This window comes from Lithobates pipiens, unplaced genomic scaffold (assembly GCF_037356315.1).
Source record: "Lithobates pipiens isolate NorthernLeopardFrog02 unplaced genomic scaffold, aLitPip1_a1.2 Scaffold_10, whole genome shotgun sequence".
Lineage (NCBI taxonomy): Eukaryota > Metazoa > Chordata > Amphibia > Anura > Ranidae > Lithobates > Lithobates pipiens.
The window spans coordinates 174,219,478-174,363,656 of record NW_027507686.1 but is presented as its reverse complement, the minus strand read 5'-3'; the positions used below and the strand labels follow the sequence as shown (position 1 = coordinate 174,363,656).

At 40.6% G+C, this 144,179-nt stretch overlaps 1 protein-coding gene across 5 annotated transcripts; it reads right to left on the bottom strand.

Moving 5' to 3' along the window:
* Positions 1-29,986: 29,986 nt before the first annotated feature.
* Positions 29,987-143,632, bottom strand: LOC143935909 (uncharacterized). 5 transcript variants are annotated; one of them, XM_077460122.1, is made up of 50 exons: positions 143,466-143,632; positions 141,771-142,032; positions 137,652-137,766; positions 134,341-134,431; positions 133,320-133,435; positions 131,191-131,407; positions 128,338-128,463; positions 127,131-127,248; positions 125,367-125,505; positions 121,786-121,896; positions 120,019-120,088; positions 118,617-118,754; positions 116,048-116,212; positions 113,919-114,013; positions 112,995-113,121; positions 111,439-111,694; positions 109,100-109,146; positions 108,831-108,919; positions 108,179-108,330; positions 106,431-106,569; positions 103,235-103,345; positions 101,409-101,588; positions 98,270-98,509; positions 97,574-97,730; positions 95,019-95,150; positions 92,821-92,968; positions 92,443-92,489; positions 91,267-91,461; positions 88,903-88,941; positions 84,637-85,302; positions 80,004-80,219; positions 78,819-79,586; positions 66,237-69,376; positions 59,444-59,618; positions 57,852-58,099; positions 56,291-56,474; positions 53,000-53,198; positions 49,913-50,088; positions 48,357-48,426; positions 48,143-48,255; positions 46,046-46,077; positions 44,123-44,300; positions 42,762-42,866; positions 41,970-42,010; positions 40,566-40,685; positions 40,349-40,444; positions 38,944-39,072; positions 36,149-36,188; positions 31,924-32,047; positions 29,987-30,335 (listed from the first exon to the last, which is right to left on the bottom strand). In XM_077460122.1, exons 1-50 carry the CDS (start codon positions 143,539-143,541, stop codon positions 30,101-30,103), a joined length of 10,953 nt encoding a protein of 3,650 aa, XP_077316248.1. In that variant the 5' UTR covers positions 143,542-143,632; the 3' UTR covers positions 29,987-30,100. The 5 variants fall into 5 exon arrangements, with proteins under 5 accessions (XP_077316248.1, XP_077316258.1, XP_077316241.1 ...); XM_077460132.1 differs by having other exon boundaries at positions 80,031-80,219; XM_077460115.1 differs by having other exon boundaries at positions 78,819-80,012; positions 80,049-80,219.
* Positions 143,633-144,179: the final 547 nt, after the last annotated feature.

Here is a 144,179-nt window from a genome sequence, read left to right as displayed (position 1 = left end):
CGGAAGGTATGTGGTGGTGGTGGTGGTGGTGTTGTTGGTGGTAGTGTCTTCGGGGGTGCACATAGCAGAGAGTGAAGAAGAGGGTGCAGATCGAGAGGATGAGGAGGGTGCAGAAGAGTAAGGCTGAGTGAGCCACTCAACCAAGTCTGGTGCATCCTTTAAAGTAATTGAACGCACCTTTTGCAACTTCCCACTTTGGCTCAAGGCTGTTGCTCCTGCCCTACCCCTACCACCCCTGCGGAAGGGCCTGCCTCTTCCTCTGCCTGTCATTTTTTAAATCACCCTGTGACAAAACTCTTAGTCCCTATACCGATGAAGGACTGCTGCAGTATAGGGCAGCGGTCAGCAGTGGTGCACGTCAACCCTATCTATTGTGGACCGATACCAGTCCTTACAGAACGGCAGACTGTACCTCACTCAACCCTATGTACTGTAGCACCCTTCACCAAGTTACCAGTCCTTATAAGGACCTTTGTGGACCAAGTAGGTTGTGTGTGACTGAATAGCAGACTGTACGTCAGTCCCTATACCAATGAAGGACTGCTGCAGTATAGGGCAGCGGTCAGCAGTGGTGCGCGTCAACTCTATCTATTGTGGACCGATACCAGTCCTTACAGAACGGCAGACTGTACCTCACTCAACCCTATGTACTGTAGCACCTTTCACCAAGTTACCAGTCCTTATAAGGACCTTTGTGGACCAAGTAGGTTGTGTGTGACTGAATAGCAGACTGTACGTCAGTCCCTATACCAATGAAGGACTGCTGCAGTATAGGGCAGCGGTCAGCAGTGGTGCACGTCAACCCTATCTATTGTGGACCGATACCAGTCCTTACAGAACGGCAGACTGTACCTCACTCAACCCTATGTACTGTAGCACCCTTCACCAAGTTACCAGTCCTTATAAGGACCTTTGTGGACCAAGTAGGTTGTGTGTGACTGAATAGCAGACTGTACGTCAGTCCCTATACCAATGAAGGACTGCTGCAGTATAGGGCAGCGGTCAGAAGTGGTGCACGTCAACTCTATCTATTGTGGACCGATACCAGTCCTTACAGAACGGCAGACTGTACCTCACTCAACCCTATGTACTGTAGCACCCTTCACCAAGTTACCAGTCCTTATAAGGACCTTTGTGGACCAAGTAGGTTGTGTGTGACTGAATAGCAAACTGTACGTCAGTCCCTATACCAATGAAGGACTGCTGCAGTATAGGGCAGCGGTCAGCAGTGGTGCACGTCAACCCTATCTATTGTGGACCGATACCAGTCCTTACAGAATGGCAGAATGTACCTCACTCAACCCTATGTACTGTAGCACCCTAGACAGACCAAGTTACCAGTCCTGATAAAGAGCTTTGTGGAACAAGTGAGTTGTGAATGATTAGCAGACTGCAGCAGAAGGGCAGCAGTCAAGTATAATATTCTTTCTATATTTGGAAGAAAGAATATTATACGTGTACAAGCCTATTACCGTACCACTGATACCAGTCCTGAAAAGAACCTTTGTGGAACTAATAGTAACAGTAACTCTTTAAACTGACCCTCACTGCCTGACACACTGCTTCCTTCCTGTCTCTATACAAACTGGCAAAACAGAGGTGACTGGAACAATTACTGGTCACTCGAATAGAACTTTTGTGGACCTGATAGTAACAGCTAATGATGATGATGATGATGATGATGACTAATCTGGCTGTCCCTAAAATAGCAGCAGACACAGCGCTCTGTCCCTTTCTCTAAACTGACAAAAGACACTCAGGCTGCTGCAAGAATCAGTAGCACAGCAAACCTATATAAACCTAACACCTATACCAGTCCTGAAAAGAACTTTTGTGTACCAAATAGCTAGTGGTTTATCTCTCCCTGCTCCAAACAGCAACCTTTCCCTATAGTGACAGAAGAAAGAATGTAAAATGGCCGCCGGATCGGGTGTATTTATAGGTTAGGGGGAATGTCCAAGTGTCCATGTGCTGTCATGTCTCAATTGGCTGTCCTGTACCCCATGATGGATGTGTCATCAGGTCAAAGTTCCTTTACACAGTAAAAACACGGAAGTCCGCCCGGCGAACGGCGCCAATAGTCCGCCGAATTGGCGGACCGCGAACAGCCGAAATTCGCCGGGCGAACTGTTTGGCCATCACTACAAATCACCTAAACATTTTGGGAAAAACATGTATTATAAATATGCAGGCATACATATATTACCTGAAGCTGGGTTGTCAGACACTCACCTGTTGTGGTGACAAGTTCACCCACTTCCTCCACCTCTCCTTCCTCCAGATCCTTGGGGGAGGTGTTGTTTTTGTCAGGTGGGGGGTTCCTAGTGTATTCTGTTGAGTGGTGTCCTCCAAGTCTTTGGTCCCCAATGAGAATGAAACAAAAGGTATACTTTAGCACACAGATATTTAGGCATGACCAAATGTATTTAACCTGTATCTGCCCAAAACATCGTATTTAATGAGCGATCAATGTTTACTACAACCGATTACTGTGCCCACTAACCTGAAACTTGCCATTTTAAAATGCCCTACAGTAAAGAAAATCACATGCAAGTAATAATAAAGAATTGGAACACACAACAACTACTTACTTTTTCTAAGCACTTTCCTGATCCTTCTATACTGATCCAGGTCCCTCATTTTCAGGCCTGACCAGCGTTTCCTTATTTGCGCTTTGGATCATCGTACCCCAAAATTTGTGTGTAGACTCTTCACAACTTTTGTCATAATTTTGGCCTTTCTCTCATTGGGGTTGGTGTACAGTCCATTCTTGCCATCATAGTCATTCCTCCTCAAGATGTCCACCATCTCCACCATTTCAAGAAAGGCCATATTTGTAGCCTTAAATTGTCTCCTCCGGGATCGGGACATTTCGGCTTCCAGGCTTTCCTCCTCCTCATTACTCCAATTATCACACACTTGCTGTGTCTCCGCCATGTCGCTTCTACTGCGTACTGAAGAGAAGGGGCAGGGAATTGACGAGAAAGAACGCCAGGGACGGGTGATGCATGTGCAGTGTATATAAAGTAACATGCGTGGTCGTACGTACGCACGGTGTGCTGAAGAAGGAAGACGAACATTCTAACGAAGCTATAATCTTAACTTTGGTACATCAGTGGCCTATAATGCTTCAAGATTAAGGCCTATAATGGGATACGATTATGAAAGTTTAGGCTGACATTAGTGTTTTTGTCTTGTGTATTGTGTATTGTCTTACAGAAAATATGAATCACTTTAAGGACCCAGAGTTTCATTGACAAGTACAGGGAGATGAGGAATTTGTGGGAGGTGAAACACAGCTTATATTATAATAAACAAGCTAGGAGGTCAACGCTGGAGAAACTTCTGGAATTTGTGAAGATTCAGGTCCCCGATGCAACCATCATGTTCTTGGAAAAGAAAATTGGGATCTTGAGGAACATGTATAAGAAGGAGCATAATAAGATCCAGAAATCACTCTGATCAGGAGCATCAGCAGCACAAGTGTATGTCCCCAGGCTGTGGTACTTCAACAAACTACAGTTTCTGGATGACCAGACTGAAGGCAGGGAATCTCTTTCTACCCTTCCCTGTAGCCTTCCCTCCACCCTTCCCTCAACCCCAGCAGAGGCTGAGGAGGAACAACCTGGGCCTTCCATCGTGTAAGAAGTTGATGTGTCCAGCTGGAGCCAGGTATATTATTTTTAGACATATTTATTGTCCTAATATTAATGATGTTAGCTAGATTTTACAATTGCTACCAAATTAATGAGTTAAAAAAAACTGATGTATACATATCAATAGACAGTAAGGGCCAAAAAATGTTGGGACAGAAATAAAAATGCTGGGGTCAGAATGATAGTCTTTTCTCTTTATTAACATTCAATTTGCAAGTCATGAGCATGTCCCTTTTTAATACATAGTGTCTGGAAAGTGGCAACCAGAAGGAGGCGTGCCTAGAGGCAGCCAGGAGGAGGCCATGCCCAGTGGCAGCCAGGAGGAGGGCGCGCCCAGTGGCAGCCAGGAGGTGAGTGGGCCCAGTAGGAGCCTCACCCAATCCCAGATGCCTCCCCTCTACCTTACAACCAAAAGGCCCAGGAAGGAGACGAGGACGGAGGAGGCAGCATTGGGCCTCATTAGGGAAGCAAGCATCTCCCGCTGTGTCTCGGAGCTCAGTGTGAAACGTTTGGCTGGTCCTCCTAGACCAGCTTGTGCGATAGACACAGTGTTCTGTCTATCACACAAGATGGTCTAGAAGGAGGGCGGGACTTTTGTCACAGCACGGCCAAAAGTTTCAGAGTCAGCTCCAAGACACAGCAGTTTCCCACTGTGTAAGGGAGGGACGCACTGCAGCCACAGTTAAAAGCAGCCTAATGTCCAGTATTCCTGCCCTCACTCGAGTAGAAGCGAAGGGGGGGGGGGGGGTCAGTCTAAAAAATGGCCTGAAAACTCGGGTTATACTCGAGTATATATGGTACATTTTTTGCTCCTGGGATTAGAGGGCTAAAAAAAATTTTTTTTCTGGGTTATTTTTAGATTTAGGTTTAGCTTTGCCCAATCAGAGCCTAGTATGGATTTTAAGGGGAACCCCATGTCAAAAATGTACCCCTTACTCATTCACATGGGGGGGAGATGAAATTTTCAACCTCTGTGAATTAATTTTCTGATATTGTGGGCTATTTTTCTTACTTGCAGTGTTAAATGCAAAATGCCTATGAAGGATCTTCTTCGTCCAGATCATGATATATATACCGTAGTAGATAGTCATGTTCTGCTGGACTTGTTTTAATGCTAAAGACTTTTTCCTTTTGTTTTTTTTCAAACATAGGTTAGCATTTTTTCTTGTTGCCTATAACACTTCAACTAAAAATGTGTATTTATTTAGGGCACTAATTTGATATTAAAATGTGTCAAAAATAGGCCCAATTCATAACACACAAGCGCCAGTGGGTTAGTGGCCAGAAGAAATTTTGCATAAATATAAATGTTTGTATATGTTTGTATATAACAATACCATTCACATATGTAAAATCAATTAAATAAAACATACTTAAATAGAAAATACCGAACGAATGATCACGTCAGCTGCCTAAAAAGAACCGCAGTTCTACTTAAAAAGAAACAATAACAGAAGTCCTTGAAAGACTAAGGGCCCGTTCACACTACCGCGACACGACTTGCGCGCGACTTATCGACGCGACTTTGACGCGACTTTCGACGTGACTTCGACGCGACTTAGCGCGACTTCGACGCGACTTAGCGTGACTTACAAGTCGCCTCAAGCACAGGCGACTTTGCCTATGGCCAATCAGCGCTACTCAGCTCTTGTGACATCATTGTTGTTCCTGTCGCTTCCTGCTTCCTGTCGTGTGTCTTGTCCTGTCACCACAATGTTGTCATTGCCTTATTTGATGAGAGCTGTAGTAACTGCTGGTGTGGCAGTGTTAATGGAAGAGGAGGAAGAGAGGAAGCGAAGGATGAGGATGAGAAGACGACGCCGCTACTGGATCCATCCAATTATTGCAAGTAGAGACAGTAGAGGCCAATTTTGGGCCATCTATGAAAATTTGCGTGTTTTTGAGGACAAGTTTCACAACTATACCCGGATGTCAATTGCAAGGCAAGTACATATGCTAATAGACTATTTTGTCCCATTTATTTTTTATTTTTTGAAAGATATATTTTGTAGCATTTAACGTAGAGAATAAAATGGCGAAGATTGATATTCAGCAGAATTGTTTGTCATCTACCTATGCTAAACATCAACTGGGGTGATCGGCAAGCTTGCATGTATCACATTAAAGCGGTGCGCTGGCTGGCTGGAAGGTGAAAAAAGTCCTGCTAGCCGCATCTTTGGAGCAGTGAAGGAGCGGTGTATTCACCACTCCTAACCACTCCTACCCATCAAAATCAATGGGACAGGGCCGCACAACCGCTGGCAAAGCGCCTCTGCATCGGCACTACCCTTTTTCGGGCGCTAGTGGGTGTTAAAACCACCCCGCAAGTGCCCCCAGACCACCGCTAAAACGACGGTAAAACGCAGCTAAAAATAGCAGCCTTTTACCGCCGACGGCCGCACCAGCCCAGTGTGAAAGGGGTCCTAGAGGCATCAGATTTGCATATGTTATTACATCGGTAATAGTGTAGCTACAAATGTCAGATATTTCTCATGTAGAATATATCAAATTACATTTTTTATCCATTTTACAGTTTTGATGAATTGCTTCGTCTAGTTTACAACCATCTGGAGCGACAGAACACCTCATATAGGAGGAGCATCTCACCTACTGAAAGATTGATTATTACGCTCAGGTAAACTATCTATTTTTTTGATGCACATTACCATTATCACATTGTTATTATATGTGCAACAATCTAGCCTGAGCTCATTTGTCTTGGCTTCTCCTACGGGTCATATGAGTGCAATTATTTTGCAATCCTGTGCCCCTTTTCAGTGCAGAGTGAACAGAAGTCCACTTTGTGCAGATATCACGAAGATTAGTTGAGACAGCGCATCATCCTTCATTTGCCAGCAGCTGGCTGGACTGATGACAGTGGCAGCCTCTCAGCAAGCTGCTATCCACCCCTCCACATTGAGCGTGGGGGAGCAGAGCAGCTGAGAGACAGCACCTCCCATCTTGGGGAGAGGACAGAACAGAGACATAGACGATGTATGTTGACTCAGTTCTGTGTGAAGAAACAGCAGTGGACAGTTGCATCATTGCTGCGATGTTGCATCCACCTAGGTACGTAATTCTTCCAAATAAAAATATTGTTGAAGAAATATTGCAAAATTTATCACACCAACATCCTTTTTTTTTGAAAAAAACTTTAATTATTAGAACAATATATAACCATATATCAACAAAACAGAACATATGTTTATTTTTAAAATCTTACAGGTTATGGTACACTGGCTCATATGGTGAGGAGCTGGTGGAAGGCCTTGGGGATGGTGTTGGTGTAACATTAGCTGAAGTTGCTGATGTCAGTGGGGATGGAGAGGGATAGGGTATAGGTGGATGGGCAGGATTAAGGGCATGTCCATACTCATTGGAGTAGGGACGGAAGTGAGGGGGATAGTAGGGATGGGTTCTGGGTGGTGGTGGGGTTGAGTATGTGTAGTAGGGTCCGGATGGTGGTGGTGGTCCAAACATGGAAGCGGATGGAATAGGATCATTTGTAATGCTCGCTTCTATGAGATCCATCACTGACTTCTTTACGTCATTTTTCCTCTCCGGCGGTACTCTTTTTAGCATTTCGGCGACCATGAGTCCAAAACCATGGTCTTCCGAATGCAGCTCGTCCAATTTCTGGTTCATACGATCAACCAGTTCGGAAAATCGCTCTATGTTTTGTGAGTTACTGCCCCTTGCTGGTCTACTTCGTTGTTGACGGAGTCGGATAGGCTCAGCCGGCTGCTGACTAGTGGAAGCCTCTCCCTGGTTGCGGTCCGCTTCTTCACCTTGCTGTTGTTCCAGCAGCAAAGGATGATCCAGGGAAAGCGACAACGAGCCTTCCACTTCTTGAGATGCTGCCTCCTCCTGTGCTGCATCCTGCCGTTCACCAGCAACTGCCCAACTTGATTGTGTTCTGCAATAAACATATAAAAGAACAGTTACCCCCTTCTTAGTAGAATTGTATAGTATCACTTTACAACTATGTAAGATTTTATCTTACTCTCTCAGCTCCAGGAAAGGCCGCAGAAACTCTAGTTCGTCTGCGTGGACATAGGGGACGATACGCTTTCCTCCAGACCCACTCCTGGCCTCATTCAATTTGCGAACGTAGCGAGAAAAACAGTCGCGCAAACCCTTCCAACGGATTTGTAATATTGATACTGCAAAACATAAATAGGAACATAAAATGGTTTATGTCTTTTGTCTTTCAGATACCATTCCCTAGTTAGTCTACATTATGAGTTCATGTTGGGCAGATCAACGATCAGCTACATTATCCAAGACACCTGCCAAGTCATATGGGATGTGCTTAACAGCATGGTTATGAAACGGCCTACACAAGATAATTGGCGTGATATAGCAGAAATATTTTGGCGACGGTGCAATTTCCCAAATTGCCTTGGAGCTATAGATGGGAAGCATGTGCGTGTCGTTAAGCCTGTTGGTAGTGGAAGTATGTTCTACAATTACAAAAAATATTGTTCTTTTGTACTTCTTGCTGTTGTCGATGCAAACTACTGCTTCACCTATATCGATATAGGATCCTACGGAAGTAGCTGCGATTCGCGTATTTTTGCAAATTCCTCATTTGGTGAAAGGCTACGATCTAATCAGCTAGATATTCCTGAGAACTGTCCTCTTCCGGGCACAACTGAACCCCCAATACCCTATGTGTTTGTCGCAGATGAGGCTTTTGCATTGTCGCAACACCTAATGAGGCCTTACTCCAATAGAAATCTGACAACCCCCAAGAAAGTCTTTAATTACCGGCTGACAAGGGCAAGAAGGATGGTTGAGTGCACGTTTGGAATTCTTGCCAATAAATGGCGTTTGTTACATACGCCTATCGCATTAAACATTGAAAATGCAATTACTGCTGTCAAAGCAGCTTGCGTGCTGCACAATTTTGTACGGGTACGTGACGGGTACCGTTTTGAGGATTCCCTTATGCATGACTTGGAAAGTGCACATATCACTGCTGCAAGGGGATCCTGCGATGGTGCCACTGTTCGTGAAAAGTTTGCATCATACTTTATTTCACCGGCCGGTGACTTAGAATGGCAATTGGATGCCATTTCCTAACTGCATTGCTCACTGCTTTGCATCTAGAATTTGCTAATGTGTTATTACGGTTATAATGTTTTCCTGCTATGTAATCTTTATTTCATGTAATAAAAATGATATGTTGGTTATTTTTTTTTCTATAATGTAATAATAAAAGAATCATTCATTCACGATCATTCATTATTAACATTTATTAACACTAGCAGTTAGCATCAGTGAAAGAATACACAAAAGTGACGTGGCAGGTGACGTGGCAGGTGACGTGGCAAGTGACGTGGCAGGTGACGTGGCAAGTGACGTGGCAGGTGACGTGGCAAGTGACGTGGCAAGTGACGTGGCAGGTGACGTGGCAGGTGACGTGGCAGGTGACGTGGCAGGTGACGTGGCAAGTGACGTGGCAGGTGACGTGGCAAGTGACGTGGCAGGTGACGTGGCAGGTGACGTGGCAGGTGATGTGGCAAGTGACGTGGCAGGTGACGTGGCAGGTGACGTGGCAAGTGACGTGGCAGGTGACGTGGCAGGTGACGTGGCAGGTGACGTGGCAGGTGACGTGGCAAGTGACGTGGCAGGTGACGTGGCAGGTGATGTGGCAAGTGACGTGGCAGGTGACGTGGCAGGTGACGTGGCAGGTGACGTGGCAAGTGACGTGGCAGGTGACGTGGCAGGTGACGTGGCAGGTGACGTGGCAGGTGACGTGGCAGGTGACGTGGCAAGTGACGTGGCAGGGGACGTGGCAGGTGACGTGGCAGGTGACGTGGCAAGTGACGTGGCAGGTGACGTGGCAAGTGACGTGGCAGGTGACGTGGCAAGTGACGTGGCAGGTGACGTGGCAAGTGACGTGGCAGGTGACGTGGCAGGTGACGTGGCAGGTGACGTGGCAAGTGACGTGGCAGGTGACGTGGCAGGTGACGTGGCAAGTGACGTGGCAGGTGACGTGGCAAGTAATAACACCATGAATTTAATAAAAAGGTTAAACTTACATTTGTCACTACGATCGGTCGGCAGCATTGTTTCCCAATCTTCGAAAGTCAGTCTACATATTTCCAACCAAGCACTATCCCTCTTGGATTGATCCTTGTAGTCGGGATCTTGCTTGTTATATATGCAGGGTCGCTGCCTCACATGTCTGATGAGGGATTCATTATCTACTGGCTCCCTGTGCTGCACTTCTCTGCGGCCTCGGGATGACATGTTATCTTCTTTCAATCTTCTTTAAATCACTTCTTTTCTTCTTCACTTCACCTACCCACACTTCACACAGGAAGTGATCAGTGTATGGGAAGGGGGAGGGATGCCATTGTGTTCTTCTTCCTGTTAAGTCGCTTGGTTACAGACAGTGATCCGACTTGTAGGCGACTTGTATTGAAATCTATGGGTACAAGTCGCCTATAAGTCGCCTTGAAGTAGTACAGGAACCTTTTTGGAAGTCGCTCCGACTTGAGTAGCGGTCATTAAGACGGCTCTCATTCACTTTAATGGAATTACTAATGTCAAGCGACTTGGGGCGACTTGCGGTCTGACAAGTCGCGTCCCAAGTCGCGGTAGTGTGAACGGGCACTAAAGCAGCGCACACACTTATGTATCATAAATGTTTCTACTGATCACATTAAATCAGATTTCATGTATAATGTAAATGAATAATGATCAAATAAGTCCAAATATTAAAGCGGGAGTTCGGCCGTTTTCTTTTTTTTAAAAGTCAGCGGCTACAAATACTGCAGCTGCTGACTTTTAAAATAAGGACACTTACCCGCCCAGCGCTCCCACGATGTCGGCACCCGAAGCCGATCTCTCGATCGTCTCTCGGGTGCTGCTGCCGCCATCTTGGGTATGGGAATCAGGAAGTGGAGCCTTGCCGCTTCACTTCCTGGTTCCCTTTTGAGCATGCACAAATCGTGCTGCCTAATAAGGATGGTCCTCGCTGTCCCTGGGATCCGTGTGTTTCCCAACAGACAGCGGGGGACCCGCAGGAAGTGGTGTAAATATCCGCAGATTCTGTGGATATTTATGTCGGAAGTGGGTGCAAATACCTGTACTGTACAGGTATCTGCACCCCCCTCCCCCCTGAAAGGTGCCAATTGTGGTGCCGGAGGGGGGGAGGGTTCCAATGAGCGGAAGTTCCACTTTAGGTTGTAGCCCCGCTTTAAACTTCTGGAAGAAAGCTGTCACCGAAAGAAGACACCTCCACATGTGCTCAACACCACTGCAGGAAAAGGGGGGGTGTGTATAGAGCCCCCATTATATCAAAGCCTGAAAGTAGCTTTAATCTTTGCATATACTCTCTGTACTGGACAGCAATCCACTCCTCTTTTAGTAATATATGATCGCTCCAAACAGATTGTAACCTTTATCCTTGCGTGTCAAGCTCTCTGCATTACATCACAATCCACTCCTCCTATTAATAGTATAGGATCACTCCAAACCCAGATAGGGTCAAGCAAAAACAGGAAGAAATGGACATTGTGTAATTCAATTTAAAATAATTGGCTTTAATATTCACTTCACATTAAAACAAATCCCCTTCAGGATGTACACTCACAATATCATATTGAAGTAACGTCAACAAGATTGCTCACAAGCTAGAGTTGTGCCCACATCGTTAATGGTGACTCCTACCACTTCCTTTCTGTCCGCCTCGGAGGTCCCGGTGTGGTAAAATTTCCTGCGACTCATAAAAATTCCTTACCCCGTCACTTCCGGTGCGGCTCCGTCACTGTACAGCTGATGGCGGGCCTTTACTGCGCATGCGCCAAGTCCGTGATATTAACGGCGCATGCGCAAGACCTTTATTTCAGCGGTGGTTAAAAATTATACACAGAGACTTGCGGGTGGGCGGGCGGAGCTGAACAGATGCTTAGGACATCAGCAGCAGCCCCGCCCACCCCACTAACATGCCCCTGAATCGTGTCTTTTGCTTGCATTCTTTTGCTGATAGGTGCCCCTCATTCTCATTTCAAAAAGTTGGCAGACATGCATAGTGAGCGTTGTAGTTCCAGAGACATTCATAATACTTTATTAGATGGTGCATAGTGACTGTTGTAGTTCCAGAGGCATTCCTAATACTTTATTAGACGGTGCATAGTGAGCATTGTAGTTCCAGAGACATTTATAATACTTTATTAGATGGTGCATAGTGAGCGTTGTATTTCCAGAGACATTTATAATACTTTATTAGATGGTGCATAGTGAGCGTTGTAGTTCCAGAGACATTTATAATACTTTATTAGATGGTGCATAGTGAGCGTTGTAGTTCCAGAGGCATTTATAATACTTTATTAGATGGTGCATAGTGAGCGTTGTAGTTCCAGAGACATTTATAATACTTTATTAGATGGTGCATAGTGAGCGTTGTAGTTCCAGAGGCATTTATAATACTTTATTAGTGCATAGTGAGCGTTGTAGTTCCAGAGACATTTATAATACTTTATTAGATGGTGCATAATGAGCGTGGTAGTTCCAGAGACATTCGTTATACTTTATTAGACGATGCATAGTGAGTGTTGTAGTTCCAGGGACCACGCCACTGATATTTAAACGTAGGTTTGCTAAAGATTTATTTGATATGTCTAAAGATTGTCATTAATTTAAATATTTTGTTTCCATTATTCTTTATGGGCATTCCATTTTTTTCTGTTATTCTCTATGGGAAATCCAACTCCCTGTTAAAGTCTATGGACAATCCTTTCAGTATGTTCCATTTATAATACTTTATTAGGCACTGCATACTGGGACTTGTAGTTCCAAAGACATTTATAACACTTTATTACACAGTGCATAGAGAACGTTGTAGTTCCACAAACATACTCATTTTTGTAGGCAGTGCACACTGGGGCTCGTAGTTCCACAGACATATAGTGACGCTTTATTAGACAGTGCGCACTGTTCCTCAGAATAAGCACTCGTCATGCCCCACCCTGTGACCTGTAGGGGGCTTGTCACATGATCTCCAGGTGTGGTAAAATTTCCTGAGACTTATAAAAATTCCTCACCCCGTCACTTCCGGTGCGGCTGCGTCACTGTAACAGCTGACGGCGGGCCTTTACCCACTAACATGCCCCTGAATCTTAAGTGGTGGTTAAAAATTATACACTTAAGTGGGCGGAGCTTATGGTGAAGAAAAATTATGGCTTCAGCTGCTATTAACAGCAATCGCGCATGCGCGGGATCATTGTTTACTGATCAGAAAATTTATGCACTCAAGCACATTCTTATTGGTGATGAAAATTGATAGACTCGGGCGGGCGATGGCTTTATTTATATCATCGGCAGCACCAATATGTATAGTATTTTTTTAACCACTTGCTTACTGGGCACTTAAACCCCCCTCAGTCCCAGACCAATTTTCAGCTTTCAGCGCTGATGCACTTTGAATGACAATTGCGCGGTCATACAACACTGTACCCAAATACAATTTTTATAATTTTTTTCCCACAAATAGAGCTTTCTTTTGGTGGTATTTAATTACAGCTCAGAGTTTTTTTTTTTTTTTTTAGGCTGCACTGATAGGCATAGTTAAGGCGGCACTAATAGGCACAGATAAGGCGGCACTGATGGGCACAGATAAGGCTGCACTGATGGGCAAAGATGGGCACAGATAAGATGGCATGGATGGGTGGCACAGATGGGTGGCACGGATGGGCACTGATAGGCACTGATAGGTACCACTGATAGATGGGACTGATGGGCACTGATAGGTGGCACTGATAGGTGGCTCTGATAGGTGGCACTGCTGGGCACTGATGGGCGGCACTGCTGGGCACTGGTAGATGACACTGATGGGCACGGATATGTGGCACTGGGGTGCAGCACCTTTGTTGAGGCAGATTGTGGGCACTGCTGGGTGGCACTGTGGGCACTGCTGGGTGGCACTGACGGGGGGCACTTACTTTTTATTAATGTGGCACTGGCAGGTGGGCACTAGCGGGGCTGGCCGTGATCGGGACTGATGTCCCAATCACGGCCGCCGGTGATCGGCTTTTTTTTTTCTCCTCGCGCTATCAGCGCGAGGAGGAATAATAGCTGATTACCGGCTCCGTTATATCACATGATCAGCTGTCATTGGCTGACAGCTGATCACGTTATAAGGGGTCGGGATCGACCTCTTGCACGGATCGGTGATCAGGCGAGTCTCATAGACTCGCCGATCACAGAGCGCGCCGCACGCGCCCCTCAGGGGGCGCGCAGGCCGCTCGTGCACGGGACTACATCTATTGACGTCGTCCCGGAAAAGGAGATCCACGCTGTAGCCGTCATTCGGCTATAGCGCAGGTCTCAAGTGGTTAATCAGAATATGCAGTGTATTTATTAAATCAGCAGAATATGGGCACAATGTCTGCGTTTGGGGCACAATGCCTGTGTTTGGGGACAGAGTGTGCGTTTGGGGCACAATGCCTGTGTTTGGGGACAGTGTGTGCGTTTGGGGCACAATGCCTGCGTTTGGGGACAGTGTGTGCGCTTGGGGCACAATGCGGCAAACACCACCTCACTGTGACTAGAAATCGCCGCCTCACTGTGCCCAGCAAACACCCCGCTGTGCCCAGCGAACACCGCCTCACCTTGCCCAGCAAACCCTGGCTCACTGTGCCCTTTAAACGCAACCACTGTGCCCATAAATTGCCGCCACTGTGCTATCAAACACAGCCACTGTACCCATCAATTGCTGCCAGATTGTCAAGCCGTAGCTGTGCTCCCTGGGGATATGCTGATCACCCATCTGTGCTGCTGGAGGGAGCCCAGAAGGGCATAAATGAGGGACCTGCATGTCATGGTAAGTGAGACCATCCCATATCCCACTCCATCTTTCCCCAGAACAGGGACCCCCTTCCAACCCCCCCCAGGAGAGGGAACCCCTCCCCCCCACTGAGGACCCCCTCCCCCCAAGACAGAGACCCCCTCTCTCCTGGGGACAGGAACTCCATCTCCCCTGGGAATGGGGACTTCATCTCACCTAGGGACCCCATCTGCCCTGGGGATCAGGACCCCACCTCCCCTAAGAACAGGAACCTGATCACCCTGTGTGCGCCAACCTCACTGCCCTGCCAGCCATGTGTCCTGTGTGAGGGCCCTCCTGTGACAGCTCTTATAAGGACTTCACCCCACTGTGTGATCCCCCTACATGACTGATCCCTCTGTGTCCAAAACTTACACAGGGAACCCCTCTGTTTGCTCCCCCTACATGTCTGCATACTCTGACCACCCCCTGTACCATTTCCACATCCACTGACTGCCTCCTGTATCCTGTGCACATGTTCCGACCCCCTCTTGTACCATGTCTGTAGCCTCTAGCCACCTCCTGTGTCCTGTCTGCAATCTCTGATTATCTCTTGTCTTTTAACGTGTCTGCAGTCTCTTAGGGGGAGTCTGGAGAGGAATCAAGAGTGAGAGCACCGCCAGGATTGGGATTACGCGAGGAGTCAGATGTGTATGGACTGTGGAGAAGAGACTATAGAATAAAAACCAGAACCACCAACCTGGAGCCGTCTAACTGAGCCCTGCACGCTGCACTGGAGAGGAGGTCAGTGACAAGAGGGCATTGATATAAAGGTTTCCCATCATCTCAGTAACACCCCCCCCCCCCAGTGTATTCACTCTGCGGAAGGTGGTCTCTGGTCACCAGAGTTTCCCCCCCCCCCCTACATAACATTTCTCGGCATTCCCCTTTACATCAGAGTCTGCAGGATTCTTCCCCAAGGCAAAGGAAAATGCTATAGAGCATGATCTAAGGAGGAACTCTGATGTAAGGGGTGCTCTGGTCACCAGAGACCACCTTATATCAGAGTCCACTGCATTCCCATTTACATCAGAGTTCCCACTTACATCAGGGTCTGCCGCATTGACCTTTGCATCAGGGTTCGCAGAGTTCCCCCTGTTAGATTAGAAGGGATGGAGGCCAAGAGACATGTCCAGAGTACACAGAGGATGCATGGGATAGATTAGAAGGGATGGAGACTCAGGGACATGTCCAGAGTACACAGAGGATACATGGGATAGATTAGAAGGGATGAAGGCCCAGAGACATGTCCAGAGAACACAGAGGATACATGGGATAGATTAGAAGGGATGAAGGCCCAGAGACATGTCCAGAGAACACAGAGGATACATGGGATAGATTAGAAGGGATGGAGGCCCAGAGACATGTCCAGAGTACACAGAGGATTCATGGGAATATAGCATTGTATACTGCGGTCAGGGCACGCAGACAACAACCACTACAGAAGAGCAAGAACGTAAAATCGGCCGATAACGATCGGTGTATACTGTGTTGAAGGTACACAGAACACCCACTAACTGCTACAGATGCCAACACACTACACAAGGCTGCCGCGCTGGCGGCCTTATATAGTGTGGGGCGTGTACTACACAGCCTGAGCTATGATTGGCCACAGGCATCCTGCCTGTGGCCATTCATGGCTCTCCTCGCTGCCAGCGCTGTGATTGGCCAAGCATGTGGGGTCACAGTGCATGCTTGGCCAATCATGAGCCAGCAATGCACTGCGCCATCACAGTGCATTGTGGGCCGTGAGCGCCACACGAGTTTGGTGCGAACGGCCCATAACGTTCGGAATTCGCAGAACGGGCGAACAGCCGATGTTCAACTCGAACACAAAGCTCATCCCTACTCTGGACATGTCTCTGGGCCTTCATCCCTTCTAATCTATCCCATGTATCCTCTGTGTACTCTGGACATGTCCCTGGGTCTCCATCCCTTCTAATCTATCCCATGTATCCTCTGTGTTCTCTGGACATGTCTCTGGGCCTTCATCCCTTCTAATCTATCCCATGTATCCTCTGTGTACTCTGGACATGTCTCTGGGCCTCCATCCCTTCTAATCTATCCCATGTATCCTCTGTGTACTCTAGACATGTCTCTGGGCCTCCATCCCTTCTAATCTATCTCATGTATCCTCTGTGTACTCTGGACATGTCTCTGGGCCTCCATCCCTTCTAATCTATCCCATGTATCCTCTGTGTTCTCTGGACATGTCTCTGGGCCTTCATCCCTTCTAATCTATCCCATGTATCCTCTGTGTTCTCTGGACATGTCTCTGGGCCTTCATCCCTTCTAATCTATCCCATGTATCCTCTGTGTACTCTGGACATGTCCCTGGGTCTCCATCCCTTCTAATCTATCCCATGCATCATCTGTGTACTCTGGACATGTCTCTGGGCCTCCATCCCTTCTAATCTATCCCATGTATCCTCTGTGTTCTCTGGACATGTCTCTGAGCCTTCACCCCTTCTAATCTATCCCATGTATCCTCTGTGTTCTCTGGACATGTCTCTGGGCCTTCATCCCTTCTAATCTATCCCATGTATCCTCTCTGTACTCTGGACATGTCCCTGAGTCTCCATCCCTTCTAATCTATCCCATGCATCCTCTGTGTACTCTGGACATGTCTCTTGGCCTCCATCCCTTCTAATCTAACAGGGGGAACTCTGCGAACCCTGATGCAAAGGTCAATGCTGCAGACCCTGATGTAAGTGGGAACTCTGATGTAAATGGGAATGCAGTGGACTCTGATATAAGGTGGTCTCTGGTGACCAGAGCACCCCTTACATCAGAGTTCCTCCTTAGATCATGCTCTATAGCATTTTCCTTTGCCTTGGGGAAGAATCCTGCAGACTCTGATGTAAAGGGGAATGCCGAGAAATGTTATGTAGGGGGGGGGGGGGGGGTGAACTCTGGTGACCAGAGACCACCTTCCGCAGAGTGAATACACTGGGGGGGGGGGTGTTACTGAGATGATGGGAAACCTTTATATCAATGCCCTCTTGTCACTGACCTCCTCTCCAGTGCAGCGTGCAGGGCTCAGTTAGACGGCTCCAGGTTGGTGATTCTGCTTTTTATTCTATAGTCTCTTCTCCACAGTCCATACACATCTGACTCCTCGCGTAATCCCAATCCTGGCGGTGCTCTCACTCTTGATTCCTCTCCAGACTCCCCCTAAGAGACTGCAGACACGTTAAAAGACAAGAGATAGTCAGAGATTGCAGACAGGACACAGGAGGTGGCTAGAGGCTACAGACATGGTACAAGAGGGGGTCGGAACATGTGCACAGGATACAGGAGGCAGTCAGTGGATGTGGAAATGGTACAGGGGGTGGTCAGAGTATGCAGACATGTAGGGGGAGCAAACAGAGGGGTTCCCCGTGTAAGTTTTGGACACAGAGGGATCAGTCATGTAGGGGGATCACACAGTGGGGTGAAGTCCTTATAAGAGCTGTCACAGGAGGGCCCTCACACAGGACACATGGCTGGCAGGGCAGTGAGGTTGGCGCACACAGGGTGATCAGGTTCCTGTTCTTAGGGGAGGTGGGGTCCTGATCCCCAGGGCAGATGGGGTCTCTAGGTGAGATGAAGTCCCCGTTCCCAGGGGAGATGGAGTTCCTGTCCCCAGGAGAGAGGGGGTCTCTGTCTTGGGGGGAGGGGGTCCTCAGAGGGGGGGAGGGGTTCCCTCTCCTGGGGGGGTTGGAAGGGGGTCCCTGTTCTGGGGAAAGATGGAGTGGGATATGGGATGGTCTCACTTACCATGACATGCAGGTCCCTCATTTATGCCCGTCTGGGCTCCCTCCAGCAGCACAGATGGGTGATCAGCATATCCCCAGGGAGCACAGCTACGGCTTGACAATCTGGCAGCAATTGATGGGTACAGTGGCTGTGTTTGATAGCGCAGTGGAGGCAATTTATGGGCACAGTGGTTGCGTTTGAAGGGCACAGTGAGCTAGAGTTTGCTGGGCACGGTGAGGCAGTGTTCGCTGGGCACAGCGGGGTGTTTGCTGGGCACAGTGAGGTGGCGATTTCTAGTCACAGTGAGGTGGTGTTTGCCGCATTGTGCCCCAAGTGCACACACTGTCCCCAAACGCAGGCATTGTGCCCCAAACGCACACACTGTCCCCAAACGCAGGCATTGTGCCCCAAACGCACACACTGTCCCCAAACACAGGCATTGTGCCCCAAACGCAGACATTGTGCCCATATTCTGCTGATTTAATAAATACACTGCATATTCTGATTAACCACTTGAGACCCGCGCTATAGCCGAATGACGGCTACAGCGTGGATCTCCTTTTCCGGGACGACGTCAATAGACGTAGTCCCGTGCACGAGCGGCCTGCGTGCCCCCTGAGGGGCGCGTGCAGCGCACTCTGTGATCGGCGAGTCTATGAGACTCACCTGATCACCGATCCGTACAAGGGGTCGATCCCGACCCCTTATCACGTGATCAGCTGTCAGCCAATGACAGCTGATCATGTGATATAACGGAGTCGGTAATCAGCTATTATTCCTCCTCGCGCTGATAGCGCGAGGAGAAAAAAAAAGCCGATCACCGGCGGCCGTGATCGGGACATTAGTCCCGATCACGGCCAGCCCCGCTAGTGCCCACCTGCCAGTGCCACATTAATAAAAAGTAAGTGCCCCCTGTCAGTGCCACCCAGCAGTGCCCACAGTGCCACCCAGCAGTGCCCACAATCTGCCTCAACAAAGGTGCTGCACCCCAGTGCCACAAATCCATGCTCATCAGTGTCATCTACCAGTGCCCAGCAGTGCCGCCCATCAGTGCCCAGCAGTGCCACCTATCAGAGCCACCTATCAGTGCCACCTATCAGTGCCCATCAGTCCCATCTATCAGTGGTACCTATCAGTGCCTATCAGTGCCCATCCGTGCCACCCATCTATGCCACCCATCCGTGCCATCTTATCTGTGCCCATCTTTGCCAAGCAGTGCCGCCTTATCTGTGCCCATCAGTGCCGCCTTATCTGTGCCTATTAGTGCCGCCTTAACTATGCCTATTAGTGCAGCCTATCAGTGCCCACCAATGCAGCCTATCAGTGCCCACCAATGCAGCCCATCAGTGCCCACCAATGCAGCCCATCAGTGCCCACCAGTGCAGCATCAGTGCCGCTTCATCAGCGCACTTCAATGAAGGAGAAAAATTACTCGTTTGCAAAATTTTATAACAAACTATTAAACATGATTTTTTTTTTTTTGCATCTTTTTTTTGTTTGTTTAGCAAAAAATAAAACTCCCAGCTGTAATTAAATACCACCAAAAGAAAGCTCTATTTGTGGGAAAAAAATTATAAAAATTTCATTTGGGTACAGTGTTGTATGACTGCGCAATTGTCATTCAAAGTGCATCAGCGCTGAAAGCTGAAAATTGGTCTGGGACTGAGGGGGGTTTAAGTGCCCAGTAAACAAGTGGTTAAAAAAATACTATACATATTGGTGCTGCCGATGATATAATAAAGCCATCGCCCGCCCGAGTCTATCAATTTTCATCACCAATAAGAATGTGCTTGAGTGCATAAATTTTCTGATCAGTAAACAATGATCCCGCGCATGCGCGATTGCTGTTAATAGCAGCTGAAGCCATAATTTTTCTTCACCATAAGCTCCGCCCACTTGAGCGTATAATTTTTAACCACCACTTAAGATTCAGGGGCATGTTAGGGGGTAAAGGCCCGCCGTCAGCTGTTACAGTGACGGAGCCGCACCGGAAGTGATGGGGTGAGGAATTTTTATACGTCTCAGGAAATTTTACCACACCTGGAGATCATGTGACAAGCCCCCTACAGGTCACAGGGTGGGGCATGACGAGTGCTTATTCTGAGGAACAGTGTGCACTGTCTAATAAAGCGTCACTATATGTCTGTGGAACTACGAGCCCCAGTGTGCACTGCCTACAAAAATGAGTATGTTTGTGGAACTACAACGTTCTCTATGCACTGTGTAATAAAGTGTTATAAATGTCTTTGGAACTACAAGTCCCAGTATGCAGTGCCTAATAAAGTATTATAAATGGAACATACTGAAAGGATTGTCCATAGACTTTAACAGGGAGTTGGATTTCCCATAGAGAATAACAGAAAAAAATGGAATGCCCATAAAGAATAATGGAAACAAAATATTTAAATTAATGACAATCTTTAGACATATCAAATAAATCTTTAGCAAACCTACGTTTAAATATCAGTGGCGTGGTCCCTGGAACTACAACACTCACTATGCATCGTCTAATAAAGTATAACGAATGTCTCTGGAACTACCACGCTCACTATGCACCATCTAATAAAGTATTATAAATGTCTCTGGAACTACAACGCTCACTATGCACCATCTAATAAAGTATTATAAATGCCTCTGGAACTACAACGCTTACTATGCACCATCTAATAAAGTATTATAAATGTCTCTGGAACTACAACGCTCACTATGCACCATCTAATAAAGTATTATAAATGTCTCTGGAATTACAACGCTCACTATGCACCATCTAATAAAGTATTATAAATGTCTCTGGAACTACAACGCTCACTATGCACCATCTAATAAAGTATTATAAATGTCTCTGGAACTACAACGCTCACTATGCACCATCTAATAAAGTATTATGAATGTCTTTGGAACTACAACGCTCACTATGCATGTCTGCCAACTTTTTGACATGAGAATGAGGGGCACCTATCAGCAAAAGAATGCAAGCAAAAGACACGATTCAGGGGCATGTTAGTGGGGTGGGCGGGGCTGCTGCTGACGTCCTAAGCATCTGTTCAGCTCCGCCCGCCCACCCGCAAGTCTCCGTGTATAATTTTTAACCACCGCTGAAATAAAGGTCTTGCTCATGCGCCGTTAATATCACGGACTTGGCGCATGCGCAGTAAAAGGCCCGCCGTCAGCTGTACAGTGACGGAGCCACACCGGAAGTGACGGGGTGAGGAATTTTTATGAGTCGCAGGAAATTTTACCACCCCGGCTGTTTGCTCTATGTTTAGCTAGCGTCACTACATTCGTCTGGCTCCACCCTGATGCATTTCATCACACATGACATCATCTGAGGGTGGAGCCACACGGATCACCTTCATTCATATATACCTACTCGTAGCCAGTAATCATTAGTCAATTGGTTGCATGATATAACACATATACAAGTGGCAATAAAGAGGCTGTGTGCTCAGCCTTGGACAGCAGATAACGTAAACATGTTAGTAATTGCAGCACATCATTATAGTGCTGTGTATCCGCTACAGTGCAAACATATGAAATAAATTAAATAACAGAAATTGCCACTATATATTTATATCGGACACATCAGACCAGCACACAGCCTATCCTTTACATATGCTTTTCAAATCCACATCCCATGCATACCAAACTAGCATTAGTGATGGCCGAACAGTTCGCCCGGCGGTCGTTTCGCGGCGAATTTCGGCTGTTCGCGGTCCGCCAGTTCGGCGGACTATTGGCGCCGTTCGCCCGGCGGACTTCCGTGTTTTTACTGTGTAAAGGAACTTTGACCTGATGACACATCCATCATGGGGTACAGGACAGCCAATTGAGACATGACAGCACATGGACACTTGGACATTCTCCCTAACTTATAAATACACCCGATCTGGCGGCCATTTTACATTCTTTCTTCTGTCACTATAGGGAAAGGTTGCTGTTTGGAGCAGGGAGAGATAAACCAATAGCTATTTGGTACACAAAAGTTCTTTTCAGGACTGGTATAGGTGTTAGGTGTATATAGGTTTGCTGTGCTACTGATTCTTGCAGCAGCCTGAGTGTCTTTTGTCAGTTTAGAGAAAGGGACAGAGCGCTGTGTCTGCTGCTATTTTAGGGACAGCCAGATTAGTCATCATCATCATCATCATCATTAGCTGTTACTATCAGGTCCACAAAAGTTCTATTCGAGTTACCAGTAATTGTTCCAGTCTCCTCTGTTTTGCCAGTTTGTATAGGGACAGGAAGGAAGCAGTGTGTCAGGCACTGACGGTCAGTTTAAAGAGTTGCTGTTACTATTAGTTCCGCAAAGGTTCTTTTCAGGACTGGTATCAGTGGTACGGTAATAGGCTTGTGCACGTATAATATTCTATCTTCCAAATATAGAAAGAATATTATACTTGACTGCTGCCCTTCTGCTGCAGTCTGCTAATCATACACAACTCACTTGTTCCACAAAGCTCTTTATCAGGACTGGTAACTTGGTCTGTCTAGGGTGCTACAGTACATAGGGTTGAGTGAGGTACAGTCTGCCGTTCTGTAAGGACTGGTATCGGTCCACAATAAATAGGGTTGACTTGCACCACTGCTGACCGCTGCCCTATACTGCAGCAGTCCTTTATTGGTATAGGGACTGACGTACAGTCTGCTATTCAGTCACACACAACCTACTTGGTCCACAAAGGTCCTTATAAGGACTGGTAACTTGGTGAAGGGTGCTACAGTACATAGGGTTGAGTGAGGTACAGTCTGCCGTTCTGTAAGGACTGGTATCGGTCCACAATAGATAGGGTTGACGTGCACCACTGCTGACCGCTGCCCTATACTGCAGCAGTCCTTCATTGGTATAGGGACTGACGTACAGTCTGCTTTTCAGTCACACACAACCTACTTGGTCCACAAAGGTCCTTATAAGGACTGGTAACTTGGTGAAGGGTGCTACAGTACATAGGGTTGAGTGAGGTACAGTCTGCTGTTCTGTAAGGATCGCTATCGGTCCACAATACATAGGGTTGAGGTGCACCACTGCTGACCACTGCCCTATACTGCAGCAGTCCTTTATTGGTATAGGGACTGACGTACAGTCTGCTATTCAGTCACACACAACCTACTTGGTCCACAAAGGTCCTTATAAGGACTGGTAACTTGGTGAAGGGTTCTACAGTACATAGGGTTGAGTGAGGTACAGTCTGCCGTTCTGTAAGGACTGGTATCGGTCCACAATAGATAGGGTTGAGGTGCACCACTGCTGACCGCTGCCCTATACTGCAGCAGTCCTTCATTGGTATAGGGACTGACGTACAGTCTGCTATTCAGTCACACACAACCTACTTGGTCCACAAAGGTCCTTATAAGGACTGGTAACTTGGTGAAGGGTGCTACAGTACATAGGGTTGGGTGAGGTACAGTCTGCTGTTCTGTAAGGACCGCTATCGGTCCACAATACATAGGGTTGAGGTGCACCACTGCTGACCGCTGCCCTATACTGCAGCAGTCCTTCATTGGTATAGGGACTGACGTACAGTCTGCTATTCAGTCACACACAACCTACTTGGTCCACGAAGGTCCTTATAAGGACTGGTAACTTGGTGAAGGGTGCTACAGTACATAGGGTTGAGTGAGGTACAGTCTGCCGTTCTGTAAGGACTGGTATCGGTCCACAATAGATAGGGTTGACGTGCACCACTGCTGACCGCTGCCCTATACTGCAGCAGTCCTTCATCGGTATAGGGACTAAGAGTTTTCAGAAGATCTTACACGGCCATGGCTCGCCTTGCTGACATTCAGCGGTGACACCATCTGCCGGTCAGACGTCTTATTTGCGATTGCCCGACGCGATGGAACTCAACCTTCTATATGCTTAATAGGCTGCTCCAGCAGAAACGTGCAGTTAACATCTACCTGTATGAACTCTGCGAAAGAAACGGTTCTGGGGAGCTGGTTTTTTTTTCACCGCGCCAGTGGCTGCTCATGCGCGACGCATGCAGACTTCTGCGGCCATTTGAGGAGATCACCAAACTGGTCAGTCGCAGCCATGGCGCCATCAGTGACATGGTACCTTATGCCTTCTTTATGGAGCGTGCATTGCGTCGTGTCATTGATCAAGCTGTGGAGGAGCAGGAGCGGAAAGATGAGGAAGTCGCAATGCTGGATGAATTCCCAGGGGGGGCTACTCTATCTGAGACAAGTCAACAACAGGAGTCTGATGAGGAGTCAGAGGAGGATGGTGCCGGGGCGGATGAGGCGGAGCAAGAAGAGCATGCTTTAAACCTTTCTGGGATCCCTGTTGTGCGTGGATGGGGAGAGGAGAATGAAGAGGACGACATTATCCTGGATGATGAGCAGGAGCCAGGCCACCACACCGCTTCCACTTTAGTGCAAATGGGGGCCTTCATGCTCCAGTGTTTTAATAGGGACCCCCGTATAAAAAGCATAAGGGTCAAGGACCAGTACTGGGTGGCAACGTACTTAGACCCCCGGTACAAACACAAAATGGCGGAAATGTTACCGCCGTCGCAGAGGGCTGTCAGAATGCAGCACTTCCAGGCCTTGCTTCGAGAAATGCTGCATTCTGCTTTTGCGAGCGCTGGCAGAGGAGCAATTCACACTCCCAGAGAAGGAGTTGCGGATACCAATCCAACAGCGCCTGCAAGAAGAGGCCAGTTTGAAGATGTGTTGGTGACTTCGGATATGAGGTCATTCTTTCAGCCGACCCATCGACAGGTGTCATCCGGATCCAGCATCAGGGAACGCCTAGACCGTCAGGTGTCCGACTACATCGGGTTAACAGCCGATGTGGACGCTCTGAGGAGTGATGAACCCCTGGACTACTGGGTGGGCAGGCTTGACCTCTGGCCAGAGCTTGCCCAATTTGCAATCGAACTGTTGGCTTGCCCCTCATCCAGTGTCCTGTCCGAAAGTACGTTCAGCGCAGCAGGGGGGATCGTGACCGATAAGCGTACTCGCCTAGCTCACGACAGTGTTAACTACCTCACATTTCTAAAAATGAATGAGGCATGGATCTCGGAGGAATTCAACACATGTGACCAGTAGACCATGTATATGTCTATAAACAATTTTTTTTAATCAAGCACACAGACCTTCTTTCTTCATTTGGCTCACTTCCTTGTCCCAAAAAAGCACACCGTACTATATGCCCCTACCCTCCTCTTTGAAGAGGTTGAGCGGTGTCATATTTCTACTGGGGCTGCTTATGAGGGGATCACACCATCCCTGTGCTGTGCTGACTTTCTCCTGGGGGTTCTTATTATGAGGGGATCGCACCATCCCTGTGCTGTGCTGACTTCCTCCTGGGGGTTCTTATTATGAGGGGATCACACCATCCCTGTGCTGATTTACTCCTGGGCCTGCTTATTATGAGGGGATCACACCATCCCTGTCCTGTGCTGACTTACTCCTGGGGGTTCTTATTATGAGGGGATCACACCATCCCTGTGCTGTGCTGACTTTCTCCTGGGGGTTCTTATTATGAGGGGATCACACCATCCCTGTGCTGTGCTGACTTCCTCCTGGGGGTTCTTATTATGAGGGGATCACACCATCCCTGTCCTGTGCTGATTTACTCCTGGGCCTGCTTATTATGAGGGGATCACACCATCCCTGTCCTGTGCTGACTTACTCCTGTGGGTTCTTATTATGAGGGGATCACACCATCCCTGTGCTGTGCTGACTTTCTCCTGGGGGTTCTTATTATGAGGGGATCACACCATCCCTGTGCTGTGCTGACTTCCTCCTGGGGGTTCTTATTATGAGGGGATCACACCATCCCTGTCCTGTGCTGATTTACTCCTGGGCCTGCTTATTATGAGAGGATCACACCATCCCTGTCCTGTGCTTACTTACTCCTGGGGGTTCTTATTATGAGGGGATCACACCATCCCTGTGCTGAGCTGACTTCCTCCTGGGGGTTCTTATTATGAGGGGATCACACCATCCCTGTGATGTGCTGACTTCCTCCTGGGGGTTCTTATTATGAGGGGATCACACCATCCCTGTGCTGACTTCCTCCTGGGGCTGCTTACGGTGCTGCTGTCAGTGCTGTATATCACGGTGCTGCTGTCAGTGCTGTATATCACGGTGCTGATGTCAGTGCTTAATGTCACGCTTCTGATGTCAGTGCTCTCTATCACGGTGCTGCTGTCAGTGCTGTATATCACGGTGCTGATGTCAGTGCTTAATGTCACGCTTCTGATGTCAGTGCTCTCTATCACGGTGCTGCTGTCAGTGCTGTATATCACGGTGCTGATGTCAGTGCTTAATTTCACGCTTCTGATGTCAGTGCTCTCTATCACGGTGCTGCTGTCAGTGCTGTATATCACGGTGCTGATGTCAGTGCTTAATGTCACGCTTCTGATGTCAGTGCTCTCTATCACGGTGCTGCTGTCAGTGCTGTATATCACGGTGCTGGTGTGAGTGCTTAATGTCACGCTGCTGCTGTCAGTGCTGTATATCACGGTGCTGCTGTCAGTGCTGTATATCATGGTGCTGATGTCAGTGCTTTGTGTCACGCTGCTGATGTCAGTGCTCTCTATCACGATGCTGTTGTCAGATGACTCTATCACGGTGCAGGTGTCATTGCTGTATGTCACGCTGCTGATGTCAGTGCTCTGTATCACGGTGCTGCTGTCAGATGACTCTATCACGGTGCAGGTGTCATTGCTGTATGTCACTCTGCTGGTGATCATCTCCTGCACCCTCTTCTTTACCTACCCTGGTCCCTGACCTTCCGTCTCCTCCATTGCCTTCATGCGCTCCACGGTCCTGAATTGTCACAACAATTTCCCATATAAAAAAAGAATGCTTGTAGTTATCGATCCCAAATTCACCTCATATATGTATTATGTCATTGGCCATGTGGTGGGACTATGTTTGCCCAGCTAATAATTATTTTGTGGCTGCAAATTTGACCTAAAGGTTTGCGAAGTTCGCCTCCCATTGAAGTCAATGGGGCCCGCCGCAAACTTTCCGTTTCGCGAACTATCGGCCGCGTTCGCGGTCCGCGTTCGCGAAACGTCCCGTCGGAAGTTCGTCCATCACTATTAGTGATATGGATTTAATTTAAAGGAGAAGTTATATCCATTCAATGATCGTCAAACTGAAAAAATTTACAAATAATGATCAAAAATGTCACGCATACATAATTACAAATAAAATAATAATTAATACCAGCAATAATATATCATACCTCATATCAACACCTACATGAAATCATGCAAATATTGATAAAAATAATAATATGATTATTAATACTAGCAATGATGTACCATACCTCATATGAATATTTTCATGAGCTTATAAAATTTATAAAACTTATGATAACATTAACATTTTTTTCAAAAGCCATAGAATCTACTAGAAAGTAGAATCAGATAATCAGCACCATATTGCACTAAAATACCGGACGTCAGATAAGACTGATGCAAATAATTAATTAATGTTAAAAAACAGGCCTAAGAATACTACAAAAGCCTACCCATTTAAGTATCATAGGATAAACCTAAATTAATAATCACTATTGAAACAATTAATGTTTAATTCTATATTTAAACCAGCGGGTATTAAAGTGTTCAACAAATATAGCCAGCGCATTTCACTTTTTGATATTTCACGTAGTAAATTCAACCCCCTCCAGTTATAGTGTATTTTGTCAATCCCCCAAAATTGTAAACTTCAGGGGTCCTGCTGATGATGTGTCTTAAAGTGTAATGAGCCACTATGATATTTGAAACCAATCTCAATATGATTAATGTGTTCGGAAATGCGTTTCTTTAACGTGCGTTTTGTACGGCCCACGTACATTAGATTGCACGGACATTGTAACACGTAAACCACGTGAGTAGTATTACATTTTATAAATTCTTTCATTTTAAACACCTTGTTGTTACTCCTTGAGGTAAATTCCGACACTCCTCTTATTGGATGATTAACTCTAGCACAGGTGGTACATCTCCTGCATGAAAAAAAAATGGTTCTATCCCAAAAACTGGCCAGTTTAGAAGGCGGATCTAAAACTTTCTTAACCACCTTATCTCCAAAACTAGGGGTCTTTCTATAAATAAAAGAAGGTTTTACTGGAAGGACCTGAAGTGATTTCTCCATACGCAATACATGCCAGTGATTACCAAAAATCCTTTCAATTTCCTTATATTGTACATGGAAATTGGAAATAAAACTCCACTCATGTTTAGGATTACCTTCACAAGGTCTATCTTCTAAACATTGATCTTGTGGAATATTGCCCACCTCATCAATAATTTTGTTCAGATCGGATTCATCATATCCTTTTTGTAAAAAACTATTCTTTATCATTTCTGATTGGAATTTAAAATCATCATGCGTGCCATTCCTTCTAATCCTCATTATCTCACCTCTCGGAATATTCTTTAACCAATGAGGATGGTGACTGCTGGTAAGAGGTACTGTAAGTAGCTATTCCTAGCCAGTGGTTTAAAATATACAGTAGTGATAAGGTGATTCTCTTGCCTAATAATATTCACATATTCACATATAATCCAACACAATGTTGTTATTGTTGGCATTAAGTTCCAACATAAATTCATGTTTTGTTTTGTTTTTGTTTTTTCAAACATAGGTTAGCATTTTTTCTTGTTGCACTTCAACTAAAAATGTGTATTTATTTAGGGCACTAGTTTGATATTGCTTAATCCCAGGCCCTAAGATGTACTTGAAAACTACCATTGCATCTCTTATTTACTAGGATCTAATGGACCAGCTGCTTTTAAAGTGCAACTGTGGTTCTGCAGCTCTTGCCATAATATACAACTACACACAACATACTTATTATGGCAGACTCACTTGTCTGCTTCCCCCCGTCCAGCACTGACAGATCATAACTGTCTCTCCTTGTTCCTTCTTACTCATCTACAGAAATTGCCATCTTCTCCCTATCTTTCTCTGAATTCCCATTGTTCCATTTAGGCCAGTTAGTGGCCATTGATAATGTAACCACTGCACATGCTTTGCAGCACCCAGCTCCAATCTCAGCATCTTAGAAATGCAGGGAATGAGCCAGGTGTGTAAACTGCACTGTGCATACTCAGCAGGCGGTGTACACTTGGGGGGCAGTTCACGTCAGAAGCATTCCAGTGCATTTTGTATGCATCAAAAACACATGGACAGTAGGTTATATAGGTTCCAAAGGCATAGTTCACACCAGTGTAGTGCATTCCAGATCAGTAAAAAAATTAGAACCTGCTGCATTTTTCTGAACTGTACTGGAACGCTCTAAAACGCATCAAAAATGCACCAGAGATCACCAGCATGCATCTAAATGCATCAAAAACTCTGGGGGGGGAAAAGAAAACCAAGAGGGGGAAGAAATGTACTGGAACACATTGAAAATGCATCCATCAACAACGCACATGCAGAAATGCATCCAAAGTGAGTTTTTGTGATGAGAAACTTAAGCAAAAACGCATCAGGAACGCATCTGGAGTGCGTTTTTGTTGCATGAACTGGCCCTAAAATAAAAAAATAATCCTAAAAGTAAGAGAGATTTTTGTTTTTAGAAGAGACATGCAAAGTCTTTTCCATATATTATAGCAATTTTCTCTTAACAAAGGTTCTGCTTTACTAAAGGGCTGAGAAAGGGGGAAATCCCCCATCTTTATTACATGGGAAGGTGACAATCAAATCCTTAATTTTTATATATAACATGTTATAACTTGTTCTAATAATTGTAGCATAAATTTAAGAAAAAAAATCAACCAGAAGACCATCATATCATATAAATGCTTTATTCTTAAAGAGGAAAGACAAATAAATTTAGTTTACATACAGGAAAGTTATAGATATGACAATATAGTTAAGTTACATTTGCCTGTGTATAGGTAGTTTAAGTCAAAGTTTGTCTTTTCCGTACGGAGCGGCGAGCTCGGGCAGGTGTATGTTCTTCCAATGTCTGGGGCAAGCCACACTCAGTATTAACACAGTTACAATCTTGCACCTCAACATAATCATGATCCACTAGACTTCCATCCTCGCACCTCAGCGTCACACGTTTATTGACGGTCTGCACATCCTGGCAACAGGTGCACTTATGTGACATTTCCCCGGCAGCAGCTGAGTACCTGGAAGATGGATGGAAATTGATAGAGTTGAGTATGACCATTCTACATAAGCAAGCCGGACATGTTTAGCGTTACAGTACATGATAAGGTGCCCAGGCTATGTTTTTCTCCGAGGGGATCATCTTTGAGAATTTAAAATGATATGCCGGTATCTTTATAAAACCATGGATCACATTTTATATATCCACTCTTTACTAGCCTTTCTAAAGTAGAATAAAAAGTAGATATAAAAGAAACTGATGAATACACCCCTGTACCCATTAATATTGATACATCATAGCATGTATTTTTTAAATGCAAGCATTGTAATTACTTGAATTTGGTTTGGTATTAGTCTCTCTCAGCTTGCTGTAAAACAGAGCTCATACTGGGGCAAGGAGAAGCAGCACAAGGGGCTTATCATTTGTGCTGCAGATCAAGGTAAATGCTGATAAGAAGCGAGAGCCATAGAGATGTGTTCATCAGTGTTCTACTTCTCCTTTCACTGTCCAGTCACAGGTTCTGTCCAGTTCTTGGTGTAGAGTTGGCGGTGGATGGATGCATTATTATATCGATGCTGCATCTACCTAAGTGAGTAAAGCCTCATACACACACGATCGGACTTTGTACAAACTTTCCTGTGGATTTTTGTACAAAGGATGTCGGCCGAGAACTTGTATTGCATACACACGGCAGGACTTTTTCAGCCAACTTTCACCAAAAGTCAGATCGTGTGTACGGGCCTTAAGACTGCCTTTGTTTCCTTTTAATTCCAATGCTTCTGGTTATGTCTTCCTTCGAAGCTCAAGCTTTGATTTTTGGTTTAGCAAACATTCCTCCTTGCAGGAGTAGAATTGTCCTTGAAAGTCTGTAGAGATGCTGGCACTTCTGAGTGTCAATCCCCTGGTCTGATGTAACTCTCAGTGATTTATTCTGTCATCCTCTACATCACTAGAGTGCACAACTTAAGGCCCGTACACACTATCTGACTTTTTGACAACAAACATGCAAATTAGCTGTTTTGGAGCAACATCTGACTGTGTGTATGCTCCATCAGACAAACTTTTTTGGTTTTCATCAGACTTTTGTTGGCTGTGCGAACAGACAAACTTTCTGGCAACCAAAGTCTGATGGAGCAAAGTCTGATCGTGTGTACAGAAAACCATAGGACATTTGTACAAAGTACAAACACGCATGCTCAGAACCAATGCAAAATATTAGACAACAATACAGAAGTTGACCAAAGGTGGCGGTAAAGAGCAGAAAAACCACAGGATTTGGTGAAAGTTGGCTGAAAAAGTCCTGCCGTGTGTATGCAATACAAGTTCTCGGCCGACGCCCTTTGTACAAAAATCCACAGGAAAGTTTGTACAAAGTCCAATTGTGTGTGTGAGGCTTTAGGGACCAGCCGTTTGAGCACAGTTGGTTACCAGGAGATCAATACTCCCAAAAGTGTTGGTTTCTGAAGAGTGACACAAGCATTGGGAAAGATAAGTATGTATTTGCCTCTTTGCTGGGAAAGCATTTTGCTGACATTTATATTTTAAAAGGAGAGTAATTTTCATTTAAATATATACAAATTGCCCATTTAGTAGAATTAAGATCTTACATTGAATAGGTGTTGCAGGTCCCTTCGCACCGCGATATCTTCACCATCTCTACTGATCGGCAGTTATTGAAAGTCATGTAGTTATATTCTTGGTGCAGCTCACAAGATTTGCTCTTTTGAATACCTGAATGATGAAAAATATCACATATTATTCAGAGTCATTCTAGGAAAAGTTAGCTAAAATAAACAACAGCATCAAAATACAAAGATAAAATAAAATGTTATTTGCCATATACTGTAGATGGTGAAAAAAAATCTGACAGGGGTTACAACACTCCATTGCTCTATCCAAAATGAGAAAGAAAGCTTTGCCTGTAGTTCTAATTTAATCTTTCCCCAAGTAGCTTTGAATAGACTGCATAATAAATCTTAAGAGAAACACCAAAGTGTATAAAATAAATCAGCTTTATTATTACAAATATCAAAAATAAATGACAAAATACATAGCCCTTGAAGTGGATGTAAACCCTCTCCTATACCCAGTAAAGTGAACAGCCTCAGATGATACACAGAGATGAAAATCTCCCTACATAAGTTTTACATGTATATCTGTAGTCTTCAGCCTTATATATTCTTTAGAAAGTGAATATCACGTTAGAAATCTTTTTTCCTGTTTCAGCAGTGGGAAGAGAGTCTGGACATACACTGTGTGTGAGCTGATTGGAGGAAAGGTATACACCCCCACTCCATATAGGCAGAGGAATGGAGGGATGTGCAGAGCTGTACTGTGAATAGACCAGCTCTCTGCTAATCTATCTCTAAGTTCCCTCCGTGGCACAAATTTCCAGCTGCTTTTATCTTGTGTGTCAGAGAACTTGTCAGAAGCTATCATGTTGTTAACAGAGGAATGGAGCAGCAGAAATACACATGACTTAGAGGTTTGGAGAGAGATAAGTAAACACTACAGCGATATGTACCCAGGTCAGATTTCATTAAGGGAGTTTACAACCACTTTAAGTATAAAAAAAACAAAAACACTTCACCATAATTTAAAAACAAAGACAATGTTGTCTTGTGACATATCTACGCCCAGGCAAACACCTGAACCACACTAGGTATGCCAGACAGCCTCCCTTGGCCATATGGCTTGTAAAACCAAAGGGGATGGCTGCACTGTGTGCACTTAAAATGTGCAGCCTGTAAATCAAAAATAAATATATGTAGCTAGAATCGTCCCTATTAAATCAAAGCTCCAGTTATATCTGAATCAAAATGCACTTGTTGCAGTCCATGTTGCACTTGAAGGAATGCTTAAGCACATAGACATATTGCTAACGTTAGAGGTGAGCAATCTTAGTAGTAGGAGCAATGAAGGGGGTGCTTAATAAGTTCACAGATATAGTGACACATAAAACAGTCTAAACAAGCATGAGTTAAGAGGCAGCCATGAGGGCAGCGGCAGCCAATCCACTAGGGGCGCAGGGGAGCTGCCCTCCTATTCATGCATCCGGCCCCTAATCTACATACAGGGCACCGGACGCATTGATTCCAATGAGAGTTTTTTTTTTTTTAAGCACGTGATTACAGGCTCTTATAGGCTCTAATAGGCCCTGAGCCCACCCAATGAATATTCCCTATTGATACTCTGATTCTACTCCCTGCCAATCAGGAAGCGGGTCATGAGTTCTATTTCCCAATTGACTGAAAGGAGAAGTCATCCTATTAGCCTATGCAAAGGAAGGAGGAGGAGAAGGGAGGAGACGTACATACGCCGTGATGCAGAGGAGACACATGGGAAGCCCGAAATAGAGGAGACTGAGGGGGGAATCCACCAGCCATCCGGCTCCACCTGTCACTCCGGGTCAATGTGAGTGACCTGGCAGGGGGGGGTGGTGCGGACTGGACTGACCGGGGTCCATGGTCAGGTCTGTCTGCCGCACCCCCCCTCCCTGAGCGATGGAGCACCAGACGCCACTGCATGAGAGTATGTCTCACATCAATAAGATGGTGGATATACTGAATGATCAGGAGAGGACAGAACGTGTACATTCTGTGCACCAAGGAATGTGTCCCAGCACCAGGTAGTTAATAATAAGTGTCCAGAAATCCAGTACTCCGCTCTATGTCACTCTCACATGCAGGCTAGAGGCTTCACTGACAAAAAATGAAGTCCTTCGGCCTGCAGATGAATACTGCCTTCTTTCAGACTTCAGTGTTCCTCTGTAATCCTAAACAAAAATGGCAACCTCTGCAATGTATACATTATTAGACAATGTCATTTGTTTTGTTTTTTTGCTTGCTAGCTAGTAGGTGTGCTGGGAAATACATGTTGTTTTGTTTGCTCTCAAAGCCTTCTGATTTGCTCTTAAAGCTAGTTATAAACTGAAGTGGTGAACGCGCCCATTTCTGCTCTGGTGACAATGCAAAATGTGTGATTTTCTTTCACCTTCCCTCCTGGTGATAATGGTAAGCAGGACAAATGGATGGTTCTCCCTAATAGGGATACAGACAGCAATAAAGCCTGATAGGTGTGTAGGGGAGGCCTAACCTGTGTACCCAACAATTGAGTAAACATGCATGGATACTTAAAGTGGAACTATAGGTCTTTTTTTTATCATTTTGGATAGAGTAGGGGAAGGTTATAACCCCTGTCAGATTATTTTTCACCATCTCTGTCCCATTGCAGAGAATTCCCTTCACTTCCTGTCTCAAAGCCAAACAGGACATGAGAGGAATTCCCTACATATTAAGGAAATTCTTTGGGGACCTCCAGGTCACTAGAACTAGTGTCCCCATTGGAACATCCAATGTCCCCATTGGAACATTCCCCATCTATCCCTATTCTGGGGACAACCCCAAAATTTACTTTCACTTTCAATGATAATAGTAAACAGTACAATTAAAGAGGTTAAATCTTCTTAAAGGGGGCACAGACAAAATAAAAATTGACAGGTGTTCTATTTCTACTCTAGCCAAAAATAAAAGAAGAAAGTTTTGCCTTCAGTTATACTTTGTTTATTTTGTAGAAATTGACTGTTTAAATGTATTGTTTCAAGAAATAAGGACTTTTACAGCAATGGTACTACATATGTTCAGGTCATACACTTCTTCAGGCAGAAGAGGGCGCTGTTTATCCACTGTTGTACTTTAACCACTTCCCGACCGGCGCACACCGATGTAAATTGGCAGAATGGCACAGGCAGGCATATTGGTGTACAGGTACGTCCGCATGCCGGTCGGGAGCCCCGTGAGAGCGGTCGCGGGTCCCACGGACTCGATCGCCGTGGAGATACTCACGATCGTCTCACGGGGTGGCTGAACGAAGAGATGCTGTTGTAAACAGCATCTCCCCGTTCTGCCTAGCAACAAGTGACGCTGATCTCTGCTCCATGTGATTGGAGCAGAGATCAGTGTTCACTAAAACAAAGCCCAGCCCCCCACAGTTAGTAACACGCCCGTAGGAACACTTAACCCCTACACTGCCACCCCTGGTTAACCCCTTCACTGCCAGTGTCATTTACACAGGAATCACTGCATTTGTATAGCAGTGATTGCTGCATAAATGACAATGTGTTAAAAATGTCCGATGTGCCTGCCATAATGTCGCAGTCATACAATAAAATAGTACAATAATAATACAATAATATCGCGCAATAAAAATCGCTGATCACCGCCAATACTAGTAGAAAAAAAATTATTATTAATAAAAATGCCATAAAACTATCCCCTATTTTGGAAACGCTATAACTTTTGTACAAACCAATCAATAATCGCTTACTGCGATTTTTTTACCAAAAATATGTAGAAGAATACATATCGGCCTAAACTGAGGGAAATTTTATATATATATATATATATATATATATATATATATATATATATATATATATATATATATATATATATATATATATATATATATATATATATATATATATATATATATATATATATATATATATATATTTGGGGGATATTTATTATAACAAAAAGTAAAAAATAATGCGTTTTTTTCAAAATTGTTGCTCTATTTATGTTTATAGCGCAAAAAATAAAAACCGCAGGGGTGATCAAATACCACCAAAAGAAAGCTCTATTTGTGGGAAAAAAAGGACATCAATTTTGTTTGGGAGCCACATCGCACAACTGCGCAATTGTCAGTTGAAGCGACGCAGTGCAGAATCGCAAAAAGTGATCTAGTCTTAAGCCAGCAAAATGGTCCGGTCTGAAAGTGGTTAAACAGCTATTTCTATTTATTTAGAACTTTAATTGAATAGGTACTTACATATCTTACAGCAGCCATCAGGTAAAAGTTCAATTGTGTCCTATAAAAATAAATAACATACAATGTATTCAAAAAGGCATTTCAATAATATAAACAATATAACCCCCATTGTCATCTCGGCGGGTTGTACTTTTGCAACATTCTTATAGATTCTCTGAAGTTGCAGCAAGGCTCAGAAAAAAAGTCATTAGGTCATGAATACACAGGCGTCACCATGAATAACAGAAATGTGTGCCGCAAGCCTTTATAAGTACTTGCAAAGCTTTCAGAAAATCTTTAATAGTTTAGCAGCTTTCTTGAAGCTTTTCATCCCTAGTTTGGGGATACAGCCATACCTCACTTTTAAGTACACAATGGGGTTTATTTATTTACTAAAGCTGGAAAGTGCAAAATCAGGCTCACTTCTGCATAGAAACCAATGAGCTTCTAACCCCAGCTTGTTCAATTAAGCTTTGGTAATAAAACCTGGAAGCTCATTGGTTTCTGTGCAGAAGTGAGCCTGATTTTTCATTCTAGTTTCAGTAAATAAACCCCATTGTGTACGTAAAAGTGGGGTATGCCTGTATTAAAATTAAGATCCTAATAGGAGAACTGGCTGTCATGCTGCTGGCACATCTTCAAAGTTTCAGCACTAGTTGAAATGTAAGCCTGCATGAAGATTAAAGTGTTTGTAAAGGTAAAAATAAAACATAAAATAAAAATAACAACTATGTCTATACTTACCTGATTCGTTCAACGGAATTGCAAAGGGCGGGCATGAACCTCCTATTCTCGGGTCCCCCGCCAATGCTCCCGGCTCCTCTTCTCTGTCTCTTCCCGAGCCCCGCTGCTGCGTCCATTGATACAGACAGCAGGACTTAGCCCTGCCCCCCTCCCCCCATCACTGGCTTTGAATGACAGCACTGGGAGCCAATGCCCAGTAAAGCCAGCAAGCCCTGGAAGTGAGGGGAGTGAAGAGCTGCAGACATGCACAGTGCTGGATTGAAAGAGGGCTCAGGTAAGTAAGACCCCTTTTACACTGGGACGGGGGCGATGTCAGCGGTAAAATTACGCTATTTTTAGCCGTGCTTTACTGCCAATTTCACATCGCTATTCGGCCGATATCGGGGAGCTTTTACCCCCCGCTAGCAGTCGAGAAAGGGTTAAAACCACTGCAAAGCTCTGCTGCAGCAGCACTATGCCGGCAGTATAGCCGCGCATGCCCATTGATTTAATGGGCAGTAGCGGTGAAGGAGCGTTGTATACAATGCTCCTTCACCACTCCAAAGAGGCTGCTAGCAGGACTTTTTTTACCGTCCTGCCAGTGCACCGCTCCAGTGTGAAAGCCCTCGGAGACACAGCAGCGGCTTTTTCAGGGTTCTTTGCAGGTGTTATTTTTAGCGATGTAGTGCCTGCAAAGCGCCCCAGTCTGAAAGGGGTCTAAAAGAGGGGTGGGTGAGGGAGGATACTGATGCCACACATTGTTTACCTTCAGGCAAGGAATGCATTAAGGTAAAAAATGTTTGAGCTTTGCAAAAAATTCTTTCTGTACACACTGACCTTATACAAGTTGACACTTGTGTGTACAAGGCCTTAGGTGCAATCCACTAGTAGGTAATGTAAAACCAGACAGTAATGGTGAGGTGGACTAAAACAGGCAAGACAGCCCTGAGTAGGGACGGATAAAGGGAGGAAGTAAAGTAATTGTAGGATGACGAGGGGCCAAAAGGCAACACGTGTCCATGAGAAATTGTCCCACCTTCCTGCCTCCCATCAGGCTTAGAGCCTGATATAATAGTGGGTTGGAAAGTTAGAAAAAAGGGTTAATGCCACAGTAGGGTAGGGTTCTTGATTGTGCAAAAATGAATTAAACTCAATTGTAAGGTTTTAGTTGGGTGATGGATCGTTGAATGCAACCATCACATAAAATAGGCTTGCTATTTATTGGACTCAAGCCAAGTGAGGACTCCCATAGTTTGGGAATATGGCATGGGAGTATGGTATGTTGTCCCTCTAATGCTGCTTGTTACTTTGTTGATGTTAGTATTGTAACCATTTGTAAAAGGGCCTATTTTTTCAAAAAGTCCTTTCTTTACTCTTTCCTATAATCTGCCATCAGTAGACAGCAAAGATCATAGGTGAAGGCACAGGGCCAATCAGAGTGGCACTGTGCCTTCTGATCACCGTGATGGCCAATCACAGTTAAGAAGTACTACTGTTTACATTTTTACAGGCAAGCTCTCTCCCAACAGAGAAGGAAGAGATTGCAGTGGATTGATGGAGAAGAGAAAGAGGCTGCAGCGGAGTAATGCCCTGTACACACGGTCGGACTTTCCAATGGAAAATGTGCGATCAGATCGAGTTGTTGGAAATTCTGATCATGTATGGGCTCCATCTGACTTTTTCCGTCGGAATTTCCAACACACAAAGTTTGAGATCTGGATCTAAAATTATCCGACAACCAAATCCGATTGTTTAAATTCCGATCGTGTGTAGACAATTCCGACGCACAAAGTGCCACGCATGCTCAGAATAAATTATGAGACGGAAGCTATTGGCTACTGGCCTCTTTATAGTCCCATTGTACGTGTTCTACGTCACCTTGTTCTGAATGATCGGATGTTTCAACAACTTTGTGCGACCGTGTGTATGCAAGAGAAGTTTGGGCCAAAATCCATCAGAAAAAATCTGACGGATTTTGTCCTCGGAATGTCCGACTGTGTGTACAGGGCATAAGGCTTTACTGTATATTATGCCCTGTCTGTGCAATAAAATAAGTCATTTTCAGCTCTAGCAAGAATTTTCACAGTACTTACAGGTTCACATTCTTCTTCATTGAAGTTTGCACAAGTAATATGTGAGGTGGAGGAGATGAAACTTGTTTTGAGTTGATTGCAGCTGTAGATTGTACAGTTGTCATCTTTTGCACGCAATGATTCCTTATTCTGAAAAACAGGGATTATGTTTTAGCAATACTATCATCAAATATTCCAGGAAACGCTTGAATAAACAGTGTAAAGGAGCTGTAAACCTAAAAAGCTATAAGTAATAAGTACTGTATATACAGTATTTGAAACACTCTCAGGAGCCTGTCACACCGGAAAATTATTTCTCATAACACAATGAGGTGCATTGAAAAAAAAAAAAACTACAAGGGCTATACATCCTGTAGAATTACATGTACAATTATTCTGCAAATGTTTGCAAATCGATTTGCTTTCATTGCTGGCTGTTCATCATTCATAAGAATAGCATGAACTAGGAAAATACCACATTATGACCACTAGATGGAGATTGTGATCATAGGAAATAAATACTTATTTGATCCCTGGGTCAGTGTGAGTGGTTTTGAAGTGTTTTAAAAATAAATAAATAATAATAATAATAAAAAATAAAGACATTCTGCATTATGAAATCCTTTTTGTTTTGACCCTTTCCATGCATGAGTGTTGTTACCAGGGTTCTGTGTGAGATGAGCAGCATAAAGAGGAGACAAGTAGCCACGCGCAGTGGAGCTGTGGAAAAGCCTCCACAGACCTTTTTTGCCATAAGCTAAAGGGGATCAACATCATCTGGTGAATTTGGACCTATTTGGACCGGGGCACAACTCACATGGAGTGGATTGTTGGCAGTGATAAGCGCTACGTTATAAAAACGATTTCAGCAATTCTTATTCAGCATGCTTGCACTTTTCTGTGATGTTTGTCATTTATTATGGACATTTGTTGATATACAGTATGTAGTCACTTGTTTCAAGCAATTTATGTATGAATTCACTGGTCTAAATAATTAAGCAATTTTGGAGGGGATTTTTTTGCATTCATCTATTTTAAAAGTTTTGAGGTTTATGTGTTATTACAAGGGGTAATCAAATTTAATTTTCTAAGCGATTTGCTAAGATTGCTGGCGGTGATAAGCACTACCGTAGAAAAACCATTTCAGCACTTCTTATGCAGCACGCTGGCACTTTTCTAATAAAATTATTTTTGTCATGCTAGCGTTCTATAAAAAAAAAAAAAAAAAGTAAGTTTAATGTGACAAAATATAAGAAATACACTGGCATTCTCTATTGACCTCACAAGTATTGTGCAAGTCATAGATGAAACTATTATAACAAAGTTAAGATGTTCTTAGAAGAAATGATTTTGAAATGGACTTTTCCAGCTGTATGTATCGGGAGATAAAATTAGACAATATTAGACAATATTAAGAGTTATATACCTTCAGCAGAATCAAATTATTAGCGTCATTGATAACGCAATGAGTTTGTTGACATTCACCGCAGCAATCGGTTTTGCTCTCCTTCAACTCAAAGCCCTAAAATAAGCAAAACATATGATTTGTTAATATTTCATACAGACGTGTTTATAAAAAGCATAACTCACACAATACAGTCCAGGAATGTTATATTGTATAAAGGTTAATATACTCCACTTACCAGTGGGCATGATTTACTGCACGGCACATGTGTGCATCGTATCTCAACTCCTGGAGCTGTAGTGGCATTGTCTGCGCACACGCAGGTCTGGCACTTGTCAGAGAGCACTGCAGCGCCGGGCTGTAGAGAGAGAATACCATATCAATACAAGTACAGTATATAGGTAATGTAAAGTATAATTGTATGTAGTAAAGTGAAACTCTTTTTAGAATGTGTAAAACTCCAAACTCTTCCTTACCTTCTCCTTGTTATACAGGCTATTGGTGGATATTACCAAAATGGTGGTACCCACTTCAAGCTTTTCCTCCTGGTAATTCATTTACCCCACCCCCATTAGTGACTTACTAGATTCTAAAATGAATGCCAATTCATTATGCTACAATATTGATTAAAGAGGAAGTAAACCCTGATGGGTTTACTTCCTCTTTCATTCCCTGCAAAGGTAAAGCATAATGGACTACTATGCATCGCATGTGCCGTAGACAGCGGTGCCTGTCTTTCGGCAAATATCTCCTAAACCGTGTAGGTTTAGGAGATATTTCTTGGACCTACAGGTAAGCCTTAATCTAGGCTTACCTGTAGGTCAAAGTTGTTTTTTTTTCATGTTACTGGGTTTAGTAACACTTTAAGTTGTGCTAAAATTATGTAGGCCGTAACAATGAATTTCAATTATATGCTATCTACATATACAATTTTCTTGTTCAGCCTGTGGGCTGGGTGAAACAAATCTAAGTGATTCCTCCATCCATGCTATTCAGTGTAGAACGATGCATCTCCCACTGCAGATATTGTGTTCTGACAGCAGGCACCAGCAGCTGTTAGAAAACTCAAAGAGCAGCTGCACAGGTGTCCAGCAGAATACAAATGAGTTAAAGGCTAAGTTTACCCTTTAGGTAAATATAATAAATGTACATATTATTGTAATACAAAAATTTAAAAAGTTCATTTATTATATTTTGTCCTACAGGAACCTGCATAGCTCCTGCAGACACCTTCTCAAGGGTTCTTGCCCGTATTTCTTTATGGGTTTTCTGTTAGAAAGCTGGAGAAAGTTCAGATGAACTAAGAATGTTCATCAGCGCCCTCACAGTTCACTGAGAACTACAAGCTGTCTGCGGCAGTGAAGACGGCACTTGTAGTTCCTTCATTCGTAGATCCCTGTGAATGAATAATTTGGCTGTACGAGTAGAGCCCCGTGCAGCCAAACCATTTTAGAAATGTGACAACAGGTGTAGGGAGAGATTTCCCCATCCGCTGCAACAGTGAAAGGGGTGAGGTGGGTGAGCGGGGCACAAGCTGGAACATGTTACATGTTACACCCTAAACATTGCTGTAAAATATAACATGTACCAAAGTAAACTTAGCCTTTATCACCAGGTTGTTTAATATTTTTAAAAAACTTACCATGTATTCTGCACTTCCATGTACACAGACTTTCTTCCGGGCTGCAAGAGAGCACATCAGTTATTATTATACATTCACAACATGCTGTATTTAATTTGTATGTGACAAAACTTTTTTTCCTTAGTTTTAGATAAGGAAGGGTTAAATCCCCTATCGAAACTGAGGAGATTTCTCTTCACTTCCTGTCCTGGAGACACTAAAGGAAATGAGAGGAAACCTCTCCCAAAGGGAATGGCACTTTGTTCCACAAGAAGCCGATTCCCATGGGGGCACTGGACAGAGAGGATGGGCCAGGAGAGCTGGTGTCCGCTCTGTGCAATTCCATCACAGAGAGAAAGTAAGTATAACATTTCTTTAAATGAGAGGGTCAATTTGGAATGGAGAGCAGATTTCTAAAGCACATTGTTGTGCTTTATAAATATACCTTTTTTTCCTAAAGAATAAGTTCACCCCTAGTAATATGTTACATGTTATAACCATATTCAGGATGTCACATGAAATATGTTAGTAAAGCATCTCCAAAGTAAGATAAAATCCTCACTCAGACGTTGTCAATGGAACAGAGGTCTCTGGTAAAATGTATTACCACCTCCTTTTCTAGACTACGGTAAAATGGCAAAAAAAATGTATACAGTACATTTTAATGTCTGGAGCTTAAAAATAAATTGATGTGGCAATAATATGAATAATGTAATTGAAAGATGCCCTTTATATGGATGGCATAGATGTATATGTGAATATTTTACCCCCTGCAAGCAACAAAAATGACATAAAATATCAATTTTAACTTACAGCATTTATATATGGGACAACAGTGTCCTTCTGGAATTCCACCGATAGCTTCATATCCAAGTTCACAGTTGGGAGATTTATTTGAGCATCTACTGGGGTCACACCCTGCAACACAAATATCCAATAGTTAGGGTCAGTCAAATAAATTGTGATCTCAGTAAATATTACTAGAGGACATTTATAGTCAAATTTCATCAAATACTGGGAATCAGTATCTAGTCATAGGGGAACTAATGTGAAATAGCAGGGATCATTTCCCTTGATAGATCATTCATTATTAATCATATTTCCAGGTTTGTAAAACTTTTCCTACATTTCTTTACTATGTTTTGAAGAAACCCTGCTTATGTGTCTTTTAATATGAGCCTTTTGGGCATTGTTATTCTTTTGTTGGAAATGTTTGTAAAAAATCTTTAATGAAGAACTCTTAATGAAAATGACCTGATTTAAAAGATTTTCCAGGTTCAGGACCCTAACGTATTGATGTTTTTTTGTAACAAATATTGATGTGCGAAATTGCGAGTTGTAGCTTTGTCAAATTTTAGAGACAATCAGGACATGTCACTGAGTTTGGCCAAGTACGTTTGAGTTCATAAGGAATGAGAACTGTGTTTTTTTTAAGGCTGTAATGAGTTTTAAATGGCTGATAAAAGTTAGGGAATTTTCAAATAGGGAGGCTCCTAATCAACAAAACCATGTGATCACCATGTTGTATTTTAGCTTTTTTATGATACATATATTAGACATATTTATAAACCTAAAAATGATTTGCATTTAATGGTTGTAAACCAATACATATACCTAGTGAAGCGACTAGGCTCAGGACATACGCAGAGATGATACAAATGATCCTGCACAAGTTGTACCTGTTCATTTGCAGTGATCTCTCCTCTACAGCTTTCTAAAACACACATTTTACACAGCATATCTGAGCTCTGGAAATCAGGGGGTGGGGATCTAACATTACACACTGCAGAGCTAGAGCACAGAGCTGTAGTGTAATGTGATAGCTGAGTGGAGGAAAGGGACCCCCTCTAACAGGCTTATAGATCCACAGTCTAATATTTTGTAACATTTAGTCTAAATACACACTTGAGTGATCCCAGCTCCTTTCTACAAGGTTACTGCACTGTGTCCATTTAATGCAGCCTTTTAGTGAGAATAGACTTTGGAACAACCCCATTTCTGAAGGCTTCTTAGACAACGAAAGTCTACTTATCTATGATTCAAACTAAAAGGAAGAGGTTAATGCTTTTTTTTGCTGTCACAGCCAATATGTAATACACAGTAACTGTGAAGAGATGGCCACAACTGTCTAAACATATCCTTTAGGCAAAAAATATATTATAAGCAGAACTTACTGCACAAAGTCTCCTGACAGCAAACATCATCTGGGTTGTTCTGAGTTATGGGGTAGAAACCTTCTAGTTCACACTTGATAGTCTTCAGCATGGGGCACTTATGTTCTTGGCAAATGATGCCACTGCCACCTTCTCTACAGACACAGTCCTGGCAATCAAACTGGAACTCCTCTCCATACTGTAGTGAAAAATAACCAAACTTATGACAATGTTCAACTACAGATCACATAATTGCTAATCTGTTTTTGTTTTTTAAACTGGTAGTAGGGAAAGGCTGATACAGTGTCAATGGCAACACTCTAGTTGTCATTTGTTTAGAGTGGTAAAAATGAAAATATTTCCACACTCATTTTTTTCCTTCAGAGAAAAGGAGATTTTAATTATGTTATATGAGATCGAGTTGCAATATGCTTGACTTTTGCACTTCGTGACTTATTACTTTTATTTTTTTTTTATTTTTTTACTGTACACTGCAGCCTCCAACTGTAACAATAGAAAAGGCAATGTTATTTATATGAGAAAATATGTTCAAACTGTGCTTATTTCTACAGATATTTTGATCTCTGACTTCAGTGAGTTCAATCAATAAAAAACATTGAGGACCTTAGTTATAAAGAAAGCTTAAATGTATTTATTCTCCATTGAGAAGAAGTAGCCAAGGCTGGTAGGATCACCATTTATTTTTATTTATTTGAGGCGTTTATAATTAACCTTTGATTACACGGCACTTTACTTTTTCATTCATCTGCCGTCAAAGAGCTTGTAATTGAAGGTCTCTATCTTACATACACACTGGCAAAATGTGGTAAATTTAAGCCATTAACCTACTAGCACATCATTGGAGTGTGGAAGGAAACCCAAGCAAGCACAGGTAAAACATGCAGATAGTAACCTGGCTGGGATTTTTACCCCCCCGACTGCGATTAACTCTCTGGCACTTTAGCTGACTGATCAGTGTCTGCAGACTTGTCCTCAAACTCCATTTCTGACCAAACTGGATAAGTACGCTTGTGGACTGTACTGCTCTCATAGCTATATTCCGCCATAAGTCCTTATCTTCCTCATCTGACTTTCTCTTTCTGACCTTCTCATCTAATGACTTTCTCAGACCAAATGTATTCCATAGTTTTGGCCATAAAAGCTTCTGCTGTGCCAGTCTCCAGTAATACAGCATCCCCCATTATTCTCTGCTTGAACCCTGGTCTAATAATGTTCTGGCTTAGCTCACCACCTGTTTTACTGCCCTATTCCCTCTCCCCAGATCATAGATGCTATCCAGACCTCATCTGTGACAGATATAATCCAATGAAGCTGCCAACCAAATGTCCAAGATTCCAAGGTACTTTAATAATAAAACTGATTCTTAGCAGAATAAAATCAATGTGTTTCAAGGGTGCTTCTTTGTTACATTCACTTAACCTGGCACAACCTGCCCTTCTAGAACTGTTCCAAGTAGTAAATCACAGAGCAGATTTATTAAGCATCTGCATTGCTGAGTCCATTTACACGCAGTCAAAATTATTAAGCCCTGATGAAGGGGAAGTGTGTTTAGACCTGAAACGCAGTGGCTTTATTTTGCTTTGAATCAATTTTATCACTAAATTACCTTGGACTCTTGCATGTTTGTTTGAAGCTCTCATTAAATTATATGTATGTAGATTCTCTAATCTGGGTCTTTCTTTTTTATCTGCCTTTGGATCATCTGATGGTTCATTTCGGATTCTGAGGATACAGGTTTTTAATTTATGTTTTTCATTTTGTTGAACTTATGTCTTTTGTCAACCTGACTACATAATTAGGTAATTATAGTTGACCTTGGTCAACCTTCCAGCATAACTGAAATGTCTGTTAGACTATCAGCATGAGAATCTGTGGAATCATAAATATTTTATGGAAAATTGCAAGTATAGATAACAAGCATACCTGTCTTGGCAGATTGTCTGGTCCAACGCATCCTGAAACAAACAAGATCATCAGTGAAGCATTAAGCTTCAATATCAATTACAGACAACTATTCATACGTTTACTGTGCTATCATACAGTATACAGCATATCCTATCAGAATACACATGCTTTAACCAGTGTGTGTACTTTGTGGACATTACTATAACCTACAGTATATAATGTAATTTATATAAAATATTAAATATGTTAATTAACAGGATGTGCAGGAACACAAACTGAATACATAAGAACTCTAGATACAGGACCACCAAGTCCAGATAAAAACCCTTATGTTTTTATGGACTTTAATTGATTCTGATTTTTCTTTGGGGTAAACAACAAACTTATTTTTGTATGATTCTGACCATATTCTAATATTTCCCCCTAAGCATCTTGGCACTTCCCCTTCATTTCACCATAGACATACACCTGCATGCTTGAGCACACTGACCATGCATGTTAGAACCAAATTATCTGAATAAGATTTGAGTGGTTGAAGTATGTTTGTGCATTCCTCTTCTGTTCTATCTCTGTATTTTGGGTTAAAGAACTGATCCAGGGCTGGAGAAGAGGATATACTATGTAGAACTCTGCAGGAATCTACCACTGAGGTGGATATTCTGAAACCTCAAAGCTGCCTCTGTGGACTAAGCTAGAGAACTGTTTGTATTATAGTTTGTTTGGTATCCTTATCGTTAGAGATCTGTGAGCATGCAGGATCCCTACTTTACTAGTGTCATCCCAAAATAGTCTTCAAGACTTCTGATAGTCAGGATAATGCACAGGAACATTGTGGTTTTTTTTTGGCAGGGGAGGAAGGGAAAAAACAGGATGGGTACAATGTTGACAATATTTCCTATAACAATATATGTAACACCAATCAGAGCTTGGAGCTTGGGACTCCCCAAAATCCTTTGCTTCAGTTACTATATTAATACTCTACGAGGGTCACCTATTCTGTGAAGCTTTTATGTAGAATGTATATTTAAATAATAATAAATCTTCTATGGCTGTTCAGTTTACTTGACCTCTCCCACCCTCTATTCCCTGCTAGCCAAAATGTACACTAACACCCTGAAATAACTTGACAGCATTGGGCTCCTTTCTGCTACCAGTGGCCCACTGTCTCCTTGTTGTTTGCTGGTCAAAGCCAAGGCATAGAGCAATATGTATGTGTCCTGTGTGCCTCAAAAAGGTCTTACCTGAAAATTGGACTTAGTCTGAGCTTAGTAAAAGATTTTCTGGGGTGCCAGTGTTAATTTAGGCTAGAAAGGACTAGATGATTGAGTTTAAGTGATATTATTTTTTTGTTTTCACATTTTATTAGCAATATGATGAACTTTTTACCTATTACCATGGGGCAGCAACACGCCTCAATTTTCTGGGCAATGAAGTTACAGAAAACTTCAGTTCCCATCAGTATCTTGAGACAGGAACTCTTCTTGGCACTTGTCTTAAAGTAAACCCTCCTATCGTTTTCAGCCTAGGAAGCTGCCATCTTTGCCTCTGTTTAATCTACAATTGTCATGATGCTACACATGTGATCAGTTATGACACCAACCATTGGATGGTTTGACAGTTTAGTTGGCAGCACAACTAATGGGATTGTTACATTTCTGACACGTGTCAAAAATGAAACTTTATGTAAACTGGAAAATGGATGGGTTTACTTCCGCTTTAATTAAAGGCATATACACTTGCATTAACAAAGCAAGATGCCTGTTTAACTGAAAATGTAATAAACATAAACCTCTTAAAAAAAAGTAAGCAGGATGTCAGTCTACATGTTATACCAGGCTGGACTTTCTCCAGCTAATAAAAGAGTTTTTTTTTATATGAATACAATATGGAATAAACTTCCTCCAACTTTGCCAAAGAAGGACCCATGCCTCCATAAGGCGTATGCTAAGGTGCGCATTTCTACTCCAATGCAGTTTGTAATGCTGAAGTCACAGATAAAAATGCTAGATAAATAAGTGTTCATCTAAATGGTTTATTATTTGCATGGAATTCCATATTACAAGATGTCACACTGGTTAAAGAAGTTTAAAAGGTAGAAAAGTACATATATCTTACCACAGGTAGATACACAGACATCCACAGCAAGACTGAAAGGCTTGGTACCGAATGGACAGAAGCACCCTTCAACCATACGTTTATCATCCTTCATTTGTTCAATCTCTTCCGGACTAAAAGATAAACAATTTTGCATCATGTTTTTTGTTCAGAGTTGCAAAATATTTAAAAAATAAAACCTTCTTCCTATAAAATTCTGGTACTATACACTTACGTAGATTGGCATGTATTTGGTACAGCTGCTCCACATGCATTGTAGACTTTGTGTGATGGGCAAGTAATAGCTGGAAGAAATAAATGTTTTTTTTAAATATATTGTAGAATTTAAGAAATAATACAATGTTCATGGTTGTAGATGAAAAATGGCACATTTTCAATCTTAGGTGCCAAAGGAAACTTTACAGATTGATGGGTTGAGATGTGTAAGGAAAAAAAATGTATGGCTGAGAGACGCAATGAACTTCTACAATGCATCCAACATTTATGCACACAAGTAGCAAGAAAGGTGCCACTTTCTATTTACAGTATGTTTCCTCTTATGTTTTTTGTGTCAGAGAAAAAGGTAGGTAAAGGCAGTAATGACTACAGATTGTGGGCTCCAGAGCAGTGCTACTCATAGGAAAATAATTGTACTATAAACAGATAATTGCAATAATACAGTTTAAGGTAGGAAAAAAAAGTTAAATGTACATTAACAAAAATTGCTAGCAGGTAGTTTTTCATGAAAATCACTGTACTTTCTTGCATATCATGGCAAGTGATATGGGGGTTATATTTGACTTTAATTCAGCTTTATTACATTTTTACCTAGTTTATATACTATACCCGGTTATAAGTGTGGATAAGGTTTGGGTCTGCCGCTACCAAGGATTTGCATTGAATCATGGGGATTTCTCAAAATTTTGGCTGAAAACTTGGCATGTTTGCAGTCAGAAACAGGAAACAACCTACAAATCAGTGCCTAGCATTTGCCCCAGTCAACTAAATCATAAGAGCCAATAATTTGGCTCCTCATGCATGTTATATGACAATAGCTTGCCTATTAAAAGTGGTGATTATATGGGAGTGATTAAGTGTTCTATAACACCCCCACAATTTATTTAACCACCTCTATAAAACTTTTATCCCCTGGGTCCCTGCCTATATTGCAAACCAGCATTACATTCACATTGCAGTGCAGCCTATTAACTACAGTTCTTCTTTCTTTGACTAGTTGGACCACTGGTCTCCTCCCCAGAGGTCATGGCATCAGAGGTTGTGTGTGGGATCATCTTCAGATTCCTGCTCCCAGCCCTAGCTTGTGTTCATGTGAGGGACCCCCATCTGTCCAGCTCTCTTCTTTCTCAGTCTCTGCCTTTCCCCTCCTGCTACTCTTCCCTCTCTTGCTCACCCCTGCTCTGTTTTTCTCTCTCTACCTCCCACCATCCCCATCTCTCTACTCTCTCTTTCTCCCCTCCCCTCTCTCTCTCTTATTTTATGTCTGAATTTATTATAACAGGGTCAGGGACTTGGCTTCCCCGCTTATATTCACACACACCCCAAAACATTATTTGGAGCCACCCATGCTTATTATCCCTTCAAGGGCCCAACATTAAATATCAAGGTTTATCCCAATAGACTTCAATAACTTTCAACACAAAGTTCACTTTAACTTTGCAAAACTGTGTAAAAACAGAACCCAGGGAAATTTGCCCATCCCTGGTTATAAGTACAAATCACATAATAAGCTGTGTGGTGTCACAGAACAGATAACTAAATATGATAACTTACGACATTCTGTAGCTTTATCTCTCCATTGAATGCAGACTCCTGAATCTGCACAGAGCTGAGCGTATTGCTGCAAACTGCTACATTCTATGTTGGAGTTGGGTACATGGCAACTATCAAAATTACAAGCCTGGTAGAAATGTTCTGGAGGCTGAACCTTGTGGCATTGCTGGAATGTCCTTTAGAAAAAAATAAAATAAAAACAGAAGGTTTAAAGGATTATGCTGGTTTATGAGAAAACATTTAAACAAATGCTTGATAATAAAAAAATTTTTATTTTTTTTAAATAAAAAATGTTTTCCCATATTTGATGGTTCTATTTTTCTTTTGTTTCATAGAAAATAACATCAATTATTCTGTTTGCATACTGCTATAGTGTACCGATGCTGGCTTGGTTAGTGAAATAAAGTCTTACTTTTCTAAGTAAATAAAAGAAAGTCAGTGTCCCATCCCACTTTTTTAGTCTATTCTATCCAATTTTCTAAATCAGAGACAGTATCTAAAAGGTGACAGTATAAAGTGAATTCAGCTACTTTGTAATATATGCAGACTCACTATGAGTCCAATGAGGTGCATGTCACTTTGTAGACTTATCTCTTTTATTTACAACTTTATGGAACACAGGACGTAAAGCCATCGCAATGCTGGACCTTTTGCGCTTAGCTTCTGAAGCTGCATAGTCAAATGAAACTGCTGTACCCCCTCCTGTCCCATCACAGAGCACTTTGTGTTTTGTGAGCCCACTCATACAGTACAAAGCCTTGTGTGAATGGGCAGCAGAGGGGAGGGGAAAGCAGAGATGCTGTGTGGAGAAGACAGAGTCTCCCCTCTCAGTGCCCAGAGAGTGTGTACTCTTGGAGCTAATATAAAACTTTCAGATGTAAATAAAATATATAAGTCCAGGAGGTGGCATGCACCTCTTCAGACTTAACCCCCAGTATGCCTGCACACCTTTAGAGAGTGGCTGAATCCCTGGAGTTCAGCTTAAAGCAACCTTCGCTGTGCTCCCTCTAAAGAAAATCCATATTGTTCCAGAAATCATGTGTCAAATGCACAAAATGTATTAAATGTGCATTTTTAAAATAACAATTGCATTTGTTAAAAATGCATAAACTTTCATAAACTTAAAAAAATAAAACAAAATTGACCTCCAACCATTATATATGCATATTTTCTTTTTTTTTTACTGAGTCCCTGTCAATAATAGCAATAATTTAAATTGTTACTTGTGGTGTTTTTCCTTTTTAAAAATAATTTTTATTCCCATGCAAGGTGCCTTTGACTTTGCTTGAAAAATTGATTAGTTAAAGTGGAAGTAAACCCATCGTTTTAAACAGTTAAAAAAAAGGCATGCCGGGAATGCTAACTGCACATTGGCAGTGCCCTCAGCCAAACTATCAAACCATCCAATGGCTGGTGTCATAACGAATCACATGTGCAGCACCATAGCAGTGGAAGATTAAACAGAGGCAAAGATGGTAGCTTCCTTGGCTGAAAACGATAGGGGAATTTACTTCCACTTTAATTCTTTAGCACAGCCTCCTTCCTCTCTGCACATCATAGTCTTATCCTATTTAGGGATCGTCTCATTACTCTCTGTGCCCTCTGCTCCTCCTTGTCTTTACCCTTTATGTAGTTGCTGGGGGAGGAGTTCAGGGGAATACAATAGAGTAGTCTTTCTCAACCATGGTTCTGTGGAGCCATAGTGTTCCTTCTGAGGTTTCCAGGGGTTCCTTGAGCAACGGGCAACTTCTACCTTCTAGATGAGTATCCACTGAAAACAATGATGTTTTTAACTATCTATAAGGGGGGATTTTTCCCAATTACCACAAAAGGGAGGAGCATACTGTACTTCCTAGTAGCCATCACACTAATGTACTGTGCGCTGTAGATATATTAATTATTAGCAGGAGTTCCCTGAGACCAGAATGGTATTTTAAGGGTTCCCCCATGTTAAAAAAAGACTGCTATAGAGTGTCAGCTCCAGATCTACTGGGGCTTTTGAAATCACATGCAAGATTGGGTCCTTTACCTTTTTCCTGAGAGTGATCCTCTTTTTGTGAAGTGCTCCTGAACCAGATCGATTGGTCCCAGTCAAAATTTCAGTGACCCCTAAGATGCATTCACACCACATGTGGTGGGACTGCGTTGGGTGGCAGTCCCACTGCATGACAAGGCAAAATGGCGTGTTCTCCCTATGTGCCAGTTCAGACCACTGTGTTGTGGTGGTGTGCATGCAGTACTTTTTTTCAGAGCAGCACACTGCGAGTCCACTGGCTCGCACCACACGGCTGGCAATTGAACTTTATGAGATGTTTGTGTGACATTTCAAAAAAGTCTGTTATGGGGCAAAAAAAAGGATCATAACTGTGCTAATTTTGTCATAACCACACATCAGTTACTTCACTGGAATGCAGCTGCTGATGAGAATGAGCCCTTAGAAAATCTGAATACAGTGCACCCATTTGTTCTTGTGTTTTGATCACAAGATGGCTGCAGCAAGCAACTGTCTCAGGGCTTTTGGACGTTTGCACGAGGGAGGCTCTGTCAGGTAAATAACATGCAATGCATTAAATATACATATATATTCCTATGGGAAGATTCTTGTTGATATAAATGGTGACATGCTGGGTTTCTTTAAGGCCTTCAGAATCCTTCCTTATATCCTGAGGCACAAAACAGGGAATGTCTAATCTATGGATTCTTTAAGAACACTGCCTGTATTCTTTTTGTTTATTTGCGAAGTCAAATTTATGAAACCGGCAGAGTGTGAGAGTTTAACTTTAATGCAAATAAATCACAAGTGCTCAAACTGAACCTACCAGGTCACAAAAGTGTTTAAGCTAACAGCATACATAAAAATGGTGCCTGCATATACTTTTGCTATTTTTTTTCTGTGTAAGTAAGGAGCACTTTGCACACTAAACACAAATTATCTTTTTAACTTCAGCTCTAACCCAATGCTTTGTCCTCCATCATAGTGAAGCCTTGCCCTTGTCATTTAATAGCCCAATTCTGAAAGACTCTACTAGCTGACATGTTTATTGTATTAGACAGGTTCTAGGTTGGATCAGGTCCCAAGATGCTTACGTTCCCAAGATGAGTTCGCACAGTGGAGATGGTTTGCAAGGAGCTTCTGTGACTTTGGGTGGAACTGTGGGCTTCAGATTGCCACATGTAGGTTTTCTTGGATCTTCTACAACCCAAGTATCTGCCATAATTTCACAGTTTGATATAATGTCACCACTTTTTGTCAGACAGTCATCTGTTTGATTGTTGGTGCAAGTACCTAAGTAGGAAATATACAGTCAGATACAGATCACAAGTATTTTTGTAGTAAGGATAATATTATGGTGTAGAAAAGTGAATTTTGCACTTTGTTAAACCAAGCCAGTATGAAACTTTACTATTGAGGCCTCATGCACACTGAGTGTTTTTGCTATTTATCCTAGATGCCTTTCCTCCGGGCAGTGGTGTTTTGGCAGACAAAAACACTGGATACTTGTAAATGAGTGTTTACGCATTTAGGCGTGTCAAGCGCTCAGGCGTTAATTAATTTCCTTGGTCAGAATAATAATTTATTCTGGCCATTTAATAATTTATTCTGGCCATGCAAATGAATTAACACTCAATTGTTAACGTGTTTGGTGTTAACACATGTTTACATACATTTACACACGTGAAGCATTTTTTTCTGCCAAAACTGCTCCTGGATGCACTGGCAGTGGGTTTATTTTCTGTCTGTAAATGCCACTGCCTCTAAACACCTATGTGTGCATGGACACATAGCGGTTGATTTACTAAAGGCAAAAAGACTGTGCACTTTGAAAAGCGCAGTTGCTCCAGAGCTTAGTAAATTAGGTTTGGGTCTGAGTGGTGACTGAGTGGTGACTGTCAATCACTGCTCTGTGCTCTGCCCCTCCAGTGCTCACTGGAGTGCCAGGCTGTCAAGGAGACAGGACACAGAGAAACTAAGCCAGCTGTGGCCAGGAATCGGTTTGAATCACAACAGTTTTGTCCAGATCACTCCAGAGTCAGGCGTGGCTCTGTGACATCAACCAACAGCAAAATTCAGCCCACTGTCGGCTGGATCATGGGAGTGCTCAAGTAAGTGCACTCCTGTGATCCACATGAGAAGTGTGGCCAATAGAGCTTTGACCATACTTCTCTTTTAAATATGAATAGTTTAAAAATAGAATAGCAAAAAATAAAAGCTATGGGGAGAATACGGCGTTAATTATGGTTAGCTAAGGTTAAATAGAGGTTAAATAGAAAATTATTTTATTTTAAAAATACTTTTTTTAATTCCCCTTATTTGGCACCTTTTATTCTGGTAAATATATAATTGAAGGCGTTTTTAGTTTATCTATTACATAAGTACAAAAATAAAATCTGAAGATCCTGCAAACAATCATGTAAACTGATAACTTCTTGCTCTCAATGCCTTTACTGCACTCTTATTAGTTACATTTCTGCCAGTAATCCCCAAGGACAACAGGATTACTCCCCTCTTTGTTAAAGAGATGAGGAATGTGGGATGTATTCTGTAGCCTTAACACACTTCCAGTACTTGGATGAAAATTATGCTTCTCCATAGCAGTCAAATAGTGTGCCTAATCTAAACAAAGATCTACGGTACTAGAAGAGACTCTCATAAACCCCTTTGCAACCCCTACACTATCACATTTCATGCCTGTCATTATATGTTTCCTATCATGTTACTTTAAACCAGTGCTCTCCAAACTGAAGCTGGGGGCTGGTTGCTGCTCCTTGCTTGCTTTTATTTGGCCCTTGAGTCATTATTCCCCCACTGTTGTTGACATAGTTCCTGTCAATGACAACAATGGGGCACTATTTCTCCCACTGACACCAATGATGAGGTACTATTCCTCCCACTGACACCAATGATGGGGCACTAATCCTCCCACTGACACCAATGATGAGGTACTATTCCTTCCACTGATACCAATGATGGGACACTTTTCCTTCTATTGACACAAATAATGGGGAATTATTCCTCCCATTGGCATCAATGAAGGGACATTTTTCCTTCCACTGGCACCAATGAAGTGACACTATTCCTCCCATTGACACCAATAATAGGGAGTCACTATTCCTCCCATTGGCACCAATGATTGGGCACTGTTCCTGCCATTGACACCAATGAAGGGGAACTATTCCTCCCATTGACACCAATGAAGGGGCACTATTCCTCCCATTGACGCCAATATAGGGTCACTATTCCTCTCATTGACACCAATAATAGGGAGGCACTATTCCTCTCATTGAAACCAATGATGGGGCACTAATCATCCCATTGACACTATTGATGGGACACTATTCCTCCCATTGATACCAATGATGGGGCACTATTCTTACTTTTGACATCAATGATGGGGCACTATTCCTCCCATTGACACCAATGATGGCACACTATTCTTACCTTTGACACCAAATAACGGGACACCATTTCTCACATTGACACCAATGATGGGGAGCTATTACTCCCTCTAATTCCAATCATGGAGCATTGTTTACTCCCACTGATGCCAGGACATTTTCTTCCCACTGGCCACAGTCTGCCCCCCCCCCCCCCCTAAAGTTTGAAGGGCCGTAAACTGGCCCTTTGTTTAGAAAGTTTGGAGACCCTTGCTTTAAACATACTATTGCACAAATAAAAACATATCTAAAATGCAGTTAGAAACATGTTAAACTTGTATACACTCTGCTAATGATGACCTCTACATGGGAAATATGTTTAAAATTTTAATAATTTTTGTCTTAAATTGTGAAACACAATCACACACAGTTTGACTTATGTTAGCCTCTTTCAGAAGGAGGTTTGGGTTTAAAACTGCCTTTAGTAAATGATTCTCAGGGAATGTAAGAAATGTGCATCTCCCACTGAAAATTAAAGGTTCAAAGTAGAATTCCAGTCAAATCCTAACTCTACCTAAACCTGCTTGCTCCCCCATTCTAAGCCTATTCTAACAACCCTGTGAAGGAAAGATGGTTATACTTACCTATGTTGAGGACACTCCAGTCTAGTCCAGTCACATGATCAGCTTGCAGCAGTGGCTTCAGTGCCGAGGAGGGACAGCTCACAATAGATACCCCATAGTAAGTCTTTGGATGACATCATTAACCAGGCTCTGCAGCCATCATCAGGGGTCTCTCTTCACTTAAGCCGTCCTTGGGGAGATCATGTGATTGGACCAAAGCACCTTCAGAATAGGTAAGTATAGACTTCTCTCCTTTACAGGGTAGTTAGAATAGGTTTACAATGGGGGTGGGAGTGGGTATAGCTATAAATAAGATTTAAATGGAATGCAACTTCTAATCTATTTTGCAAATATACTGTAGATCCCAACAGAAGCTTACCGCACTGTCCCTGTGTATTGTGTCCAAAAAGACGATATGGTAGTTTGATGGAGAAGGCCATGCCGTTGTATGTGATATTAGCCTCCAATTCTGGAATTTCGACCACATAATTGATTCCAGATTTATACACAGTCACTCCATACTTTTTATAGGGGGTTGCTACAATTTCATTGTTTACAGTAACCTAGATAAACAGGACAAAAGAAGAAATGTATAAAGTTTTTTTATTATTAGAGTTGGCAGTAGTAGCTGCATAGAACTTTATGATCTAGTGTCCTAAGGAAGAAACCCATTTTGAAAACTGAGAAACAGAGGGACTGCCAGCCAGGGATTTCACACAAAGGAACAATACAAAGAGAACAGGATACTTTTTATATACGTACATGGTACGGCAGGCACAGTTTACATATTCTTTAAGCCTTGACAATAAAACCTGGAAGGTGATTGGTTAGTATGCACAGCTGCATCATATTCTGTATGCACCAATTTTAGTAAATCTCCCCCAGTAAGTATCCCCTCATTAACATGAAATATAGAAACCAACCTTCTACATTTTGAACCATTTGTTAGGACAGACAGTGTTCAAATCTAGTTTACAACTTACAATGAGATCTGCATGCAGAGTACAGATAGAAGTAACATTGGTAAACAACTAATTATGGTAAACATTAACTTCTCACCCCTTTTGCATAAGAGAGAAAACATTCAGTTTTGGAGTTCTCAGTAAAAGCCAAGCGTTATTTTTCTTTTTTTTTTAGGTTATGCTATGTGAATGAGAATATGTATCAAATATAAAGTAGCTGTCATCCCAATGTGGTTGCAAAATCATTTTTTTCGTTTTGGTTAGAGTAAGGAATGGTAACCCTCCTGTTGTTCTTTTTATCTTTGGCCCTGGGGAAGATTTTCTTTCACTCCCTGTTCTGGAATAGAACAGAGAATGCGAAAAAATGTATTAAAAATGTAAATAGCCCTTCTGAGACTGTCACTGGAATCAGTGTCCCCATTGGAACATTTCCCTTCTCCTCCTGTACATTTGACAGCTGTAAAATGCTAGATATCTCATCACTTGACAATGGTCACCAGGAAGGTGAGGATGGCAAACTGACTAGCAAGGAAACTTGCAGTATTAAAAAAAAACTGCTAGATTCTAACACTTGCCCACTCAATTCAAAATTGAAAAACATTTTTTAAAAAGTTTACGCATTAGACTTACGGTACTCATGGAGAAGTAATGGTTAGTAAGCCTCACTTTTGCTTAGAAAAATCAGCAAGACTCAGATAGCAGCAACCCACCTCGAGCTAAGATTCCCAGCGCTCATGAAATGTTAACAGCATGTTAAGATTGCTTTAAGATTTACCAGTATTTTATTAAATAAAGGGGTTGAAAAAGAATCTGTTTGTCATTATGAAAAATTATTGTTTTTGCTGCCTTAATTTGGTTAATAAAAATAAAAAATACAGGTGCTTTGCATCACATATCAAATTATTATTAGTTTCCACTAATCTTAAATAGTAGGAATGCTGATTTTCAACCAACATAATTAATACGTATACATCCTACCTGTATGCTGACAGGCATCGGGGTCTTTAAACCAATGCGTATTGTCTGAGATTCATGACGGACAATGATGTCACGTGGGCAAGATACTCGGTCTCGCGCTGCACAGTCATAGTTATCGATGTATACTCCAAAATTATCAATGTTCTTTGTAATCTCTTCCACTAGAGTATAGGTGCAGTTACCTTGATAGCTATAGTAGGTGCCATCAAATGTAATATAATGGGGGTCACCCCAACCATTGCAAACACCTTCACAAAAGAGAATAAAAGTTTACAGTTAATTAAATAAAACACATTTTTGCTACTGTACATAGTAATACTTTTTTTTATTTTTTTATTTGATATTATAATCAATAAAATCACTTATTCAAGGTAGAGTTGGAAGATGTTATATTCTTTATTGAGTTGCAGACTGATTAAGGGCCAGAACTTGCATGCATTAAGGGCCAGAACTTGCATGCATTATATATGTATCCCCCTTTAGAGTGCTTGAAGAGTGGTACATATTTTTTGAGAACAGGTACATTTCCATGTTTGGCTGGCGGCCAAGCCTGGGTGTGTTTTTGTGATCTGGGTTGGGAGTGACCTAGAATAGAGCTGGGTGACTCACTGGTGGTGCCATTAGAACCTCATACTTCTTTCCAAAATCTGCTAGTGCTTTCTGGAAAGAGAGGTGGAGAGGGAAGGTGGAGTAACCTGGGATGTTCTGAGGAGCCCTGACCAATCCCCAATCTGTCAGGGCCTTTGAGGGAGCTCCCCAGTCTGGGGGAGTGACCTTGAACCTGGGCTCAGGTGCGGACGGGAACCTCTTACAACCCACAGAGGTGTCCTGACCAGGAGGTACAGGAGGAGCAAGAGAGGACAGGGGGAGAACACTGCTGGGAAAGTCTCCAGGAGATCCACTGAGGCAGCCAGGGGGGCAGGGGAGTGTTCACACAGTCGGGAGGACTTGAAGGTATGCCTGAGAAGACTGAGATGCAGCAGTCTGGGATGGGTGCAGAGTCAGTCTGGAGGATTGTGGTGGCATGGGCAGTGGAAAGGGGCAGCTGCAGCCAGGAGGGCTGGGACTGCCTGAAGAGGTGGTGCTGGGAGCAGTAGCCACAGGGACAGCTAGCACTGGAACTTTCTATTTGTGCTACACCATAGGGGCCCACTGTCCCTGTCTGCAAAGGGCATCTGTTTTAGGCCTGGCTGAGCCAGTTTTAGGCCTACAGTGCCAGCTAGTCCAGGAAATAGAAGCATGTGATGTGCTGGAGGAGTGATAGTCTGCAAGCATGAAGTGCAGGAGGAGAAGAGGAGAGTATATTTACAGAAGTGTATATAGTTTGTCCCTATATTGACTGTTGATTACCTCGGCATCTCATAAGTTCCCCATCTCTATCCAAGTTACATTTCCTCAATAAATCATAAACAACAAGTGCAAGGACTGCTTTCATGTCCCTGAGTGAGTGAAAAGTGTGTGCCTCTCTGGGTAGGGTAACAGACGGACCAGTACATTCAGCAGCCCCTACAACGGTACCACTGCATATATATTTGTATTAAGTAGACAAATGATGAAAAGTTACTGATATAATCCAAATGAAAAATACTTACAGTCACATTCCCAGTGCCAGCAACATAAGTCATCATCTGGTACAGCTATTGGTTCTAAACCATTGGCACATTGTATTTTAGGTGGGGGCTCACACTTCAGTTCAATGATCTCTACTGTGTTGTTTTCAAGACATCTTGCCATGGTGCAGTTACACAGCATCCAAGTTTCATTACGCTGGAAAAATGAAAGGGTTGTAAGTATTTGTGAAATATTCATCAAAAAACAATTCTTATATAATAATATCTAATATACCACTGTTCTGGATGACATTGGCATAATTTGTATATGTTTTGCAGCATCCATTAGATACAGGACAGGTAAAGTAGGAAAGTAGCCCAGGATCCACAGCCATAAAACACAATACAAGTCGATTTAATGAAGGAATCAAGGCTGCTGACTTTTCATACTGAATAATCATCTTTCAAAGTGAATCTTCACTGAGCTGAGTAAATAAGGTTGAGCTGTGCTCTCTTCAATCTCCCCCAGTGCCGGGACAAGGTCACCTAGAGCCCAGGATGAACATGGGAAACTGCACCCACCCCCCTCCCTTGAAGATGTATGAGCATTATGAGTCAGCAATCCCCCCCTCAAAAAAAAAAATGGGCACTAGCCTGCATGATTAACCCCTAACAAATCCCCCCCCCCCAGTAAAAAATCTTCCCACTCCATCCTTCAGATCCCCCCAGAATGAATATTGCATGCCGCCCTTGGGTGCTGGCATTGTGGGCTCCCTGGACAGGTAAGTTTCCATACATTAAAAGTCAGCAGCTACAGTATTTGTAGCTGCTTACTCCACTTTAATCACCCCTATGGATTTTACCATTTAAAATAATTGGTCAAAAGAAGAAGATGCCCTGGGATTTTGGGTTAACTTCAGAACGCGTTATACATTTAAAAACTTTCTGTACATTAAAGGGAAAAAATGACATTTAATGCTATACATATAAAGAAGTAAGAGTGTCATCCAAAAATAGGTGAGGAAAAGTTCTATTACTAGTGCAGCAATTGATAGTTTACATTTGTGTAACTGCTTTTTGTATGTTTACTGAAAATTTGGGGTACTATGTATAAAAAATTTGCTACATGAATCTAACAAGTATTTGCCCAGCCTTAAATTTTCCCTGTACTTTGTCTAGCATGATTATTTCCTATGGCCATAATCACCACCTAGTGGCTGTAATGTAGATTTAAGATTAGGCTAAGCCACTTGACTGAAGCCCAAGGACTGCTGTTTTCTTAAAAATTATACTGTTATACAGCATATTGTTATACCAGAATCATATTTTTTTGCTGTTCTGTTGAATAAAATGCTTATTTGTAAAGCCCAGCCAATGGACTTAAAGGGGCAGCAGTCACATGGCCCAGGCTATTTAAAAGTCACCCACTGCTGTTGGCGGATTCTAGCCACAGGATTGGATGAGAAAAGCAGTGAAAGGAGATCTGCGATAGGCTGCAGGCTCACCCAGACTGTAAGCCCCACCCACCACCTGACAGACGATGATGGAAGTGGAGAAAGCCTGAGCTGGACACAGGCTCCTGGGAGGAAGCAAGAGGAGAGAATCAGAGAAGCCCACAGTGCTGCAGTGCCTGATGCCTTCTTTGACAAGGAGCCTGGCTGGTTTTGAAACGTGAGCTGTGCAGAGGCACAATAGAGGTTCTGTGCTGCTGGATAGGTAGCTGTACTAAGCAAGGTTCTGTGTTGTGCTATCCAGAGGCTGCTGTGGGGACAAAGTAGAAGGTGGTGCTGATAAGGCTGCATGGAGGACTGTTGCTGCTGCTGGACAAGTACACGGTGTGCAGGGCTGCTGAGAGACTGCTACTACTGCTGGGCTGCCTGTGTGAGGATTCAGCTGATCCAAGAGACTGTAGCCTCTTCACCCATCTTGGTGAGAGACTATGGCTGATCTGGGCAGAGGCGATGCCTGTTACTGACCTTTGTAGAGAGGACCAATTGAATTTGCTGCTGGATCCTGGCTCGAGCAAATACCTTTTGCTGGCTATGTGGGACTGCGTGACTCAAAAATCTGCCACTGTGGTGGGAGCCCTCCTGACACTTTTTCAGTTGCCTGTTAAGATTATGTGGCCTTTTGTGAGGATTATAATTGACCCTTTTCCTTTGGAAACACTCACCCATTTAGGATTACAAAACAGTATTGAATGCTCCACCAAAGACTACAGGCCCCAATGCCAGCAGGACTACTGTTTAGCACTACTGCCAGCAGGGTGGGCTAGGACTCCGATTTTTCCTGGTTAGGCCTCTGGCTATCTATTTAGCAAGTGTATAAATATTGGGTTATTGGATTGTGTTACCATTATGCTGTAAAAATACTGCATTGTGGAAATGTAATTTAGTATTTTTTTAAATCTCAATTTCTTTCAGTCAGGGGGAGAGGACTTTAAAACATGGATGAGTCAAGCCTCTCTCAAGCCCTAGAGGAGTGGGGTATCCCTAGGTGCTGAGTAAGCAAAGAATTACCAACAGTCTGAGAGCACTTGCTGCAAAAAGGAGTTTACAGCCTTAAATGACATAAAGGGTCTCTACGCTGTATACTGGAGGGTCAAAAGTTTTCTGGAGGCACCTTTGCCATAGTGCCTGTTTAAGTGGAAGCCATCTACAGGGCCCTTCTCGACCCAGGTGCACAAGTGTCTCTGTTGTACACAGACTTTTATGACAAACAGCTTAAACCACTGTTTCTGCAGTATTAGAAGATCTAGAACTCTAGGGCATTGAACTCAAGTTGTTGCCCTATGACTGATCCTCAATCAAGAGATCATTCCAGACCAGTATGCCGCCCCATGCATAGAAGACATTCTGCAGTGTCTGTCTTGGGCAGAGTGGTTTAGCATTCTGAACTTGAGGTGTGAATACCACCAGAGGACCTAGAGAAAACAATCTTCACTAGCCTGCTGGCATTCTACAAGTACATCAGGAAGCATCAAGGACTATCTGGAGCTTGTATATCTAGATGATATTATTGCCTCTGGATGGGTACTTGAAGAGCACAAAGAACCATTTGAGAAACTGCTACAATTAATTCAGGAAGAGGAGACACGGTTCCTGAGATTTTTCTCCTACTACTGGAACTTTGTAGAGGGAATCAGTAAGGCAGTTCAATCCCTCAATGAACAACTGAGTAACGGAGAGGAGGAAGATGACTCAGAGTCACCAGACCAGGCCCATCAAGTCAAAGGGACTAAAAAGCTATGGGAATCAATAGAGGAAGAGTGATCAGGCTGGTTTTAATACACTTTCAAACAGCTAAAATGGAGCCTGACTCACACCAGTCTTGGCTTATACCGAAATAACACATATCATTCGCACAATTATCACAATCAAACCAGGGAGCAAGCTAGCATTGAAAGTGATAAGTGTCCAAATCAATGTGTACCGTTAACAAAATATGTTGTGCAGTGCTGCCCTTGGTCCTTACTGTTACAGATTAGCCCTATGAACTGCATGTGGATGCCAATAGAAATGGGCTTGGTGGAATGCTAACCAGGAACATGACAGACACCAGAGGCTGGTCATGTCATAGAGAAGAGCATTCCGAAAACTCAGTTTTCAGTAAGGTCCATTACAGGTCCACGCTAACTTAGGTTCAAGTAGTTGATATGAACAATCTGTTCTTCACTCCTGAATCCAAGGTTTTAGGCTGGGTTCACACTGTGTGCAGACATGGCTCTCAGCAGCGTACCTGTTCTCCATTTCAGGGAAGAATGAGGTCAGTTTTGTTTCCTGAATTCGGACCTGAAACAGAGCCAAAGACGCACAGGACCATTGGGCAATGTGCTCTGCAGCCGATGTGTGAACTAGCTCCATTGAGAGCCAGTCACAATCTTCTGTCATGCGAATTGAATATGGGGAAACCCACGTCCAATTTGCATCAGTGTGAACCCAGCCTAACTAATTATTTAAGTACCCCATGAATTCTGTTAAAGATATCTCCTGATGCACAATGAAAATCACATTGTCTTTGTAACAAGAAAAGAATCTTGCTTGGCCTCTAAAATGGCTGGCATCTCTGTAGACATGGTACTCCTCCTATCAACCCATATAAAGGTTGTGATAGGTTTGGTGTAAACTTTTCACCCTTGGAAGTACCATATCTCTGAGGCTGGGTTCACACATCCTGCGGCCGTGGGTCACAGCAGGGGGTCAGGTGTGTCTCTGTTCACTGTTTCAGTTGTGAATCAGGCCTGAATTTTTGCCTGAATTCGCATCTGAAATGGAGCCAAAGACACACAGGACCCTTTTCCAGTGCGCTCCATGGCCACCCCAGAGCTGTGTGAACCGGCTCTATTGAGAGCCAGTCACAGTCTCCTATCATGTGAATTTGATGTGGGGAAACGCAGACTCCAGGTGCAAAAATTGTCAAACAACAAAAAATTTGGCATTGTGTGACTGCTTCTAAGAAAAAAGTGATTCAAATCAGCTGAATATACCAGTTCAAAAGATGTTTTTAAACCTGTAATCCTAAACCATGAGGTATACAAAAATTCACCTTGATAATCATCAGCCCTCATGTCTGTATTATTAATAACAATAGCTAGATAAACCCTAGGAAAACGTAGAATCCCACATTTTTTGAGATTCTGTTTCCCATGGGGTGTACCTATACTCAACTTTTTTAGCTAATGCAACTAGATCTTGTTTCAATGAAATATTACCATTTACTCAACCCTGTCCTGTATAGGGTAGAATCACGATTGAATTTATATACAGTATAATGGATTTAATGGACCCTAACTTTGGGTAGATGCTATTTTTGTGTTACATCTAGCTATTACTATCTAATGTGCTAATATCATGTAATAAATATAAATCATGAAAATCCAACTCATAGGAATTAGATTCATGAGTGATATTCATTCTAGTATCAGACACATCATGCCCGTACCAAGTACTGGGAAAGTTCTGCTCCGTGTATTTGCAGGAGAAATTAGTAATATTCACTAGTACAAAAAAACAGATCAAAATAGCAAGTAGATGCAAAAACATGTAAAGAGCAGACTCATCTTGTGAAGTGGAAATATAATCTGAATGATTTATAGCATAACTGCTTCTCCTTGCATTAATAGGAAATCCTGATATTTCCTGTTGCATTTTTTCCTTCTCCTAAATTGCCTACTGGGCCAATTCACTTCTCTCTCTCTCTCTCTCTCTGGTGTATCTCTCTGGTGCTCAGATACAGTTCCACTATCAATGGAAAATAAAAAAATACCCCTCTTGAAGTGGGCAGCCCTATACAAGGAAGAATAATATTTGTAAAGACAGACAATAATCGGCTCACCTACCTGCTCATGGCAGTCAAGCTAGACACTACAGGGTATCGGGGGGTAGCAGCTCTATCAGAATTTCTCTTCAGTCTGAAATACCATCCAGGACTGGGAAACAGAGATGCTGACACCCTGAAGTCCCCACGGCATTGAGGACTCCACAGATGAACAGACTCAGCTGTAGCCTGAAGGCATCCAAGCCCCATGTCAGGAGATTAAGCTTCAAGTCAGTGGAGTGACCGGGGTCAAAGACAGTGGTTCACTGCTGCAGGTGTCCCAAAGATCCACTGTAACTTAACTCAAGCACAAGATGGAGACCTGTCTACTATCACTAAGAAAAACTTGAGGAAGGACCAAGAAGCAGGGCCCATCTGTAATTTGTCTTTGAAAGATTTAGAAAGATATTGCCCAGAGAACTGCTGACAAACGCTGATAAAGTGTGGGTTTGGTTACAATTGCATGACAGCATGACACAAAGAGATAGTTCCTTCACAAAAAGCATATAATTACAGTATTGAGAGCCTTTGCGTGATAAACATGGTCATCTGGAACCAGAAAGGACTGGTAAAGCTGGTTAAAGGTGGTTCTACTTGCCATGCATGAGAGCTGAAGTCGAAAACTACTATCATTCCTGTTTATGTTATATACAGAGGACAGCTCTGCCCCCACAGAGCTGTCCCAATAGGCTACCCCCAAAGTCAAGATCCCATAAACTACTCCAGAACTCTTAAGCCTGAAGCTCCAGAGTTCGTGCTTCAGGCAAGAGAAGAAGAGGGGAACTCAGCTGAGCCAATTGGATAGGTGGAAGAACTCTCCCCACCAACCCTTGGGCCTAAAAAGGAACATTCTACACCAGAGGCATCTAAATCCACCAACAAAAGGCCAAGAGATTGGCAACCGGGTAACAGCTTGGAAGAAGTCATCACCACAGAGAAAAGACTTTCTGATGCCCAGTGAAAGACATCCCCAGCCCATTTCCCGACACGCTTTGGTGGGAGTACCCCCTGCCTACTCCTTTTGTAAGATGTTATAAAATAAGTTTATCGTAAAAAACAGAATGTTTAATTGTTGAATTCGTTTTTTTTACTTATTGCTATGTACACGGTGGCTGTCTTCGGGTAAATATCTCCTAAACCATATAGGTTTAGGAGATATTTCTTGGACCTACAGGTAAGCCTTAATCTAGGTTTATCTGTAGGTCAAAGTTGGTTGTAAGGGTTTACAACCACTTTAAGTGGTGGCAGTTGCACATCCTGAGCTTTTTAGAGGCTCTTGACACTTTCATAAAGGCCCTTTTTTAAGTCTCAAGGTGTTTTGGTAGATTTTAGGGCAGGTCTTCCCTGAAGCAGAACAGAAGAACACGAACAATACAGCTATAACACTTGTCATTGTCATATATTTATCGAGTGGTATAATGAGGAATAATAAATAACACAGATACACAACCATAGAAGATTTAAAATACATTTTATATAGCATTTGTTTTAATGTATATAAAGTGAAAAGATTACTCACCTCCCGATGAGGTTCAAATGGGCAGCCAGGAGGTGGTGTTGTGGTAGTGGTTGTAGTAGTGGTTTTTGGTGTTGTTGTGGTGGGTGTTGTAGTAGTTGTGGTAGTAGTTGTAGTGGTTGTTGGTGTTGTTGTGGATTCTGTTGTAGTAGGGGGTTTTGTTGTTGTGGATCCAGTTGGGGTTGTGGTGGGTGTTGTTGTAGTAGTTGTAGTAGTGGTTGTTGGTGGTGTTGTGGATTCTGTTGTAGTAGTGGTTGTTGGTAGTGTTGTGGATTCTGTTGTAGTAGTGGTTGGTGGTGTTGTGGTAGTAGTTGTGGTAGTGGTTGTTGGTGGTGTTGTGGATGTTGTTGTAGTAGGGGTTTCTGTTGTTGTGGATCCAGTTGTGGTTGTGGTGGGTGTTGTAGTAGCTGTGGTAGTACTTGTAGTAGTGGTTGTTGGTGGTGTTGTGGATTCTGTTGTAGTAGTGGTTGTTGGTGGTGTTGTGGATTCTGTTGTAGTAGTGGTTGGTGGTGTTGTGGTAGTAGTTGTAGTAGTGGTTGGTGGTGTTGTGGTAGTAGTTGTAGTACTGGTTGTTGGTGGTGTTGTTGTAGTAGGGGTTTCTGTTGTTGTGGATCCAGTTGTGGTTGTGGTGGGTGTTGTAGTAGCTGTGGTAGTACTTGTAGTAGTGGTTGTTGGTGGTGTTGTGGATTCTGTTGTAGTAGTGGTTGTTGGTGGTGTTGTGGATTCTGTTGTAGTAGTGGTTGGTGGTGTTGTGGTAGTAGTTGTAGTAGTGGTTGGTGGTGTTGTGGTAGTAGTTGTAGTACTGGTTGTTGGTGGTGTTGTTGTAGTAGGGGTTTCTGTTGTTGTGGATCCAGTTGTGGTTGTGGTGGGTGTTGTAGTAGCTGTGGTAGTACTTGTAGTAGTGGTTGTTGGTGGTGTTGTGGATTCTGTTGTAGTAGTGGTTGTTGGTGGTGTTGTGGATTCTGTTGTAGTAGTGGTTGGTGGTGTTGTGGTAGTAGTTGTAGTAGTGGTTGGTGGTGGTGTTGTGGATGTTGTAGTAGTGGTTGTTGGTGGTGTTGTGGATCCAGTTGTGGTTGTGGTGGGTGTTGTAGTAGCTGTGGTAGTACTTGTAGTAGTGGTTGTTGGTGGTGTTGTGGATTCTGTTGTAGTAGTGGTTGGTGGTGTTGTGGTAGTAGTTGTAGTAGTGGTTGTTGGTGGTGTTGTGGATGTTGTTGTAGTGGGGGTTTCTGTTGTTGTGGATCCAGTTGTGGTTGTGGTGGGTGTTGTAGTAGCTGTGGTAGTACTTGTAGTAGTGGTTGTTGGTGGTGTTGTGGATTCTGTTGTAGTAGTGGTTGTTGGTGGTGTTGTGGACTCTGTTGTAGTAGTGGTTGGTGGTGTTGTGGTAGTAGTTGTAGTAGTGGTTGGTGGTGTTGTGGTAGTAGTTGTAGTAGTGGTTGGTGGTGTTGTGGTAGTAGTTGTAGTACTGGTTGTTGGTGGTGTTGTTGTAGTAGGGGTTTCTGTTGTTGTGGATCCAGTTGTGGTTGTGGTGGGTGTTGTAGTAGCTGTGGTAGTACTTGTAGTAGTGGTTGTTGGTGGTGTTGTGGATTCTGTTGTAGTAGTGGTTGTTGGTGGTGTTGTGGATTCTGTTGTAGTAGTGGTTGGTGGTGTTGTGGTAGTAGTTGTAGTAGTGGTTGTTGGTGGTGTTGTGGTAGTAGTTGTAGTAGTGGTTGTTGGTGGTGTTGTGGATGTTGTTGTAGTAGGGGTTTCTGTTGTTGTGGATCCAGTTGTGGTTGTGGTGGGTGTTGTAGTACCTGTGGTAGTACTTGTAGTAGTGGTTGTTGGTGGTGTTGTGGATTCTGTTGTAGTAGTGGTTGTTGGTGGTGTTGTGGATTCTGTTGTAGTAGTGGTTGGTGGTGTTGTGGTAGTAGTTGTAGTAGTGGTTGTTGGTGGTGTTGTGGATGTTGTTGTAGTAGGGGTTTCTGTTGTTGTAGATCCAGTTGTGGTTGTGGTGGGTGTTGTAGTAGCTGTGGTAGTACTTGTAGTAGTGGTTGTTGGTGGTGTTGTGGATTCTGTTGTAGTAGTGGTTGGTGGTGTTGTGGTAGTAGTTGTAGTAGTGGTTGTTGGTGGTGTTGTGGATGTTGTTGTAGTAGGGGTTTCTGTTGTTGTAGATCCAGTTGTGGTTGTGGTGGGTGTTGTAGTAGCTGTGGTAGTACTTGTAGTAGTGGTTGTTGGTGGTGTTGTGGATTCTGTTGTAGTAGTGGTTGGTGGTGTTGTGGTAGTAGTTGTAGTAGTGGTTGTTGGTGGTGTTGTGGATGTTGTTGTAGTAGGGGTTTCTGTTGTTGTAGATCCAGTTGTGGTTGTGGTGGGTGTTGTAGTAGCTGTGGTAGTACTTGTAGTAGTGGTTGTTGGTGGTGTTGTGGATTCTGTTGTAGTAGTGGTTGGTGGTGTTGTGGTAGTACTTGTAGTAGTGGTTGTTGGTGGTGTTGTGGTAGTAGTGGTTGTTGGTGGTGTTGTGGATGTTGTTGTAGTAGGGGTTTCTGTTGTTGTGGATCCAGTTGTGGTTGTGGTGGGTGTTGTAGTAGCTGTGGTAGTACTTGTAGTAGTGGTTGTTGGTGGTGTTGTGGTAGTAGTTGTAGTAGTGGTTGTTGGTGGTGTTGTGGATGTTGTTGTAGTAGGGGTTTCTGTTGTTGTGGATCCAGTTGTGGTTGTGGTGGGTGTTGTAGTAGCTGTGGTAGTACTTGTAGTAGTGGTTGTTGGTGGTGTTGTGGTAGTACTTGTAGTAGTGGTTGTTGGTGGTGTTGTGGTAGTAGTTGTAGTAGTGGTTGTTGGTGGTGTTGTGGATGTTGTTGTAGTAGGGGTTTCTGTTGTTGTGGATCCAGTTGTGGTTGTGGTGGGTGTTGTAGTAGCTGTGGTAGTACTTGTAGTAGTGGTTGTTGGTGGTGTTGTGGATTCTGTTGTAGTAGTGGTTGGTGGTATTGTGGTAGTAATTGTAGTAGTGGTTCTTGGCGGTGTTGTGGATTCTGTTGTAGTAGGGGGTTCTGTTGTGGTTGTAGTAGTTGTGGTAGTAGTTGTTGGTGTTGTGGATTGTGTTGTAGTAGGGGTTTCTGTTGTTGTTGTGGATTTATTTGTGGTTGTGGTTACAGAAGTTGTAGTCGTTGTAGGAGCTGTAAGAAATCAAAAGATAAGTTAGTGAAACACACTCTGATTCGTGATGTTTCCAGTAATAGGTACATTTTGTGTTCAAGGAACGTGGAACTGTGTGTGTAAACAAACAAATCTACATCCTCAGGGGAGAGGAGACAGATTGTGTGTTCCTGGTATATAGGAACACCGATTGCTCTCCTCCCCCAGTCAGTCCCATCCCCCCACAGTTAGAACACACAGTGAGGGAACACATTTAACCCCTTGACCAACACCTAGTGTTCCCTGCTATTTATACAGTAATCAGTGGCTATTTTTAGCAATGTCAATGGTTTCAAAAAAGTGTTAAAAGTGCTCGATCTGTCCGCTGCAATGTCGCAGTCCTGAAAAAAAATGCAGATCGTCGCCATTACTAGTAAAAAAATAGTAATAATAATCAAAAACCTATTTTATAGGCGCTATAACTTTTCTGCAAACCAATCAATATACACTTATTGTGGGTTTTTTTCATCAAAAATTTGTAGAATACATATCGGCCTAAACTGAGGATTTTTTTTTTTTTGATTGGGATAATTATTATAGCAAAAATAAAAAATATTGTGTTTTTTTTTTATTGTTTTTTGGTTTATAGCGCAAAAAATAAAAACCACAGAGATTATCAAATACCACCAAAAGAAAGCTCTATTTGTGGAAAAAAAGGACATCAATTTTGTCTGAGTACAATGTCGCACGACCACGCAATTGTCAATTAAAGCGACACAGTGCCGTATTGCAAAAATGGCCCAGTTAAGGTAGGGGGTAAATTCTTCCAGGGCTGAAGTGGTTAATTTGCATCTACTGTACTTTATTATTAAAAAAGGATATCTCAGAAAATATTATTTCTAATTAAAACAATGGAATGGGCCTAAATGTAATTTTTATTGCTTTCTATTTTTCCAGGAGGAGAAATCTCCACAACAGGGACACAGATGGCAATAAAAACATGACAGAAGTTCTAACCCTTTCCTACTCTAAACAACAGTAAAAAAATGCAGCTGGAAATGGTGTATAAAAGCTCCACTCAAGGCTTTGTTCTCCCCCTTAATTAACCCCTTTTCACTTTTGTTCCCCCACCAGCTGCATGTTATGCTTCTTTTTGTTTTTATACTTACCTTATTAGAAGTCTTCAGGCAAGAATTGCTGCAGGGTCCAATTCATCTTTGCCTTTTTTTTATGTGTGAAGGTCTCTTATTAACATCTATACTAGGAATCCCTGAACGTTTATTTACGATCAGAATGAAGTAGTTGGGTGCTGTCATTTGCAGGCAATTTAAAGTGGTTGTAAACGCTTGTGTGTGACTTCTACCTATAGTTAGGCCTAGAATAAGGCTTAACTATAGGTAGTGGAAATATCTCCTAAACGTGCGCCATTTAGGAGATATTTCACTTGTAGCATGCTGATGTCATCATCGGCGCATGCGATGTGAAGAAACAGACCTCTGTGCCATTTCTTCCCCAGTGTGTGTCGTGATTGACAGCTTCCGCGCGCATGCGTGGGAGCGACGTCACGTGGCTCTGGCCAGTCACAGAGCCGGCTCCGAAAGGAAGAGGGGCGAAGATGGAAACGGACTGCACAGGGCATAGCGCAGGCTTCGTTTGCAGGTAAGTGTCACATGATGGGCTAGTAGGCAATTTATACTAACCCATTATGCTTTTAATTTGCAGACTATGCAGCGAGCAAAAAAGGAAACAAAACTCACAATTGTTTACTTCCACGTTAAGCTACATTATTTTTTTCAGATGTCACTTTTAATGCAATAGGATGCATACAATGTACAGATGCACTACTTTACAGGTAGGATAAGGGCACCCCCCAGGCATGTTATTTGCATTCTCATTTTTGCCCTTAAAGCATTAGTGAAATGTCTGCTCCCCAAACAGATTTTATTTTAAATGTTTTGATTTAATACATGTTCCCCAGGGCAGTGCCCATGCCATTTGTTTGGCAACCACTTGCCTATTGGCCTAGATCATGGGTCTCCCAACTTTCAAAGACAAAGGGCCAGTTTACTGTACTTCATACTTTAGGGGGGTCAGACTTTGGCCAGTTGGAGTAAACAATGCCATAGACTTGTGGTCAGTAGAAGTAAAACAAAGTAAATTAAATCATTGGTGTCAGTGGGAAGAATAGTGCCCATCAATGGTGTCAGTGGGAGGAATAGTGCCCATTACTGGTGTCAGTGGGAGGAATAGTGCCCATCACTGGTGTCAGTGGGTGAATTATTTCAGCATTATTGGTGTCAGTGGGTGAATTAGTTCCACATCTATGGTGTCAGTGGGAGGAACAGTCCCTTGTCTTTGGTGTCAGTGGAAGGGATAGTGCCTTGTATCAGTGGAATGAATGGTGCCATGAAGGGCCAGGTAAAGGCAAGCAAAAGGCCACATTCGTGCCCTCAGGCCACAGTTTGGAAAACGTTTTTTAAAATTTGTCTCCAAATGACTTGAATGGGGTTTGTGTTTGACACCATAAAGTTGTTAATGTTCTGTAATTCTGCCTCCAGCTTAAACCTAGATATGTTTCACTCATCTCTAGTGGGGGGGGGGGGGGGGGGGGTTAATAAAAGTTGCCTGTAAAAGCAGACAGTGTATTCTCTTATCTCTGGTGGACAGTATGTCCGACTACCCTTCCACTCCAGCAAAGCAGCCTCCAGAATTGTCTTAATTTTCAGATGTGTCACCCCCTATGTCACTATAGGACTTAGCAGTGACATAGGGATTGGAGGATGGGACCAATGCTCGCAGCCATGGGGACACAGGCATTTGTCGCTCCCAAAAATGACCCTGACAGAAACTGCAACTCTGGTAACACATGCAGACATTTTGTTTGTACTTATTTTCCCTTGACAACCGGTCCTTTTCAGTACATAGAGACAGAAATAGGATGAAATGTAATAAAGTGTTGTGTTACCTGTTGAAGTAGACTTAGTAGATGTAGTAGTTACTTTAATTGTAGTAGTTTCTGAGGTAACAGGTGTTGTTTCCTCAGGTTCCTCTGTGGTACATGTTGTGGTGCTTGGTGTAATTGTAGTAGTAGTGATAGAAGTTACTTTGCTTGTAGTTGGAATGGATGTGTACGCTTTTGACACAATGAGTTATTTACAACCCAGTTCAAAAATACAGAACACACAGTTAGTATGTATATTTATATAATGCATGTATATATTCATATTATGTATATGTACTGTATGTATATTATTATATATATTATGTATATGTACTGTATGTATATTATTATTTATATTATGTATATGGTTGAGAACATAGTTGCTGCATATTATGTACGTTATTCAAAACAGGCAATGTGTTGCTTTTTTTTTTTTTTTTGTAGGTGTTTAGGGAGGGATTTACCGAAAGTGGGGACTATACACCAGACTAGTAAGCCTCAGTCAGGACCTATACAATTTAATGTGAAATATAAACTTAGGTGCCAATACATCTACAAATCCATATTATGTGTCCCTAATATTTTTGTAGGCAAAAAAATACTTTTATTCAAAAGCTGATCATTTCCAGGAGGTTTGCAATGTACAAAATGTGAAACTATTGGAGTGTCCACCGTGGAAATGATTTAAAAAAAAAAACCTAAATGACCATTCATAGTTACCTGTATGACTTTAACAACAGGATATATGATCGGTTGATGTGGATTATGGTTTTTTATCTTTAGCACTTAAAGGCTAAAGGCTTTAGGGTGTAACATCATACCCCACTCACTCCATTCACCACTTCCACTGTGACAGCAGGCAGGGGATCTGCTCCCCGCACCCGCTGTCTCACTTTAAAAATGGTGCAGCTGTGCGAGGCTCCGTCTGCACCATTCATTCACTGCAATCTGAGAAAGAAGAAACTACAAGTCCAGTCTTCCACTATGGCTGATGGCTTGTAGTTCTAAGTGTATTGCGAAGTCACTGATGTGCAGCCTTGTAGTCCATTCACTCGTCATGCAGCTTTGTACCAGAAAAGCTTACAGAGGTATGCGCACAAAGTTAGAGGGAGAGTATGCAGGAGCTGGACATTGCACCCGTGATTCACTGATCACACTTTTCTAGGCTCCTCAAGAAAAAAATAATAAATGCACATTTTTTCTGCAAAAATATGTGCATTTAATATTTTTCCTAAAAGGTCAACTTATCCTTTAAAGCAGGGGTCTTCAAACTACAACTCCCATCATGCCTAGTCATGTCTGTGAATGTCAGAGTTTTACAATGCCTCATGGGACGTGTAGTTCCACAACAGCTGTTGGGCCATAGTTTGAAGATTCCTGCTTTAAAGTGTACGTCCAGACAAAAGTTTTTTTATTTAGTCTTAAATAAAGTGGGGAAGGATTAGAACCCCTGCCAGAGTTTTCCTGCTATTTGGGGCTCCTTTATCTCCACTTTCTGTCCTGACGACATCATTTTACCAGGTAAAATAAAAGTGTGATCCAACTGATCCACACATTGCTAATTGTGAACAACAAATCTGCAAAATGTTTTCCGATTACCCATGGCTGTCAAAAAAAACTAAAATATCCTATTTGAATAGGGAGTTTGGGCTTGTCCACCTATATTATAGTGCATTGGTAAGAATTCTTAACTGGACTCAAAGGGGGAGATCTACTAAAACTGGTGTACACAGAATATGGTGCAACTGTGCATAGTAACCAATCAGCTTCTAACTTCAGCTTGTCCAATTAAGGTTTGATAATAACATCTAAAAGCTGATTGGTTACTATGCACTTCTGTTTTCACTTCAAATGTTGTCTTTGGACAGAATCAAGCAGGCCTTCCTTGTTTAGGAATGGTATATGTATGATCTGGCCGCACACAAATTATTTTATTTATTTTATGTACCAATTTTTGTATGAATAAAGTTTTCATACTTTTATATATAAAGTCTCATATATACCTATGGCCAGTACAGTCCCATATAGAGGGATAAATGTCTATATTCTATTGTCAATTTAGGGATGTGGGCAGGATATGAAGCTCTGAACAACTCTTTATTAAATGTATTCCATAACCACTTCCGCACCGCCTCACGCCGATATACGTCCTTACTTTGAAGGGCAAAATCTTTGTTATGGCAGCAGCTAGCTGCCATAACCCCAGTATCTTATTGTTCAGCCGGCGGTCCGCTTAAAGATAAAAGGGGTCTCTGCAGTGGATTTTATACAAGATCACTTTTATTGGCAGCGGGAGGGGCCACCCGCCCGCTCCGGTGCCCTCCGCTGCTTACCGGAGCCATCGGCAGCGGCGGAGGCGATCGGATGCTGTCACTAGCTGGGCATTGAGATGAGTGAGGGAAAGATGGCATCCATGACATTGCAGGGCGGAAGAGACATCAAAACGTCACTTCCGCCCATAGCTCTTAAAGAGACATTTTTTTTAATTCTTTTTTTAAATGACAATTTTTTTTTTATTGCATTTTTGTGTAAATATGAGATCTGAGGTCTTTTTGAAAAGTGGAGGGGACACTAGTTCTGGTAACCCCAAGGAATTCTCTTAATTTGCAGGTATGTCCTCCCAGAACAAGGAGGAAGCCACCAGGCCATTTACCTACAGTGCCCAAATGGGAGGTAGTTGAACTTGACTTAGGATTGGAACACCTGGCAGATTTTTACTGCTATTTGCGGCTCTTGCTGTCCGCATGAAAACATTTTACTGGGTAGAAAGTGTTTAATCCACCTTATGCACACATTGACCAGTGTGAACAATCAATCTATGATCAAAACAAAGTCTTTTCAACAAAATCTTTGTGTCTTCTTCCATTAATTTGACTCCTCGTACTTGCAACCCCTTTCACCCAAAATTGAAAACAAGCTTACCATTTGCTTTCTATTTTGAAAATGCAAAAATGGCATATAAATTCTTCAAACCACAAATGCTTTTAATCTAAAACCTCCAGATGAGACACTCTCCACCATTAAACAAAGATCTGTGTGTAGTTAGTCGTTTGCTTGCATGCTGCTAGAATTGTACATATGAGTATTATTATGCTTGCTGCAAACTTCCAATTGAATGAAGACCTTCGACTGGTGGTAGAGAGCGTCTCTTTGGGAGGAATTCAGAAAAGATCTGCAAGAGAAAATGAAACATTGAGTCTGTTATCAATTTTTGGTGGATGAAGTTGCAAGCATGCGAATTGGAATTAATGAAAGAAGACATAATTGGGTCTATTTATAAAAAATGTTTGGATGAATGTGACAAGCAGATAAATTCTGACTGTAAATTTCTTAAAGAGTACTGTAGTCTGCTCACATAATTTGCAATAAAAATATCTTTGCCATTCTGAAGCTTCCTGCCAACCACTTTGCATATTATTTTATATATACTGTGATTCTTGACTTGTCAAATAGGCTGCAGAAATCTCCCTCCACTAAGTATGGCTGCTGCATCCATTTTAACTATGAGCAGCTGAATCTGCAGCCTGTTCACTTCCTGGATTTACACAGACACACAGAGGAACACCTCCAGCTCTGCAGCCCTGCAGCTCTCATTGGCCCTCTTATGACTCATCCCACTCCCTTCCTGGCAAACTCCAAGGAGACTAAGAGAGAGAGCTGTGAATGATGTCATAAGCCTAGGCTAATGACCAGACATGAAAGTGGGCTGTATAAGGTAGAGTATTTACTGGCAGAAACAAAAATGTTTTACTATCCAAAGTTAAAACAAAAAGGGCAGAAGATTTAATAGATGGAAAGTTCAAAAAATGACTGAGGGTCCGCTTTAATACAATGGTTTCCTATGATCATCAGTTCAATCTAGTGGCCATAATGCGGTATTTATCCTGACTGAGTTATTTCATAAAAGATATTGCATTATGGCCACTAGATAGAGCTGACCATCATGGAAAATCCGGTATAATGCTAAATACGGTCAGAATTCTTGTGACATTCATCCCACAATTTTTTTTTATGAATAGGCCCCAAAGATATGTTGAAAATACTTTCTTTTGATTGTATATTGAGTGTTCACACCTATCAATGTGTGTATCAGGTGGAATGGAGTTAAAAAGACACAAAAATGTTGAAAATAATTTACTTAGGTCACATATTTATCATTCATGCTTTTCTATATTTGTTTTATATTTATTATTTTATCAGGGAGATAACACTCAGGGGCACTATCAGGAGAACATCAGTAATTTAATTTTTGCACAGACATCATTCTTTCTCCAAATAATTATTCATTTCCAAGAAATCAGCCTCCTTACTTGTAAGTGTCTTAGTTATTTCATTATCTCCAATGGCTGTTAATGCAAGGCTCTTCTGCTTCTCAATTAATTACAGTAATGTGTGGGACAATGCTACAGTGTGGTAGCAGGGAAGTGAGCCATGTAATATAGTTGCTGCTGATTTGCTGCTTTTATTAATAGAGAAATTTGGGAATCCAAAAAAACAAACATTCATACTCACCTAGTTGACTGGAGCACCGACCCCAGCTGCAGGTGTCCCCCACCACCTCTACCGAGAACTGAGTGGTCAAAGACTACTGATTGCTCACTTCTCGGTATTCAGTCTGCAGAAAGGAGGTGACTGTCAGTTACCAGGTCTCTGCTTTTTCCCTAAAGTGCACACTAGAGCGCCTTGGCTGTTCAAGGGGCGGAAGAGTCTGGCTTAGTCTCCTAGTGGCTTGCAGAGAGGCTGAGCCAACTGCCATCTGAGTGGATCCTGACTGTAAAGTCAGGATTGATCCAGCACCTGGGCCGCATGAATGACGTCAGCCGACAGTGGGCTTTAGCGTTCTAGTTTTAGAATCAAGTGGACTTCTGTGACCCATAGGAGAAGTATAATCAAATGAGCTTTGGCCATACTTCTCCATTAAATTACAACAATTAAGAGGATCTGTGTGAAGTGAAATGGAAAAAAAGAAACCTGTGAACAGTGCATATGGATATACATGGAGGGGCATGAAATCTAGAAGAAATCTGAAGAACAGGCTCAGGATAGTTAAAAGTAGCTTCTTACCCTCAGGAGCAGTTTAAAGCTCATTACACACCTACATTTTGGATTTACCATTGCCTCCATTCTAAATTCAAGATTTTTTTTTTACCTTAATGCATTTCCTGTACTTATATCCTTTCTCAATCCAGCGATGTGCCCATCTGCAGCAGCGCTCTTCTCTTTCTCTTCTCACAGGACACAAGGGAAGCAGAATAAGACATTAGGTCTCACTGCTGTGAATAATTTCCTGTGAGGAAGGAGTGGGGGGGGGGGGGGGGGGCAAGCTGCGCTGTCTGTGTTAATGGACGCACACAGACTGACTCAGGAGCGCACAAGTGCCCCCATAGGAGCTGGCTTGCTATGGGGACACTCACAGGTGTGGAGGAGCAGAGAGCACCAGCAGGTGATCCCAGAAAAGGAGGTAAAAAGCAAGTAAATCTTTTTTAGAAAAAAAATCCTTTAGAACCTCGTTAACCCCAATGGGGTCCCAATTTGGTAAAAATTTTTACAAAAATTTCTGAGAAATTAAAACTCTCAAATGTACACATCACTATTCCTAAGCTTTGCATAGGTGTTTGTACTGAACAACATAGTGGTAATACTTGCTAAATGTCTCAACCCCAACATCACAAAGTGATCAAGCTACTTTAACAGTAGGGAGTAAAAGCTGGCCATACACCAGTAGATTGTTGTTTGTGCGGAAATTCTGAAAAGTCATTTGTCTGAGCATTCGATCTTCCCATCACTGAGTTCATTCATTTCGTTCAAAAGCTTTTAACATTTTGTCCAGACCTACTACTTGAATGGAATCCCAGACATTTTAAAAAGGTTTCTTTTTGTGCCTAGAACATGCACATTCAAATATGTACGATTTTTCCCCCAAAAAAAGCACATTTACAGGTATAATTTCATTCCATTCTGCTCCTGTGAATTTTCTCACCCCTACGGTCAGAAACTATTGTCACATTGACCTCACTAACTATTAGAAAATGTATAAAACATTTTATAAAAAGATTTTTAAAAAAATTCTACAGGTGTATGGCCAAGTTATAGAGACATATCCTCCCTTTCTCTGCCAAAAGCAGCCTTCTCTGTCCATTTCAAGAAGCAGCATGGTTTCTTATTGCTTATACATACCTAAATATGTACATTATATACAGGGTACAAATCAGCAACAAGCAGTACCATTTGTATTTTGACCTGTACATGATGGCAGGAAGAAAACACAGAATACAACAGCTCCAGTACTTCCCTGTTGGTCCCTTGTCTTGTGAATGTGTGGATGCAGTAAGCATATTATTATTTTTGAAAGTTTATACATTGATCACTGCAAGGAGAAAGCTTACTCTGCAGTAATTAAACAGTTCTATTAAATATTTTCTCAAAATTTCTACTTGCAATATAAATGCACAAAAATGATTTGTACGGAAATGAATAACTTATTAAAAACTCTAATGCTGTCTGAGCCACAATCCTGAAAAGGCTGAAAAATCTAAACTTACTTGTTGTTGGGGTTGCTGTGGTGGTTGATAGGGTGGATGTGGCTGTTGTACTTTCAGTTGTAGTAATTGTAGTTGTAGGAGTTGAAGTTGCAGTGGTGGTTGAGGGTGTAGACACGGTGGTTGTTGTTGTTGTACCTTTAGTTGTAGTGGGTAGCTCGGTGGTTGATAAACACCAATCAGGTATACTAAATGGGGTAGATAAACCCGGTGTGGTAGGTAAACCAGGTGTGGTAGGTAAACCAGGTGTGGTAGGTAAATAAGGTGTGGTAGTTAAATAAGGTGTGGTAGTTAAATATGGTGTGGTAGTTAAATATGGTGTGGTAGTTAAATATGGCGTGGTAGTTAAATAAGGTGTGGTAGTTAAATAAGGTGTAGTAGGTAAATTAGGTGTGGGAGGTTTCACAACCTCGACACAGCAGTAGACACTGATCTGATAATTGTAGCACACTGGTGGCATTTGTCCAGCCTGGTCTTTGTTGTTACACACAAGGCCTGTGGAGACATCACAGGTCACTTTCTGCCCCAGCTGTTCCAGTGGTATATCTGGGAATCTGTCTTGTCTGCAGGAAATATTCTCTGGCTTCTCACACACCTCAAAACCAGCTTTTCTGATGTTCTCATAAGTCTCATAATCCCCTCCATTTGGTGAGTACATCGGGTAACTGACATCAAACCATTGTGACCATGTGCAGTTCTTAATGTCTACAGCTACTCTTGTTGAAGTTGCTTCAGTTGGTTTAGTTGCTTTAGTTGTTTCGGGTGCTTTAGGTGTGGTAGTTAAATAAGGTGTGGTAGGTAAATATGGTGTGGTAGTTAAATGAGGTGTGGTAGTTAAATGAGGTGTAGTAGGTATCACAACCTCGACACAGCAGTAGACACTGATCTGATAATTGTAGCACACCGGTGGCATTTGTCCAGCCTGGTCTTTGTTGTTACACACAAGGCCTGTGGAGACATCACAGGTCACTTTCTGCCCCAGCTGTTCCAGTGGTATATCTGGGAATCTGTCTTGTCTGCAGGAAATATTCTCTGGCTTTTCACACACCTCAAAACCAGCTTTTCTGATGTTCTCATAAGTCTCATAATCCCCTCCACTTGGTGAGTACATCGGGTAACTGACATCAAACCATGGTGACCATGTGCAGTTCTTAATATTTCCAGTTACTCTTGTTGAAGTTGCTTTAGTTGTTTCGGGTGCTTTAGTTACTTTAGTTGTTTCGGGTGCTTTAGTTGCTTTAGTTGTTTCGGGTGCTTTAGTTGCTTTAGTTGTTTCGGGTGCTTTAGTTGCTTTAGTTGTTTCGGGTGCATTAGTTGCTTTAGTTGTTTTGGTTGCTTTAGTTGTTTCGGGTGCTTTAGTTGTTTCGGGTGCTTTAGTTGCTACAGTTGTCCAGTAAGAACAGTCTGAAACACAAATCATAATTATGTAATAACAGTTGTGTCTGCACATTACTGAACAACGTAGATCATTTAACTTCTGTATAAACTGGCCTAGGTCATATAAAGATTTACAGTATACTAAACAGAAAGGTCTTTCTTTGACTAAAGCCGGCCATAGGTGGTTTGAATCTCAGCCAGTTCAGCAGGGACAGGCCAAGATTCAAACCATACATGGGCAGGTTGAATGTACCCAAGTTGCTTGATTGATAAACCTGGGTACAAACAGCTTTTTCGGATTTTACACGCAATTATTGCAAGCAGCTATTATAGCTGCTAGCAGTAATCGCTTTGTATTGGCGGAAATAGGAACACAATTGCTCTGCAGGAGGGATTCCCTCATCAACACAGTTAGTGTTGATGGGGGAATCAAGTGATTTTCTTTCCAGCAAGCTGTGGTTGCAGGAAACAAACTCACTCCGCCTATGACTGCCTTTACTCTGGGACTTGCCTGTCCCTACAATACTTAGTAGATCCCATGTCATTTCATTTACCTTTCTTGCAGCCTTTTCACACACCATACATTCATACAAAAAAGAGAAAGGGTTATAACCCTATCCATACCAACTCTGCTACAAGGTTATCACCATAGACAAGTGCGGTCACAGGGATACAAGAACTATGATTACTGAATCTGTTCTAAGGTTTCTTCCTGTACTTTATGCCTTACTGTGCTTTCACTCCTTGTTCAGAAAATGATATGTAGTTTGTATATTATACCTCTTTTTCTAATTGATGAAATTAAGAAATAAAAGGTGCACGATCTAACTACCAAAAGCGTTATGTTACCCTAATAGTTTCATTCGATTTATAAACGATTCTTGAAAACACAATCCAAAGAAAAATTTAAATGTTTACTTAAAACCTTTCCATTCTTTATGGCATACCTTTCCGTAGACCCAGTTATTGAGTCTCTGTGCTTCTCTATGCAATGCAGACAGATCATGACTATTGGGATGGGCCAGCAGGATGCTGTATATAGCTCTGTATTTCTCTTAACCACTTCAGCTCCAGAAGGTTTTACCCCCTTCATGACCAGTCCATTTCTTTGGTAGTCACCACTGTTCTACTTTAACTGGTAATTGCACGGTCATGCAACGCTGTACCAAAATGAAATTTATATATATATTTTTTCACACAAATAGAACTTTTTTTTGGTAGTATTTGATCACCACTGGGTTTTGAAAAAAGACTGAAAAAATGTTGAACATTTACATTCTGCAGTAAAACATATCCAATAAAAAAAAAAGTTAAAAATCAAATTTCTTCATATATTTATTCCAAAATGTATTCTTTGGCTTTGGTAAATCCCAATAAGTGTATATTGATTGGTTTGTGTGAAAGTCATAGCGTCTACAAACTATGGTAAATGCTGACATTTTTTTTTTTATTATTTATTGTTTTATACTAAGAAATAAGTGCATGATCGCCTGCGCTACTATGTGCACACAAACTAATTGTGCAAAAAAAGATATATAAAAAAACTGCAATGGAAGAATTGTGACTATTTATGCTGCTGTATACCTGGTATTGTTCCTATTGACTGTAAAGTGTGAAGAAAGGTGACTAGATGGTACAGTACTCCCCTATAGTTACTCTAGGGTTACTATAATAAATTACCTCGATGAAACCATACTGTATATGAGGCCCTATATATCACTATATATAAAGCAGATAAAATGTATGAAACTACGTAAATAAATATTACAGACCAAATCAGACAATGCTATAAAACGAGACACGACTGTGATACAAATATCAGTAATAAACAATAATGTACACATCCAGTGGTGTTGTATACACTTGTTAAAACACAAGGCTCTAGGCTATGATTGGACATCAGCAGATTTCAGCCGTGAATCATTTGCTGAAACTTGCTGACAGAATCCCACTGTGCCCAATTACAGCGGGAGTGGTTGGGGGGGGGGGGGCGCTCTCCCTGAACCCTGCAGAAGAAAGTGATGTACAGCTATGCCACTATGTCTGTATGAGCCGCCCGCCCAAATGTGGATGGGCAGTCTGTATGTGGTTAAGAGACTTCAGTAGCAGTTACGTATATATCAAAAAGCCTTGATCGGTGGATGTCGGTCTGGAGGAGTAAGTGCTTCTAGGCAGGTTACATATACATGCAGACTGTATTAGGTAATGCACATTTGTGACGCTGAGCTTCGAAGATTATAAAACTGAAATATAATGAATGAAAGGGGTAGGTCGGGGAAATAAGCCTGGGGGGAAAAGACTGGGTGTTAGTCAAAATTATGAGAGGGTCTCAAATGTGGCCCCTGCCATGTCCAAAAGGCCACACAATGGTATCTGTACTTAAAGAAAGATATCACCTAGGTCTGTGTGTTAGAGAAATGTGCGGTAAAATGCACAATATTAACATGCGTAATGCAACTTACTAGTCTGAAAAGGATCTAATACAAACAGGGACATAGATAAGGGGGGGGTCAGGGGCATCTTGACGAAAAATTCAAACACATGATGTCCCTCTCAGTAGTGGACTGTTGTGCAGCAGCAAGGGTTAATAGATCATTGGGCACTCACTGAGCTCACGTTGTTCACCGCTGGAATGTCGGGCTCAGACTGACTGACACAGTTCTATACCGAAAGGTGGCATTGAACAAAGTTTAAACGGTGCCCATAGTCCCGCCCACCCCACCTCACCAGGCAGCTTTGAACACAGTGGGAGCGGCACCTGTACTTTCAGCCCACCCCACAAGGCAGCTTTGAGCACAGCGGGAGCGGCGCTCTTAGTCTCGCCCACCTCACCCGGCAGCTTTGAACATGATGCCCATGGTCCCGTCCATATACGGGCGCTCTCCCGCTGTGCTCAGTGCTGCCTGGTGGTACACACGCTACACTTCACCACTGAGAGGGACATCATGTGTTTGCATTTTTGCAAATTCCCATTGGCTTGCTTGCAGTGCTTCCTAGGGTTTACTAATTCTAGGTACCCAGGTACTTTTGTATAGATTACACTACTTGCCAAAGATGAGTAGTCAGGCAGAATGTCACCTTTTATAAAGCATAGAAGCCTTTTTAAATGTATTTTCTGTCCAAGCCATTCTGATGTGCTTATCTCTCTTTTACCTAGTCCACAGCAACTTTAAATGTGCACCTTTCTGTTTAAAATTTTTAAAAAAAATGCCTTCTGATTCCACCACTTTCTGTAGATCATTTGATATTCCAAGAAGCTTCCTATCCTTTCTCACACTGCCATACTGCATCAGAGTAAAGGGTGTGTTTACCTGTCTGCATTACTATACCACCTCTTGTTTTATTTCCAACTTCCTTTTAAGGTGACCATACACTATACAGTCTGATTGTACAATCTCCTTTAGAGCTACATCAGCTATGTAGTGTAGTGCAAGACCTGCCTAATTTGATACAAACTTAATTTTTTCCATAGTTCGGGAAAATCTAAAATAAATTTTACAGAGACTGTACAATCAGATTGAATAGTGCAATGGCCACCTTTATACAAGTACATAGGAAGGAGTAGACAGAGAAACTCAGCTGTCAAGCCCCGATCACATCTCTGTTTAGGGGAACCTCGCATGTAAACATAGCAATTTCATGTTCAAGCCCCAGTCACACCTAGTGTAGTGGGAGTGCACATTTATTGGCTTGTTTTTCCTACAACATGCATAGGGCAGCCCATTGCTTTCAATGGACTACCCTACATGAGGCAAAGTAGCTCATGGGACATTTTGCAGGTTGCCCTTTTTACTGCTATGACTAGTTTATTTTAGGTGTGTAAAGGTGGCTATACATTATGCAATCTAATGTTACAATCTTTGTACAATCTTTTTTAGATTTACCAAAACTATATAATAGGAAGACACATCTATCTATCCAATCATTCTGTATCCAATCAGACAGGCCCTTGCTATACATAGTTGATGGCAGATCTAAAGAAAATTGTACAATCAGATTGTATAGTGTATGGTGAGCTTCACTGACTTCCAGGGACACACTTCTCCTGTTTTCAATACTACAGCTCTGCTCCGCATAGCCTGCTATGTGTTCGCTCAGCTTCTGCACACTCTATCAAATGAAAGATATATGCAACATGAAGGTAAGGTACAGAACAATTGATGGTTGCGTATTTCGTGAGAATAGAGCTCACTGATAATGATTGCATCGGAGAAGCATGAAACTACAGAGGTTGGAGAGAGCCTATCTTAGAAGATAGAGAATGCGTTTTCTTGTCTGCAACAGATGTACATTATTGGTATATAGATACAAATTTTTTAATGAAATAATGTAATATTTCAGCTACAGGAAACTGGACCTATGCCAGGGAACTGTAACCAGTAACATCATTGACTGATTCTGTTTTTAATTTACTGGTACAACTTGAAATACAAAGTTTACTCACCTGTAACCATTGTAGTTGATGTTCCAGTAGTTGTAGGTGTAGTTGAAGGTAAAGTAGTTCTAGTAGTAGTAGTGGTGGTTGTAGGAGTTGTGGTGCTTGAAGTTGTAGTAGTAGTAGTAGTTGTGGTGATAGACGTTGTAGTAGGAGTGGTGGTGGTAGTAGGAGTTGTAGTGGTAGGAGTGGTGGTGGTAGGAGTGGTGGTGGTAGGAGTTGTAGTGGTAGGAGTTGTGGTAGTTGTGGTGGTAGAAGTGGTGGTGGGAGGAGTTGTAGTAGTGGGTGTGGTGGTGGTGGTAGTAGGGGTTGTAGTAGTAGTAGGAGTTGTGGTGGTAGGAGTCGTAGTAGTTGGAGTTGTTGAATGGACACACTCAAAATCACAGCAGTCCATTCGGACCTCATAGTTGTAGCACTTCTGCCAGGGGGTGTCAAATAGAATTTGCTCACTGTTCCGGCAGATGAACCCGTACGATACATTGCAGTGAACAGTCTGTTTTAAATCCTCCAAGCTGAGTCCATTAGCTCCTCTGCACTGAATCTGCTCAGGCACACTGCAGAATTCGTGATGTTTTCTTATCTCATCATAGGTTTCAAAATCTCCATCGTTCGGACCATCTGGTTTGCTGACATCAAACCACTGGGTCCAGTGGCATACTTTTTCATAAACACAGGCTGTGCAGGACAAAATATAAAGGTCATTTAAAAAAAATGTACACAGTTTATTTAAAATATGTGTTTGATTATCACATGCTCTAATGTTTTAGTACATAATTCATTCACATCGGTTTCTACCCTTTATAGAGCTGACCTAACTTATCCATATTACTTCAGTATGTAAAAATATAACATAACCTTGGATTTGATCAATTGTGCAATGTTCATGGCTGTGTCTGTTTAGTTGGTATGCTGATGAGCCTAAATTGGCGTGGGGTGTCCAAGACTGGCTTAAAATTGTGTTGGGTTTCAAAACAAAATTATATATATTTTTTTTTTTTGGGGGGGGGGTCATTTCCAAATTTAACAAGCTAAAGCAATGCTACCTAAAACACAAAAGGTTTGTATGGCATATATCATATGAAGTGATTGAAGTCATATTAGTGAACTTGCAACAAGAACAAGTGAGCACTAACATTTAAACTTTGAGGACAAATTGTCTGGGTTTTCCCTTCTTCTTAGTTGAAGCAGTATGGAAATGAACATCTCAGTATACCAGTATACTAGCAGAATCCTTACATAGGAAAGTTATGGGAACAAAACCATCAGTACAAGCATATACAGTACTCTTACAATACATAGAAAAAAACAAACTATTCACTGTGTACTTCTAGGAACCACATGCAGTCCTGCACTACAAGGGATAATAAAGATAATCAAACAGCTGCAGTCCATCATAATGGAAGATATATTGCAATATTGCAAAATCTCCAATGATGGCCTTCAGGCAACCACCCAACCAATAAAACTGCAGGAAACTTGATTCTGATTACAAAGATGCAAACAATGGGACCAAACCTTTGAACAACAAACACTGCAAACTATGTAACCAAGTCAATCCATTAAAAAGGGTCACACATGCATGGTCCTTCAGTAATACAAGATCATAAATGTCTTCCTCCAGTAATGTGGTTGTACCCCATTCAATCCAAAAAATAAAATACAACTAAGGCTGCAAGGTCCCTTTCACAAAGGGTGGATTCAGCTACAATCAGCAGTGGATCTGTGAGCTGATCCCTTGCTGATCGGAGCGATCGGGCAGATGTCACATCCGTGTCTGCTCAGTTTTTGCAGAGCGGCCATGGACAGATGCTGCTGAGCTCTATGGACAGCAGGGTGTAAATGGACCCCACTGTCTGTTTACATCAGAGCTGCATACGATCTGGTCCACCAAAATAGACAATGACACAGCCCTTAGCCCTTTTTATAGTGCACCTGATTGGACCCAGAGGTAGACGCGTGTAAATAGACACAAGTCTATTTACACCCACCTTTCCACAGGGCTACATGAACCTTCTGATCAGCTCCACCTAAAAAACTGACAGATAGACCTGATCGAAACCACCACCTGAAAGGGGCATTGTAGTGGCAAAACAGGATAGGAGCTACAAAAAAGAATGAATTTACACAGGCACAGCATAAAAGAAAATAAGAAAGATTATTGCTGCACACCCGTAGATCATCATTTCTCACAACCAGACCACTGGCATAAATGCTTTGGTTTTTAAAGGGAACTTTAAGAAAGGGAAAACTTTGAAACTACGAATTATAATTCTATTTGACACATGAGATAATGTGCTAAATGGGGACCTCCATTTTCCAAATAACTATCATTAACTATAACTATCACTATTGTTTTATGACAATTCTGACCTCTGACTTTTTCACCTCTGATTCAATATCCCACTAATTTCCCTATTTTAACTGATTTCCTAGTTAACATTTTGAAAAATCTTTGTGTATTAATACTGTTCAGACCAAAAAGAGGGGAACACCCCAAAAGCTGGTCCTGAAAATGTAATTGTTAATGCAAATTAAAAAAAAAAAGTATCATGGACAGTAATCTGTTGTTTCTAATGCATATATTTAAATTCTAGAAAAACTGAACATGCACAACTAAAATTTTGGAGTTTGTATGTCACATAATAGCTGTGTATTCACACCAGCTTGGGCTACTGTGATCCATTAAATGCACACATGTCAATGTGCATTGAGGTTCCCTGCAAGTGCAGTTGTCCTAGATCTGAGGGGAAGCTTTGAAATGAGGGAAAGCTCTGCTAATTTCTATCATCCAATCATGTGCAAGCAAAAATTACGTTTTTTTTAAATATTCCTTGCATGTTCCCCTCAGAGATAGAGTAACTGCACTTTCAGAGCACTTGAAGTGCACAGACTATTTGCCTTTAGTAAATAAACCCCATTGTGTCACATGTTCACTAGCCGCTGCTAGCGATAATCACAAGTAAATCTGGCAGGCTAGCTGTACCCAAGTAGATTGAACTATCAACTTGTTCCACTTAGCCTGCCCATACACCATTCAAAACCATCTACAGCTGGCCTAAAGCTCCCAGAGCTCTCACCTACAAACACAACAGCTTCTCTACTCCTTTGGTTAGGACCACTTGGGTACACTTAACAATACTTCCCAGAATTAAGGGGCGTGGTTCCTTTAGGACCTCTAGGTATTCATGCGGCCAGTGTGTTATGCTCACATTTTCACTTCCGAATCACGCATTAGCACAGTATGAGGTCTCATACTTATGGCGCATACAGTATAGGGATACAGAATGCCCCATCCCACTCAAGACTGATCACTGCTAGGTTTATTCACCACAAAGGAGATCACTAAGCATGTGTTCATTATTCTCATCCACTTTGTCATCCTAAAACCTGCTCTTCATCCTAAAGGAATGAAGCAAGCTAAGACAATCAAACCAGTCACGATCAAACCAGTAACAGGAGTCAGTACTGCTAGAAAGCTGATATGGTCAGGCACCAGTAAATAATGTAGGGATACCCAAGGCTGTGGAAGGGGTACAGAGAAGTTACTGAGGCACAGTGGGGACAGTTTTATTATTACTGCTTCATGAGTAATACCTAAAGTAAATTCCACTTTGAAAAACAATACTGGTAGCGGATATAAAGTATGAACACCTAGAATGTGTCTGCACATACTTGCAGCAAATTCCACTGCCTCCTCTTTAACCAAATACTGAGCTGTTCTATACAGACAAAGCCTTATAGCAGTGATGGCGAACCTTGGTACCCCAGATGTTTTGGAACTACATTGCCCATGATGCTCTGGCACTCTGCAGTGTACTGGAGCATCATGGGAAATGTAGTTCCAAAACATCTGGGGTGCCAAGGTTCGCCATCACTGCCTTATAGTGTTGGAGCTTGTTCCCTCTGGTCTGCCACACACATTCTTATTGGCCCATCATTGGTGAACAACAATGCATGGGAGGCAGTAAGGGGAAAAAGCTGCCAGAGCTTTACTCAATTAAAATAGTTCAGCAAACACCTCTAGGTCCTGCTAGCAGCATTTCTTTGGTGGGGTCTTTGTTACTGTAGATTTGAGGCCACCATTTTAATTTTTTTGTAAATGTCATTCATGGTTATTGAAGTGTTACTGACCTGGTATTCTGTAAACCACTCTGTTCCCTCATAACAGTTATGCAGTAGGAGGGAAAAGATAAATCATATTTATATGCTGGATCAGTTTTTGCTTTTTTGGTTTTTTGGTTTTTTTGTAATTATTCATCAATGATAATAACTTACTTGTTGAGGAGGAACTGCTTGTTGTAGATGTGGTAGTGACTAAAAAGACAGATCAGAAACAATATGATGAATATTGATATTAGTACTGGAATCATTCAAACACTTACAAAATAGTTTTGTAGCAACTGTTGACTCTGGTAGATGGAACTGATTTCTCTCAAAAAAAAAAAAAAAATTAAATGGTGCTTTCCCACATGTCTGTTATACACTATAGGGGTTATTTACTGCACAATCTGGTGCAGCTCTGCATAGAAACCAATCAGCTTCCAGGTTTTATTGCCAAAGCGTTATTGAACATGCTGAAGTTAGAAGCTGATTGGCTATTATGCACAGCTGCACCAGATCTTGAGTGCACCAGTTTTAGTAAATCTCCCCCTATGTGCTACTTTTGTATATATGAGAGGACTTTTTAAAGCTCTGTAACATTCTATAAGATGTTTGTGTCAATTATTGTTGCACTATATGCTAAAACTATATACATAAAACATGAAATGTATATGACATAAGAATAGCAAATCCATGTAAGCAAATCCAAAAATAAAAACACTGATAATACTCTGTTATGCTGACTTGTTAATCCAAGACAACCATCCGCAGCTGCTGATTTACTACTTTTGGGCAATACAAGGCTTCTGTTGCCCCATATTTGGGGCCCTACAGTGAGGTGAGGTTACACCCATGAGGGTCTCCTGGTGACGGTGTCAAATCAAAGTTTTGGATATCACTTTACTTTGGATTTTTTTTTTTTACTTTTGGGACTGTAATCTTTGTATATGAAATGTTGAATCATTCATGCTACCTTGGTTCAAGTGTATTATTTTTTTTTATTTGCTTTATAGATTTGCTTTTCTTATGTCATATACACATGTTGTTTTATAAATATTGTTTTGGCTTATAGCGCAGCACTAATTGACACTTAGACCCCTTTCACATTGAGGCGCTTTACAGGTGCTACAGCGCTAAAAATGGCACCTGCATAGCGCCTGTAAAGAGCCTCTCCTGTCTCTCCAGTGTGAAAGCCCGAATTCTTTCACACTGGAGCAGTGCGCTGGCAGGACGCTAAAAAAAGTCCTGATAGCAGCATCTTTGGAGAGGTGAAGGAGCGGTGTATACACTGCTCCTTCACCACTCCTGGCCATTGAACTGAATGGGCATCGCTGCCGAACCGCCGGCAAAGCGCTGGCAAATCGCCACTGCAGCAGTGCTTTGCAATCCCTGCAAAAACTGCCACCGTGAAAAAAACCCGCAAAACCGCCGCCCCAGTGTGAAAGGGGCCATACATTTTGATTACACACTAGACTTGTGCACAATGGAAAATTTTGTTTAGTTTCGGTTCGTTGTCATTCGTAAAATACATCATTTCGTTCTGTTATATTCGTTATGTTACCTTAATACGTTTTCAGATAATTCGTTATTATTCGTAGAGTGTCGAATTCATTCGTTCGTATTCGTTGAAATTCGCTATTTATGTATGTATAGACATTTGTGATAATGATTCGTAGTTTGGAAAGTCGTTTGTTTATTGAATCTTTTAACACACACAATGACAACGTCTTTTCTCCTCGGCTCAAATACAATACAACATCCTTCTAACTCAGTTCTCAGGAATGCACTTTGCCAGTAATCCATCCTCCGGCACAAAATGAATTAGCTGATTGGACTATAAGATTTACATTGAGCTGACCTTTTGTTTCATTAGATCTTTAAAGAATTACCAAATTCATTTGAATTCATTCAAATTAATTTGTTATATTTCTTTCGTATTCGTTGTTATTCGTTATTTTTTTATTCGGATGCATCTGAATGTCCGAAAGATGCAAAATTCGTCCGAATTTCGATTTGTTACAAAACGAATTGCACAAGCCTATTACACACACTGGATGTGCATACAGCTAATATAACATTTGTAGCCCAAACTAGTTTTCATCCTTTAAGAGGGATGAAGCCAAGAACAACTTAAAGTAAAGGTAAAACTTGTTTTTCATTTTGGATAGAGTAAGGGTTATAACCCCTTTCATTTTTTATTTTTTTTCCATCTGTGTGCCAATGGGGAGAATTCCTGTGCTTCCTGTTGCATAGCCAAACCTGGAAGTGAGAGGAAATCCCTCCAAAGTGAAGGAATCCCCTGTTGTCAGCAGGGACACCAAGTACTAGTGCCCCCACTGGAAGATTCCCCCTCTATTCCTGTTCTGGTGACCACTCGGAATTTGGGATATTCTTTCACTCTCAGTGATAGCAGTAAACAGGATAGGGGCGCAAGACAGCAATATAAATCTGACAGGTTTTACAACCTCTCCCCACTCTATCCAAATCTAACAAGTTTTGCCTTTAGTTCTGCTTCAAATTATATGTGCAAGTTATTACCTGTTGTTGTTGTTGGTACAGAAGTAGTGGTGGTAACGGATGTAGTGGTAGGTATAGTAGTGGTGCAGAAATCATCAACCTCTTTTACCTGTGTGCCATTCACACATTTTAATATATAACATACTCCAGAAACTATTTCTGTGGATATTTGTTCTCCTTCTTTATATTCTTTGCCATCGATAATACACACGCATGCTACAACCAACAAAATACATAAAACATTTATTTTCAACAGAAATTTTTTGCAATGCAGTCTTTCTGTTCACCTTAGATATCATCAATACGTACAGTATAAATATACCGTATATACTCGAGTATAGGCCGACCCGAATATAAGCCGAGGCCCCCAATTTACCCCCAAAAAAACTGGCAAACTTATTGACTCGTGTATAAGCCGAGGGTAAGACATGCCTGTCCATCCCTGTGTGTGTGTCCGTCCATCCCTGTGTGTCCGTCCATCCCTGTGTGTCCGTCCATCCCTGTGTGTCCGTCCATCCCTGTGTGTGTGTGTCTCCATCCATCCATCCATCCCTGTGTGTGTGTGTGTATCCGTGTGTGTGTGTGTGTGTGTGTGTGTGTGTGTGTGTGTGTGTGTGTGTGTGTGTCCAGCCTACCTGTGTCCTGAGCCTTTGTCCCGAGCCTCCGTCCCGTGCCGAGCCTCCTTGCCTCCGTGCCTCGCCGCCGTGCCTCGCCGCCGTGCCTTGCCTCCGGTCCCGTCCCGTCCCGTCCCGTGCCGTGCCGTCCTGTGCCTTGCCTCCGTCCCGTGCCCTCTTCGTTCGTCGGCGGCCATTGTAAAATTCAAAAGCTGCGCCGCCGCCTTCGCCTGTGATAGGCGGAACACTGAATTTCCCAGCAGCCTGTGTTCCGCCTATCACAGACGTCGTATCATCCTCGTCCGTAGTACGAGGATGATACGAAGTCCGTGATAGGCGGAACACAGGCTGCTGGGAAATTCAGTGTTCCGCCTATCACAGGCGAAGGGGGAGCCGGAGGCGCGGCTTTTGAATCAGAATGGCCGCTGTCTGTCTGCTCGACACGCTGATCGAGCGGGCAGACAGCGATGACTCGAGTATAAGCCGAGGGGGGCACTTTCAGCCTCAAAAAAGAGGCTGAAAATCTCGGCTTATACTCGAGTATATACGGTAGGTGCTTCTATAAAATAAATGCTGACTTTACCTGACTGGTTGTAGATACATTCAACCTTTGCTTCTGGAGTACATACACTAAAAGATAAAAAATATATATATTTTAATGGTAACTGAGCTATAGTAAACAACATACCCTACCTTACTGGACTTCTAATAAGCAGAAGTTACCCTGATTGTATAGATTTCTTACAAAGAACACACTAAAATCGGCTACTTAGTTCACTATTCCGTGATATATGTGCACAGGTGTCAATGTAAATCGCAGCCTGAAATTGCAAAAAGTAGTACAGAAACTAAAACAATTCAGATTACTATAATATGACTAAAACTAAAATGGCATTTTAGTCACAAGACTATGACTAAAACGAAATTGAAATGTGATGTTAAAATTACCACTGCATCTTACCAAGAGTGACAATTCTTATCACTGGGCACTCCACTCCCATTCTCATAGTGGGTATTGTTAATGTAACAACCACATAGTTCTGATGGCACGCAAATCCTCTTTGACTCATCAAAAATAGGTTTGTCTTTAGGGCATGTTGGGTAGCAGCCTAACAAAATGTAAAAATATCATGTTAGTTATATGTAAAATGCTGTTTACTGCCCAGTACATAGGGAGTGACTATCGGGAGACATTAGCTGTTTCAATAAAAATTTGGCTCATATGTATATTAGCCGGTCCGACGGAAGCCAGTTGTTCGGTCAGACGAGAATGCTGGAAAACCAGCAGCTGACCAGCTCCTGATCAACTCTCTTAGCCAATGGCAGAGAGCACTGACCAGAGTGTTCTGGCGTGGAGGCCACCTCCCTATCAGAACACAACAGCTCAGTGGGGAAGATCGCTGTACTAACGTCAGAACATTAGTACAGCGGCTCCGACCAGAGCTGTCAGTTTTTTTTTTCTTTCAACCCAACAGGTATTAGTGTGTGCCAGGCTTGAGTCTCAGAAAATAACCAGTTACAATTTAGGGTGACTCATGCTGTTCCTCTTGCTATTTTATCTAACAGTGCACAGAGGCTATTGTAAAATCTTGATTGCTTCCATTCACACATCACGGCTCCCTAACAAAAACTGATGCATTGGTCACTTAAAAAATCTGTAACTTAGAGATAGTGATTCATTTTTGTAAGGAGCAGAATATAGACTCCATTAAAGGAAACCTTTATAGATTTATATATGAAGGATAAAGTTGCTGACTTTATTTGAAAAGGCCAGTTGTCCGGATCTCGGGCTTTAATAGTTTAAAACACTGGTCTGGGTCAAGCAACTCTTAATCTGCAAATTTGGAGGCAATGACTAAGAAAATGCTGAGGCCATTCATTCACCATGACAGCCAGGGAAATAGCATCTCCTTACATTGTCATTACAAGTTTCCTTCAATGTTTTGTCAAAATCTTCTAAGCAGAAACATTTTGAAATATAGTTGCAAAAACTCTCTTTAAAAAAATGTTGGTGATCTGTTATTTATCTCTCCTTAAATACAACATTAATATTGGGAAAAACTCATCTCTGTATTTACACAGGGACATTTAAAAGTATATTTAAAGTGTTAGTAAACCCAGGACCCTGCATTCACTATATTTGGTCTCACACAGCACACAGAACATGGAAATGCAATTATTTCAGTAAATATAAACTGCTAAATACCTCTTCTGATCAGCAGTATATAAGCAGTCTTGTGACGTCTACAAGTTCCTGGTAAATCTTGTGGGAAGAGTTTTCATACTGCACTGAGCTGTCCTATCAGGATGTAGGACCCCTAATGCCATGTAGACACACGATCGGAATTTGGGGCCAGCAAAAGACCGATGAGAGCTTTTCATCTGAAAATGCGACTGTCTGTATGCTCCATCGGAATTTAGCTGGCCAAATTCCCGCCAGCAAAAATTTGAGAGCATGTTCTCAATTTTTCAGATGGAAAAGGTTTCTATTCGAAATTCTGATCGTGTGTATGCAATTCCGACGCATAAAAACTCACGCATGCTCAGATTCAACTATGAGATGGAAGCTATTGGCTGCTGGCTATTGAACTTCCTTTTTCTAGTCCTCTTGTACATGTTGTACTTCACCGCATTCTTGATGGTTGGAATTTGGTGTGACCGTGTGTATGTAAGTCAGCTTGAGTGAACTCCCGTTTGGAAAATCATCAGAGCTTTTTCCGACCAAAATTCCGACTGTGTGTACACCACATAACTCTCTGTCTGGACAGTGTTAATTGGCCTTGTGCTGATCACATGCATTCTCCCAAGAAAAAAGAAAAAAATATCTCTACCAATAAAAACCAAATTGAGCATGTGCAGCCTGACTCCAAAGGCTCTGTACTATCCAGACTGTTGTTCTGATGTTCTGGAGTCAGTGGAAGAAGAGGAATATCTGTGCATACAGGATCAAGCAGCCTTTTTACACAATGCAGAGGATTAACCCCTTAGGTTCCACAGTGAGTATAACAAGCATGCTTTACTGTATATACAGACTGATTTTACTATTGTGGGTTTAGTAACACTTTAACAATGTAATAAGCTGACATTGAGATTTTTTTTATATCTGCCCTTTGTAAATATGTTATGGAAATTGGTATACAAAAGTTCTGAGAGACTCACCTTCCAGGTAGGTAACGGTAACATTAGTATAGACATTGTTGATGGAACGACAGGTCTTTATGTCGTGGTAGCCACAAGGGTGGTAATGCCACTCACATTCATCTTTAGGGTTGTAGTAGTCACAAAATATGGCTAAAGGGAAAACAATTACATTACATGGGTGAAACACAGTTATAATAGTTTATAATGATATACTATGCAGCTTTGATATTAGTATTTGAGTTTGGATTGTGTATGTTGTTTAATAGTATCAAACATCCATGGAGTCTTTAGGATCTCAGATTACTGGCAGTTAAAGATCTTGATGGAAGGATAAGTCATATTCTGCAATATGTTTCAATGATATCAGTTTCAAAAGTTCCACTTTCAAAAAAGCTTTGGCTTTTGGCTTTCAAAAAAGCTTTCTCATTTAACAAACATCATATAAGTCTTTAAATGAGCCATTATTGATCTCTGTTGCTGCAGGTACTATGGAGCAATAATTTCTAAAAATGTACAGAAAAAACACAGAATTTTGTAATGGGAGGGTGTAGGGAGAGCTGAGCTGTTGCAAGAAGGACCTGAAGGACTTCAGTTCCTCCAAGTGAAATTGAGGATGATTTCCTCCACAGTACCTGAAGCTACATAGGTTCGTGTGCTCTTGTTTTAAAGCTCATTTACTGCTTTTTCAGAAAATGTAAATACCTAAATAACATACCCGTGCCACAGACTGACATTAAATGGTAATTAATTGATGTTAGTTGAACATACACATATACAGCATTTGTGTTACTATTTGAGTGCCATTTTTCTGTTACAAAATAATGGGAAGTCACATTTTTGTTTTTAAATGTAAAACTTAGGCTAGGCAATGACATACATTTGTAGATTTCTCCTGTTCAGCCCTTTTTAAGAATGAATAGATTCCACCATCTACACTAATCCCACAGATGTCTGAATACCCACAAGTGACTGCGTCTGAGAGAATGCAGTCACTGTTCATCTGACAACTTTGTAAGTGGCTGAGTTGATTGTTAAATTCTTCTGTCAAGCTGACGGTGCTCACATGACCACCCATGGCTCAGATTTGATCCAATTCCTGCTTTGAGTCATTTAAGGCTGGTATTTGTTTTGGTGGTGACAAAGAGAATTTGAATTTAGTTTCAAATTATTGATTAAATTAAATTAAATTTCATGAATGTACAGTTGTATTTTCAGCTGTAGCAGTTTCTTTTTGGTAACTCCTTAGCATCAGCCATATGCGTATATTTGAAAACACGAAACAGGGCATTATTCCATCCGGACATATACTGTATATACAGTATCATACCTGTTTTGTGCAGGGAGCAGACACAATTGTGTTCCCCTGGCACTGTGACTGTGCTGTCACCAGCAGATTCTGGTCACATGGCAAGGATCAGAAACCAGTATGCCAATTTTCCTTACATACTTAAAGTGAAGTTGCGCCGAAAAAGAAAAAAAGAATTAAAGTCAGCAGCTACAAATACTGCAGCTGACTTAGTGAGGACTTACTTGTCAAGGGCGCCTGTGATGTCCTCAGGGAAACAGGCCTGGTTCCCTACTGCGCATGCGTTAGATGCGCCACGCATTCTGAGTGGTTCATGCTGTCTTCTGGAACCTATGTGTCTCTCAGAAGACAGAGGGGGAGTTGGGGGGACATGGCATAGATTGATGTGGATTCTGCAGGGATCTTTCGCCAGAAGTGGGAGCAAATACCTGTATTAGACAGGTATCCGCTCCCCCTTCCCCTGAAATGTGCCAAATGTGACACCGGGGAGGGGGGAAGGAATCCAGACAGCAGAAGTTCAATTTTTGGGTGCTAAATTTTATTATTTTATTATATTTTATTATTATTTGTTTTACTACTATTATTATTATTATTATTATTATTATTATTATTATTATTATTATTATTATTATTATGTCACCCCCCTTCATATTGACAATGCTATGTTTTGTATATTCATTTTAGGTCACATTGCCTTTTGGATTCGTTAGTGGGCTGGCTGCAACCTGAAATCTACATTAAATCCAAACTGTGACAAAACTTTTTTTTTGTTTCGGATAGAGAATGGAAAAGTTAGGACCTCTTTGAGGTTTTTATTGTTGCCTGTAATCTCATGGGAAAAATGTCAGTGTAGTTGCCAGGACAGGAAGAAAGGTGAATTGCGCCAATAGGAATACATAGCACAAACTATTCTCAGCAGGCTGGGGAAGGGCTATAAGTTAATATCTAGATTGTAAGCTCTAATGAGCAGGATCCTCTTATTCCTCTTGTATTTAATTGTATGGTAACTGTACTGTCTGCCCTCATGTTGAAAAGCACTGCACAAACTGTTGGCTCTATATAAATCCTGAATAATAATACAAATTACTGTCTGTGCCCCATTTAATTTGACTCACTTCCTGTGTGTTTACTAGGACAAGAAATGAGAGAAAATCTCCCTAATGGGTACAGAGATAGCAATAAAATCCTTATAGATGTTATGACACCTCCCCAAAGAAGAGAGGGAGGTTGAAAGTTGATGTTCCACCCCTATGTAATATTTACTCACGGCATATGTCTGGTGTTCTCCAGTAGACACAGGCTTCAGCTTTGGTGCATTCCTGAGCATAGGCTGCTACTGCAGAGCAGAAACATTCACAGTCTCCACCACTGTCACAGGAGCAAGCATCATTCACACAGGCCTCGAAGAATGGTTTTGGATCCACCTATCACAATATTAACAATTGTCAGATGACTTTAATGTGTATAGCATTTAACATCCTAATTTCAACCTAAAGCATGTTCTAAACGTTAGTCTTCACATTTAAAACCTTTGCCATTTGTAATGCTTTCTGATATCCCATTGGGGTGATTTTCCCAAGGAGGATATTTACTAAAGTATGTGCACACAGAATCTGCTGCATCTGTGTATAGTAACCAGTGTGTGCCCCAGTTTTAGTAAGTCTCCACCAAAGTGACTCTAGGACAGAAATTAAGGGGGATTTAAAAAAGCTAGAACTTCCATTATCGTTTTATCGTTCTCTATGACAACACTGCAACTGGGACAGGAAATAGTAGAAGAGCGGAAGAGTCCTCAGACATCAATAAAACATGAGATAGCTTCTTATCATTCCGTACTCTATGCATATTTTATATTTATATATATATTTTTTTAAAAGTGCCTGCAGTTGAACTCTTACAATTGGTATTACAAATTCTAGATTTTTCTAATATTATTTTCCATACTCCATTCTGATCTTCTTACCTTGCTGTGACATATTTTGAAGACTTCACTTTTGATTATTCCACACTGCTTCTCAGCCCAGGACTTGCGATGTGGCTTCTGACTGCAGGGGTTGATCACCTCTGTTGCATCAGGACAGGTAGAGTCAATTTTCCAGCTGTTTCCAAACTCCAGCACATCACTGACTTGTAACAAGTGACTGGTTGTAAAGTCATTTTGTGAATTGTCATCAAAGTTTCCACACAATCCACACAATTTTCCCTGTGGAAAAAATATAAATGTATATAAATGTTGCTGTGATTAAATGTTAAATCCACAATGTCAAAATCTCAGTTGGTTCTTTATTGATGTCCTTATTGATTGACATGTAATAGTAAATTTTTTTTTACAAATCTAGGCTCAAAAAAATTACAAAATCCCTGTAACACAAAACTATTGATAAAGTCACATACAGCATCACCATTATTTTACAACACTTACATTATGCTTAAAAAATTGGCATTTTAGAAAGATAAACACTTGAATAGCAGAGCATGGAGTAAAGATATGTTGTGTCCTGTTACTGGGGATGTTTGGGGAATAAAAACCACCTCGATATCAGCATGTTTCCTCCCCTCATTAGCAGACCACGTTTCAGTTTTCAGCTCTGTGATACTTTTAATGAAAATTACTCCGTCATGCAAATCTGTACCCAGATTGAATGTATATTACTTTGTGAAACAGATGGAACTTTCTATTGGTTGTATTTAATAACCACTTTTTTGCTACATAAAAGAAAAAGACAATTTTCAAACATTCACCTTACTTTCTGTTTTAAAATATAGCAAATAAAAAATGTCAGGAGACTAGGAAATGGTCCAATTTTGTAGAAAATAGACACCTTGAGGTAATTGTCACAATTTTTTGGAAATGAAGAGATATGATGGCATTGATGGGTTACAAATGGAGCTTGGTAAGGGTGCGAGAATTATACTTACTGTATAGGTCATGCACAGAAGGATCAGGAGTTGAAGGGGGTTAATGTATAGGTCATATACAATGGGAGGATGAAAGTGTGAAGTGGTGAATACACAAATGTGCAGGATAAAGGGGGTGAGGGATTCATACACAGGCCAGATCAGATTCAGGATGGGGCTTACATATACTGTGGAGGGGTGAATTTGATTATAATTGGCATTATTACTGAATTGCACTGGTACTAGCTGGCCGTCAGGATGTGTTTATTCCTCTCGCACAACGATAATTGTTTGTAAGAAAGCAGGGCATCCTTGATCACCAGCCAGTATGTGAAGCACAGCTGCTAACTGCAGCCTTTATGTTCTCTAATTGGTCACAGAGATCATGTGGTACAGAGTGACTTCCATTGATTCTGTCCTTCCATGTAGTCTGCAACCAGGTGAGGATGAATACAATTTATCTTTATTTTGTCCAAGGAGTACACATGTTCCAAACAGAACCAACTCTAAAGCGTTTCATCCTATCAAGGCCTTACCAATAGTTCAATAGTAACTATGAGTAAGGCCTTAATAGGCTGAAATGCATTTGTGTTGGCTCTCTTTGGAACATGTGTACTCCTTGGATGAAACAGTGGGACATTTTATTCATCCTCACCTGGTTGTTGACTTCATCTACCTGAAAGGACTCTTGTGTTGGGTGGGTGGAGACCACAAGTCAGGCACAGTGAGTGGCCCTGATTGCATGACTGGATTGCAGTTCCATTATCTTGCTTGTGTTCATTAACTTTTTTCCCTGTTGCCTGTGGTCAGCTGTGTCCAATCACAATGTAATCACAGGACTGTGCATATGCCAGTGTACATAGAAATGCAATTCTTGGATGATGTATCGGTATGTCTTCTAGGAATAGCAGAGGAGCCAACCTGCCATCTATGTACAATGGTCAGTCTGCAAGGGGGTACAATATGTATACCAAATCACTAATATCTTATATACACTTTGCAGGACATCATACGACACCCGCCCACGATAGGAAATCTCATGGTCGTCATTTGACTATAGGTCAGGTGTGAAGCAGTTACAAATGCAATTTGTTGATGATACACAGTGCAAATAAATGTCATTCATAAATGTCATTCATTAAAGAGGAAGTAAACCCTGATGGGTTTACTTCCTCTTTGATTCCCTGCAAAGGTAAAGCATAATAGGCTACTCTGTAGTCCATTATGTGTCGCTTACCTGACACAGGAGCCAGCGATGTCACCGCTGTCCCCTGTAGTTCCGAGCGTCCATCTCCTTGGTGGGTCTCTGTGGGTCTCGCTGCTCCGGCGCTGTGATTCGCCAGAGCAGTGATGACGTCACTCCCGCGCATGCTCACGGGAGCCGACACTCGCGGCATATCGCGGTGGCTGTCTTCAGGTAAATATCTCCTAAACTGTGTAGGTTTAGGAGATATTTCTTGAACCTACAGGTAAGCCTTAATCTAGGCTTACCTGTAGGTCAAAGTGGTTTGTAAGGGTTTACAACCACTTTAAGGGCTCCTTCACACCATATGTGCATGAAAACTGATGAGAACTGATGGAAACACTATGCAGATATCACTTGCAGAAACATGAGTTTATATCAGTTTACATCAGATTTCAGTGAGTTTTTATGCACGTAGATATCAGTTTTTATGTGTGCTCTGTTTACATCAATGTTGATGTCATGTCACTGCATACACCTTGCAGATTCCTGAGCAGAAGTAATCAGCACGTGATACCATTATTGTGGTGTGAACAGGATATAGAGAGAACCATTGTTTTCTTTGTGACCTTGCAGAACGTGTGCAGAAAAACTGACCTCTCCGCACCATGGTGCGAACGAGGCCCTAGGGTTTGCATTTAGTTTAAAGCAGAACTAAACCCACCTATCCTTTTCAGCCAATGAGACTGCCATCTTAGCCTCTGCTTGATCTGCAACTGCCATGGTGCTGTACATGTGAACAGTTATGAAACCAGCCATTTGATGGTTTGACAGTTTGGTGACAGCACAAGCACATGTGACAGTTAGCATTCCCAGCATTGCCCGCGGGGGACCTCAAGAAGAAAAGGTTTGGAGCTGTTCTGTGCAAAACCATAGCACAATGCAGGTACATATAAAATGTTTGTTATTAAAAAATATTCTTTACAATTATTTTAACATTTAATACTGAATACAACCTTACCTTGTATGCAGGTGACACCTTGATGAATATGGTGGTCTTTCTGTCCCAGATCAAAAGAATACCATTGTTTGTCTGAATGACCAGGTAAATACCAACTTCACGGGTCAGGTACTTCACGTGTTTTCCACCTTGGCCTTCAGTTTCCACTAAGTTTTTATCTGATAATTTTAATACTTTATCCTGAGATAAGCCGAAAAATATTAAATGTATTTTATTTAATTATATATATAATTCAAACAAGTTGTCCTGCATTTAATATAACTAATACTGTTGGGGTGAGTTTTCTAACATCCAATTTGCATGCTGGATTTTTGACACCCCTAAAAAGCAATTCACAGTTATACATACAACAAATTTAAAAGCATGGATACTCCAAAAAAATGGATATCACCACATTATAGGTCACCAACAAACTTCTCCAATTGCTGTTTCTGCTGTTGACTTTTAAATAAAGTCTTGGTCTTAGTTACACTAATTGAAAATCCTCTGTACCCCAGACAGGGTTGAACTGGGTAAAAAATAGATTATATCACCAGTTATGAATTTTTTTTTGCAGTAAGAGCCCTTTTACACAGTGACGCCTAGGACGTCAGCTGTAAATCGGCCCTATTTTAGCTTTCAATTAAATAATACCTAGTGATCCTGTCATGCAGGTCCTTGTTCAGGTACTTCTTGTTACAGGGCAACAACTGTCTTTCAGGTGGGCTCTTGTATTGACAACCTTTCACTACCCTGGTTTGGAATATGGGATACATTTAAAAGAAAAAAAAAAACAGCATGGCTGTACTGCTATAGAGAATTCCTCACAATAATACAGTGCAGCTGGTGATTTACATGCACTGCACTGAGGAGTCAGAAGACGGCTGAAGGAGAGCCCAGCAGAACTAATGTGGCCAAACGACTGGCTGTTCTGCAATTGCACAACTCTATATGCTATAATAAGCATATATTATGCAGAAAGAACTTAATGGGACATTTAGGTTCTACATTGAAGTTTACATTTAAAGAATGGGCGGAGATGTGTAGATACTAGTGGAGTATAGCTGGGAGCAGATATCATTATCTATTCTCTCCTATAAAACAAACCTTATGAGTAGCCATGCCTAAACACATTGCACTTGCAGGGTCAAATGCTTTCACAATGAAAAGCTGGAACAGAGCAATGATTTGCAGCTAATGCTGGAGTAATTGTGTATAGATAGGAACTGGTTAAAAGAGGCTACCGGAAACCAACAGGGCTGACAGTTAAAAAAAAAAAAAAAAAACAATGGCAATTGTTCATGTATGAATTGCTTTAGCAAACTAAATATCATCAAGTTAGGGTTTAGATCTACTTTAGGTTTTTCTTTAATTACCTTATCGGATAGTTTTCTTAAAAGAATACGTACTTACAGTATTTCAGAAGTCACAGCAAGGTTATACATATATGTTTGAGAAAAATTGCTATTAACACTGAACTGCAGGTTAATAGCTACAAACACAGATGAAATTTCTATTAGTTGTTTTAATATTAATACAACTCTTCCCCACACTGTAGTCCTCACTGGTTGGAGAGGAGACCCGGTATTTCTCTGGTACACTGGAGTAACCCTCACTGGTTGTATCCCCATACTCATCCTGTGACTGAATTACTTCTCCTACCTTGCTGTACAGGGACAATATGAGGCTGCTACTCAGTCAAATTCAGGTATTTCAATGGTTACATTAAAAACAATAGATTTAGGATGCCTGGAATTCAGCTTTGCGTTAGTCATGAGTCTTTCTCTGCTCATATTTTTGCAAAAAAAACTTCCAGAACCAGGATAATGAACTTTCATGATACTCACCCCAAGAAAAACCTTGATGGATTTGGAACATGTAACTCCTGTAGTGCCACATGGGACGTTCTCTGTGATGATGCTGAAGTTGCCAGCAGAATGGTTAGGACCGCAATAATCCTAAAAATATATTTTTAACTGTAAGAACCAGCAATCTCTTTCCTATTGCACTACATCATATAGAGTACAGTATATTATAAGTGATTAACCACCCTGGATATGTACAGTACACGCTTACAAAAATTTGGAAAACTGGTATGATGAGGAGAGTTAGTAAGAGAGAGAGAAAGATGTAGATTGGTAATCTGGAGAAAATACAGTGATGTGTGCCTCAATAAAAAATGTTCTTTAAATTTTACTTAATATTAATAACCATGATTATGATATCATTGACAATTGACTTTCAAGATATGTATCCTCTCTCTCCCTACATGTTTGATAGTTGTGTTCCATTTGAAAAGTATTAGTTCTGGGAGTTGGACATTCTGCACAAATGAATGGTCTTTGAAGCCACTCTGTCTGTGCCAGCAGTAGTATCACCTGTACATGTATCACTTGTTTTACTACATTGGTCAGCATTGAGGTTCATTCAACAAATGCTATCTACTCCATTACTGTGCATATGCTAGGAATAGTATTCACAGTGCATGCACCCATTCAACCACTACCACACATGCACTGATAATGGAATTCATTAGGTAAGTGTTCTCACCTCCACTACTGTGCGCATGCATAAGTATTAGTGCTGACTACAAAACACTACTACCTTTACAACTAAGCATGCACCTTTATGAAGTAAACTGTGCAAACTCAAATTAGACACAGTTGTTCCCCTACCTGAACTAGCACTGTGTACTGTGACAGGGCAGTGATCAGATTGATAAATAATATGGTGGAGCATAGACCAAAGTGTGGTGTGTTGTTCATAGTAGACAAGGTTTATGGGGATGTATGCATACAAAATAACTGAGAAAAAAAAACTGCAAATTAGGGGCTTAGCATAAACCCACTGCTCAGAAAATAATTTCTTGTTGCAAAATCCAAAAAATATGAATTCAAATAAAACCACCACCTTTCTACGCCACCATTAAAATTGACAACATTGTCAAAACCCTAGTCCAGCTTTTCTCAGCCATTTCAACACAAAGAAACCCTTGAAATAACTTTCCAGTCTGAGGGAATCCCTGCTAAAAATTACTATATCTACATTTCATGATACATTATTGTGATGGTCAGTGGGAAGAATGCTCTTTACACTTGTGGACATTGGGAAGAGTTACCCACTTGCAGATAGCTAAAAAGATCAATGGTGCTAGTGGTAACTTTTCTGACTACTCAAGGAATCCCTAACAACCCCTGGAGGAACCCTAGGGTTCCATGGAGCTCTGGTTGCGATACCCTGTCCTAGACTGTGTGTCGAGTGATGTTGTGAACCATTATATGTACATGAAGAAGATCTTCACCAGGGTGATGCAGGTGGACATGATGCCAAGTGTTAATCAGGTTAAAAGTCTGCACTTTGTTGTGCCCTGGATCTAGCAGAGTCTTACAATGATGTTTATACTGATTGGCAGTATACATGTACTTTTTATATACATGCACAGTGTATTGCCCTCCCAACCTGTGCCTATCCTAGGTATAAAATTAAATGGAATAGTACACTGCACTAATATTTTCACTTCATTCAAATCACTGCTGTGCTAGCAAATTCCTTAATCCTAGTCCCATTCAAAGGAGATTTTTTTTTAGGGCAGTTGGGTGAACTGCTCGAATGTAGTTCAGTTTAAAATGGCCTTACAAGACTAAATATAGACAGCTGACAATTCTCATGTAAATTATGTGTCACAATCACCATAAACTGTCATTTCACACTATACTAGGATATGTATGAAAAAAAACATTCCTCTATATTAATAACGAATGAAAAGCATGTATACAAATAAGTGCACTTGCTCGTAATTTTATTTTGTAGATTTCCTCAAAGTGCAAATGAGTTTGTTTCTTATGTGTTTAGAATATTCCTAAAAACCATGTCCATGTTTTTTCAGAAATGGCCACTACCTAAAAATTAACTACCTCTAAAGGTGTAGATAATTAAGAAATCAGTCACATAACATACAGCTGATATTATATCTACTTAGTTTTTGAGTTCAAATAATTTTTTTTTTTTTTAGGTAAACCTGTCATGAAAGAAATACTGGGCTCCCAGTGAGCTCCCTCTAGCTTTAATACGTTTTAAGTCAATAAACCTAAACAAACTTGCATATCAGAAAAATCAGAGATGAATAAATGGCCTTCTTCATGCTTGTTCCAGGTCAATAACTCAAAGTACTGGAGCAAGCAAGAGAATCAGCATCACAGTCAGGCAATAAACATTTTCAAAAGTAGAGCAGCGTCAACCCCCATGTTTCTCTCCTGATGGGTTTCTTTCAAACACACCCACACTTCTCTTAGTAAAGTTATCTGTCTTTTGGCTGGAAGAATAGAAATAGCATCTCTTGATAACCAACTTAAAATTAAGGTGGTCTGCAAATAGGACCAGTTGCATGTTACAAGATGAAATGCTGAATAAAATGTTTACCTGAACTGCGAGGGAGATCATTTCAATTTTATCTATAGACAAAGCTTTTGGATAGAGTAGGGAATGGTTAAAATGTCTATTAAATGATTTTTTTGTAGTCTGTGTACCAGTGGGGCAACAACAACAGAAAGTAAGAGCAAATCTCCTCAAAATTAGTAGGAATGGCCTCTTAAGCCCCGTACACACTATCAGATTGTCTGCTGAGTTTTTCCTTCAGATTTACCAAAACCATGTAGTAGAAGGGCCTGCCTGATTGCATACACATTGAAACTCCTAAGGTTTGACCTCATATTATGTGGTTTTGGTAAATCTGAAGGAAAAACTCAGCAGACAATCTGATAGTGTGTACGGGGCTTAAGACAGCTGTTACCAAAAGAGCTGTCCCCATTGGAAGGTTCCAGTTACCCCCTGTTCCAGTTACAGCCATGTGTTTTTGGATTGCCCATCATTTCATGTCCTGGTGACAATGGTCACCAGGACACGAAAAAAGGGTGACTATTCCCAGTGAAGACACAGACAAAACTAAAACCATAATAGAGGTTCTATACCTCCCAAATCTATCCAAAACTAGGCATTATGTATAAGAGGCACACAGTTAAAAACTATAATTAAAGGGTCACATACCTGTGCAGCTACAAACTCACAATTTCCATCAAAGTCATAAAATTTCTCATCAAAAGTGATGTAATGACCACTGCCATAGATTGAACATGTTGCATAACACACAACATCGGTACAGGTCCATCGTCCACTTTGGCAAAGACTGAAAAAAAGCAATCAGAAAATGGATATCCAAAATTAATTGAATTATTCTGAATTATATCAATTTTGTTTTATTAGATATTTTTATCCCAAGTTCCCTAACACAGGAATAGAGATAGAATTTTTTTGAAACCTCTTGTGATGAATTAGTAGAATTTTTTCCCACCCCTATCTCCCAATCGACCCCCCGTACCAGTCTTTTTCCCCCCTTACCTTGTGAAGCCAGCAATGCTCACTCAAAACCTTTATCCTGGTCCCTCACTACTGCAACAGTGTTTCAAGACCAGAAGTCCCCTGCTGTCCCCTCATGATAATGTCACTACTCATTTCTCTACTGAGAGGACCCCTATACCAACCATCCAATATCCATAATGATACTCAGGTATAACCATGTACACCTGCCTCTTATAATGCTTCTCAATGGATGGTTATACACAGCAGCACAGAGAGTACAAGGCATCTGGTGAGTGCATATCCAGAGAGGAGTGGAATCCCCAAGTGCACATGGTGTGGTGGAAGATTTCAAGATTACATTTTGCTTAAGACTGTTTGAGGCATTATGTCTCACTTATGGACTATTTAGTCACAGAATATGATCACATTCATATTCATGTATTATCAGTCATCATTTCAACACTTAACACTGGGTGTTTTATGATTTGAGTTATTAGCGCCACTATTTACTTTTATTTATTTATATGGTAAATGTTTTTTCATCTATTTAGCTGTCAGCCTGAAGACTCCCACAACCACATGGCCAGGGTTATGGGGAAGAGGCCTTTGTCCTCTTAAACATAGGAGCAAGGTGCGTTGCCAAGAAGGTCCCCCCTGGAATGGTACTCCCCATTTTGAATGCATGCGGCCTAATTTGATTCAAGAAAGGGGGTTGCATGTTCATCCCCAATTTCTTGAGCAGCCAGGCTGCATGATTGGATAAGTTCTTCTAGAGATTTTGTGGGGAAACTGAATTTTTTGTGTAGGGTTTCCCATTAAAATTCATACCAGACAACTTCACAGGCAGGTTAAAGGCATCCCCAGGCATTTAAAGGATTTTAGCATATTTAATATTTCACATAAATTATTATTAAAATTGCTGCTTACTTTTTAACTTTTGACTCAGCACCCGTTCAATGAGGTTCAGAATCAACACCCAAACTTAGGCATTTGATGAACTAGCCCTGAACTTAACCCAGGTATGTTTGGTTATCCCTGTTTCTGAGCAATAGAAGGCCTTTGTTCACTATAATGCTTGAGGTATCATAAGCTACAACTGGGGCCCTGTGTTTAATTCCTTCAGAGCGCTCCTTTTTATTGCATCAGCAGTAAATGAGTGCACAGAAAGCTCATGTCCAGTGCATTATAAATGTACAGAGCCCCTTCTCCCAATTACATCAGTGTACAGGGGCACCCCTTTCATTACAATACAAATGTGCGTAGCCTTTTCTCCCATTCCATCAGTGGTTTGCAGAGCTTCTCTGCCCCTTTCTCAGTTTTTTACCAATGTGTAATTAATTAAAGAAAGTGGGGGAGGTTAGCAGACATCTTCAGAAGAATAAAATCTAGCAAAAGACTAAATATTGCTAAACAGAATGAATCAATTTTGTACATACCATGTGTTACAATCCACCTTGACTTTGGTCCCATGGGGGTAAACATCATCATTGTGGATACATGGGCACCTTTCCTCAGGAACACAACCACCAGCCCCATCATCTAGAAGTCCATCAGGGCAAACACATCCCGAGATACACTCTGTCTGGAACTGTTAATGAAAACCAAATATATACCAACACAATGTAATGTAATGTCCATTTATTTTAACATTTTCAAGTGTATAGACTTTAAAAGGAACCTATAATAGTTTTGGGTCACATTTATTTTAATATACATTAAAAAAATTTTTAAACTGTAATCTTATGTTTGCATTATACATTCTAAATATGTACTAATCAAATGGAAAATTCCCCTGCAAAGTGTAAATCCCTTTGCAAACATGAACAACCTCTTTGCCTTTAGTAAAGCAACCCCCTTAAGTTCTCTAAAGCAGACTTCTTTCAGTATATCTGAAAACTAAAATAACTGAACACTAAATATTTCTCTGATTATTATTATTATGACATGTTAATTTTTTACCTGTAAAAAAAAGATTCAATATTTGTAAATCGTACTTCATTTTTTTTAATACTGATCATAATAAAGAAAGAAAATAGGTTCCCTTTAAATGTACCCTGCTCTAAAATTCATAAATAACAAGACACTTACATATTCAGCACCAAGCGTCTTGCAGCTCCTATGGATGGGGGCGCCTTTTTGTTTGTTACAGTCATAATAGACTTTTCCTGCAGCACAATCTGGAAAGAGAGCATATATGAGTCTAAAATAACTGGACAAGTTCTGATTGTGTTTGGTCATACAAATGTCTGAGCACTTTCTGTTTACCACAAAGGCTCTAATTAGATTATGATTTCTGTATATTTACAATCTGTGATTAAAATTGACTGAATATAATAGTGCGTAGTATATGTCCTTACCTTCGGGGGCGTGTGTAATGCAAATAAGTTTCCCATGGTGGCAAGTGCTAGTGGAGAAAGTAAGAAAACAAAAAAATACATTAGTATTTTATGTTTATATTCAGTGATATCCCTATCCAGTCTTGGTATGTCCCTCTGGACTATCAACAATTAAATTAGTACACAAGTGGAACAATCACTGTAAATGTATGCAGTTATACAATTGTAACTTAGGATTGCAATAGCTGTATGTAAGCAGGTGCAGTACAGCCTCCTAGCTGTAGGTGTGCTGTTTCGCAGTGCTGCTACAGGAGGAGAATGGAGGATAAGAGAAACATTGCTCCTCAGGAGCCTCCATACATGTCATCAGGGTAGCAGTTGGCTGGCAGGACACTGCAACCATGGATGACCCCGGGCACCATGTTTAGTGAGGACCGTGCTTATAAAAAGCATCGGCTCACTGCATTGGCTTTCATTGTCTGAGTGGGTTAGATTAGGAACAGTGGGGTCACTGGTGGACACAGAACTAACTAACTTCAGCTTGTTCAATTAAGCTTTGACAATAAAACTTGGAATCTGATTGGTTACTATGCACAGCTGCACCAGATTCTGTGTGCACCAGTTTTAGTAAATCTCCTCCAGTGTGCCTAGCATAGATAGAGGTTCCAGTGAAGGAGGATCAGAGTAGGGGCATCAAGCCGTGTCCATCATTGGGGACGTCTGCTACTACTGGTGCTACTACCATCACACTTCTCTACAGCCTCCTATATTGTCAGATGCTGCCAGGTACAGTAAGCCGCCTAGTGTGTCTTCTACAATAGAGAGAATATGTATATGCTCTTCTGTAAGGCTCCTCTATAATGTCTTTAACTGCACTGTTTAGGCTTGTTAGCACAACTTTATATCTGGCAAAAAACTAATTATTCTCATGCCATAATTAGTATTAAAAATATATCTAAAAAATATATACCATTTATAAATTAAAAATAATAAGACTACTAAAATTTGGAATAGTGAGATCCTGCATATAATTCAGGTCTGGTATCTAAATATTTTTGGTGGATTTGATTGCTTATAATAAATAAAATACAATGTATTTATTTTATATATTTAAATATAAATTATGATATTAATTTAATCTGATTTCCATTGTTTTTTTTAAATACCTATTTTATTTACACATACATAATAGTGCTCTGTGTGAACAACCTTTTTCAAAATACATTTTTACAATATAAACAATTATGTGCAGTACCCCACACCAACCAATGATTGAAAAAAATGATTTTCACATTATTACTGAAAACTAAAATCCTGTTGATTGTTATACAAATCATTTATTTTTATTTTAAAGTGTATGTAAACCCTGAACTTCTCATATCATATTTGCTCCCTTCTGGTCTGGTAAATAAACCATTGAAAGTATTTTTGTAGATCTATTCTTTAAAAAAAAAAGCCAAAAGTCAAGTGAGCTAATACCTTCCTACCTCCCTGCTTGTGCTACAATATTATTGGTTACAATGTTCCCAATTTCCTTTGTGGGCTTCAGAAACCCACTGTTGTATGTTAAAGAAATAAGAAGAAATGTTCTGTAGTCTTAAAAATTGAATGCCCTGGGGTGACAGTACTGCTCCTCTATAACACACTGTGGCCAGTTCTCTAGCTATGCTGGGAACTCAGCCTGCTCTCCTCCAGTTATCAGACTTGTCCTGACATACCCCCCAACCCCGGACAGCCATTCACTGGGAAGATCAGTGTGCTGCTTTTTCTCCTCCCCAGCATTTATTCAGCTAATAGAGGGTATGTAATCATTTATAAAAAAAAAAAGGGGGGGGGGGTGTTTATAATGTTTGTTTATATCTATACAAAGATGTTTTGCCTTTCATTTCCATTCTAAACTAAATGGATTGTTTTTCCAGGTGAGGGTTTACATATACTAGTGTGTTACTGGCAGGATAACCAGGTGAAACTATAGGGGAAAAAAACCCACAAAAAAAAGAAACTAATACAACCAACACATCTAAGGACTGATAAGTGGCAATATATAAAAATTTTATATTTGCATATGGATAAACCTGAAGGCAAAGAATAAATCATGCCTGTTTATTGAATGGAAGAAATGCAGAATTAACGTTTCTAGGAAAACATGCAAATAAACTAAAAGACAAAGGAAATTCAGTGTAGATTATACATGTGTAATTGTCCTCATTGGCTAGTTGTGGAGTAATGGCATATAGTAACTTACAGCTACTGATTAGAAGCAATCATTTATTATTTTTCCCTCAGTAAGCTACCAAAATCTGATTTGTGATTGGTCACCACAAGTTTATGGCAGCCATAAATGTTATTGTTTTACATACCAACGTTCATCTTGTTTGTGGATGACATCCAATGGGTTCAAATATGAGCCCTGGTGGTAACACGAGCACTGAGATATGGGTACACACTGATCCTTCTCATTCAGAAACTCTCCATCTGGACACCCGCAGCCATCAACTGCAGCAAACCCACTGGCACAGGCTTTGCCACCTTCTCCCAGGGAACGGCAGGTTGCCTGGCATGTGGTAAGATTATACAAATAGATTTGGGTAGATGGGCAAGAAGAGATGTCCTTGTCTGAAATAGAGAATTATAATATTTTAAATAAGTATACATTACTTTATACACTCATATACTGATTATACTAACTGTACTTAAAGCGGAACACCACCCAAAAAGGGAAAGCTTAATTTGTTTGCTCCCCCCCCTTCCGTTGCCACATTTGGCACCTTTTGGGGGGAAGGGGGAGCGGGTACATGTTTTTGACAGGTACCCATTCCCATTTCTGGGAGATCTTGCCTCAGCAAGGTCCCCTGGAAGTTCGGCCCCCCTCCTCCTCTTTCCACCGCTGCTGGGCCATTCAGAAAGCACAGTGCACTTTGTGCATCCTCAGTAGGGAATTGGCTGTGAAGCCGCAAGGCTTCACTGTCTGTTTCCCTTACAAGGAATGGCGGTGGCAGCACCCGAGAGCCGATTGAAGATTTGGCTGGGGTGCCGAGATTGTGGGATCCGTGGACAGGTAGGTGTCCTAATATTAAAAGTCAGCAGCTACAGTATTTGTAGCTGTTGACTTAAAATTTTTTGGTGAAGTTGTTGGAGCTCCGTTTTAAGAAGCAATGTAGAAAACTAGTTTTAAATAGGGATCCTGTTCACAAATAATGTTCCCAATGTTGCTCAAAGTTCACTACTTTTGTTGCAAAACCTACTGAAGTCTGTGAGAGGGAAAATCATGTTATTCAATTTTATGGGAATAATATACATACTATTGTCAAACAAAGGGCATGGGAAGCCAGGCACTTGGAGACTTTGCCAATGCCAACATTTAAAATAATTACACAGAATTGTTAGCTCTTCCTAAAAGTTCCTATGCACACTTACAATATGGCTGCTTCTGAGCCCACCCTTTTATTATAAGAGTGCTGGGTTATTCATTTCTTCAGATTATCAACTTTTGTGATTCAGCTGATCAGGGGTAAAAGCTATACACCACATAGTATAGCTGTTCCGTATTTCTGGAACCTGCAACTTTTTAAGTCAAAAATTTGCAACTTGCAAACTTTGTGAATCCCTTAAATTTTCCACAAACCCATGGTAGTGGCACACCTGAACCTCATTCCAAGTTAAAAACAGGATTGATTTGTGTTCCTGGTAGAGTGCCGAAGAATGTTACAATATTTAAAAATGTTTTGCATCTCATCAAAGCAGTGCTACCTTCACAATGCTGGAAATCAAGAAATTATTAGCATACCAAATGTTAAAAGGTAGAGGTAATGCAAAATCTTTAGGAATAGCTATTAAGTAAGATACGCAAAGTGTTAAAGTTTTGTCACAATTCGTTTATTAAAGTAACATTATTTACTGGCAAATCAGTACTTACCACATATTCCACTTCTCCAGCCCCATAAAATGATCCCTTTAGCAGCGCAGGCCCTGACATAGGAGGAGAGTGCAGCACACATACACTTCTCACTGTCTTTACAGTTACAAGCATCATAACGACATCTCTGTGCAAAATGGAAACAAAATTGATGTAAGTGCAAGCATGAGTTTGTAACGCTCTCAGAAAAACACAATGCCATTTTATTTAAAATAGGGATTTTCCAATATCCTATTTTTTTTTTTTTAATGTTTATTTAAATAGATAGATAAATATGGACATTAGGTAGTATCCGTTGCTTATGACACAACTCCAGATGGATTCTGTTCTGTTACAATGACTGATATGTAGCTAAAGTGACTTTTAATTATGGTCTATTTTTCAATGTTTAAATGTTTTACACCCAAGATTCACTTTTACCCAAAAGCCACATATTTCTTATCTAATTTTAGGTGACAAATGTGTTTATTTTTAGCTAAAGTTTTGTGAATCTTGCATGAAAATAATGACAAATAGACCCCTAAGTACACCCTGGGTTTGTTAGAGTGTTTCAATTACCCTATGACATATAGATAGATAGATGTGTGTGTATATATATATATATATATATATATATAAAATGTGTTTATTTATTTAAATGTAGCTGTATCTAAAACTCGAAAATAAAAACATAGTATATTGCAGATTACTGATCCTTAAAGTGTGGCTAATTGCAAAAAGAGAGGGTTATAACCACCCTGTCCATTTTCATTTTTTTTTACATCTGTGTTCCATAGGGAGTGAAGCAAATCTTCACCTCATTCACTAAGCTCTGGGGCTAATTTCCTTGCAAAGTGCAACTTCCTTTGCAAAGTGAACATCCAATTTATTTTAGTAAATCAACCCTGATATGTGAGATGTGACCACACACAGTACAACACTCACCTTCGCATACCCAGCTGGGTCTACTGCAGAATGGCATTTTGCAAAAGGAGACTCGTCTTTTTCTATTTTAGAGCACCAATAGTCTGCATAGGTTTCTAGAAAGAATGGTGTGCTGCGATTAATGTATGCATGGGAGCAACATGTAAAAATATAACAAAATAAAGGAAAAACTTTACTGTTTAAAATTACCGGACATATTTACTGCATGTGATATTTGCTAACTGAATGGAGAAACGTTTCTGCTAATACTTACAGGAAATATAAATTCCTGATTTTCAAGTGGTGGGCAGAATTTCTTCACTCAAGGCATCACACACTGTCTCCAGGAATTCGGGTGCTGGTTGGTCTGTTCTCAAAACCCACTCCAAAGAAAAGATGAGACAGATGCACACTGATAATGTAACCAGCATTAAGGCTTCATTCTAGCGAATCTGCCCACAGACCACCGAACTGACACATTTCACCACTCAAGGCTTAGTCATAGAGACTATCATTAAGTCTTGAGTGGTGAAATGCCAGAGTGGGTGATCTCTAGGTGGGGATTAAGGCAAGGGCTTTTGCTGGACTAAAGCCCCAATGCTGAATACGTTGAATCTTTTCTTTGGAATAGAAGTCTTGGACTGATGTAATTTACAAACAAATAGAACAGAGGCCTGCTGTGGAGGCTTAATAAACAGACCTGTCTATGACTGTAAAAGATGTGGGAATCCCATTGAATGAAATGTATTTCTGTTTTTATAGCAATGGTTGTAGAATTTCCTTTTTAGAGTAGAAAACTCTGCTGAATTAGTTGACCCACGGGGTAACATGTTTTCCTATTTGGGTTTATCAGGGAGCTTGATGGGCAGAACTTGTTTTCTAAATTAAGCAACTGAGACATGAGAGTGTTTGGTTTGTCACAGTAGCTTCTCATTCATTTAAAAGAGACTTTGACACCAGACTATTTCAACAACAATATTTTTTGTAATACTATACAGGCATACCCACTTTTAAGTACACAATGAGGTTTATTTACTAAAGCTGCAAAATCAGGCTCATTTCTGCATAGAAACGAATAAGCTTCTAACCCCAGCTTGTTCAATTGAGCTTTGGTAATAAAACTTGGAAGCTGATTGGTTTCTATACATAAATGATCCTGATTTTGCACTTTCCAGCTTTAGTAAATAAACCTCATTGTGTACTTAAAAGTGGGGTATACCTGTATATGCATTGAACATATTAGAACCCTATGAAAAACAGCCTGGTGATTGGTGGTATCACGGCAGTGAGTGGCTGACACCCAACCAACAATAAGATTATAAATAAAACGAGTGTACTCTTTTTTTCAGTTCACTACACCTTGTGTTGTCATTTTATTTACTATTAATGTTTCAAGTCTTTTTTTTAAAATACAGAGCATAGACTGCAAGGTATTCTAACTAATTATTTTCAATTTAAAGCGGAGGTTCACACAAAAATTGAACCTCCATTTTTCAGAACCCTCCCCCCTCCGGTGTCACATTTGGCACCTCTCAGGGGGGAGGGGGGTGCAGATACCTGTCTAAGACAGGTATTTGCGCCCACTTCCGGGCATAGACTCCCACGGGAGTCTATGCCTTTTCCTGTCCCCGTGCGCTGTCTGCTGGGACACACACGGGTCCCAGAGACAGCGCGGACAATTCCCATTGTGCTGCGCGACTTGAGCATGCCCAAAAGGGAACCGGGAAGTGAAGCCGCAACGCTTCACTTCCTGATTCCCTCACCGAGAATGGCGCCAGCAGCAGCGATTGCTCGGCCTCGGCTGCCGACATCTCTGGGCTCCAGGAAAGGTAAGTGCCCATTTATTAAAAGTCAGCAGCTACAGTATTTGTAGCTGCTGACTTTAAAAAAAAAAATTTCGCCGGACTCCCTCTTTAAGTAATGGTATTTCATGTAGAGATTGCTGGATACATGAATAGGTAAAATGAGGGATCTTAGAATTTCAACCAGGAGGACCCTGTGATCAAAAAACTGTTTCAGCATAGGGAAAGGTCTTGGTGATCACTCAGTGGGAATTTCTGGGCATTAGTTAGACTTCTATTGATCTAAAACCATATCCTGCACTGGAGAATGGATATTTGTTAGTAATACGATGAAAAACAGTGTCTTACTGCTCTCAATGCTGAGGCTGCAGGGATCATCCATCAGGTCTGACACATCATGGCAGTTGGGTTGGGCTTTCCATGTGTTGGCAAAGGCAGATGCTGTGGCTTCTACTAGACCACCCGATGTTTTAAAATCATCTCCCTCCTTAGAATTAAAGTTTCCACAAAGACCTGCAAAACATGTGTTAGTTCATTACTGTGCTTCATGGTATCACAACTTTGCAATAAATGTCTCTTCTATGTTCATTGCAAAAATATTAACTGCTATGTAAAAGTTCATGCATTTAACAGTCCCATTGATAAAACCCTAATCATGCTTTGGAAATCCTTTTGGCCAAGTCACAGATCTTTGCAGCAATCCTGTGTCAGCACATATTAATTTTGTCGCATAAGGGAACAGTCAGTCTGTACTTGGTGCTGAATGTATGTATTTTACCATGCATGTAAGCCAAAAATATGTTTATTAGTATGTTTAGCAACATGTGTTACTGTATAGGTTTCTTAAGCAAGTAATTTTTTTATGAATTTGTTGCAAAGTTTCTTACGTGGAGCCCCTGCCGGTAATATAACCTCCTGTTATAGGCTGACAACTCTAAGGCCGCATACACACGCGGGGACTGTTCGCCCAACTTTGTCCGTCAAACAGTTTCAGCAAACAGTGCGCTCAAAATTAGCATGGACGGACATGGCCACACACGACGAACGAACAGTTTGCTGAAACCGTGCGCGATGACGTGAACGGCACGTACGACGGGACGAAAAATACGACGTCCTATACACTGCATTATAACTTTCGGCGTGTAAATCCTTTCTGAGCATGCGCGGAACTTAGTTTGACGAACAAGCCTACACACGGGGGGACTGTTCGCTGAAACAAAGTTTCAGCGGACAGTTTTTCGGAAATTCCGAAAAACCTTGTTCAGCGGACAGTTTCAGCGAACAGTCCGCTGAACAAGGTTTTCAACAGTCCGCTGAACAAGGAAAGCCCACACACGAGCGGACTGTCCGCCGAAACACTGTTCAGCGGACAAAGTTGGGCGAACAGTCCCCGCGTGTGTACGCGGCCTAAGTCCTCATATGCCTCACAATTTGCAACCTGCCATGTGAGCTCCTTTAGTTATTCATTGGACTACTTATCTGATAGACCTGATTGGCAGCCAAACTGCCAACTGAAGGAGTTTTTTAAATAAGGCTGACATGGCTGCTAAGTGTATGGCAGTGGCTTAGCACTGTCAGTCTGCAGCCAAAAGTGTTTGTCCTGGCAGGATTTCCAGATACAAAACTGATTCACAGGAAATAATTTGACTGAAACTGATCACTGAGCATCCTCTCTATCTCCCCTGACTCCAATCCCCCTCTAAATAATCACTGGCAAAAAACAACAACTTTTACTCAGCTAAATTCCTGCTCAGATGTGCTGTAGCCCTGAGTAGATTTTTACCATAAGGGAGAAAGGGGCATCCATTAAGTGTAGCATTAAAATCATCCACTTTATTAAAATACAATTGCCAACTCACTGGATTAACTGGGTTTAATGCTACACCCAGTGGGTTACCAATTGTATTTTAATAAAGAGGATCATTTTAATGCCACACTTAGTGGACACCTACTTTCTCTCTTTTTGTTTCATTACAGAGGCTATTTGTTCAAGTTGGACTTTTATTAACTTGGGCTGCTTTCCCTATTAGCACCATTTATCTATTTGATTTTTATCACAGATAGGTTTTAAGAAAATGTAGAACAATAAAGTATGATATCAAAACGGGTTCACCTACAGTTTGTTAACCATTCCAGGCCCTCCACTCTCTTCATTTAGTCACAGGTGAAGGTGCCTCTGGAGTCTGCCATTCTCCCCTCCAGATCCAGTAGCTCATACAAGGATGCACTCTGTACTCCTTCTGGCTAAAAACAAAGTTTTTGTTCAAGTCCACCATGAACACATGCTGTGCAATTAAGGAGTGAAGGGCATCAGAAGGTGTGGGTTGAAGTATCAGTGTTCATGCTGGAACAATATAGTTGTATTTAGTCCAATGGAGTACAGAGTGCAGCCTTGTATGGGCTACTGTTGATGCCAAAACATCATACTGAAAAATATATTTAGGGTTTACATACACTTTAAAATAAATGTTTTTTTTTTCCAAACTCTCTAAAATGGTGTTCTACGCTATCTGTGAATTCAAAGAGTGCTCAGGAAATTTCCTGTTTTTATGTTTTAGTTATTGCCAATGTCATAAAGATTTTATTCCATTTATTTTAACCAATTTTTTTGGGCAGGACAGAGGCGGTCTATAATGTCAACTGCAATATTCTTCTCCGAGGGTAAAATTGTATAATGGAAATGTTATCAGTTAACACCCCCATGACCATTCATAACCAAGAGCTTGCAGAATTAAAATAAAGCACATTCTCTATGTTAATAAATTAGTTGTTAACACTCAAAGATATTTATATCAGCCTATATGAAGACATATTTAAAAAACTATAATATGGATATATATATATGGAAACATGCAGTATGGTCCGGTGTAGTTATCATGCACTGCTGTCCATAGGTGACTAGTCTTCTTCAACTGACCTTGAAGTCGTCCCCTGGCAGTTTTCTGCATAGTGATATATAGCTGCATCATGGGTTGCAGCTGAATCTGCATCTGGAGGCCAAAGGCAGCTTGTACAATGATGTAAGGATCAGAGGGCTGCATGATGGAGAAACTGGCTGTAGAGGAAAACACAAGAAAACTTAATTAAATAACCATACCAGTCATATAGTATACTTTGGGTGAAAACTAGCGGTATATATGTTGCTTTCTTCCTCAAGTGTAGGAGTTTCTTTGTAAAAACGAAGTTTCCATATTAACATAAATATACATGTGATATCTCTATAAAAATAGTGGTATTACTTGTATACATTTAAATTCACATTTAATTTTTTTTTGTTTTTTTGTGCAGCCACTATTATAATTTACGCTTACAGTATGTGCCACACTGCACAGTCAGGAAGATGCCTATACTCATACCTCTCAACGTTCTGGGATGGAAAAGAGGGATACCTTTGAGTATAGAGTATGTAGGTAATACACAAACCTCTGCCACATTACTTTTCCTTTATACTGATTTTTCAAATGTGAAACAGGTCCTCTAAATGGAAGATAGTAGGGAAATATGCTATACTAATTCCTAATTCAGCTTTACTTTTTCCTGGTCCAGCATTCCTGTCTTTAGCATCAGCTCCCTGATCATTGGACATAGGTGACAATGTTGAACATTGTATAATGAGCAGGTTGGAGGTAGAGGTGCCATAGGAAGCTGCATTGCTAAACCAAAAAGTAAGTATGTTTTCCGCCTGGCTGTGCAGTGTGACAGAGGTATGTAAATTACAAAAACGATTGAACAGACAAATTCCTTGGGAGTAAAAAAAAAGTTACTAAGTTCACCTTTCATTAAAAAATAATAAATGCACATCATTTTTAAGGTAAAAGATGCACATTTATTATTTTTTTAAATAAGAGCCTGCAAAGTACTGCACCATCAATCAGTAGATGGCAGGTGCAATATCAGGTTCCTGCCTACCGCTCTGTTGCCTGTACCTCTGTACAGGATGTGCTTTCAGCATGCCCACAGTTCATTCAAACTACAAGTTAGTCTACTGCAGTGGTGGATGAGACTTGTAGCTTTTCATTCACAGATTCCTGTGAATGAATGATTTAGTTGTGTGGGCTGAGCCTGGCACAGCCATTTTGTTTTCAAAATTTGACAGTGGATACAGGAAGAGGATCCCCCACCTGCTGTCACACTGAGAGGGGGTTATGGGTGGAACAAGAACATGTTGTGTGTTACACCCTAAATATGGGTGAATTTAGCCTTTAATATATATCAGTTTCAAGTGAATATCTAGCTGTTTGCCTGACAACTGCTGTAATACAGTGCCGTATGTTTTAATAAACACAGTTGTTGCAGTATACATTGTCATGTGATATTACCTGTGACATGAGGCAGTGTTATTTTCAGTTCATTCAATAGAACTGTGCCATCAGCCTTGAAAGTCACCACCTAGATCAAGGAATGAAAAATATAATTATTTTGTTCAGTAGAAGGTCAGCTTTAGGACATCTCTAGCTAACCTGATGTTGTAGCTTTTCATGATTGATCTACCTGACAAGTTGACTCTATGTAACCATTTTAACCATCAATCCCCTAGAAGACCAGAGTTCTTGGTATAAATAACCTAACAAACCTCCAAAAAAAAATCATGTACTGTGAATTCTATGGGCAATACAAAAAAAAAAATGAAAATTATTAACCGAAAGAAAAAGTATAGCAAAAAAAAAAATGAAAATTATTAACCGAAAGAAAAAGTATAGCAAAAAAAAAATGAAAATCTTTTATTTTATTTTAATGAAAAGCTTTTATTTATTAATAAACAAAAGAGATGTTTATTAATACATTTAGTGGGAATGGCCAATACATAAGTGTTGCTTCATGGTGTATGGCTTGTTAGACGAAGTAGGGTCTAGCTATTCCCACACTTCTTTGCACTGCAATTCCTTTCTCTTCCCACCCACATTCAACTAGAGCATCACTTCTTTAGTCAGGTGAATATCAATCCTCCTAAGTGAACAGCTCTGAGAGAGCCCCAGCAGCCAGAACAACAAACAAAGTATTGGGAACAGTGGCTAGGAGCCTCTGTTAGTAGTGATTTTTGCACCCAGACAATTGCAAAGACTTGAGGACAGGGGAAATTCTGATAAATATCAGGAATGTTGAATTATAACTAGGCATTGATGGGAGTACTGGAAGAATTTTTGGGGTTGCTTCAGCATACCTAAACATGCCCCTAATGTCACCTCTGCGCTGCGTAAACTGTTGGCCTTATGTAAATCCTGTACACCAATAAATAATTACAACTGAAGTCTTTCAAATTGTACAAATATAATACATTGCAAGTAGGTAGGTTTTTTTTCTGTACTTTATATATTCCACTTGCCAGATAAACTCCTTTAACTGTTTACTTTTTTACTGTACAGTACATGGACAGTGCAATGTGGACTCTCATGAGATGGAAGATGGTTGATAAAAAAAGAATCCAAGAAAATTGCAGCCGTGGTGACAGAGAGTTTAGCTGTGTTATCAGAAGAAGAAACTAAAGGGTCCTTTACATACCTGAACAATATAGCTAATGCTTATGGGGTGGACCCATGTCAAACTAGCCATCTTGGTGAGAACTCACCAGTGACAAGATCATTAGGAGAGCAAAGAAATGCTTTAACTGTAGCAACAGCAAATCTATACAATGCACCCTCACTAAAGAGTGGGATTTTGCAGCATTTCGGTAAGCAAGGGGAAGACACAGTAGAAACAAATAAGGGTTCAATGTAGTGATCATGTTACTTGTAAGCTGCCAGCTTGCCACCAGTGATCGAATCACTAGTGGGACATGGGTCTCAATGCCCAAATAGGTAGACACTGTATATTTCAGGGAAATATTTCTGTTAGAGCCTCCAGGAGATATAAGAAGTCAGAGGGTGATTCAACCAGATGAAATTTTTTCATTTTGGTTATTACTCTTAAATATAATTCTGAAAAAATTTTTTTTTTGCATTATCTTAAAGACACAATTCTGGTGGTGTTGGGCGCAAACATGGGGCAGAATTCATGCTTCTTTATTTTTTTCTTGAAATCATTAGAGCTATTTATGATTGGTTGTTTTTTATGTTGCTATTAGCCAAACTAACTGATAATATACTCACATTTTGTAGGTTATCTGTTAGGAGTATAATGGACTTGAGACAGGTCTCTCTCGCCAAGGAACTGCAAGCAGTCATTTCCCCCAAGATCACATGGGATTCATTTCTGTAACCCTGTAGCAGTAACAAGTAATGCAGTTATACATTTTAATCTGTTCAGGAAAAATAGTTGCTCTTATTACTGTATTATATACAAAGCATATACTGTATGCAAAGAAGCATTGAATATAAAGCCCCCTTCAGACCAGATCATAGCATTGTGGCACACTGCATTAAAGCAGAAATAAACACTCTCATAATTAACTATTTTTAATCCTTATGCTACTAGCTTTAGTAAATAGATAGGAACGTATATTTATATTTAAATGTTTTAACAAGCTGAGCCAAGATGTCATTTTATTCACTTTATGTATCAAAGAAATCCTCAGATGGGGGTTCAAAAATCCATCTTTATCAGACCTTGTTATAGTTAAATGAAGCATTTACTGGACTGATAAAATTCAATGGATTCTGAGGGGTTAATTAGTATGAGTGCTCCAGATAAAAGTTAAGCATTGGCATTCTATTATACAAGAGTCTGAATAAAATAAATGTGTCCTTTATATATACTTTCCTTCTTCTGCTTTCTGAGTTTTGTATTGCTGCCTGTGTCCAGATTAAGGAGTTGCACCCTCCCTATTTGTAAATTGTTCTTATGGTGCTAAGTTCTTTTGAATTTTGTGAATCAATGACTGGTTGTCAATACACTGTCTACCTTTAACCTAAGCATTATTTTCATACATAAGTCACGCTTAGAATACTCTTCTGATGATTGATAGGGATCATAAATATGTGCCGCTCTTTAACCACACAATGGTATTTGTGTATATTATTCCCGACTTTGAATTCTTGTGTTCTATATAGTGCCTTTGTGTTATGGCAATGTGTAACACCCAGGTACCTCCATATATATCACTCTGTTTTTGATCCTTTAAATAGAACATTTGTAAAACTTACCTTTCACATTTTTCATTTGTTGTTCAATTTCAATACCATATGTCACTGAGTTAAAATTGATTTGAGAATTTTACCCAGTGACCATGACCACTGCAATCACAATTGCAAACTAAAACTTCCAAGAAAATAGTTTTTTTGTTTCATTTATTTTGCCAGTGAATATCTATATTATATCTGCCATAAAAGAACAGCTTCAAGCTGTCACTCTGATCTTGGTTTCACCAAATAGTAAATCATTCACCCAACTTATTCATGAAGCCAGTAAAGTGTTTGGACACTTGATATATACATTCAGTACTTGTTATAGGTCATTAAAGACATGGTAGGAAAGGAAAGAACAGATGTTATCTTAAGTTGGAAAAAGTTTTAGAAAATCTGACCTCTTATTGCCTTAAAGTGGGTGGATATTTTTATGGTACCTGCCATAATGTGCAAGTACAGTGCAGCTGTTTGCTGATGCTGTTACTTCCTCATCTCATCTGCTGCTCACAGTTCTGTCCACTGGCCTCGCTATCTTTTCTGCCACTTATATCAGATTCCATGTCACCCCTCTTTGGTAATTAGGTGGTCAAGTATGGCATCACTCCTGTGCATGCTCACAGCAATTATTTCGTCCCTGACACCCAGTTGCCTGGAACATACAGTACACTGCACTGTTCATGCACCACAGGTGGTGTACAAAAATTTAATGTTAAAATGTTAGGAAAAAGGGAAAGGTTTTTTTTTTAGCACAAGAGAATATGCAGAGTCTCTTCTGCTAAAAAGAGAAACTCTATCTCCTAGTCGTTTTTAACAAAATGAAGTACAGTATTTTCAACATTCTAACTAGCTAAGAATCTATTAAAAAGACAACTGTAGTGAGCAATATTACTGTATGAAGTATATGAAACATAAAATTAAAAAGAAAACTCTTGTGCTTGGTTAATAGAATATTGGAGACTGCTGCAACTATTATGTCTTGAATACCAGACTCAGATGATAATTGTGCAAAACAGTGCGCTGTCCCTTTAAATCTTATGCAGTTCCTCAATATTCAATCAACCAAACATGATACAACTTGTGTAATGAATATAACATAATCAGAATGAAAAAATAAAAATACAATTAATATCGCCAGTAGTTGCCATGCATGATATTAAATGTGTGAATAAAGTGCTCCATGCTCATAAACCACTGTAGAAAAAAAGTGCTCCAGTGCTGAAAGGTGCTACTCAAATAAGAAGGGCCTCTTACCAGATCGTAATGATTTTGAGTTAAAGAGATTAAATGCGCTTTTGGTATCTCAAAGGCAAGACCGACACTCTCACTGTCAAAAACGCCTTTGGATGATTGGGATGATGGGGATAATACACTTCTTATATAGAAAGAACTTGTCACATCCTCAGCTCCATCTCCTGATGTTCAACATTCACATCATAAGCTGGAAGTGTTGACAAAAAGCAGATCCTTTTACAGCATTGGGGCCACAAAGCTGTAGAAGAATCCACTTTGGAGCAGAGGATATGACAAATTCTTTCTATATGAGAAGTGTATCATCCTTATCCATCCCAATCACCCCAAATACATTTTTGATAGTGAAAGTGTCGGTCTTGTCTTTGAGATACCAAAACTGCATTTGATCTCTGTAACTCAAAATCATTATGATCTGGTAAGAGGCTCTTTTTATTTGAGAAGCACCTTTCAGCACTGGAGCACATATTTCTACAGTGGTTTACAAGCGCAGAGTACTTTACTTCACACATGCATTACTATGGACTATTCGTTTTTAAGAGATTTAATATCATGCATTGTGATGATTATTGTGGATATTAATTGTATTTTCATTTACATTTTTTTCATTCAGATTATGTTATATTCATTACACAAGTTTTATCATGTTTGTTTGATTGAATATTGAGGAATTGCATGCAATTTAAAGGGACAGTGGATGTTTTTGCACAGTTATGTAGTATATGAAAAAAAAAAATTGTTTCACCTCAGTTCCATGTGGATTAAGCTACAGAGTTCATTCAGAAGTCACCAGAAGTGTTGCAGAGTAATTGCGCCAATAGTATTATATTTGCACTAAAGATATCAACTGCATTGAATAATCATAATTAAAGTATTTATAGTGATAATGGTCATTCAACCTGTAGTTGATTTTACAGTTCAGTTTAATGCAAAATTCAACTTTAAATGAGCACCAATCATTTGTGCATAATGTCTTACTGTTTATTGTGACTAAAAAGATGGTGTGATTTTTTTTCCATTGTATTAAAGGTTTAGAATAGTTTGTATGAGATAAACCTTAAAATCTAATAATAAAATACAATCGAAATAAATAACAATTCTCACGTTAAAAAAAAAGCTGTTAACCCATCCAGAAAAGTCAAAAAATTATTTATAGAATGCATGTACAGAGAAATAATACAATCTCAACCTAGTATAAGTTATCATTTTTGGAGGTTGGATAATTCTCTCATAGCTGTAACTATTGGCAATGCCAAACTAAGCTATTTCATGTCCTCTTTATTGTACTTGATATTTTTGACTTTAATAAACAGGTATGGTTTAAAACTGAGCAATAGATTAACTAAAAAGTTCCTTGCCTTGGACAGCACATAGTAGCAGTCACCATGAAAGGTATAGGACTTCCCATCAAAGGTGGCAATATGGGCTCCTCCTTCAATGGAGCAAGATCCAGGGCAAGCATGGTCTGTGCAGTTCCATCTTCCTGATATACAGTGGCTGTAACAGAAATACTTGTTTAATGATATTGTAAGTGAAGCCAAGCTTATATACTTCATGGAAGATATAACCTGTTGAAGGCATACATACATGCAGTTTATTCTTTAAGTTTAGGTTATCATGGATCTAAATACTGTAATCTGATGTATGTAATACCGAAATATGCATTATCAGTTGAAATATGCATTCCACCACAACAGAAAAACTGAAGCCTTTATCGAGACCTCCCCTATATATTTGTTTGTTGGAATGTTATGCTACCTGTAATTGAAAGTCAATGTTTTGCCCAAAAAATTGAGTTTGGGCCAATGCTTCTCTGATACAAAAAATCATGACAGATATAAACGTACATTTTACAGGTACGAGAGAAAGCAAGCTCTAGGAATTCATCATCAGTTATTATGCACTAGACTACAGACTAGACTACAGATTGTTAGATCTGTAATGAGATCCACGGCCAGGACCTCCTGTCTGCCTTGAGGCTCCAGTTGTCTAATAGAAACCTGAAACTCCAGACAACTCATCTGGTCAGTGACGAGTCACTGCAATGGGTTACTGACGCATTGTGTCAATTTCAGCATAAGTATTTGAGGTCTGTATATAATAGTTTTTTTTTTTGCTTCAAAGAAACAAACTGAAATTGTAAAACAATGAAAGGAGTCCTCTGGCTCATAAAGAAAATTACAAAAATATGTTATCTATATTATATCTGCAATATATATTATTTTTGTATTTTGTACTTATTTTGTATATATGTTTATCCTGACCATAAATAAAGAAAGACATTATATACAAAACTCCTTTGCACTCCCTTTAAAAGTAAAATGGCTGAAGGGACATCCAGGGCAGTACAGTTTAAGTAGCAAATGCTGAACATTATGAAACAGAAGAGCCGATGTATGAAAATATGCACATTAGGAATTATTTTTCACACAGCATTTACTTACATGTCGGCTCTGGTATGTGTAACATTATATTTTGTAATAGTTTGCAGATAATGGCCCCTTTCACAGGGGAGATCCGATCAGGTCTACCTGTCAGTTTTTCAGACGGACATGATAAGATGGACGGGCGAGTGTACTGTAAATGGAATTGTGTCCATTTACACCCGCCTACCTCCAGTCTGCTCAAAAAAACAAAAGGGATCCATCCCCTTCTGTTTAGTTAGATCACATTGGAGGGTAGTCTGGTGTAAATGGACAAGGGAGTCTGTCTACACCTGGCTACCCCAAGAGCAGAGCGGGCTCTGTCCATGTCCACTCTGCAAAAACTGAGTGGGCACAGATCTGTCATCCACCAGCTCTGTTCTGATCAGCAGGGGATCTGTAAGTGGATTCCCTGCTGACCAGAACAGAGTCCACCCATGTGAAAAGGGCCTTAGTGGATATAAAGTAATAATAAACTTTTGTCAGGCATAATATGTAGGTATCTTTTTCAAACGTACCTATACACCATCCTAAATGCTACATTTGTGGCAGATGCCCAGACCATTGTGACTAGGCACTTCCTGGATAGTGTTGATGTTTGTAAGTCCCTTTCCTGCCTACCACATTTTCCCATTGGCCAGGGTGGAGGCCACTACGGACATGTTTATACACCTGTAGGTGCCTGCAAGAAATACTTACCATTCATCACATTCATTCTGCATTTTCTCGCCTGGAGCATACAAAGTGCCTCTGTGTTTACAGTGACATTCACTAACAGCAATGCATCCTTTATCAGTGTAGTCATCCTGTACAGTGCCTGAAAACAAGTAAAACAAACAGTCATTACTCCTAAGCTTTTGGCCCAACCAAATAATAATACCAATAATAATATTTAATACACATTTCCCTTTCAAATTACCCTGTTTCTCACCCCCCTCCCCTGTACTACATAGGATCTCAGCAGGCATCGTAATTGACATGGATCAATGTATATTGCTGGATGATGTAATTGATGGTGGATGTACACCACTGGACTTTTTTGAGATTTTTTAAAATGTTATTAATAGACTTCAAATCAAAATCTGTGTATGTGTGTGGGTTTTTTTTTTTTTTTTACTGTTTACTTTTTTCATGAATGAGTAGGGATACAATGTTCCCTTACTGATTCACATAGGGGGCTGTATCTGGGGGGCCCTTTATAATTAAAAAGGGGCTTCCAGACACCTCACCAGGGGCTTTTGTTTTTGTTTTATGTAAATGTCATTTTGCTGTGGTATACATCGCACAGATGTGCCATTTCACAGGAAGGGTCAAGGCATCTCTCAGACTGGTAATTGAATGGCATTTTTAATTTTTAATGTTTCACTGTAAGCATTACTAAAATGACTACTCTCTCTAAACAAAGTTTAATGTTTTTTTTGCTTTGGTACATTTTTCCTTGGCAGTAGCCAGCCTAGAAAATGGCCATTATTAATTTTTAACATCCAGCTCCTATTGACTTTAATGGGGTTCAGATTCAGCACCTGAACTTTAGTCATATTCGCTGAATCTGTCTCAAACTGAACCATGTTATGTGCAGTTCAGCACTAATTACAACCGTTCACCTCTTTGTTGAAACTGCGAAATTTCCCCCAAAAAACCTTACATAGACTCCACTGGTTTTGGGGCAAAATAAAATAAAATGATTCACAGTTACTTTTCCTTAGTTTTTATTTTTAGTAACAGGGGAAACCAGAAAGTTACGTGTTAAAAAACTATACTAAAAGCAAGATCTCTGTCCACAGAAACGTGGATATCATGAGAGGTATGAAAGATATTTCCTTTTGAACCCACACATTGCATATTACATTGTTAAGAAGAGCGCAGTGTGACCGTGTAGTTGGTATATCAGCCCCATGGTACTCACCTTCAGGACAGAAGCAGCCATCCATATAGTGCTCCTCACACAAGCTGTGTATCTCTTGGTGTGAGCAGGAGTTCTTGCAGGGGGAGGCACTCTCATGATAAATCATATTGGCCGGACATTGCTTTGCTAGAAAAAAAATAAATACAGTTTTACATTATCCAACCATTAATATATATATATATATATATATATATATATATATATATATATATATATATATATCCATATATATATATATATATATATATATCTCTATATATATATATATATATATATATATATATCTCTATATATATATATATATATATATATATATATATATATATATATATATATATATATATTGGCCTGCATACACTTTCATTTTTTTGATCAAACAGATGAAAATATTTGTGTGTATTGCCAGCTTTATCTTGTTTGTGCCCAAATGTTTCAAAGTTCTAAGTAGATGTAAACTGGTTTAAACTGTGAATTCTGTGAAGGGGTGCTCCTCATACTTTGTGAGAGAAGGTGAGGTAAAACTTGGCTTATTTACTAAAGTGTAAAGTCAAGTGAATTTAAGTGACCCTGGGCCTAATTTGCTAAAGTCTAAAGTGAATTACAGTGAACTTGGGCATAATTTACCAAAGGGTAAAGTGAGGTGAAGCAAAGTAAACCTGGACCTAATTTATTAAAATGTAAAGTCAGGTGAAGCAAAGTGAACCCAGGCCTAATTCACTATAATGTAAAGTGAGGTGAAGTGAAATGTACTGGGGCCTAAATTTCTGAAGTGTAAAGTGAGCTGAAGTAAAATGAATCTAGGCCTAAATTACCAAAATGTACAGGCCTACAATGGTGAATTGAACCTAGTGTGTACTTCACTTCAAACAACTAAACCTACAAAATCTTAATTCTTTAGATTCTCCTATACAGGATTGTATATGTAAAGTGAAAACAACTTTATTATATTACATTTTACATGTTTCAGCATATCAGGGCCTAATTCAGTTAATTTCACCTCAGCTCAGCTCAGGTCAATATAGTCTGTCCTCCTTTTTTTACTGTTTACATACTTAAAGAATATCTTGGGATTTTTTTTGCACTTCTCCGCTATGTGTCTTTCGTGTTCTATCTTAGCCACCTCCCTAATTGCACCCTTAAATTTCTTGTTGCATTCTTTATAAAGTCTGAATGCTGATGATGATCCCTCAACCTTGTATTGTTTTGAAGGCCTTCTCCTTTGCTTTTATATGCATTTTACGTTGGAGTTAAGCCATCCAGGACTTTTGTTTGCTATTCAATGTGATGCATTGGCTAATGCCCTTATTTAATATGCTCTTAAAGCAAACCCATCTCTCCCCCGTGTTCTTTGTTCCTAAGATTTTATCCCAATTCATTCCTTCTAGCAAGGTCTTAGTTTAGAAGTTGGCTCTTTTGAAATTCAGTGTCTTTGTATTGCCCTCATGTTTCCTATTTGTGTGATTTATACTGAAGCCAATTGACCTGTGATCGCTGTTTCCTAAATTGCCCCATATTTCCACATCCGTGATCAGGTCTGTATTGTTGGTAATCAGTAGATGTAGTAACGCTTTATTTCTAGTTGGTGCGTCTACCATTTGAACAATGAAATTGTCCTGCAAGACATTTAGACGAATGCATGATTCCCTCCGCTAAGTCTATGTCTGCATAATTAAAATCCCCCATTATGATAACACTTCCCATCCTTGCTACTAATCCAGCTTGTGATAGGAGATCCATCTCCCCCTCCTCCCTCAGGTTAGGGGGCCTATAGCATACTCCTAGTATTATTTCCCCCTTAGCTTCATCTCTTTGGAGCTCTACCCATAAGGATTCTACCTCCTCCCTAGCTCCCTTAGTGATGTCATCTCTCACATTCACTTGTACTTTATTCTTGATATATAGGCATACCCTTCCCCCTTTTTACCCTCTGTATCCCTGTGATAAAGCGTATACCCTTAAATGGTTGCCAGCCAATCATGAGAGCTGTTGAACCAGGTCTCTGAAATTCCCACAAAATCCAAATCCTCCTTGTACAACAGTATCTCTAGTTCACCCATCTTGTCCACCAGGCTCCTGGCATTGGTGAACATGCCATGTAGTTTAGACCGGTCGCATACTATCCTCTTATTGGGTGTTCCAATATTGCAACTAATTGCTACTATACTTACCTTGGGTGTATGTGTTTTAGTCAACCTACCACTAATGCTCCCAATACTACCCTCTGGAATATGTTCCACGCTGACTATCTCTACCTCTGGGCCCCTCCCCCTGTCGCCTAGTTTGAAAACCCCTCTAATTGAGACCAATCTAAAGCCAGAAGAGCTTATGATGTGCCTTGATAGTGTGTGGACAGGTGCCATTTTGTTGTAGTCCTCAAAGGTGTCTGATGAGCTAGTATTCAACCTGAACAGCACCCACAAACACTGTGACCAGTTATTTGGTTTTTGATCCTGTAATATTAGTCATCAAAATTTGTCTTTCCTCATTTAAACAAACTCAAGGTTTTGTGAGAGCTGGGATAAAAAAAAGAGAACTGTAAAGGTTGCAATTTATTTCTAGAGTAGATGAGTCTAATGACAAACTACTGCAACCTGTTTAAAATGTAATGCCAAAACCTGCTACCACAATGGAAATCAGCTTCCTCATGCTATGCTGCAGTGGCAACTCTTGTCTCACAGACTTTGCCTGGTCATAACATATAAAATTCACAACAAAATCAGGTCCAAGGTGCTCACTGATCAATCAGAGCTTAGAATCAACAGCAAAGATATTGATGCGTTTCACACTAAATGCATCAAAAACATTTGCTGTTGATGCTCAGCAATTAAAAGCCTGTGTGGAAAGCATACTTACGACAGAAGCTGTCAGTCCTCCAGGTTTCTGGGCGACCTCCAGCATGTGAACACTGCCTGGAATATTCACTGATTGTACTACATAGGCAGAATGAATCCTGGGATTGGCTACAGGAGCACATATCCAGCACGCAGGCATTAATGTAAGCTTCCACATTGAGTAGATCTTGACAGCTGGAAAACGCAACATGTCCCAGGTGTTTTTCACACACCGAGCGCTACAAAAAAAAGCACAATGTTGAAATAAATGCAGCTGATTGATGATAGGTGGAGGTGTTTGTGTTACATAATCAACCCATCAGATTTAAGATTTTCTGAGAAAGCATTAACTGAGACATGACTGGTCGCAATGGGCAAAACATTTTTCTTACTGCCTGAGCCATAATGGCTTTGTTCCTCCTCAGGATTTACATGAGAATATGTATTTATTATAATAATGACTAGAATGAGAGAAATGGAAACCATTTTCTACTATATATGAGCTAACCAAATTTAGAATGGAATGGAAAATACACCTTGTAAAAATAAGGCTGATACACAAACAGTGAGAGATAGACACACTTAAGTGTGTGATGATAAAGTATGCTTTAAACTAGTTTTAAGTTCAACTCCGGTGTGGAAGAATAAGAACCTTTGTAGTGGGGCTTTCACACTGCAAGGGTACAGTGTTCTGGGCTGTGAGTGGTCCTTTAGCATCATCACATTCAATGCATGGCTTGTAAACCTTGCATTGTATGTGGATGAGGCAGGAGTGTGGCCTAGACCGGGAGCACCTTAGAGTAAAAGCTTTGCAGGACAGTAAACACCACTGAAGGGACCTTGCTGGAGAAAATAATAAGTTAAGAATCACACCATATTTATTTACCCCTGGCCAAATGACACATTTAACCCTTGTAGTGTGGAGTGGGGGGAATTGCAAGGGTAGTTTTTTGTGTGTAGAGTTGTTCTTTAACATGAACTTGTGCTATATACATGTTGGACAAAACAGCTAGATTGTTTTTATATCAGTTTTGCTCCATTAATCAGTTGGGAGCACCAGACATTTGTGGTATGGGGGAACATGTGACTTTTTCCACTTCTTGCCACATGATAGAGTATACAGCCTTTTGTGAGCTCCAACTAAAGGGATGTAGATCTTATACAGGGACTTTGATCCTTGCTTTTGGAAGCTGACATAGTATTAGGGGTGCAAAGGAAAAGTAAGTGTGTGCTTCTGGGACGGGTAGCCTCAAAGCGAACATGTTGCTTTCCCCTATTTGGCAAAGCCCAGGTTTCTTTTAGAGGGACAATGTCATTTTACCAATTCAACCAAGCTCCCCCAGAAAGATTTAATCACCTATCTATGCTACATTTCCTCCTCTTCACACTATCACAGTGCTCACTCCATTGCTCAAGCAGACCAGGGCTTACAGGTAAGGGGCAGTATGTGACCACTGCTATGTGAGAGTGCTCTGGCACAGTTGGCCAATAGCCAGACCAAATGCTGTCATGGAGGGGTTGAGGTATGACATCCTTCATCCATGTAAGTTTAGACCAACAGAACTTAACCAAGGTCAAAGTTTGCAGCAGAGAAGTTGCAAGGGGACACAGATCTATGAATAAACATTGCTGATATATTCCATGAATTCAGTCCAAATATACGTTCCTGGTCTGTTCTGGGTAAAAATTTACATGTGGTAAAGGAACCTTTCCCATCCTTATGAGGCAGTGCTCATCATAACAATTTACCACATAGACATCCCATGCTGCACTGTGGGAGCAATGCGAACTAATACCCAGACATACTGGGTATGGCATAGGGGCATAGCTCAGGCAATTGGGGCTCCAAGGAAAGTATAGGAGGTAACTGCCAGCAGCAGAAGGAGCAGGATATTAAGTAAATCTATTTATTTGCCCAAAATGACAAAAGTACAGATTCACTTTACAATAAAAGTATTGGAAATGTGAACATTTTTATTTAATAGAAAAGCAGAAATAGATAGAAAGAAAAATGCTGAAAGCTTCTGAGACAACTTAAGTCATAAACAAAAAAAAGACTTCATAAATTTCAAAATCTAATGGGCATTGTTAAATTTTACTATTTAAATGTACATATGTAAAAAAATATATTGACATGAGACTGTTACTTACATATTGGGAACAATGGTATGTGTCAATTTGCTGAGTATCATCTACATCGGTACAGACAACACTAGGGTCATGAATTTTCTGCATGTTTCCAAAGTATACAGGACTGAAATACATGTCTGTTGACAAGAAAGCATGACCAAATGTTTACCAATGCACACCTTAAGCTGAGCTCATTACAACAAATATGTATTTGATTCAAACATCTACAGTACAATGAAAGCACTTAAAGCCTACCTCCAACCATTTGCTACCCCTCTATCACAGCACCTCCATCCCACCTACCTCACCACCCAGTCACAGCACTTAGCTTTTACCCAACCCTCTCTCCCTCTGGTCACTGTGCCTCCCATTTATCCACCTTGCTTCTGGTTCAAAGAGTTCCCCCCACATCTTGTGCCCAGGTCAGAGTGCCCATTTCTCATCCATTTTAAAGTGTTACATACAGCTCCAGTCTTCTGTATTTCAGTCAATTAACCATTTTGACATGCAGCATTCTGTATCATATATTCAGTTTAGAATTTACTAGATTTGTGACTTAGTACACCTAGAGGCTTATTCAATAATAATAATAATTTAATGAGCAGTGAAGTGAAATGTCCTTCAAAAGCTGGCCAATAATCAGATTTTAGTAGCAAAAAATGACATGGAATGGGATCTAAAATTTGATTAGTTATTGTAGGTTAAATGACAACCCTTATCTTTACATTATGTAATTATGTAATAATAGTGCAGAATATTGAAAAATCCTATTATGAATATAAATGTGATATAACAAAACATACTTTATATTTTATTTCATATAAGATAAAACAACATAATACTGCATTTGCCCACCTTTTTAATGCAATTATAATCAGGTTAAACAGGGGTAACAAAGGAATACTGATTGTGTGTCCTTAGTTGCTGGAGATACTTTCTATGTTGCTTATTGTAGTGCATGTATTAAAACAGTAATATTACTAATGTAAAGAATACTGTAGCGTTATACAGCAATGAGCTGGCATCTATCCGGATTACTCACCCTCATCAAAAAATTCATTATAAGAAGGTCTGCCATTATAGTCACCGCACAGTCCACAGGTATGGTTGTTATACTTTGGATCCAGCTCCACCTGTACAGAGGGTGACACGGTATTTATACTGATGCTTTTACAACAGATTCATAGTTATTGTTACTGACCATTTGGTTAAGCCAAGTAGATGTGATTTACTGTATATCACAATTGACTATAATAAAAGGAAAATAGGAATCATGTAACAATAGCCCTAGCAGCCCATGCAGCTACTATGGGGCCTGAGTGTGGAAGGGCTCCTCATTAGGGGGGATGTTGAGGGAATTTAAACATAGAAAATCTGTTGGCATTTGTGACGATAACACAAATGCAGTACTAAAGATTACACAGGTTGTTGATGGCGCTGACCCTGTACCCCCTGGGACATTTTTTTAATCAAGAAGATCTGACATCAGCAGTACAGGAACAAACTCCAGAATCGTTCTCCCTTTTCACAGATCCCCTTTGCAGGCTGTGCAATAAGGAGAACTTGTTTAGCTGTCTTAGTATTGTAGCTATGGCCCTCAGAGCTGCTGGTCATCCTGACCAGTCCTGATATTAAACCACATTATGTCTATTGTAGTCTTTCCCAGGGTATAAAAAATCCCGGAGTATCATCTCAGCTAAAAACTGGCAGCTGTTTGTAGTTTTGCAAAAAAAGTCCCACAGTTTAAAGAAGTCTGTATAAAGCAGGGAATACACAAATCAAAAATCAGCCAGTTCAGCAGAAAACAGAAAAATGTGGTCTGTCTATACTGCTGTGTGTTCAACAGAAGCCAATCTAATGGTTGGCTTCTGCCAAGCGGTCATGCTAAAAAACTATCATTTGATCAGCGCTTGCAGCCAATAGCTGCAGCACTGATCTGTGTATTCTGCCAGAAGGAGGGGGGATCCCAATGGTCAGAGTACAATAGAGCAGAGGGAGAGATCCCTGCATCAGTATTGTTTGTGTTACATAGTAGGTAAGGCTGAATAAAGACAATAGTCCATCCAGTCCAGCCTGTATTAGTGTACGGGTGTCAGTGTCGATAACCATTTCCCATATCCCTGTATATTGTGTTCACTAAGATGCAGGGATCTGTCCATTTCTTTTTTGTTCAAGCTGCTGGTTGAATGAAAATAAAACCTGAATGTGTATATCTAGCTTTAAAGTTTTGTTAACCCAAAACTTCATATTCCTGATATATGCCTGCTGTACCATGTACTTGTATGATATAAGTATCCTGTTGTCTTTGTATTGATTCCTTTATGTGAAATCCCTGGTGTTCCTTCTAGTCTCCTTGCTTTTCTATTAAAAACTGACCACCCTAAGCAGGGGAGCACAGCATGATCAGCTCTCTAGCTATGCTGGGAACTCGGTATGCTCTCCACCAATGATCAGACTTGACACGCTCCCGCTACACAGCCATTCACTAGGAAGCTCATAGTGTTGCTGCTTCTCCTTCCCCAAGCTCTTATGCAGCTGAGAACAGAGGGAATGTGATCACTTATAAAAAAGGGAAAAGGGTATTTTTTTATTTTTATTTTATATCTATACAAAAATGTTTTGCATTCCATTCCATTTTAAAATGAATGAGTTGTTTTACAAGGTGATCCTTTACAATCACTTTAAGGTTATAGAGCAATTGTGTACGGGAATACTAAGAATTATGCCATAAAGTAAAATATGGACATTCTTACTGACACTTCAACTCTTTTTATGGGCTACTAGACCAATCCTTTTAACACACTTGCTTACTCTGATGATATAAGAGGTGGGAGGAAGTAGAATTTATACTGAGATACCATACTCTCCCCCTGTTAGTACCCTGCACATGTCCATGGAGGTCGTATGTGCATCCTTTAGCTCCCCCCCCCCGGCCTTTTTCCACCTTTCCCATCTCTCTATCTCCTCATTTCCACCCAACCTTCTTTATCCCTTACCACCGCCTTCCTCCCTTTTTTTCTGTCCAATGAGTCTCTCTCCTCTTTTTCTCTACTTGCTACTTCTTCCTGCGGATTTCCTCTGTTACTGGTTACCCGCTTTAATGGATGGTTACTGAGGTATGATGCCCTCTCCTCCATATTATGTTATTTGACTTGATCACTGTATCCTTCTCACATAGTCCTGTACCTTTTGGACCCTAATGGATGGTTACTAAGGTAACATCATCCACATGTCCTGTTTCACCAACATGAGACCCTGTAACTATGAGGGTGCCCTCTCCTCCATATTATATTTATTTACTTGATCACAGTACCCTTTTCACAAAGTCCTGTACCTCTTGGACCCAATAGCTATGGTCACAGGTGGTCCCACACCAAAAAAGGGTATTACTAGGACTTATAAAAGTATGTCTCTGTTGGGTTTATGAGATTTGAGTGACAATGAGAAACTAACTGTGGTAATATGAATCTAACTTGAACTTTCCGCTACCTCCTAGCATATCAGGGGCTGTGTCCCCGTTATTCACATGTGCCATTAGGCATCCTCCTTGTTGTTTTCTGCATTGCTTTGGCTGTACTTCTTGTATTTGCATTGTCATAATAAAATGTTTGTACAAGAATTTATACTGAGATTTGAGATACTGAAAAAGAGTTATTTCTGTGCATTCCTTCTCTTCCCCGACTACTTCTATCCTGCTTTACTAAAGGAGTTAAGACTCAATAATAGTTCACTCAAAAATGGTGTGAATATTTACTATCAGGTAAGCAAATAATATCAAAATCTATAATATATAAAGAAATAAAAGTTTTCTTTGTTTTCCTGGCAACACATTTAATGTCAAATAATTCTATGCAGGTATAGCTGTTGTGTGAATATTTACTTTAATTATCTAATCAATTCAATGGCAAATTTCTGTTTCCTTTTTAAAGCTGCACGTGACTGGGTATTCAAATTGAACAGGAATTTGCTTTTCACATAATTGGATAATTGAGATGAATATTTACACAATTTACTAAATGAAAATTCTTGGCTCCATTAGGAAATCAACCTTTATAATGTTCACTAGTTCCTACACAGGATCATCTTTCAAAGTTCTCACAACTGAAGCCTGATGAAGACTGAGATGTGACTGCTTGATTGGGGTTATTGACCATCAATGCTCAATGCTCTAAGTAACCGACCTTTATACCAGCAATGCAGAAGATGTAATTCAACTGGGGTTCAAGTGGAGGTGTATATTATAATACAATAACAAAAGATGACAGAAAATGATTGGATGTTTTACAGAGACATTCTTCCTTATAAGAGAAAGCAGAAGGCATTTTTTTGGATTTGTACAGCAAGATTCCTCACCATGACTGCATCTTCTTTGTTCCACATGAGGGTTAAACCTGTCTTCGTATACAACTTAAAGTATGTATCAGTTTTCTGAATGAGGATCCCAGAACTGTAGTATGGTGTTTTAACACTGCAAAATACAGTAATTAGAACATATTCAGTGCAAGGTTATTTTTCCAAGAATAATTAGAAAGTGTGTAAAGAATAAGAAACACAATCACATAAAACATTCCTTAATGGGCTACTTTCTAAAGATGTAAAGCTGAACTCAAATGGGTGGGGATTGTAGGCGTCTATGTTTCTACATTGAAATAGGCTGAGAAATATTCTGATTAGGGATAACATTATTATGTTTAAATTGATGTTGCAGCAAAACAGAAACTTGGTTAAATTTGGTTGAACAAAATCCTACTTTTTTATCTAGAGGATGGGGTTTTTTTGGGGGGGGGGGGGGGGGGTGTATAGTGTGAAGTATTCTTTGCATTTATATTGTATTTCCTTTTCTTATGTATTTGATTTTTTTTTGTGTGTACTGTCACTTCAAAGGTCCTATTACTTTTTCTTTCCCTGTCTTTCTTTATTCTGTGAAATAAAAAAAAATATTAGACTAATAAGAAGCCCTTTTCTGGCGCAAGAACAGGTCACGATAGTTAAAATGAGCATTCATAACCCAGAGGAGTCATTTTAAACCCAGTGCACCATTAAATACCAAAAAAAAGCAATAAAGTTCGCCCTTTTTAGTGACTTCAACACACCTGACAAAAATTGTGAAATTTTGTCAAAATCCCACAACTGACTAAAATGTTGCAGTCATGACAACTATGACCCATCACCATATTGTAATATGGTGTTGGCGTGAGTCTAAATTCTAGTGAATCAAATTTCAGTTGTTAAAAGTGGTGAGATCTAAAAACAAATAAAAAAAAATAATATTTTACAAAACTTACTTGTATTCATTTTATATTCTCTAACAACCTCGTTGTCTTTACATGCACATAACAGAGGAGGATTTTTAAATTTATGTTGTTTGAAAACATTATGGTATAAGTTGGAGTTCCCCTTTATTAATGCTAGTTCATTTACTATTACAGAAGAAATATTCTATAATATACAGAGCTTGGGTGCATAGAACAAATCACCTTCCGTCATGAATTAGCTGTAGTTTCATATGATTTAACTCATAGGGGAAACTTTATTAATACTTTTATAGTCCGAACACTATTGAAAGAAAAATATCTAACAACTATTTCAGTATGCAATGTTTAAAAACTAGGGTTGATATCATATTTATTTTTTCTCATTTGCCAGATATTGGGCAAGTACATCTAAGCTTACTTCTACAAAATGCTGTGTAGTTTAGTATTCAATTTCCAATCCTTTCAATAGTTATAAACATTGGCAGACTGATTTTGCAATATGGTTCACTTCAGTTCTTGAGAATCCATGATTCAGAACAAAGGGGTGGACTTCTATTTAAATGTCCAGTAATTAAAACTGCTATAAATGTTTATGACTTCTCTTCGGGGCTACACCTTACAGTGCTTACCATATGGTCTAGGTTACTTACAAGGCTTGGTCTATCTATTAAGGAACCTCATTTTAATTGTTTTATCTAATACACCACACCCAGGAGAACACCTTGGACAAATGTCATATCATACACTGGTCCTCACAAAAGACAGCCCCTTTACCCAGAATGCAATTCTGCCAAGGATTATGGATATTGTTGAACAGATGATGAACTTATAAAAGCTTAAGTAGTTTTGCCAGCCCAGAGAAAGAATTACACATGTAAGAATGATTTACGTTACAAATATTCCTGTTTTATAATAAAGTATCATCAACTTTAGTAAAAGTAATAGCTAGCAGGAATGACATTCAATTAGATAACCAAATAATGTTTAGTTTAATTCCTTCCTAACACCTTTTCTCCTAAGTCATAATTTATGTGGTCTGTCTTCAAACAGAAGCTGTTAGTATAATTAAGCATTTCTGTACTTTTAATTAGTCAACTTTTTCAGATTACGGCTACCCATAAAAAAAAAAATAGAAGATTCTCATCCAATCAGGATCAAAAGACGCTAAAATGGTTATGGGCTATCTCTACTATTTATGCAGGTTTGGGGGTGAAATGGTATCTGAAATAGATTTCTGTAGATGACTTCATAGAAAATATAAAACCAAGGATTTTAAGCAATTTAAATCCCCCCCCCCCCGAAAGATATTTTTATATAAAAAATAAAGGATATTTCAGGTGCCACATTGTGTAAAGGTTAAAATACACTTATATTTCATAGAAGATATAAAGCTGAGCATATTAAACCATTTAAATCCCCCCACTCATCACACACAGTTATGTTCCATATACACGGAGTATGATGTGGATTTGCTCAATCAACAATACAAAATGTTGGATTGTTTTTTGTAGTGCCACTGTGAAAGCAATAATTCTTGTGACAGGGGGCTTTTAAACTGTTTAATATGTTAGGTTTTATATAAAAAAATGTTTTAATGGTTAAACTTTGCAGCACCTGAAAAGCCATTCTTTTTGATGTACAAAAATTGTTATAGTTCATAGAGGATGTGGTGCTGCTTTGTTGTTATCAGCCCAACTAACCCAGATATTCTCTATATGATTGCTATTAGTCCCTTGAATAACAATGAAGATGTAGAAATGTTGCATGTGCAGACATTTCCAGCTTTTGTTTTTATGCCATTGTCATGACATAAAAATTATAACGTCTAGATGATTTTATTGCTTCTCTCAGATATAGCTGGCAGTGGAGGCATATAAATGTCCTTGCTCAGTAACATTCAACTTTGATTTTATGCCATGACCATTAGACAGCATGATTCTTCACCAGTCACAGGATCCAACCAGTCTCTTGTCTATGGCTATCAATAGAAAACATACACACCCATGTGATGTGATTGAATCTTCCTAAGAACTATAAGGTATAAAGTTTAAACTATAATGTATAAGTTGTAAACTACAAAGTTTAAAAAAAGATGTGTGCCACTGTTTTCTTCTCAACTTTTTCTTTGTGTAGAAACATTGTACTTTTTCTAATCTTCATTGTTTCGTGATGGATCCATTACTCAGAAATTGCTAATTATCATTGACATACATTATTATGGCATGCTCACTCCTTCAGATGAATACATCTTTTAACATTCATTAAAATATTTTGATATTTATTATTTATCCATATTCCACTCAAAACAATTTAGGAAAGAGATTATTGAGGGTATTTGACAATATTACCAATGTACTTAGTCCATTGTACACTTGTCTCTATTACTAAAGCTAGCCATTGATGATGCAATTTTCTTTATTTAACCACAGGTTGCGGGAAGGTAAATCGCTCAATTTCCCTATCAACACAGCCACTGGCTTCCGCAGACCCGTTGTGTTCTCCCTGGGTGGGGGACAGGGAGCCGTCCCTGCCAGGAGAACACAATTAATATCTCTAGTGGCTATAGCTGCTGGCAATAATTGCATTTAAAGATCAATGGATTGACTTGAGTAAAATCAGCCTGCCCGAACATGGTTCAAATCTCAGCCGATTATAGATATGGTGCCACAAACATGAATCATAAAGTGCTATGGTGCATATAACATTTTTTTGTTTCACTATTGCAATGTTGGCACTTTAAAATCGTTGTTGGAATTAATATCAGGAGATACAGCATAGTAATTTTCAATTTAGCCTGAAAAATACTATAATACAAAATAAAAGGCCTTGAAGAAAAAAGCCCTAGTAATCCTGTACAGACACTTTTACTTAAATTAAAAGTCCTATTATGCCAGGAGACCATTCAAGTTGGTCATCTACATGTGAGAACTGGAACGTGATTCTATAAGATGCATACCATGCACCACGTATGTAATAGCAAATGTTAATAAAAACAAGTTCTACTATTGGCTTTTTAGTGGGATTAGTGATAATTGTAGTCACAAATCTGTAGAGATTTAAATCAAACTCAACTGTTTATAATATAAAGACAGAGAAGTACATTTTTTATCAAAGCGGGTACAGGTAAAACTTTTTAAAACTCTCACAAATTAGAAATAAAACAAATTATTATTTCATTTAGCAAAAATAAGATAAAATACTACAGGCATTCACTTACGCATCCCCATTCACCACTACAAAACCACTTTGCAGTAGAATTACGACATCTTTGATAGTAACGGTGATCTTGTGTATGAATGGGTGATCACTGTCAGTTGACCGCTGGATGTGCACTGAGAATTCCTTATAAGCATCCCGACAGTCTGAAGCTAAGTTGTAGCTACATTTCCCCTGAAATTGGTAATAGTCCCCATCAAATGTCTTGAAGTGAGAGTTTCCCCATGTACTGCAGACGTAGTGACCATGGTTGCGTAACCGTCCTGTTAATAGATGGTATGGATGGTTATAACTGCATCATATCAATTTTCATGTACAGTGGTGATCCCAGAAAAAAAACAAGGGTCCATTTTCAGTTGAAATGGAAAATGACTAGACTTGCTTAAAATATATTTAAATCCATTTTTTTATAGTTCTGGGTAGAGTATGGGTGGTTAGAACACTTGTTACGTTTATTTTGCTGTCTGTGTCCCAGTAAGGAGATTTCTCTTTATTTACTCTCCTAGGGACACAGCAGGAAGCAAGGCCTTATGCACAAGGCAACTGTCAAAAACCTATTTTACAGGCAGTTTACTTAAACGCCCCTCTATGTTAGTCTATGTGTATATGCCCGAGGCAGGGGTGTTTAGGGGCAGAAATCTAAATGCATCAAAATCACATTCAGGAGAAGAGCTTATAGGCAGAAAAAATGTCTGACATGCCTAAATCCACGTAAATGCTAGGCATATTTAGCGCTTGAACATTTATTCGATTAAATATCAGAATAAATTAATTTTCTAACCAATAGAATGAATAAATGCCCAAACGCTTGATGTGCCTGTATGTGCCAAAACATGCCTAAGCATGTTTGAAAAACTTGGATTTAGGTGCATTTTTAACATCTGCTTTTCTCCTGCCAGGAGAAAGGCATTCAGAAAAGCCTAATGTGCACGAGGCCTATGAGGAAATCTCTCCAGAGTGAGGAGAATTCTTCTCGTAGACAGTTCCCATCACTTTCTGGTCCAGTAACAATAGTCATCAGACATAGCAATAAAAAACCACCAGGCACTCTAACCCTCAGTTATTCCATCCAAAACTAAGCAAAACCTTTTTTGCCTTAGCATACACTTTAACAATTCTTACTTAATATAGAAAACCATGCAAGAAAAACAATAATTCAACAAGATACATTTTAGAACCTTTTGCTCTTTGATTTCTCTTTATGTTCATCAGATCTTAACAATAAAACATATTTCTTACAAACATATCTTGGCATATTTTTGTTAGTCATATCAGCATTGTAATTGACAATTGATATTATGATCTTAAATAAAGTATTTCTCGTTTCAGAATTTTTTTTTTCATTTGTTATATAAATTACCAGGGAGTTAGAAAAAATCTGTGAAAATGTTTGCCTGACACTTACAGATGCCTATATATCTAGATCATTGACACATACTCACTTCTACTTGTATTGCTTGTAAAAAAATGAAGATTTTATGGCCAACAATCTTTTAATGTCAGACGATGTAAATCTCCAGAACATCCTAAATACAATTCTTTCAAAGTGAACATCACAAAATATTCTATCCCAATCACTTTACATTCCGCAATGCCATACTTTAAATTTGTTATCACCTAACATTTTTTTAAAATAATTGTCTTAGCCCATTGCAAATGATGGGCGAATAGAGGGTAGGTAAAAAGATTAAATTACCTGATCTTATAGAAAAGGCACTTGAGAGAGCCAATGCCAGCCACAGCACCACCAAGCTGGCAGTCTTAAACCCCATTGTATGGCCCCGGGGTGATGTTCCTTCAGGAATATAAGGTACAGTTATGTCTTGGTATTTATAGGATTATTTGACGTGTTGTGACCTCACACCAGGAGGGGCAGGGAAAGGTTCAATCTTTACAATCAGAGTAAACAGAATTTTTTCTTATTATATTATACTGTCTGGGAGGGATCTTCTAAGAGATGGTTATTTCTTTAACCAAGTGACTGCTGGTCAGACCTTTGATACACGTTTCAGAGATTGCCAATAGTTAATGCAATACCACATTTGCTATATAAGTTACATACTAAAATAAGACATTTGTTTCAATCCATGTAATATACCTTTCTGTTAGAGGAAATACTAAAGTCCTGTTTGACCTTGTCTTATGTATGCAGTTGGTATATTCCTTTATTTGGACATTTGTACTTATATTTTTAAATGATCATATAACCATTACTTCTCATTTCACAATTCCATATAGCCCTCTGCTTTCTGTAACTCTCTATATGTCTTTGTAGCACAATTTATTTGTACTAGATTTGAAAAAAGCAAATATACATAAATTTGACCTAAAAAAAGATCATTTGCACTTGCTTTCACATTGCTCAAATAAGAGGCATCATTTCTTTACATTATTTGTTCTATTGCAGAAA

What these genes read in the sequence shown, in the direction of transcription:
- LOC143935909 (XM_077460096.1), bottom strand. Translation starts at nt 143,541, where the DNA reads ATGGGGTTTAAGACTGCCAGCTTGGTGGTGCTGTGGCTGGCATTGGCT. An exon ending in GAGAACACCAGACATATGCC is followed by an intron (nt 95,151 to 97,573) that starts GTGAGTAAATAT and finishes TTTTCCCTTTAG; the next exon opens with CCATATTTTGTGACTACTAC. An exon ending in TTGTCCCATATATAAATGCT is followed by an intron (nt 42,011 to 42,761) that starts GTAAGTTAAAAT and finishes GCTCTCTTGCAG; the next exon opens with CCCGGAAGAAAGTCTGTGTA.